This window comes from Mauremys reevesii, linkage group 17, assembly GCF_016161935.1.
Source record: "Mauremys reevesii isolate NIE-2019 linkage group 17, ASM1616193v1, whole genome shotgun sequence".
NCBI classification, from domain to species: Eukaryota; Metazoa; Chordata; order Testudines; family Geoemydidae; genus Mauremys; species Mauremys reevesii.
Genome location: NC_052639.1, coordinates 25,427,488 through 25,568,341, shown reverse-complemented (window position 1 = coordinate 25,568,341; position 140,854 = coordinate 25,427,488). Strand labels below are relative to the sequence as shown.

The following is a 140,854-nucleotide window of genomic DNA, read 5'->3' as shown; positions in this document are numbered from 1 at the left end:
CATTTTTGACCATGCGCACCCAGCTGACCTCACCGAGGCCGGCCAGGAGCACCCATGACAGCAGCAGACGGTACAGTATGACTGGTAACAGTCATTGTCAACTTGCAATGCAGCATACGGTCCAGTAGAGCTTGTCACACTCTTGGCTAATTTGCAAAGGCAAGGATGATGCTGTGTAGCGCTGCAGTACCGCATCTGTTAGCAACATCCAGTAGACATACGGTGACAGTGAAAAAGGCTGAATGGGCTCCATGGTTGCCGTGCTATGGCATCTGCCTGGGCAATCCAGGGAAAAGGGTGTGAAATAATTGTCTGCCATTGCTTTCATGGAGGGAGGATTGTCTGATGACATTTACCCAGAATCACCTGCGACACTGTTTTTGCCCCATCATTCATTGGTATCTCAACCCAGAATTCCAATGGGCAGAAGAGACTATGGGAACTATGGGATAGCTACGCATTTGCAACGCTCCAGAATTCGACGCTAGCTTCGGTACATGGATGCACACCGCTGAATTAATGTGCTTAGTGTGGCCACGTGCACTCGACTTTATACAATGTTTCCAAAATCGGTCTCTGTAAAATCGGAATAATCCAGTAGTGTAGACATACCCCATGTGGATTTTCTGATGTTTAATAAGGTTTGAGCTCTGATTGAAACTTTTCCCACACTCAGAGCATGTGTAGCGTCTCTCTCCTGTGTGGATTCTCTGATGTGCAATCAGGGTAGAGTTCTGATTGAAGCTTTCCCCGCACTCTGAGCATATGTGGGGCTTCTCTCCTGTGTGGATTCTCTGATGTGAGATGAGGGCTGAACGATGAATGAAGTGTTTCCCACACTCAGAGCATCCATGAGGTTTCTCACCTGTGTGGATTCTCCTATGTTTGATAAGGTTTGAGCTCTGATTGAAGCTTTTCCCGCATTCAGCGCATGTGTAAGGCGTCTCTCCTGTGTGGATTCTATGATATGAGATGAGGTTGAACTATCAATGAAGCGTTTCCCACACTCAGAGCATTCATAAGGTTTCTCGCCCGTGTGGATTGTCTGATGTGTGGTAAGGTGTGGCCTCTGACTGAAGTGTTTCCCACACTCAGAGCATCCATAAGGTTTCTCACCTGTGTGGATTCTCCGATGTGTGATCAGGGCAGAGCTCCGAATGAAGCTTTTCCCGCACTCAGAGCACATGTAGGGTTTCTCTCCAGTGTGGGTTCTCCAATGTGTGAGAAGAGTTGAGCTCCGATTGAAGCTTTTCCCACACTTATGGCATCTGTAGCGTGTCTCTTCCAGGTTGATTCTCTTGCATGTAATAAGGTCTGAGTGGCTACTGAAGTTTTCCTCTGGCCTGTGCTGAGTCTCACAGGCTTTTGCTTTTTCTGGGAGTGCACAACTCCCGTAAACATTCCCTTTGGATCTTCCTGATAATGTTCCACGTGGTTCTACTTGTTCAGCATCTTCCTGCTGGGGTTTCTCCTCCTCATTCTCACTCACCATCCCATCACCTGATGGCAGATAGAGACAATCCAGACATAGGTCACTCCCTATGCTGGAGAGAAAGGAATCTCAGAGAGAGGAATGGAAAGGGATGAACAAACCAAAATATGTGCAGGAGAGATCAAACCTATCAGGATCTGATTTTCCCAAATCCTTCCCCAGAGGAGAGAGGAAGTGATCAGTTTTGGTCTGTATCTTATGAGATCATTCAGGAGAAAGTGAGATTGGGGAGGGACCTGTTTCCAGTTGTCAGTCAGAATAGATGGGAAGCCTTGAGTGACATCTGCCATAATGGTTCCACATCTGCAGAGAACAATCCTGAACTTGGAGAGCTCACAAGGTCTTTGTAGGGTATTTGTATTTGTCCAATCTTCCACTTCTTGTAAGCTGTTTTTGTGTTTTCACTGTTAAGCCAAGCTGGTCGCCTGCCATATTTACTTTTCTTCCTACACATCGGGATGGTTTTGTTCCTGCAACCTCAATAAGGATTCTTTAAAATACTTTTTAAAGTATTTCCTCGACTCCTTTCCCGTCATGTTATTCTCCCAGGGGATCCTGCCCATCAGCTTCCTGAGGGAGTCAAAGTCTGCTTTTCTGAAGTCCAGGGTCTCTCCTTTCTTCCTTGTGTCAGGATCCTGAACTCGACCATCTCATGGTCACTGCCTTCTAGGTTCCCATCCACTATTGCTTCCTCTACTATTATTTTCCTGAAGGGGTTTGATTTGGGGGTGCGGCAGGGCAGACCAGGGAAAAGGTGGGGTGGTGCTTTGGGGAAGAGGTGGAGTGGGGGAGGGGCCTGGGGCAGAGCAGGAGTTGAGCACCCACTGGCCAGAGGGGAAGTTGGTGCCTACTGAGGGGATGGACAAAGGACTGACAGACTCAGAGAAGATGAGGGTTGAAAAGGACTTCAGGAGGTATCCAGTCCAACCCCCTGCCCATGGCAGGACCAACACCAACTAAATCATCCCGGCCAGGGTTTTGTCAAGCCGGGCCTTCAAAACCTCTAAGGAAGGAGATTCCACCACCTCCCTAGGGAACCCATCCCAGTGCTTCACCACCCTCCTAGTGAAATAGTGTTTCCTAATATTCAACCTAGACCTCCCCCACTGCAACTTGAGACCATTGCTCCTTGTTCTGTCATCTGCCACCACTGAGAACAGCTGAGCTCCATCCTCTTTGGACCCCCGCCCCCCTTTCAGGTAGCTGAAGGCTAGGGTTACCAGATATCCCGATTTTATAGGGATAGTCCCGATTTTTGGGTCCTTTTCTTGTATAGGCTCCTATTACCCCCCACCCCGTCCCGATTTTTCACATTTGCTGTCTGGTCACCCTATTGAAGGCTGCTATTAATTCCCCCCTCGCTGTCCTCTTCTGCAGACTAAATAAGCTCCAGCCCCCTGGTCATTTTCCTTGTCGTCAGCTGGACCCTCTCATTTGTCCACACCCTTTCTGTAGTGGGTTGGCGCTCCCCGACCGTCAGTGACAAACACAGCGCTCCAGCAACTGAGCTCTAGGGCTCGCTGCTGAAAGAAAAGCTTCACGAGTGACAAAGGGCAAAGGGAGGTGCTGGTCTTTGGCCAAGGGCAGGGAGCCCCACCCTCCAACACAGACCATTTCCCTCGTTGTCTGTCTGTGCTGGGGCAGGAGCAATAACACGGCCTCCTGCTTTTGCTATTGCAGAGAGTTGGTTATGACGGTTTCCTCAAACACAGGGTGCGGAACAGGCCTCAGACCTGACTGGGTGTAAAGAAGAACTACGCAGCTAGACTGAGCCAGCTGGGAATTCAGATGTGCCCCTTTCCTGGAGGGATGGACTGACCTGTGAGGGGACTGGAACCGGAGCTACCAATGTTTAACTTGCACTCGTTCAGCATCTTTCCTGTGAGTGCCGTCACTGTAGGTTAAATACTCCAGCCCCAGGCTCCCTGCCAGCTCTGGGCCAACAAGCTTTCCTTGTGATTGGATTCTGTACAGCAGGGGTGCAGGGAACCAACAGGTGCATCTGACTCCTTGGTGAGGTTTTGCGTGCAAGGTGTGTGTGTGAGTCTTTGTGTGTCGGAAGCATGAGTGTGGCACTGTCACTGAACTGAGAGAGGGCGACGGTGGTGGAGAGAGACAGTGGAAGAATAAAGGGGCAGCGATGGGCATAACGATGATGATTGTGTTGTGTTTCATTCCTTAGATCTGGTGCCACTGCCTGTCCCTTTAGCCTTGTAGTTTACCAAGAGTAAAACTAAATATCTGTTCAGATACAAGGGAGTGTCTGTGTCCATTCCTGTTAGCTGCACAGGGGTTTGACGTTGCTGCTTTCAATCCTCCGGCTCTGCTGGGATAAGGAACAATTCAGGCCGTGACTGAACTGAAGGAGGGAGATGATTTTCTGACAGGAGGGACGGCGCCTCTCAAAGGTGTTTGGCAGGCAGCCTCCTTCCCAGGTCTGAACCAACAACACCCAGTTGAAAAGGGACCCTTCCCAGCCCTCCTCAGCCTGGTGAAAACGAGCGAGTGAGTGAGCGTGGGGGAGAGCGAGCGACGGAGGGAGATGGATTGAGCGGGCCGGGACCTCGGTGAAGGGGCGGGATGAGGGTGTTCGGTTTTGTGGGGTCAGAAAGTTGGCAACCCCAGATCCAGGGGAAACAAATCAAACACCCAACGAGTCTGGCCAGGGGCAGGACATCAGCTTTGAGGGGAGTGGGTGTGGCAGTGAAATCACAAAGGCCTTTTGCAGGACCTCGGCCTATTGGGCAAAGGTGGTGGGGAGGGTGACCTCAGAGAGAGAGAGACCCCGACATCAGCCGGGCAGGACAGAGGCGCAGGGCCAGGCCAGTCTCTGAGACCTCCCGGCTTTCCTGCCGCAAGTCTCCTTCGCGAGGTCTCTCCTCGAGGGCTGAGAGAGAATTAGGATTCAGAGTTGTGAGCATGAGGAGGAACCTCTGTGGAGTTTTCTCCTTTCCTCCCACTGATTGTGCCGAAAACAAACTTCCCTTTGAGAAGGTAAGAGGCTCAGAGAGGTTTGGAACCTGTTCCGTCTGATCCACCTGGCGCAGGCAGCATTCTAGGCCCAGACAGCACTGGCTTCAGGTGGCAGAATTTGATTTCCTACCTAGGTTTTGATGATTGGAATCCCTGGGGACATTGGGGTGTATCCTTTTGGTTTATCTTTTCCTCTTTCCTCCCTCCTCTTCTCTTGCTTCTTTTTTCCCTTTTCCAGCTTCCCTCCCTCTACCTAGGAGGGACGGGTCTGGAGTGCGGGCAAGGAAGGGGTATTGCTCTCATTGCGGGAGGTCCTCACCAAGAGGTGGGTCTGGGTCTGAGAGTGATCCCCTCTGATGGTGTCCTGGGCTGTCCTTTGGGACATCTGGTGAGACCCTCAGCCTCCTGCCCCTCAGAGTCTCAGTGCTGATTGGCTGAGCAGGGGGCTATCGACACCAAGGAGACAGGTCAGTTTGGTCTCTTTTCAAATCAGGCAAATAAGTCACAACCAATCCAATGTATGGAATAAATCTTGCTGCTTCTCTCCATTAATTGTCTCTTGGCAGGTCTTGATTTTCAATAATGTCCTAGGTCTTCTAAAATACTTGCTGAATAATTACTATGAACCACTGTTGGTCTCTAGCTCACTTGAGGGCACTTTATTCTGATCACTCAGTGTGTGAAATTCAAGATGTGAGAGAGAGGCTGAAAGCCAGGAGCAGTGTTTCCTCTAATTTGTTATGTCCATGTGTGGAATGAATTTTGTTTTGGGCACAAATATGGAGGTGAGGTGTGACACATCACCTGCATATTGCGCTTCTTACAAAATTCATTCTGCACATGGATGGTGTGTGGCAGGGGTGAGGCTGAAAGGTTTGGAGCGTGGGAGAGGCTCGGGGGGGGGGGGTTGGGGCGCAGTGATGTGAGGGCTCCGGCTGGGGGTGCAGGCTCTGGAGTGGGGCTAGCGATGAGGGTCTCAGCATTGGAGCAGAGGGTAGGGGCGCAGGGGGTGAGGGCTCTGGGGTGGGGCTGGGAATGAGGAGATTGGGGAGCAGGTTGCCCCAGGGAGAAAGAACTGCCCCCTCCAGCCCTCTCTCCCCACAGCAGCACAGGGCCAGATGAGAGGGCACCTGTCTCCAAGCCGCAGCAGCGCCGGTGGGGCTGGGTTGGGGCTGAGGGAGGCGACAGGATTTATTTTTCCGAAGTCAAAAGGAGGAAGGGATGGAGTTATGCTTCAGTTTAACCTCATAAACTTATTCCTGTCTAACCTACAGGACACTATGGGAATAAGACACTATGTCATGTGGTGACATCACAAGAGCAGAGGATGTGAGAACTACAGCAACTGAGAGGGTGGGGGATTTAGAGTCGGATTGTTTCAAATGCTGCATTTGTGGGCTGACATTTAACAGCAACGCTTAGCTAACACAATGGAGAAAGGAATTCTCTGCTAAAGATTCAACCTGCCCCTTTGGCCAACTCCACCCCTTCCCTGACCGGAGTGTGCTCAGAACAGCCCCACCTCCCCCCGAAGACACACACACACACAAGCCCACAGCTGGGCACCCAGCACAAAGCCAGGGAAGTGGTTGCTTGGCTTGTTTTACTTTTGCTTTGCAGAAGGTTTTTTCAAAAGCATTTTCTGCTCCTGTTCCCCATGGTGAGGAAGCAGATGGTTGTGGGGAAGGGAACCTGAGAGCGGTGGAGCCGGGGCAGTGGGGGGGGAGTTGGGGGAGGCTGAGGAGGGCAACAGGAGGCTGGAGGTGACTGGGGCGATGGGGGAAGGGAACAGTTTGGAGGAGGCTGAAGGGGAGATGGGGAACAGGACATTTGGGGGCGCTAAAGGGGCAATTGGGGCAGTTGTGGGAGGCTGAAGAGGCTGATGGGGAAGTTGGGGAGGCTAAAGGGAGCAATGGGGAAGTTGGGGAGGCTGAAGAGGGTGATGGGGAAGTTGGGGAGGCTGACGAGGGCACCGGGAGGCTGGAGGTGAGTGGGGCGATGGGGGGAAGGGAACAGTTTGGAGGAGGCTGAAGGGGGAGATGGGGGAACGGGACATTTGGGGGCTAAAGGGGCAATTGGGGCAGTTGTGGGAGGCTGAAGAGGGTGATGGGGAAGTTGGGGAGGCTAAAGGAGCAATGGGGAAGTTGGGGAGGCTAAAGGGAGCAATGGGGAAGTTGGGGAGGCTGAAGGGGCAATGGGTTGAAGGAGGCCGGTTCAGAGAGGCTGTTGGGGGCTGCTCGTCCCCACAGGAGGAGGAGGAAGAGGAGCTGCCCTTCTTTCTGAAGCTGTTTCCTGTTAGATCTTGCAACTTCACTGTTCCTGAGCAGGGTCCTGTGATGAAAAGGAAACTAGAGAGATTCGTGGTCCTGCTTTCAGCAGGGGGTTAGGCTGGATGACCTCCTGGGGTCTCTTCCAACCCTAATTGTCTAGGATTCTGTGTTTCTGTGGAGGACAGGTCCATCAATGGCTGTTCTGACAGACAGAGGTTAGGGGCACCATCCCTGCCCACCCTGGTGGGCAGGGATGGTGCCCCTAACCTCTGTCTGTCAGAAGCTGGGAATTGGGCGACAGGGGGTGGCTCCCTGGATGATTCCTGTCTGTTCATTCCCTCTGGGGCACCTGGCACCGGCCGCTATCGGCCGACAGGACACTGGGCTAGATGGAGCTTTGGTGTGACCCAGTCTGGCCGTTCTTCTCTTCTAATGCTCTTCTCACATGCTCAGTAACAGCTGCAAGCTGCTGCCCTTACGCGCCATCAGAATCTGCTCCCTGCAATCAAAGGCCGGAAAATCCCCCTGAAGGGGGGAAATCGGAGGGGCGGAATGGGCAGAGGGACAAAACTGGGAGAGGATCAGGGGTTCAGACGGGGGCTGCCCTGCCAGGTAGGTGCAGAAGGGAAAACCCCCAGCTAGAGGGAGGCAGAGGGGATAGAAGTCCCCACAGATGGGGTGAGCCGGCAGCAGCAGTTCCAAACCAGGGTGTGGTGGATGGTAGAAGGACTCGTGTTCCTCGCAGGATGGTCCATCTCAGCCCCCCCTCCCCAGGGCTGTGGTGTTAAAGGCCCCGAGTGGCCCAGTGCCCAGGCTCCACCGCTCTGCTCTCGCTGAAATGGTGACTGAGCTGCCAAGGGAGATGTGATTCAGGGAAATAGTTTAAACCTCCCTCCCCCCATCCCCTCATCGTAAAGCAAACTGATACTTTTAGACGTGTTTACGCCGTTTCAAAGAATTCCTGGCCAGTTTCCGTCTCGGTAACATGTCTGCTTGGAGCCTCAGAGTAGCTCAAGATTTGTCTTATCTGCTGCTCTGATTGCCTGAGTTAGTCTCCCTGTCCTGAGCTCCCTGGAGTTCTGCAACTTTTCATTGTTTATTTCTAGCAATGGTATTTGGATGACAGTGTCCAGTAGTTCAGGCACCCAGCTGAGAGGCAGGAATTAGGACACACCGGGGAGCTGATCCCCCTGCCCCACTCGCGCTCATTAGTTAGCCCCAATGAACCCCCTTCAAAGGGAGAGCTGGACAGAGCCCCACCACGGCACACTGCTTCGTGCACTGACCTGAAACATGGGGGACCCTGGTTCAAATCCTTTCTCCCTTGTGGACAGTGGCGGGGGGCGGGGGTGATGCTGGCAGCCCTAGCTCATGCCTGTGGCCTCAGGCCTCCCTGAGGCACAGATCTAGCCCAAAGGCAGACTTGCCTAGGTGGCAGGATAGCCCCGAGTGCCCAAGGGGACTGTCTGTGACTCCCTGCTCAGGCTGTTCGTGTGCCTGGGGAGTTCGCTCTCGGGGGGGTGGAAGCTCCCAGTCCCCATGGGGGGTGCCCTGGTGTGTAACAGTCTGCCCTGAGCTTGCTACTCACGTCCCTGAGCTACTCTCTGCAGCTGGACAGAGGGAATTGAACCTGGCTCTCCCACATGGCAGGTGGGTGCTGGGAGCACAGTGTCGGATTGTTTTGCATAAGAGTGTGAGAAACTGACATGCAAGTTTCAAGGATGAAGCTAGTTCTTATCTGCTGGGAGGCAATAACAGGATAATAAATTAGAGGGTTGGCCAGGATGTTAATTAGCCAATGAAGTTACAGCTGTGCCTGTCTGCACCTTATTAACCAATTAGCAATTGCTTGATTGCCTGCATTAATTGTATAAATGAAATATGCTGGAGAGAAATAAATGACTTAGCTGCCAATCAAACTGACTGAAGAGCTTTGTTCATGCCCGCTTGAGAGGCACCGAGACGCAACAAATGGTGACCCGACGTGATTCGTATTGAATCATGATAGTGTCGGGAGCCTGAGCCCAGAGGCGAACGGCCAGGAGCCTGAGCCCAGAGGCGGGGAGTGCCTATCCGACGTGATTCGTATCGAATGCTGAAAGTGTCGGTGGCCTAGTCTCGGTGGCCTGTTCCAGGCGGAAGAGCCGCGGCGGGGAGTGCTGGAGAAGGGCCAGCCCCGGGCGTCAAAGGAGGCGCATCTGAGCTCAGAGGTGAGCGGCTAATATGGGAACCGCTGCATCAGCGGAAGAAGAAAAGCGGCTATAAGCCGGAGGAAAGTGGCTACAAGCCAGAAGCCAGGAAGGCGGCTATAAGCCGCGGAGGAAAGAACAAAGCAGCTAACGTGAGTACTGCTGTATCAGCTGAAGAAAAGATAACACAGAATGGGACTTTTCGTTAAATCAAATACAGTCTTTGATAAAACTGTTTGGGAGCGGCTAGGCTCCGAGCTTTGGAGTCGGTGACTCAGGGCGATAAGGAAGCTTTCTCCTGAGTCAAGTATGGAGTAAAACAAGGAAGAAAATACAGAAGCCTTTATTGCACATTATGAACCGACAGGGAAAAGATTTCCCCTGCTGCACTGATTTACTTATTAAGAAGAGAGGGGGAGTTGGGGAGGCTCCTCCTGACCGGCCTTCGGGCACAGGATGAGGAGGTGCTCCGCTGGAAGCGAGCCCTGGACGGGAAAACTTTGGAGTGCACGGCGCAGGCAGAGGCTCGTGCCGTGGCCCCGGAGGTCGTTCGGACCTACAAGCAAGTAAGTTGTTTTGGCAGCAGCCGGAGAAGGCGTCCACGCTGGCTGGTCTGAGGCGGGGACAGTGCCGGGAAAACCGTTATGCTTCTTCAGTATGAGCAGCAACAGCTGGGTGTTCTGACACAGGATTTACAGATTAAAAGAAGCCAAGCAGGAAAGAAAAGGAACAGGATGATTTAATCGAAGAAAAGCTCATTCTTTTCTCGCCCCAGTCAAGGACACTAAGACTTGGCGAACAGCCCAGACTAAAGAGAGCTTGACTGGGCCCAAAAAAGCTAATGAGAGCTGCAAAATCCTGCCAGGCACTAACGGACTGTGTTAGCTGTCTCCTTTTACAGGTATGGAAGAGCTGCCCAAAGATCCTAGCAGCCCTGCCATTTTTGCAACCAGGAGACTGACTGCTGGGACCCATGATTTTATTGCAAAAGACCCCTTCACATCAGGAGAATTTTTCTACTGATGATTGGCCTAATTATTTTTTAGTTCCATTGTGCTTTTAAACAGCAGGAAAAAAGGACAAGGTAACGTGCTGGCTAATTTCTCCCTTGTCCGCTGCAGCCCCCACGTCCTGATTATTTCCCCCGTAGAAGCTGAACCACGACGGTGGTGGAAAGAAGAAAAAACACTCACTTTGTTGATATTGCCAAAGACCAGAAATTCCTGACTAAAAGACATTGAGAACTGACCCTGGTGAAGAAATAAAGAATTGTACACTGGCAGGAAGAAATTTGGGACTCCTGCTGAGAAATGTGATGTTAATTGGATTTTGGGACTTATTCTACAGGCTGCGCCCTGTGTTTTGGATAAAATTTTTAGCATATATTGCTCTCCCTAATTGGATTGTAATGATATTACCCCCGCCCCCATTACTACCCCGGTTTTTTAGAGTTTAATTGTTTTTTGTTTTTAAAGTTTGAGAAAACTCAGCCAAAAGGTTTGTTGAGTATTCTCAAGGGAGGGGGGGGGAGTTATGGTGTTATTAGGCATGAATTTAGGTAATTTGGGAGAATGGCTTTGAATTTATGTGACCCTAAGAATTTTTATGTAAAGTGTTTTTGTTAGTCTGTTTAGACTTTTTGTTAATTTTGTGTTATGTGCTGATTATTGGTCGTTGTAGACTGCTTGATATTAGATGTAGCCAATATTATAATAGATAGTTTGAATGCAGATGTTGTAATTAAAGTTATGCATGAATATGTAGCCCCCACGGTGGGAAAGTACAGATAATTGTTTGTAGTAGAGATTAGAAGGGTGGGGTTAGTTATGAAGTACACCCTTTTAGCTAATTGATTGTGGAATAAGGGAGGACTCGGGTAGTCTTGTAAGTAAAAATGTTTTAGGGAAAGGGCCATGCATGTGAAAAGTGTGTGTATCAGACAAAGAACCAATCAGCAGCAATGTAATGTTGGTGTGTCTGACGTTTGCTAATATGGAGAAGCCTATATAATATGATGCATTGTAAATAATAAATGATTCAGCTTGCAATCATATTGGTTGTTGTGCTTTATCCGGCCCGCATGCAACGCAACAGCACAGGACCTATCTGTGAGAGAGGGCAGGGCTAGGACACCTCCCCGTTGTCAGTGTCTCCTGGGCGGGCTTGGCTGGCTCCCAGCCTGGGAGCTGGTGGTTGTGAGTTGTGTTGTAAGGTGCCTGTGTCGCCCGTGCATCGTACAGGAGTTCAGGCCCTAACTCCGCTTAGTGGATCACTGGGTTGTTCCTGTAAAAGCAGCAAAGAATCCTGTGGCACCTTATAGACTAACAGACGTTTTTGCAGCATGAGCTTTCGTGGGTGAAACAACAATTCGGTTGTTCCTGGATTTTCTCGCTGCTGAAACCAGGTCCTGTGACGCTCAGCACTGCCCCCCCTCAGTCCCGTCACGGGGTGTAGCCAGTCCGGTCTCTGCAGAGCCCAGCTGAGCAATGCCTGATTGACATGGGTGTGCACAGGAGAAGAGACAGAGCACAGGCTGGAAAGTGACACATCACAGCAAAGCCCAAACGCTCCTCCTAGGGCACGATATTCCCTGTGGGTGCTGGGGACACGCTGTGATGGGATCCGCTGTGCCCCAGACCCTCTCCAGCCTGGGCTGTCTCCCACAATGCCCTGCTACTGACCAGCAGCAACCCCTCCAGGCGCTGTTATTCCTCGGCACAACGGCATGTGGAGCGGCTTGATTGCATGGATGCTCCCGGAGCCACTCGTGAATCCCACAGTGAGGTGCCCGCCAGATCCCCCCAGCTCCCAGCACTGCGCCTCAGGAATATGCTGTGTGTGTTAGTAATTGGTTCCCCACTTCCCCACTGGAAGGTGGAGCTACACCAGGAACGTGGGGTCTGTGGTGTCGCGGTTTGGGTGGGTTATTGGAAGAGCGGGGAGGACTAGTCTATGGCAGAAGCCTGCGATTTGCCTTGCCTGCCCGGCTTGCGCTTTTGGCTTCACTTTTGGTTTTTGATTTTTTTCCTCCACTGTCATCAGTTCATCCCTTCCCCACTGAACTGCCCAGTGCCTGGCTTGGAGGTGGAGGCAGGAGGAGAGAGACAAGAGTGAGATTTCAGCATCTCCAGTAGCCCCAACAAACACTGTGGGGTTTTAATTCATAGCTGTTGTCGGTCTGGGGGAGACCCTGGTGCACCAGCGGGGGAGGGTGTCTGATGGGGTTGGTGGTCTGGCTGGGGGCAGACATTGCATCCCCTTTCCCACTGCTAATTGAATGAGAAGACAGATGTTCCTGTGGAGCAGATAAGAGCCTCAGAGAGGTTTCATGTTGTTGTTTCATGTTGTCCTAGGTTTCCTTCCTATGCACTGCATCACCAAGTGGATTGTGCTGCTTCTCTGCATTAATTGTCTCTGAGCAGTTCATGATTCTCTCTAACATTGCAGTTCTCCTAAAATACTGGCTGAATAATTACTGTGCACACTTGTTGGACTGGAGCTCATCTAAGAGCACTTTATTGAGGTCATTCAATGTATGAATTTCAAGATCCGATGGTTAATTTAAAAATCAGGGCTCTGGGGGTCCTATTCCCAATTCAGCCATTGACTGGCTTTGTGACCTAAGACAAGTCAATTCTCCTTTCTCAGCCTGAGCGTCTCCCTCTTTCAAGTAGGGATAATAATGATCCGCTCCTACCTACCTCAACACACTCACTCTTCCCCAACACACACACACACTGTCTCTCCCCACACACAAACAGTCTCACACTGCAGCTGAAAAGCAGCTGGCAATCTAGTAGGATGACCCTGGAAAAATGGGATAGAGAAACCTGCATCACTGAAAGTGCAGCCACAAAGACACCACACACCAGCTTCCCCTAGCTGGCAAGAATCAAACCTACACAGAAAGATTCCTGTGGTATCGTAGGCCAGCTTCCTAAGGCCTCAGCCTCAACCACTTAACACAGGGGCCTTTCTACACTCTGGTTCTGTTCTAACGGAAGGATCATTTCCAATTGTTCGCTCAGACCAGCTTGCCCAGCACCCTCACTGCTGTGCATCTCTGTATGTGTGGCCATGGCTGAACAGCAAAAATTCCTGCCCATTTCCCTTCTGGCTGGAGCATGCTTAGAGTGTGTTTGTGGTTAATGATTTTGCTGTAGATTGTTGGCTTGCTGCTTTGGCAATTCAGACAGTCCCTTTTCCCAACATATCTCCAGCACATCAGTCCCTGGCTGAGTCTCCTGGGCAGTGGAAAACATCCCTTGTTTGGTGCTGCCAAGGGGATCGTGCAGAGCTGAGATGTCTCTCGGCTTGGATCAAAGGGGAATGTTGGATGGAATTTATCACACAACCTTCCCTGCTCCGCAGAACCCCATGGGGAGAATGTAGAGAAGGGGGAGTAATTCCTCCCCTGCACTCCCAGAAGAGTTGCTAGGACTCCTTCCTGCCAGCTACTCACCCCTGGATTCATCCTTAGCTCCTAGGATCTTTCTGCTCCAAAGGCTCCATAGTCCTGGGGTGGGGAGGGTGTCACTGCACAGTCTGAAACTCAAGAGAGGTTTCTGGAATTGAAGGAAGGAGCAGAAAATGGAGAGGAAAGAAACAGAGAGAAAACGCCTCGTCTCTCTCCCCTCCCCCCCCCACCCCCCACAAGAAAAGTTACCAAGGACCAGCGTTAGGGGAAACGGTGCCCTGGGCAAAACTTGTACTTTGGCAAAGTTCTTGGTTCAGGCTTGTAGCAGTGATGGAATAAACTGCAGGTTCAAATCAAGTCTCTGGAGTACATCCATAACTGGGATGGGCCATTCAGTCCTTTGTACAGAGCTTCAGTTTGTAGCCAAGTCCCTCCAGAGGTAGGAAGCAGGACTAAAGACCAGATGGAGATGAGGCATCAGTCTTTTATAGTCTCTTGCCATGTGGTCTTTGCTTTCTTTGTCCCAAGGACACTCTATCCAGCACGCGACATAGAAAAACCTTAGAGTTCTGTCCATAGGCAGGTCCCTGCACACCTTGCTGAGCCACAAGGCATATCTGCCTTCTCTCAATGGGTCAGTTGTATAGCTGATGGTCCTTAATGGGCCATCAAGCAGGCTAGGCAGAGCAGACACCAATTTGTCTGGCTGCGGTGTTCCCCAGAAGCATAGCACAAGTTTGAAATACAGGCAGCATAGAGCCAATATTCATAATGTCAACTACAAAAATGATACATATCTAGAGATAGCATAATTATAATCAGCCAATCATAACCTCTCCATAGACCCTTTATGTGACCACCTTTATACAATATTGGCTGCAAATATAGAACAGTGGTGGCAACGGTGATCTATACAGTTACAGATTATGTCAAGAACGTCGCAGGAGGTGACATGGTATCAGTCAGACTGATACTGGAATACTGCCTCCAGTTTTGGTGTCCTCATTTGAAAAAGATGGTGTGAAATTGGAGTTGAGGCAGCAAAGAGCCACCAAATGTTCTGAGGGCTGGAGAAAAATGCCTTCTAGTGAGCTATTGAAAGAGCTCAACCTGTTTAGCTTCTCAAAAGAAGATTGAAAGGTGACTTCACTGAAACGTTGAAGTGCCTTAATGGAGAGAAAAGATTGGCTATTAAAGGGCTCTTTAATGTAGCAGAGAAAGGCATTAAAAAACCCAATGGCTGGAAGGTGAAAAGAGACAAATTCATATTACAATTAAGGCACAAATATTCAACAGTGAGGATGATTCACCACAGGAACAAGCTACCAAGGAAATTGGTGCATTCTCCATCTCGTGACGTCATTTCATGAAGACTAGATGCCTTTCTGGAATGTGTTTACCCCAAAAGTAGCTCTTGTGTCATACAGGAGGCCTGTGATATGCAGGAGTGAGATTAGATGCTCTAATGGTCTCTTCTGGCCATAAAGTCAACTAATTTCTGAAAAACTAAGTGTAGCATTGGGAGCAGCGTCTGATGTTTTACTGTCTAGCTGGCTTGCTTCTTAGAACGAATGCTCCTTAAGTGGGGTGATCCACAGGGAGTAGCTCAAACCTCCAAAGTGCCTGGCCAGGGGCAGGACATTAGCCCAGCAAGGGAGGGGTGTGGCAGTGGCATCACAAAGGCCTTTTGCAGGACCTCAGACTATTGGCCAAAGGTGGTGGGGAGGTGGTGACCTCACAGAGAGATGCTGACATCAGCCAGGCAGGACAGGGGCGAGGGGCCAGGGAAACCTCAGAGACCCTGTGGCTTTGCTTCAGCAAGTCTCCTTCTCCAGGTCTCTCTTTGAGGAGTGAGAGTATTCGGGTTCACGGACGTGAGCGCCAGGGGGAACCTCTTTTGAGTTTTCTCCTTCCTTTTAGTGATTTTACTAGAAAACAGATGTCCCTGTTTAGAGGGTTAGAGCCTCCTCGAGGTTTGAAACTGTTCGGTCTGATCATTCTGGTGACAGTTGAACTCATGGAAAGCATGATCTAAAGGAGGCAGAATTTTATTCCACAGCTGGGATTTTGTCCCTTAGAATCACTGGGGACATTAGGGTTTGTCCTTTTTGTTTCAACTTTTCCTCCATCCCCCCCCCCTCCTTTCTCTTCCTCTCTTGCTTCTTTTGTCCTTTCTCCTGTTCCCCTCCCAACACCAGGAGGGGTGTGTGTGTGTGTGTGTGTGTGTGTGTGTGTGTGTGTGTGTGTGTGTGTGTGTTGCGGGGGAGTGCTCGGCAGCTCTCACTGTGGGAGGTCCACCCAAAACTGTGGAGCTGCAGTAGTGCTGGGGCATTGATCCCTGCCAGTGACCTGGGCCATCCTTTGAGCTCTCTGGTGAGACCCCTCAGCCTCCCCTCCTCAGTCTCTACCCTGATTGGCTGAGCAGGGGGTTATTGACAGGGAGGAGACTCAGGTCCTTGTTGTTCTCTTTTAAGACCAAGTAAATAAGTCATAACCAGTTATATGTTTGACAAATTTTGCTGCTTCTCTGCATTAGTGGTCTCTGAGCAGTTCATGATTCTCTCTAACATTGCAGTTCTCCTCAAATACTGGCTGAATAATTACTGTGCACACTTGTTGGACTGGAGCTCATCTAAGAGCACTTTATTGAGGTCATTCAATGTATGAAATTCAAGATCCGACTGTTAATTTGAAAATCAGGGCTCTGGGGGTCCTATTCCCAATTCAGCCATTGACTGGCTTTGTGACCTAAGACAAGTCAATTCTCCTTTCTCAGCCTGAGCGTCTCCCTCTTTCAAGTAGAGATAATAATGAAGATGTCCACGCAGTGTGCAGAGGCGATCAAAAAAGCAAACAGGATGTTAGGAATCGTTAAAAAGGGGATAGAGAACAAGACGGAGAATATAGTATTGCCCTTATATAAATCCATGGTACGCCCACATCTCGAATACTGTGTATAGATGTGGTCTCCTCACCTCAAAAAAGATATTCTAGCACTAGAAAAGGTTCAAAAAAGGGCAACTAATATGATTAGGGGTTTGGAGAGGGTCCCATACGAGGAAAGATTAAAGAGGCTAGGACTCTTCAGCTTGGAAAAGAGGAGACTAAGGGGGGATATGACAGAGGTATATAAAGTCATGAGTGACATTGAGAAAGTGGATAAGGAAAAGTTATTTACTTATTCCCATAATACAAGAACTAGAGGTCTATATCATAATGCAAGATCTAACAGGAAACAGCTTCAGAAAGAAGGGCAGCTCCTCTTCCTCCTCCCCTCCCGTGGGGACGAGCAGCCCCCCAACAGCCTCTCTGCCCGGCCTCCTTCAACCCATTGCCCCCTTCAGCCTCCCCCAACTTCCCCCATTGCTCCCTTCAGCCTCCCCCAACTTCCCCCATTGCTCCCTTTAGCCTCCCCCAACTTCCCCCATTGCTCCTTTAGCCTCCCCCAACTTCCCCCATCACCCTCTTCAGCCTCCCACAACTGCCCCAATTGCGCCCTTTAGCCCCCCCAAATGTCCCTTTCCCCCATCTCCCCCTTCAGCCTCCTCCAAACTGTTCCCTTTCCCCCATCGCCCCAGTCACCTCCAGCCTCCTGTTGCCCTCCTCAGCCTCCCCCAACTCCCCCCCCACTGCCCCGGCTCCACCGCTCTCAGGTTCCCTTCCCCAGAACCATCTGCTTCCTCACCATGGGGAACAGGAGCAGAAAATGCTTTTGAAAAAACCTTCTGCAAAGCAAAAAGTAAAACGAGCCAAACAACCACTTCCCTGGCTTTGTGCTGGGTGCCCAGCTGTGGGCTTGTGTGTGTGTGTGTGTGCGGGGGAAGGTGGGGCTGTTCTGAGCACACTCCGGTCAGGGAAGGGGCAGAGTTGGCCAAAGGGGCAAGTTGAATCTTTAGCAGAGAATTCCTTTCTCCATTGTGTTAGCTAAGCGTTGCTGTTAAATGTCAGCCGACAAATGCAGCATTTGAAACAATCCGACTCTAAATCCCCTGCCTCTCAGTTGCTGTAGTTCTCACATCCTCTGCTCTTGTGATGTCACCACATGACATAGTGTCTTATTCCCATAGTGTCCTGTAGGTTAGACAGGAATAAGTTTATGAGGTAAAAACTGAAGCATAACTCCATCCCTTCCTCCTTTTGACTTCGGAAAAATAAATCCTGTCGCCTCCCTCAGTCCCAACCCAGCCCCACCGGCGCTGCTGCGGCTTGGAGACAGGTGCCCTCTCATCTGGCCCTGTGCTGCTGTGGGGAGAGAGGGCTGGAGGGGGCAGTTCTTTCTCCCTGGGGCAACCTGCTCCCCAATCTCCTCATTCTCAGCCCCACCCCAGAGCCCTCACCCCCTGCACCCCTACACTCTGCTCCAATGCTGAGACCCTCATCGCTAGCCCCACTCCAGAGCCTGCACCGCCAGCCGGAGCCCTCACATCACTGTGCCCCCAGCCCCCGAGCCTCTCCCACACTCCAAATCTTTCAGCCTCACCCCTGCCACACACCATCCATGTGCAGAATGAATTTTGTAAGGAGCGCAATATGCAGGTGATGTGTCACACCTCACCTCCATATTTGTGCCCAAAACAAAATTCATTCCACACATGGACATAACAAATTAGAGGAAACACTGCTCCTGACTTTCAGCCTCTCTTGAATTTCACACATTGAGTGATCAGAATAAAGTGCCCTCAAGTGAGCTAGAGACCAACAGTGGTTCATAGTAATTATTCAGCAAGTATTTTAGAAGACCTAGGACATTACTGAAAATCAAGACCTGCCAAGAGACAATTAATGGAGAGAAGCAGCAAGATTTATTCCATACATTGGATTGGTTGTGACTTATTTGCCTGATTTGAAAAGAGACCAAACTGACCTGTCTCCTTGGTGTCGATAGCCCCCTGCTCAGCCAATCAGCACTGAGACTCTGAGGGGCAGGAGGCTGAGGGGTCTCACCAGATGTCCCAAGGGACGGCCCAGGACACCATCAGAGGGGATCACTCTCAGACCCAGACCCACCTCTTGGTGAGGACCTCCCGCAATGAGAGCAATACCCCTCCCTTGCCCGCACTCCAGACCCGTCCCTCCTAGGTAGAGGGAGGGAAGCTGGAAAAGGGAAAAAAGAAGCAAGAGAAGAGGAGGGAGGAAAGAGGAAAAGATAAACCAAAAGGATACACCCCAATGTCCCCAGGGATTCCAATCATCAAAACCTAGGGAGGAAATCAAATTCTGCCACCTGAAGCCAGTGCTGTCTGGGCCTAGAATGCTGCCTGCGCCAGGTGGATCAGACGGAACAGGTTCCAAACCTCTCTGAGCCTCTTACCTTCTCAAAGGGAAGTTTGTTTTCGGCACAATCAGTGGGAGGAAAGGAGAAAACTCCACAGAGGTTCCTCCTCATGCTCACAACTCTGAATCCTAATTCTCTCTCAGCCCTCGAGGAGAGACCTCGCAAAGAGACTTGCGGCAGGAAAGCCGGGAGGTCTCAGAGACTGGCCTGGCCCTGCGCCTCTGTCCTGCCCGGGTGATGTCGGGGTCTCTCTCTCTCTGAGGTCACCCCCTCCCCACCACCTTTGCCCAATAGGCCGAGGTCCTGCCAAAGGCCTTTGTGATTTCACTGCCACCCTCCCCTCCCCTCAAAGCTGATGTCCTGCCCCTGGCCAGACTCGTTGGGTGTTTGATTTGTTTCCCCTGGATCTGGGGTTGCCAACTTTCTGACCCCACAAAACCGAACACCCTCATCCCGCCCCTTCACCGAGGTCCCGGCCCGCTCAATCCATCTCCCTCCGTCGCTCGCTCTCCCCCACGCTCACTCACTCGCTCGTTTTCACCGGGCTGAGGAGGGCTGGGGAGGGTCCCTTTTCAACTGGGTGTTGTTGGTTCAGACCTGGGAAGGAGGCTGCCTGCCAAACACCTTTGAGAGGCGCCGTCCCTCCTGTCAGAAAATCATCTCCCTCCTTCAGTTCAGTCACGGCCTGAATTGTTCCTTATCCCAGCAGAGCCAGAGGATTGAAAGCAGCAACGTCAAACCCTGTGCAGCTAACAGGAATGGACACAGACACTCCCTTGTATCTGAACAGATATTTAGTTTTACTCTTGGTAAACTACAAGGCTAAAGGGACAGGCAGTGGCACCAGATCTAAGGAATGAAACACAACACAATCATCATCGTTATGCCCATCGCTGCCCCTTTATTCTTCCACTGTCTCTCTCCCACCACCGTCGCCCTCTCTCAGTTCAGTGACAGTGCCACACTCATGCTTCTGACACACAAAGACTCACACACACACCTTGCACGCAAAACCTCACCAAGGAGTCAGATGCACCTGTTGGTTCCCTGCACCCCTGCTGTACAGAATCCAATCACAAGGAAAGCTTGTTGGCCCAGAGCTGGCGGGGAGCCTGGGGCTGGAGTATTTAACCTACAGTGACGGCACTCACAGGAAAGATGCTGAACGAGTGCAAGTTAAACATTGGTAGCTCCGGTTCCAGTCCCCTCACAGGTCAGTCCATCCCTCCAGGAAAGGGGCACATCTGAATTCCCAGCTGGCTCAGTCTAGCTGCGTAGTTCTTCTTTACACCCAGTCAGGTCTGAGGCCTGTTCCGCACCCTGTGTTTGAGGAAACCGTCATAACCAACTCTCTGCAATAGCAAAAGCAGGAGGCCGTGTTATTGCTCCTGCCCCAGCACAGACAGACAACGAGGGAAATGGTCTGTGTTGGAGGGTGGGGCTCCCTGCCCTTGGCCAAAGACCAGCACCTCCCTTTGCCCTTTGTCACTCGTGAAGCTTTTCTTTCAGCAGCGAGCCCTAGAGCTCAGTTGCTGGAGCGCTGTGTTTGTCACTGATGGTCGGGGAGCTCCACCATCACTGGGCTCTTCTGCCAGGAAGTCCAACGAAAGGATTGATTTCTTCATGTGACACTCCTGGGCTTGTCTGAGGGGGTATCCACATTGCACACTGAGCCTGTCTCTGCATGGCCTGGGCTTGGTGACTTGTGTTGCCAAGCTGGTGTTTGAGCATCCAGACTGCAGTGGAAACTCAGGCCTCAGGCTGTGTCCATCCTTCTGCAGTAAGTCGTCCTAAGTGACGCTGCTCCAGCTACGGGGCTAACACAGCTGCATTCGAGGTAGCTTAGGTCGACTTACTGCTGTGTCTACGCTGTGCTGGGCCGACGGGAGACTTACCTTACTCCTGTCATTCCCGGTGTAGTCCCAGAGTCGCCCGGAGAGCACTCTGCTGTCAATTTAGTGGGTCTTCACTAGACCCCCACTAAACCGACTTGGGTGCATCGATCGCATCAAACAGCCTCACAGCTGTGCTGTGCATCCACCCTGCACTGCTCAGCCCGGAGTCAGAAATTCAGCTCCTGTGGGGTGTGTCACCCTCCACAGCTGAAGATGCTCCCCGAGTCCCCAGTGATTTCTGCGATAACTTGTCTCCAGCCTGTTTGGGTCCATACGCTCCCCGCGGGGAGGCTGGGAGTGGTCTAGGGACAAGCTCTGGTTGCTCAGGCCTGTCAGGGAAGGCGAGCTCCGGGGAACATTGACACTCTGGAGATCCCTCAGTGGAAGCACAGGCGGTTGGTAAATAGGTGGGGCCCCTGGCACAGCTGCCGCCAACCAGGCCCTGGATGCCTGGGCCCTGGTGCCCAGCCTGTGCTCCATCTCCTCCTGTATCTGCTTCCCCCCTTCTCCCATCCCCCATCGCCCACTGCTGCCTGGCTGAGTCCCCCCTCTCCTCCACTGCACCCCCCTCTCTGGGGTCCTCACCACTCACCATGGCCTCCTCTCCTCCACCCCTCCCCCACGGACTCATGGGTCAGCCCTGGGGCTGGTCAGCGAGCTGAGGATTACAGTGGGCGAAGCCGGCTATGAGTCAGCAGTGTGCCCTTCTTGCCAAGAAGCCTAGCGGCATATTGGGCTGCGTTAGTAGGAGCATTGCCAGCAGATCGAGGAGGTGATTATGCCGCTCTATTGGGCACTGGTGAGGCCATATCTGGACATCTGGAGTATTGCGTCTGGTTTGGGGCCAACCCACTACAGAAAGGGTGTGGACAAATTGGAGAGGGTCCAGCTGACGACAAGGAAAATGACCAGGGGGCTGGAGCTTATTTAGTCTGCAGAAGAGGACAGCGAGGGGGGAATTAATAGCAGCCTTCAATAGGGTGACCAGACAGCAAATGTGAAAAATCGGGACGGGGTGGGGGGTAATAGGAGCCTATACAAGAAAAGGACCCAAAAATCGGGACTATCCCTATAAAATCGGGATATCTGGTAACCCTAGCCTTCAGCTACCTGAAAGGGGGCAGGGTCCAAAGAGGATGGAGCTCAGCTGTTCTCAGTGGTGGCAGATGACAGAACAAGGAGCAATGGTCTCAAGTTGCAGTGGGGGAGGTCTAGGTTGAATATTAGGAAACACTATTTCACTAGGAGGGTGGTGAAGCACTGGGATGGGTTCCTAGGGAGGTGGTGGAATCTCCTTCCTTAGAGGTTTTGAAGGCCCGGCTTGACAAAACCCTGGCCGGGATGATTTAGTTGGTGTTGGTCCTGCCATGGGCAGGGGGTTGGACTGGATACCTCCTGAAGTCCTTTTCAACCCTCATCTTCTCTGAGTCTGTCAGTCCTTTGTCCATCCCCTCAGTAGGCACCAACTTCCCCTCTGGCCAGTGGGTGCTCAACTCCTGCTCTGCCCCAGGCCCCTCCCCCACTCCACCTCTTCCCCAAAGCACCACCCCACCTTTTCCCTGGTCTGCCCCGCCGCACCCCCAAATCAAACCCCTTCAGGAAAATAATAGTAGAGGAAGCAATAGTGGATGGGAACCTAGAAGGCAGTGACCATGAGATGGTCGAGTTCAGGATCCTGACACAAGGAAGAAAGGAGAGACCCTGGACTTCAGAAAAGCAGACTTTGACTCCCTCAGGAAGCTGATGGGCAGGATCCCCTGGGAGAATAACATGACGGGGAAAGGAGTCGAGGAAATACTTTAAAAGTATTTTAAAGAATCCTTATTGAGGTTGCAGGAACAAAACCATCCCGATGTGTAGGAAGAAAAGTAAATATGGCAGGCGACCAGCTTGGCTTAACAGTGAAAATACAAAAAAACAGCTTACAAGAAGTGGAAGATTGGACAAATACAAATACCCTACAAAGACCTTGTGAGCTCTCCAAGTTCAGGATTGTTCTCTGCAGATGTGGAACCATTATGGCAGATGTCACTCAAGGCTTCCCATCTATTCTGACTGACAACTGGAAACAGGTCCCTCCCAATCTCACTTTCTCCTGAATGATCTCATAAGATACAGACCAAAACTGATCACTTCCTCTCTCCTCTGGGGAAGGATTTGGGAAAAATCAGATCCTGATAGGTTTGATCTCTCCTGCACATATTTTGGTTTGTTCATCCCTTTTCCATTCCTCTCTCTGAGATTCCTTTCTCTCCAGCATAGGGAGTGACCTATGTCTGGATTGTCTCTATCTGCCATCAGGTGATGGGATGATGAGTGAGAATGAGGAGGAGAAACCCCAGCAGGAAGATGCTGAACAAGTAGAACCACGTGGAACATTATCAGGAAGATCCAAAGGGAATGTTTACGGGAGTTGTGCACTCCCAGAAAAAGCAAAGCCTGTGAGACTCAGCACAGGCCAGAGGAAAACTTCAGTAGCCACTCAGACCTTATTACATGCAAGAGAATCAACCTGGAAGAGACACGCTACAGATGCCATAAGTGTGGGAAAAGCTTCAATCGGAGCTCAACTCTTCTCACACATTGGAGAACCCACACTGGAGAGAAACCCTACATGTGCTCTGAGTGCGGGAAAAGCTTCATTCGGAGCTCTGCCCTGATCACACATCGGAGAATCCACACAGGTGAGAAACCTTATGGATGCTCTGAGTGTGGGAAACACTTCAGTCAGAGGCCACACCTTACCACACATCAGACAATCCACACGGGCGAGAAACCTTATGAATGCTCTGAGTGTGGGAAACGCTTCATTGATAGTTCAACCCTCATCTCATCTCATAGAATCCACACAGGAGAGATGCCTTACACATGCGCTGAATGCGGGAAAAGCTTCAATCAGAGCTCAAACCTTATCAAACATAGGAGAATCCACACAGGTGAGAAACCTCATGGATGCTCTGAGTGTGGGAAACACTTCATTCATCGTTCAGCCCTCATCTCACATCAGAAGCCTGGTCTACACTAGGCGTTTAAATCGGTTTTACGAGTGTAAAACCGATTTAACGCCACAACCGTCCACACTAGGAGGCACCTTATATCGATTTTAATGGCTCTTTAAATCGGTTTCTGTACTCCTGCCCGACGAGAGGAGTAGCGCTAATATCGGTATTAACATATCGGAATAGGGTTAGTGTGGCCGCAATCGACGGTATTGGCCTCCGGGAGCTATCCCACAGTGCACCACTGACCGCTCTGGACAGCATTCTCAACTCGGATGCACTGGCCAGGTAGACAGGAAAAGCCCCGCGAACTTTTGAAATTCATTTCCTGCTTCGACAGCGTGGAGAGCTCATCATCACAGGTGACCACGCACAGCTCATCAGCACAGTTAACAATGCAGTCTCCTGAGAATCGAAAAAGAGCCCCAGCATGGACCGCTCGGGAGGTAATGGATCTGATCGCTATATGGGGAGATGATTCAGTGCTAACAGAACTGCGTTCCAAAAGACGAAATGAAAAAGTATTTGAAAGAATTTCTAAGGCTATGACTGCTAAAGGCCACAGCAGGGACTCCGTGCAGTGCAGAGTGAAAGTTAAGGAGCTCAGACAAGCCTACCAGAAAACCAAAGAAGCAAATGGAAGGTCCGGGGCAGGTCGAAAAACATGCCGCTTCTATGCTGAGCTGCATGCAATTTTAGGGGGCTGCGCCACAAGTACCCCACCCCTGACTGTGGATTCCGAGGTGGGGGTTGTAATCTCTGCCATGTCTGAGGATTATGCAGACGGGGAAGATGAAGAGGAAGAAGAAGAGGAAGACCTCGCAGAGAGCACACAGCACTCCGTGACCCCCAGCAGCCAGGAGCTTTTTATCACCCTGACGGAATTACCCTGCTCCCAGCCCTCGCAAGCAACTATTGCAGAGAATGACGCCCTGGAAGGGAGCTCTGGTGAGTGTACCTTTGCAAATAGCAAACAGTGTTTTTTAAGCAAGCCTTTTTTAATGATTGATTTGCCCTGAGGACTTGGGATGCATTCTTGAACAGTCTAGTTACTTAGAAAAGTTTGTTAACATGTCCGGGGATTGAGAGGAAATCCTCCAGGGACATCTCGATGAAGCGCTCCTGTAGGTACTCCAGAAGCCTTTGCAGAAGGTTTCTGGGCAAGGCATCCTTGTTCTGCCCACCGTGGTAGGACACTTTACCATGCCATGCATGTAGCAAGTAATCAGGTATCATTGCGTGGCAAAGCATCGCAGCGTATGGTCCCGGGGACTGCTGGCATTCAAGAAGCATCCGCTCTTTATCTTGTTCTGTTATCCTCAGCAAAGTGATATCGTTCAGGATAACCTGGTTAAAAATCAGGAATTTAAGTAAGGGGGGTGGCCATTTTTCTACTGGGTTTGTGGAATGCAGCAGCTTAAAAAAAACACTTTCCTGCACGTAGCGAAGCAGGGGGAGGGGAGGGGTGAAATGCCGATGATCTTTTCTGTTTGGTCACCGGCGAGGCGATCTTCCCCAAGCTACCGGACAAGCAGTGGGTGGGGGGGAGGGGGAAGGTTGTTGATTAGCAGGGAGCTAGCGTGGTATTAGCCATGCGTTGGGGGGGAGACAGTGGCTTACCATGGCCGCATGCAAGCTGAATCCTGATGCCTGGACCTGTGTCTGTGAGATCTGTAACCCCAGAGATGCAAGCAGTCACTATTAAGATGAAAAATGCGACCTTGTAGGGAAATCACATGTGCTATGTAAGGTGAATAGTGCTTTTCACTGTGAAAGAGTATAACCATTGTTCTGTAAAATGTATCTTTCTAAATATTTATCTCCCTCATGCAGCTGCAAGTTTTTCAAGCGTCCTCCTCCATCCCAAAGGCTAGCACAGATAAGGCGGAGGAAAAAGAAGGAGCGAGATGAGATGTTCTCAGATATTATGGAAGTTACACGCAATGAAAGAGCTCATCTGAATGAGTGGAAGGACGTGGTTTCAAATTACAGGAAAGAGGCCAGTGAACGTGAGGACAGGAGGGATGAACGTGAGGACAGGAGGGACAACCGAGATGAGAGGTGGCGGCAGGAAGACCGGCAGGAAAATCAGCGGTGGCGGCAGGAAGATCAGCGGTGGCGGGATGCAACTCTGGGGCTGCTGCGTGATCAAACTGACATGCTCCGGCGTCTTGTGGAGCTTCAGGAACGGCAGCAGGATCACAGAGTGCCGCTGCAGCCCTGTATAACCACCCTCCCCCCTCACCATGTTCCTTAGCCTCCTCACCCAGACGTGTAAGAACGCGTGGGGGGAGGCTCCGTGCACCCGCCCACTCCACCCCCGTGGACAGCCCAACCAGAAGGATGCCGTTACTCTGAATTTTTTTTTAATGGCCTTCTCCATCCCTCCTTTCCTCCTCCCAAAGCACACCCTTACTTCTCTCCCTCTTTTTATAATGAAAAAATAAAGAATTAATGCTTTTTAATGAGAGTGACTTTATTTGCATAAGTAAGCTGTACTCGAAGGGGGAGGGGGAGTTGCTTACAGGGACTGAGTCAATCAAGGGGGTTGGGTGTTCATCAACAAACACAGCAGTCACACTGTACCCTGGCCATTGATGAAGCTCGTTTTCAAAGCTTCTCTGATGCGCACCGCTTCCTGGTGTGCTCTTCTAATCTCCCTGGTGTCTGGCTGCGCGTAATCAGCGGCCAGGTGATTTGCCTCAGCCTCCCACCCCGCCATAAAGGTCTCCCCCTTACTCTCACAGAGATTGTGGAGAATACAGCAAGCAGCAATAACATAGGGGACATTGGTTTGGCTGAGGTCTGAGCGAGTCAGTAATGTGCGCCAGCGAGCCTTTAAACGGCCAAATGCACATTCCACCACCATTCTGCACTTGCTCAGCCTGTAATTGAACAGATCCTGACCACTGTCCAGGCTGCCTGTGTATGGCTTCATGAGCCATGGCATCAAGGGGTAGGCTGGGTCCCCCAGGATAACGACAGGCATTTCAACATCCCCAACTGTTATTTTCTGGTCTGGGAAGTAAGTCCCTTGCTGCAGCCGTTTAAACAGAGTAGTGCTTCTGAATACGCGAGCATCATGAACCCTCCCTGGCCATCCCACGTGGATGTTTGTGAAACGTCCCTTGTGATCCACCAGTGCTTGCAGCACCATTGAAAAGTACCCCTTCCGGTTTACGTACTGGGTGCCCTGGTGCTGCGGTGCCAAGATAGGGATATGGGTTCCATCTATCGCCCCCCCACAGTTAGGGAATCCCATTGCAGCAAAGCCATCCACTATGGCCTGCACGTTTCCCAGAGTCACAACCTTTCGTAGCAGCAGCTTAGTGATTGCTTTGGCTACTTGCATCACAGCAGCCCCCACAGTAGATTTTCCAACTCCAAATTGATTCCCGACTGACCGGTAGCTGTCTGGTGTTGCAAGCTTCCACAGGGCTATCGCCACTCGCTTCTCTACTGTGAGGGCTGCTCTCATCTTGGTATTATGGCGTTTCAGGGCAGGGGCAAGCAAGTCACAAAGTTCCATGAAAGTGCCCTTACGCATGCGAAAGTTTCGCAGCCACTGGGAATCGTCCCACCTGCAACACAATGCGGTCCCACCAGTCAGTGCTTGTTTCCGGGCCCAAAATCGGCGTTCAATGGATAGAATCTGCCCCATTACCATCATGATCTCCTATTCTCCGTGGCCCGCGGTTTGATATAATTGTGTGTCCACGTCCTCATCACTGTCATCGCAGCGCTGCCGTATCCGCCTCTTACTCGCCTCGGTTCGAAGGTCCTGGTTCAGCATATACTGCACGAGAGTGCGCGAGGTGTTTAAAACATCCACGATTGCGGTATGGAGCTGAGCAGGGTCCATGCTTGCTGTGCTATGGCGTCTGCACGGTTCACCAAGCAAAAAGGGCGCGAAACGGTTGTCTGCCGCTGTCAGGGAGGGAGGGAGGGGTGAGGCTGTACCCAGAACCACCCGCGAAAATGATTTTTGCCCCATCAGGCACTGGGATCTCAACCCGGAAATGCCAAGGGGCGGGGGAGGCTGCGGGAACTATGGGATAGCTACGGAGTAGCTACCCACAGTGCAATGCTCCAGAAATCGACGCTAGCCTCGGACCGTGGACGCACACCACCGATTTAATGTGTTTAGTGTGGCCACGCACACTCGATTTTATAAAATCTGTTTTACAAAACCGGTTTATGCAAATTCGGAATAGTCCCGTAGTGTAGACGTACCCAGAGAATCCACACAGGAGAGAAGCCCCACATATGCTCAGAGTGCGGGGAAAGCTTCAATCAGAACTCTACCCTGATTGCACATCAGAGAATCCACACAGGAGAGAGACGCTACACATGCTCTGAGTGTGGGAAAAGTTTCAATCAGAGCTCAAGCCTTATTAAACATCAGAAAATCCACATGGGGTATGACTACATTACTGGATTATTCCGATTTTACAGAGACCGATTTTTGGAAACATTGTATAAAGTCGAGTGCACGTGGCCACACTAAGCACATTAATTCAGCGGTGTGCATCCATGTACCGAAGCTAGCGTCGAATTCTGGAGCGTTGCAATGTGCGTAGCTATCCCATAGTTCCCATAGTCTCTTCTGCCCATTGGAATTCTGGGTTGAGATACCAATGAATGATGGGGCAAAAACAGTGTCGCAGGTGATTCTGGGTAAATGTCATCAGACAATCCTCCCTCCATGAAAGCAATGGCAGACAATTATTTCACACCCTTTTCCCTGGATTGCCCAGGCAGATGCCATAGCACGGCAACCATGGAGCCCATTCAGCCTTTTTCACTGTCACCGTATGTCTACTGGATGTTGCTAACAGATGCGGTACTGCAGCGCTACACAGCATCATCCTTGCCTTTTGCAAATTAGCCAAGAGGGTGACCAGCTCTACTGTACCGTCTGCTGCATTGCAAGTTGACAATGACTGTTACCAGTCATACTGTACCGTCTGCTGCTGTCATGGGTGCTCCTGGCCGGCCTCGGTGAGGTCAGCTGGGGGCGCATGGACAAAAATGGGAATGACTCCCGAGGTCATTCTCTTCTTCAAGTTTTGTCTAAAGGGAGAGTCAGTCCTGCCTAGAATATCAGGAAAGCCTACTAAAAACCAGAGAGGCAAATGGCCGCTCCAGATCAGAGCCCCAGATATCCCGCAGAAATGATGAGCTGCATGCCATTCTAGGGGTGCCTGCAACAATCCCACCCATTGCTTCCCTCCTCCCCCACCCTCTTGGGCTACCGTGGTAGTTATCCCCATTTCTGTGATGAAGTTATAAAGAATGCATGAATTTGAAACAACACTGACTTTATTGCCTCTGCAAGCAGAGATCAAAGGAGGGAGGAGGGCAGCCTCCAGCTGCTATGATATTCCAGGCAGGAGTGAATCTTCAGGAGACAAAACTTAAAGAAGAGAATGACCTGGGAATCATTCTCATTTTCGCCCAGGCGCCCGCCGACCTCACGAGGCCGGCCAGGAGCAATCAGGGGCGGCGATGACGGAGATAAGTCATGCTGAACCATCTGCAAGGGAAGGGAAGGGAAGTGAAGGGGAAGCTGCTGTGTAACACAGCATCACCGCATCTGCCAGCAGCAACCAGTAGACATACGTTGACAATGAAAAAGGCGGAAATAATTTTTTCCCTTGGTTTCACAGAGGAGGGTTGGGGGCTGATGACATATACCTGAACCACCCACAACAATGTTTTGACACTTCAGGCTTTGGAAGCTCAGCCAAGAATTCAAATGGTTTTCGGACAGTGCGGGAACTGTGGGATAGCTACAGTCGTCAGTCGCTCCTCCCTCCGTGAGCGTCCATTTCATTCTTTGGCTTTCTGTTACGCTTGTCTCAGCTCCTTAAGTTTCACGCAGCACTGGGCCGAGTTCCTGTTGTGGCCTCTGTCCATCATGGCCTTGGAGATTTTTTCAAATGTTTTGGCATTTTGTCTTTTGGAACGGAGTTCTTGTAGAATAGATTCATCTCCCCATACAGAGATCAGATTCAGTATCTCCCGTACGGTCCATGATGGAGCTCTTTTTTGATTCTGGGACTGAATGGTCACCTGTGCTGATCAGTGCTCCACGCTGGGCAAATAGGAAATTAAATTCAAAAGTTCCTGGGGCTTTTCCTATCTACCTGGCCAGTGCATCCGAGTTCAGATTGCTGTCCAGAGCGGTCACAATGGTGCACTGTGGGATAGCGCCCGGAGGCCAATACCGTTAGATTGCAGCCACACTAACTCTAATTCGAAATGGCAAAACCGATTTCAGCGCTACTCCCCTCATCAGGGAGGAGTGCAGCTATCGATATTAAGAGCCCTTTATATCAAAATAAAGGATTTCATTGTGTGGACGGGTGCAGCGTTAATTTGGTTTAAAACACTGCTATATTCGAAATAAACTCGTAGTGTAGACCAGGAAGGAAGGAAAACCTTCAATCAGAGCTCAAGCCTTATTAGACATCAGAAAATTCACATGAGAGAGAACTGTAATAAATGCCTTGACTAGGGTTGGCCAAAGATTTTTTTTTTTAATCACATTTGTTAATTCCCCAAAAAGTGATCTTCACATCATCTTCACCGTGGTCTCTCAGCTCCTGCAGATGGGTTGCCTGCTTCTGCCTTTTGCAGCTGACCCTTCTTTGGGGTCAATCCTGCGTTCTTTTCTATCAACTTTTTTCCTTTTGAGTCGTAGGAGTGTGTGTCCCTCCAGCTAGGAATGTTCATCAGCTCCAGGTGGGGGGAGAGAGAGGTTTGATCCCAACAAGCTACACTGAGGCAAAAACTACCTGGGCCTTCCATCCACTAGGGCTGCACATGGTGTTGGCTGCTCAAGTTAGTGACCTTGGTGTAAAAAGACAGTTATAGTTGTAGTGCAGCTGCAGCTGCAGCCCAGGTGCAGTGGTTGGCATTAGCTTTCCCTTTGACCTGCCCTAAACTCCATCACTTTTCCTAGTCTAAACAAACCCTGAGCATTACGGTTATACTGTTCCCCCATTTCAAAGCAATTGTTAGTCATCAACAAATTGTTTCGTTCCCAGTTGCTCTGATGTTGCTTCAGGTTGTGCTGGAGAACAAATTGTTACTACCACTTTTCTCACTTAAAATATATTGAACTATAACAAAGAGATGGAACTGGGAGAGATAGCTCAGTGGTTTGAGCATTGGCCTGCTAAACCTAGGGTTGCGAGTTCAGCCTTTGAAGGGACGATTTGGGGCAAAAATCTGGGGATTGGTCCTGCTTTGAGCAGGGGGGTTGAATTCAATGACCTCTTGAGGTCCCTTCTAACCCTGATATTCTATGAACAGGGCAGGGATAGGGGAAAATGTCACTTCACCCTCTCTAACAACAGAAGAAGCTAGGGTAAGTCAGAGGGCTTCCCTATCACCATCCAAACCATTCAGTTGGGAAGGTCAATATATTTTCTAAAGGGCTGTGAAGAAGATTCCTGGTAAATGACTTGGAACTAAGGTTAGGGGGTTGTTACAGGAGTGGGTGGGTGAGATTCTGTGGCCTGCATTGTGCAGGAGGTCAGACTAGATGATCATAATGGTCCCTTCTGACCTTAAACTCTATGAGACTATAAGATACCCATGCATTTGGCCCCCAAAGCAGTTGTGGCCCAGGCCCTGCAGGAGGTTGCTCGTGAAGAGATCTCCTTCCTAATCAGGTGCGGGTTGCCTGTTATTTGGGAAATGCAATTCCCATCTAGGTAGGGAAGGGAAAATGGAAGTGATGTTTCTGTTCAGTCACCCCTGGGCGATGCTGCAAATATGTAGAAAATGAAATCCGTGTTGAATGTGATATAGCTGCAGAAAGAGACCTATTTTCCATAGATACCTGACATTTGGTGTTTTACAAGGATTCTAAGCCACACCTGAATTTAGTCCAAATTTAAATCTGTGCCACCAGATTAAAGAAATAAAGGGCATATTTGGGGGAGGGGAGGAGTTATACTTCACTATTGCTACTGATCTTTTATGTGCTTGGTGAAGAATTCTACACCAGAGAAGTATAACATTACTCCAAGAAAAGTCAAAGGTTTGACAAGGACTCAGGTAGAAATCGCATGTACTAGTGGTTGATTTTTCGCCCCAGTGATGGAAGCTATGGTGACCTGTGGCCCAGGTAAACTATTTTTAGAATGCTGCTCCCTAGTTAAGTGGCATTGGTCTCACTCCTAAAGGATGCCATTATTAAATTGGGAACAACTGTCTTTTACCATTTGGATCCAAAGTTTCATGAAGCACAGAGAGAAACATCTGATTGCTTCAGAGCCAATCCATGCCTATGGGTCCCAATCTGGCTGCCTTGTTGTACAAGAAGCAGTTCCATGCTGGGCAAATTATGGTAGCTAATGAGGGAATGTATCAGATACCAAGTTCAGACTGCAGGATACATGAATGCTGAGTCCTGACTCTGTGGTTTGGTCTCTTAGTTTTGCTATTAAGTCTTATGCATTTGTATCACTTCTCCACCTGTTGCTACTCTGAAAGATTAGAAAATGTGATAATAGAACACAGGTGTTTTTTCTCATGATGCAGCCTTCCCACGTAGCGTGAGAGCCCTTCCACCTACACTTATGGGCGAAATGAACTCACATAAATGGAAGGCTCCTAGGTTATTGTAGAATGTGACTTCACACAAAACTCAATGGTGGATATGTTTATTAATATTAAACTGCCCTATAGGTTTATATTTTGTAATCTTTGAATAAGTTGTTACCAGTGACAATGAAATTAAACATGAAGTTAATTAGTGTAAAGTAAGAGGCTGATTATGTGATAACTTTCAGTGTTACTATATAATTCAGGTTTTCTTCTAGTTCTCTCCCGCCCCTCCTACTATATTGGAAATGGTGGCTAATCCTGAAAAGTAAAACCTCACTCCAAAGGAATTAGAGCGGGGAACATGTGGGAGAAATAGCATGTATGAAAATAGAGCCCCAGTGTAGACTGTAATTATTTCTCTTTCAAATGGAATTTACTTTGATAAACTTTAAAATAAATATTCTGTGAAGAGGAAAATTGCTTGAGTCAAGATGTGTAACCTTCTACCGAGTTAGAGGGTAACAGCCACAGAGTCCCCAATTTGCTTGTTTGCTAAACAAAGACACATCGGGCGGAGAGGTCAGAATTTAAAATGGTGATGGATGCAGGATGATTGATTTTGCAACCAGTTATTTTTATGGGTGCTGAGACCGTTTTCCTTTTGAGGAGGCAGCTGTTAGAGCCCAGCTGCTTAACCCTCAGGCCTGGCCATGGAAACCTCCCGTAACTGGCCTTTGTTTCTTTCACATTTGATACCTTTGGGGTTCACACGTCCACACTGCATGCGGTTTACGGCAGCAGATACTTTGAGAAAACTGCCGGGCTCAGTCGGGCTGTTCCAAACTGACGTTGGCCCAAACTCTGCCTCACTTCATCTAGAGTGGGACATGTCTGTATCGAAGGATTGGTTCACACCTGATTTGCCCAGACACCTCGCAGGAGGTGTGGTAAGATGGGGTAAGCTGGAATCTACAACGATAAAGTAAAAGGTAAGGGTGGGAGTCCTTCAGCTTTCAGCTCAACAAGCGTGTTCTGTTCATTCTGTCTGAAGCATCTGGCACTGGTCACTCTCAGGCAGCACACTGGGCTAGATGGCCCATTGGTTTGACCTAGTATGACCTGTCTTGTGTTCTTATGTAAGTCATCTAAGGGAGACTGACTTCCAGGATCCCAGGACTGATCCTCTGGGGAATGAAGCACAACAGTGACAGGCTGTGCAGCCTGCACTAGTCTCCTGTACCTGAAAAGCCTGCTAGCCCGAAGTGCTGGGCCAGCTATGCCAGTACCTGGTTCCTCAACTGCAGCTACAGGTCCTGCTCCATGTGACTCCAAAGCCAAAGAGCTGCAGAGATCCAACCCCTCATAATCTTTGCCATTTATTTTCCTTTTTCTATTATTAGTGATGCAATAGTGAAATCTAAGGAGAAAACTAATTCACTTTGAGGCTGTGGGCTAAATATAAGCAATAATTTGGTTTCGGTATTGAAATGTTCAGCTCTCCAAATCTGGGATGCACTGCCTGGGTGACAACCTCTGATTGGGGTTTTGGTACCACTAAATATGCACCTGCCTCCTTGGGTTGCTGTTCTAGGATTTATAAGGGTTGATTTTCTGCTGTATTCTTCTGATGGTTTGACTAAATTGATGACTTGATTCCAACGCAATATCCTAGTTAACTCGTTGATTTACTGATTTGACCTGAACTTTATCACTGTATTGTTTAACCCTTCATTAGCTAGTCGTTTAGCCTTAGTGATGTATGTTCTTGGTTGTATTTGTTCATGTTAATAAAACATGAAACTGGGATACTGAGTCATTTCTTTCAATAAGCAACAAGGGCTGGAACTGTGGAGAATGTGAACGGAGATCAGACATTGGACGTCTGAGCCTTATCAGATTCATCTAAATTAACACTGTGTTTCCCAAAGGGGAGCAATGGAGGGGCATCTATCTTAGCTCCAGCTGCGGCCGGGTGGGGAGGGAGAGCTCAGACCATCACAAGGAAAATAAGCTCCCCTACCCAGGCTTTCAGGAATTTGGGGAGGGTGCAGTGTGTCTGAGTGAGGAGAGATCAGTGAGGTGGGGCTGATCTGAGTAGGGGTCAGGGGTCTTGCTCTGCAGCCACTCTCATGGCCCTGCCCAATCCTTACCCCAGTCTGATTTGCCCAGGGGTTGGGCCTTGTCAGGCCAAGATGGGGTTGGAGCTCTGGTTGGAAGGGCTGTAAAAGGTAGTGAACAGTTTGTAGATTTCAGCCAGCAGGGTGTTGGTAGAGTAAATGTGTGTGTGTTAAAGGGACGCTGCTGACAGAGGACAGGATGAAGGTGGTGCAGGCAACTGTAACTGCGTCTCCTGCTTTTCAGAAGTTTGAGTTTTGCGGCTGCAGAGGTTCTGCAAGGGGCTGATATTGCTCCAGCCAATCTTAACTCTGCATTAAGGAAGGGTTTGCCCTTTAATGATTAATTCTCCTCAGTACTAACTGGGCTCTGAGGCTGACCCCAAGCTAAATGCTTAGAAAGAAAACAATGAAAATATCAACTGTCCATGACTCGTTTAAAACAAATCCTGTCCCTCCTGTCTGCACTGGCAATGATGAGATAAACCAAGCCAAGTGATTCATTGCCTCGGGAGAAGTTTAACCACTTCCATTCTCTGTATCTTTACTGTAACGGAAAGGAACAAGAAAAGCAAATGGAGTTCACAGAGAAAAAGTGGCAGATTTCTTTTCTCTCCAAAGCTCTGAGAGCAAACCCTGTTCTCCACATGACCCTCTTCTTTATATTTAACTCCTCCCCATTGGGCTGGATTACTGCTAGTAGCACATCCTCGCTCTGCTTCCTTCAGCATCTCAGTGTGATTACGATTAGATGAGTAATGTCCGTCCTTTCCCCTTCAACCTGCAAAGGAAACTTCTGCTTCACCACACCAGCTAACAAGAAGTCATGAAAGCAGTTTCCTTGGGAATTCCAGTCCTTGTATTACCACCAAAAACACTAGGCTGAGAAATGAGTGGTTCTTTAAAATCAATGTCTTCAACTACGGCCTGGTCTACACTAGGTGGGGGGGGGTGTCGATCTAAGGTACGCAACTTCAGCTACGTGAATAGCGTAGCTGAAGTCGAAGTACCTTAGCTAGAATTACTTACCCGTCCTCACGGCGCGGGATCGACATCCACGGCTCCCCCGTCGACTCCGCTACCGCCACTCACTCTGGTGGAGTTCCGGAGTCGACGGGAGCGTGTTCGGGGTTCAATATCGCATCTAGATGAGACGCGATATATCGAACTCCGAGAAATCGATTGCTACCCGCCAATCTGGTGGGGAGTGAAGACACCCTAAGAGGCTATATTCTGATCTCACAAGACCAGCCGCCCACCCAGGTCAATATATAACTTAGATATTTCCCCAAAATCACATTGATGCCAATCCTTCAGTATCTAAATTCTAAAGGTTTATTTATAAAAAGAAAGAAAGAAAGAAAGAAAGAAAGAAAGAAAGAAAGAAAGAAAGAAAGAAAGGTGAGAATTAAAATTGGTTAAAGGAATCAAATACAATAATTGCAAAGTTCTTGGTTCAGGCTTATAGCAGTGATAGAATAAACTGCTGGCTTGATAAGTCTTTGGGTGCTTCCAAGTCACTGGAAGTTCCTCTCCCTTGGTTAGATGCTCCCATTAGTATAAGTCAGGGGTGTCCAAACTACGGCCCGCGGGCCAACTGCGGCCCGCGGGTCAGTTTTTATTGGCCCGCAGCAAATTCTGAAAATATAATTGAATATGGCCCGCACATGGCGCTTGAGCTCAACTCTGTTGCACTTCTCAGTTTCAACACTAGATGGAGCCAGTCACAGAAAAGGTGCTTCTCCACTAAACAACATTAAGCAAAGAAGAATAGTTACCACGAGTCACCAGAAATGGCAGCACCGAAGAAACGCAAGATAGCAAGTGAGTGTAGAACAGGGGTGGGCAAACTATGGCCTGCAGGCCACATCCGACCCGCCGGACCGTCCTGCTGAGCCCCCGAGCTTCTAGCCCGAGACGCTCGCCCAAGGCCCCTCCCACACTGTTCCCCCTCGCCCACAGCCTCAGCTCGCTCGCTCGCTCCACTGCCGGAGCCGGCACAAGGCTCTGCTGTGAGCTCCTTGGGCAGTGCAGCTGCAGAGCCCGGCCTGACCCAGTGCTCTGAGCTGCGCGGTGGCGGTGGTGGCATGTCCCGGCTCCAGCCGGGTGGCGCGGCTGTAACACTGCCAGCCACTGGTGCTCCAGGCAGCACGGTAAGGAGGCAGGGAGCAGGGTGGGTTGGATAGAGGGCAGGAGAGTCCGGGGTGGTGGTCTGGGGGCGGGGGTGTGGATAGGGGTTGGGGAGAACAGGGGGTTGAATGGGGGCAGGGGTCCCGGGGGATAGTCAGAAAGGAGGGGGGTTGGATGGGGTGGCAGGGGGCAGTGAGGGGCAGGGGTTCTGGGGGCAGTCGGGGACAGGGAGAAGGGGTGGGTGGATGGGGCAGGGGTTTTAAACAGAGACTGGGAATGGTTGGGTCATTGCACTAATTGAATCTATTTCTCCACGTTAAGTATCCTCACACCTTCTGTGGGTCATCTTGATTATCACTTCAAAGGTTTTTTTCTCCTGCTGATGATTGCTCATCTCAGTTGATTGGCCGCTTAGAGTTGGTATGGCTACTTCCACCTTTTCACGGTCTCTGTATGTATAAATATCTTCTTTCTGTGTTCCATTCTATGCATCCGCTGAAGTGAGCTGTTAGCCAGTGAGTGGCCCATCGAACGGACACTTAATTCACAATGGACCATGGGAGGCACCCATCTACACTGAACGGACTTTTCTGTGAATGTTCTATCTGACGTATCCTGCAAAGTATCCATCCTGCAATGACTGAGCAAAATGGGGCATGGACAGGGACTTGCCCATGTGACTCCAAGCTCCCATCTTTCACCTGTGATTTTCCACTAGCTGTACTGAGGACTTTGAAACAATGGGTTTCCCTTCATATGGCAGAAGTTAAAAGAGGCCCTGGAAACATCTCCACTGTGCCTCTAGCCTGCTCCAGCCTCTTTCCTACTCAAACATCTGGACTATGGACTTATACCAGGGGCGGGCAAACTTTTTTGGCCTGAGGGCCGCATCGGGTTTCGTAAATTGTATGGAGGGCCGGTTAGGGGAGGGGGTCATGGCCCAGCCCCCACCTCCTATCTACCACCCCCCCCCCGCCCGGACGCCAGCCCCCACCAACAGCCCCAATCCCAGATGGTCCCTCTGGGACCCCTGCCCCATCCACACACACCTGCTCCCTGTCCCCTGACTGCCCCTGGGCCCCTGCCGCCCCATCCAACCCCTCCTCTCATTCCTGACGGCCCTCCCGGGACCCCTGCCCCATCCACCCACCCCTTCTCCCTGTCCCCGACTGCCCCCAGAACCCCTCTAGCAAGAGGCCCATGGCCCGGGGCCGGCTGCTCTCCAGCTCAGATGCCCCCTTGCGGCTCCTGCATCGGGATCCTCCTGGGAACGGCAGCCCTGGGCTGGGTGAGCTCCAGGGACCGCCCGGAGGAGCCGGTGTGAGGGATCCAGGGTGGAGCTTTCCCCTCAGAGCTGCTGCCTGGGTGCCCCCTTCCCAGGGGGCTGGAAAAGCCAAGGGCTCCGCCTGCCCCCTTTGCGGGCACTGAAGAGACCAGGGGCGCTGGCAGGCTGTGGGGTTGGGGCAGCATCACGCAGCCCTGCTGCCCAGGAGGGGCGGAACCCTCTGGCCAGAGGTGCCCCGGCCCCAGAGCGGGACATGGGGGGCGCTGCTCGGGGCACAGAGGGGCGGTTTGGCACCATGATGTGAAGGGGCCTGGAGAGCTGCAGGCATCAGGAGACGAGGCCGGGAGATGGCCCAGGGTTGGGGGGGGGGCGCTGCCCTGACACGATGGCACCGCACGTCAAGGCCCTGCACTAAGTGGGGAGGTGACGGGGCTGCAGGCCGCCATCGCTCAGTTTCTCCTCCCAGCTGGCGGGGAGCTGGAGAACTGAGTCTCAGTCCCTGAGGGGGCTGGCGGGGGAGATCAGACCGCACAGGTGTTGCGGTGGCACCAGCACAGGGGGGCACTGCCCCCCCCCCCCAGGGCTGCGTTTAGAGTCCGAGCCCACGGGGCTCAGGTCCGTCACCTCCCAGTGATCGTGCCGGAGTCTGGCCTGGGGGCTCAGCTTCTCCTGCTGCAAGGAAACCGCGCTCAGGTGCTTCCTTATGCCAGGTAGACGGGACGCCCCCAACGCCACCCCCAGCGGTGACTGCAACCTGCATGTGCCACCCGTGGGCGCCAGGTTTGTCTCATTTTTGGTGGTGTCCAGAAGGGATCCAAGCAGAGCTGACCCGTCCATAGGACAGATCAGCAACCGCCTGGGCCCCATGCTTTGGGGGATGTGGGGTCCAGGGCAGTTAGTGGGGCTGGCACAGGAAGCAGCGGCGACCAGCACCTGGCCCAGCGCCCCACTCGGCATTGCTTGGGGAGGAGGCAAAAGACAGAACGAGATGGGGCAGGGGCTTGGGGAAGGGGTGGAATGGGGGCTGGGAGGGGCAAAGCAGGGGCCAGGTTGCTTGCTGCTGCTGGTGCCAGCCCCTGCTAGCCCCCAGGCCACCCTGGACCCACTGTCATTGTGTCCATAGGACCAATAGGGGCAACCGCCCGCCCCACACTTCAGGGAGACATGGGGTCCAGGGTGGCCTGGGGGCTAACGGGGCCTGGCACCATTTTTGGGGACTGAATGGGAAACCAACTTTCACCAATATCCACTGCTTAGGTCCTGATCCAGTGAATCACATAAGTATGTCTGTGGGGCCATTGAAGTCAATGGGCCAACTCGTGTTTTGACACACTTTGCTGGCGCCAAGTTTAGGGTCTGATTTTTCTAAGCCTAAGAACCAACTTTTAAGACGTTATTTGTGAAACCTGGGGATGACTCTGGGGAGTGGACTTGGTACCCAAATGTTTGACGACGTTAGTTATAAATACTCTGGTGCGTCTTCAACAACACCCTCAGCTAGGTGGCGAGGTGTGACGAAGTGGGACTGTTCTTAATGTTTCCTCTGAATACTGTGGGGCCTCAGTTTCTGGCCAACACTCTGTGTCCTGGCAACTAATGGCCGGGGCCCTTCCCCCTGCCAGGGGATGCTAAGGTGGGGGAGAACAAAGAGGTCAGGTGACCTCCTGGCCTGGGAAAGGAGCTGAACAGAGGAGGAGGAGCTGGAGGGGGTTGCAGTTGGGAGCTGGCTGGGAATGAGGAGTGAGGGCAGACGTGGGGGTCTGGCTCACTGCCCCCCAGAATGGACCCGGCCGAGGGGTCCCGTTCGCTGTACCTACAAGCTCTGTTTTAGACCCTGTTCCTGTCATCGAATAAACCTCTGTGTTACTGGCTGGCTGAGAGTCATGTCTGACTGCAAAGTGGGGGTGCAGGACCCTGTGGCCCCCCCAGGACCCCGCCTGGGTGGACTCACTGTGGGAAGCGCACGGAGGGGCAGAGGATGCTGAATGCTCCAAGGAGAGACCCAGGAGGTGAAGCCGTGGGAGCTTCTTGCCCTGCAGACAGTCTGCTCCAAGGGAGAGGAGGCTCCCCAAAGTCCTGCCTGGCTTGGTGGGGAGCAGTTCCAGAGCATCGCCCGGGGACTCCATGCAGGGCCGCCCAGAGGGGGGGGCAAGAGGGGCAATTTGCCTCAGGCCCCGCAACCCACGGGGCCCCACCAGAGTTTTTCAGGGGCCCTGGGCAGGGTCCGTTACTCGCTCCGGGGTGCCCGGCAAACTCTTGCGGGGCCGGGCGCAGGAGCTTCTGCTGCTCCCGGTCTTCGCCGGCGGGGGGTACTTCCCCACCCGGGCGGAACGACCCCCCCCTGGCGAATTACCGCCGAAGACGGAGCGGACCCGCCGCTGAACTGCAGCCCGGTCTTGGTGGTAATTGGCGGCGGGGCCTTCCCTTCCGGGACCCGCGCGGAAGTGCCCGAAGACCAGCGGCGGGGCCCCCGCCGCAGAATTACCGCCAAGACCGGGCTGCGCCGCAGCGGGTCCCCCTTCGGCGGTAATTCGGTGGCGGGGGGGCCCCGCCGCGGGTCTTCGGGGCACTTCCGTGGCAGGTCCCGGAACGGAAGGGCCCCCCGCCGCTGAAGACCCCGGGCCCCCGGAATCCTCTGGGCGGCCTTGACTCCATGACATGAGTTACAGGGGCCCGTGTGGGCTCAAACAGCCTCTTGCAAATGCCGTTTGTTCACGCCATGCCGGGGTTGATTCCCTCCAGTTTTGCAAACAGGGCTGGGCGCGTAACTCTGTGGACGGGTCCCACAGGGCTGGAGCTTTGTCTGGGTCCTGCCCGGTCCCGCTCTAGCTCAAACCCCAACAGCCGAGCTCAGTGATGGCGCAGTGGGTTTGTCTTTCTTTTCCAGAACCCAGCAATCGGGAAATCCAGGCCGATGGCCCATCCTGCATCAGCAGGGGAGAGGGCGCAGCTGCCCAGAGCAGCCCATGGAGCAATGCCCACCAGGAGGGCCTTGCATCCAGGTTTTATTCACCCTCCTTGCGCCCAGAGTGCCGGGGAGGGCAGATTGGTTAAACACAGGTGGGCTTCAAGAAACCACCCACACTTCACAATGCCAGCGTGCTGAGCTGGTTACGGGGTAGCACCATGCCAGTCCTCTGCCAGGGCAGCACCTTCTGGGCCACTGGGGTTAAATCCCCCCCACACAGCAGCAAACAATCAGTCCTCACTGCACCCGGGACAGCAGCCTGGAGCCAAGGGCAGTGCCCAGTGGGGGTTTCTCTTTTTCCTCTTCCTGGGGTGAGTGGGGACCTGGGGGTGTTTCTAGCAGGGCAGCTGGAACTGAATTGGGGAACCAGCTTTTAATAACAGGCAGCTCAAGTTCAGACTCATTTTGTTACAATTTTCTTTACAATGTAAAATAATTCAAAAGTAAATGGGCAGGAATGATTGGAACTCTTTTCTCCCAGGCATAGAAAGAAACGGCTTTTGGGCTTTTCATGATACGGGAGTCAGGTTCATTCACTGTTCGAAGCCAGTTGTGTTTCATTTCTCAGGTTCTGCTGCCGTCGTGTGGCCATTTCCTTCCTCCTTTCTGTCCCTGTGAAATGATGATGGTGATGGACACTTGGCTTGATATCCCAGTGTGCCCTGGACATCTACAGGCTGCATTAGCCAATCCAACCATTCGGCACTTGCAGATGGGCACCTCTGTATTGTGCCTGAGACTTGTACAGCTATGAGAGGCTGGTAGATGCTGATATTTTCCCCTCTTTTTAACCAGCACTAATACCAGGCCAGGCCAGGGCTGGGAAGAGAGAGAGAGCAGGTTTCTCTTGTGTCTGTCTCGCTTTTTCTTCACTAGCTTCACCTCTGCACCAACTTGTGTTTTTCCTGTGTGAGCCTGGCTAGCTTAATTGGCAGAGTATCTGTTTTTTTTAAACTGAGGGTCCCGGGTTCAAGTCCCTTGTCAGGTGATACACTTCTCACCGTGATTGTAAAAATCTGAGTTTCTGGAGTCTTCTTTGGGGTGTTGCTCTTTCTCCTTGGGATTTTGCCTTTCCTAAGAAGGGCCTTTGTGTGGGGGGGATTGAAGGAGCAACTCCTTGACATCCCCTCTGTCCTTGCAGGCTGGAGGAATAAAGTCCTCTGGGCATAGAGCATGTTCCTCCCCTGCACACACACACACACAGACAAACACACAGAATATCCCTAAGGAATTAGAATCACCTGCTGTCTCCCCCTGTCCTGCTGGATCCTCAAATGAAGATGCTCTTCAGCCCAAACCCATGTCCCCTCTGCTCCCAGTGCCCTCAAACACAACTCTCAGTCCCTCCTATACTCACTGCTCCTCACTCCCAGTCAGAGCCTGCTCCTCTTCACCCTTCTCCTCTGTCCCAACCCACAGCCCCTCCTAGTCCCAGTGCCCCTCAAACCCAACCCACAGCCCCCTTCTCCTCATGCTGCCCTCAATCCCCACCCACAGCTCCCTCCTTCCCTCCAGCAGCAGGTGCTTCAGACCCTCAGGAAGATTTTCTTGCAAGGTTTCGTGTATGAGTCTGCATGTGGATTTTACAGTATGTTGGAAATAGCTTGGGTTGCTTGCCGAAATGATCACTTTTGGCTGGTGTTGGATTCCCAGTCTCCTTGTTATTGGGGCAGGAGAAACAAAGAGTTGTTATCCTTGATGTGTGAATCAAGGACTCAACCCTGGGTGTAAACTAAATGAGCTTCCCACAGATTCTGGCAGCCACAATGAGCATTTGGTGCGAGCCCAGACCTGTCCCTGTCCCAGATCCTGGGGTCATCTGCGAGGGCTTGGACCACTGACCTATCAGCCCTTAACTCCCAAACTTTCAGTAACTCTATTATCAGTGCCAGTGAGTGTAATTTAAACCACAAGAAAAACCACAGTGGGCTAGACCAAAGATCCATCTAGCTCTGTATTTTGTCTTCTGACAGTAGCCAATACCAGGTGTTCTAAAAGTATCTCAACAAGTCACCACTGGGAGTTGAACCCAGGACAAAACAAGTACAAAACAGGTACTTTAACCAGCTAAACTATGGTGCCTGACTGTGGCTAAAGTACAGTGTCTGCTCACACCTGACTCCCTGCATTTCCACCTAGGCTGACAAGCTTTACTTGTGTTTGGATTCTGCAAAGCAGAGGAGCAGGTGACATTTTCCTTGCAAGCTGTCTCTATGTGTGAATCTTTGGCCAGGTCTGCACTACAAAGTTATTTCAGCAGAATTATATTGCTCAGGTGTGTGAAAACACACTATGCTCCCTCGATCAGCAGCTTGTGGCTTTGTACACACTGCAATGCCACGTCTGGCAACAAAACTGCCCTGTTTTGGTGACAAAATAAAACCACCTAGACGAGAAGCCTACAGCTTTTTCCAGCAAACTTACAGTGGCTGAGTGTAAGTGTAGACACTGCTGTTCATTATATCACCATAACTGGCCTCTGCCAGTATCCCACAATGCCCGCTGTGAACTCACCTGCCCTGCATTCCTGCTACAGAGCCATGGGCCCCTCCCCTTTCATCGCTCTGGGAAGTTCTGACAGCTGAGTCTGCTGCTCTGCTCCGGCAGCCAGGAGCAAATCACTGCTGTGGATGCTGCTCTCTCCGCCCTGCGAACACAGAGCAGGGTGGCGGGAACTTCCTTACAGTGGGGGTGGGCGCCACCAGCATCCGAACTGTGACACCCCTTCCCTTGAGGAGGCTCTTACCTTCTAAACAGGGACGGCTGGTCTCTAGTAAAATCACTAAAAGGGAAGGAGAAAACTAGAAAGAGGTTCCTCCTGGCGCTCACGTCCGTGAACCCCAATACTCCCTCAGTCCTCAAAGAGAGACCTGGAGAGGGAGACTTGCTGAAGCAAAGCCACAGGGTCTCTGAGGTTTCCCTGGCCCCTCGCCCCTGTCCTGCCTGGCTGATGTCAGCATCTCTCTGTGAGGTCACCACCTCCCCACCTTTGACCAATAGTCTGAGGTGCTGCAAAAGGCCTTTGTGATGTCACTGCCACACCCCTCCCTTGCTGGGCTAATGTCCTGCCCCTGGCCAGGCACTTTGGAGGTTTAAGCTACTCCTTGTGGATCACCCCACTCAAGGAGCATTCGTTCTAGGAAGCAAACCGGCTAGACAGTAAAACATGAGACGCTGCTCCCAATGCTACACTCAGTTTTTCAGAAATTAGTCAGCTTTATGGCCAGAAGAAGCCATTAGAGCATCTAATCTGACCCCCTGCATATCACAGGCCTCTTGTACGACACAATAGCTACTTTTGGGGCAAACACATTCCAGAAAGGCATCTAGTCTTCATTAAATGACATGAGGAGATGGAGAATCCACCACTTTCCTTGGTAGCTTGTTCCTGTGGTGAAACATCCTCGCTGTTGAATATTTGTGCCTTAGTTGTAATATGAATTTGTCTCTTTTCACCTTCCATCCATTAGGTCTTGTTATGCCTTTCTCTGCTAGATTAAAGAGCCTTTTAATAGCCAATCTTTTCTCTCCATTAAGGTCCTTCAACACTTCAATGAAGTCACCTTTCAATCTTCTTTTGATAAGCTAAACGCATTGAGCTCGTTCAATAGCTCACTAGAAGGCATTTTTCTCCAGCCCTCAGAACATTTGGCAGCTCTTTCTGCCCCAGTTCCAATTTCACAACATCTTTTCAAATGAGGACACCAAAACTGGAGGCAGTATTCCAGTATCAGTCTCACTGATGCCATGTCACCTCCTGTGATGTTATTGACATAATCTGTAACTGTGTAGATCACCATTGTGACCACTGTTCTATATTTGCAGACAATATTGTAGAAAGGTTGTCGTGTAAGGGGTCTATGGAGAGGTTCTGATTGGCTGATTATAATGATGCTATCTCTAGATGTGTATCATTTTGAAATTGATGTTATGAATATTAGCTCTATGCTGCCCGTATTTCAAACTTGTGCTATGCTTCCGGGGAACACCCCAGCCAGACAAGTTGGTGTCAGTTCTGCCTAGCCTGCTTGATGGCCAGTTAAGGACCATCAGCTACACAATCGACCCATTGAGAGACGGCAGATACCGCTGGAGGGACTTTGCTACAAAATGAAGCTCTATGCAAGGAACTGAATGACCCATCCCAGCTATGGATGTACTCCAGAGACTTGATTTGGACCTGCAGAATTTGCGGTGGAAGCTGTGTGGCTCTGTTCACGATGACCGAGAAACGGCGCAAAATGGTTAGTTGAAAGAGTAGATAGAAAGAGGAGAGGACACTTGAAGTGGATTCAACATACCAGGAGACAGGCGGTGCACCGTGCTGAACCGTATGCTGGCAGCATGGCGTCTGCCGTAGCTTTCACGGAGGGAGGAGTGAGTGACGGCACATACCCAGAAACACCTGTGAGAATATTTTTGCCCCAACATGCACTGGGAGCTTAACCCACAATTCCAATGGGTGGCAGAGACTGCAGGAACTGTGGGATAGCAACCACAGTGCTACACTCCACCTCTCGATGCTAGCCTCGGTACTGTGGACGCACTCCCCCGAATTCACGTGCTTTAGTGGGGACACATAACATTGAATGGATGAACTCAATTCAGGAAATTTGAATAAAATAACTGTGGGCACTTTGGCGGGTCCCAGAGTGGAAGGACCCCCCACCACTGAATTGCTGATATTTTCTGTCTTATTCTCTATCCTTTTCTTAATGATTCTCAAGAGTCTCTTTGCTTTTTTGACCGTCGTTGCACACTGAGTGGATGTTCTCAGAGAACTATCCGCAGTGACTCCAAAATCCCTCTTGAGTGGCAACAGCTATTTTTGGCCTCGTCATTTTATATGTATAGTTGGGATTATATTTTCCAATGTGCATCACTTTGCATTTATCAACAAATCTGCCATTTTGTTGCCCTTTCACCCAGTTTTGTGAGCTCTTTTTGTAACTCTTTGCAGGCTGCTTTGGACTTAACTTTCCTGAGTAGTTTTGGATCATCTGCAAATTTAGCCACCTCGTTGTTTACCCCTTTTTCCAGATCATTTATGGATATGTTGAATAGCACTTGTCCCAGACCCCCTGGGGGGCACCGCTATTGACCTCTCTGCATTTTGAAAACTCACCATTTATTCCCACCTTGTAACCAGTTATTTACCAATGAGAGGACCTTCCCTCTCATCCCATGGGAGTGTAATAGAGCAGAACAGGGCTTACTTGGGAGGGGGAGTGAATTGAGAATATATCGGGGGGTTGTGCACATTTACTGTCCTGGTGAAAAAGTGTGTCTGATACTCAGTCTCTGCTGCTCCTGCCGGCTGTGACTGCTGAGGACATTTTCCTTCTCTACTCCAGGGTCTCTCCTCTGCTGATTCTCAGCAAGTCAGGCCGCTCTGCAGACTATGGCAGAGCAGTTTGGTAATAGGCTGCAGGACTCACCACGTAAGAATGTAGCTGCTGTAGCACCTTGACTGTCCATGGGCCAAATCCTGCAGCCCTGGATAACCTCCCACTGCTGGTGATGGGAACTGAGCCTTTGTAACTAGCTGCTGGTACCTGCGGTCTCAGCTACGGATTAAACTGGGGGCAAACACAGCTTCATCCAAAGCAGTGAAGGATGTAAGTGAAAGAGCAAAACTGGCCATCCGGGAAGCTGGAAGGGAGAAGAGGAAAAACTCCCTAAAGTGCTGGGAGCAGCCCTGAGAAAAGGGAGTATCAGAGGGGTAGCCGTGTTAGTCCGGATCTGTAAAAGCAGCAAAGAGCATCCAACAAAGTGGGTATTCACCCACAAAAGCTCATGCTCCAGAACATCTGTTAGTCTATAAGGTACCACAGTGCTTTTTGAGAAAAGGAAGTTTGTCAGTGAGATCAGTAGCAATAACTATGAAATGATGGAGTGATTTCTCCTCTGTACAACAGGGTTGAATTGTGTTATTTTACTGTTAGAATAAGTTTGAAAATATCCTGTTCTAATTTCAGGATGGGTCTGTAACCATAATCAGTCTCTGTGGGAAGAGCTAGCTAAAGAGCCTTCCTACTCACCAGGAGATCCTGGCTTGGCCTGACAGTTCCTCCTTGCAGAACCTGGCTTTTCTGTCAGGCTCCTGTTTTGTATCTCTTCTCATACAAAGAAAAGACCTCACTGCACAGTCCTTGTAAGTGCTTGTTCAAGACACAGAGACCCTTCCTTGCAGCTAAGTCTTGGAAAGTGTTGAATGGTAAGTCTGGAGCTGATGGAAAGGTTACCATGACTCAGAGTTGAGCTGAAGCTGCTGTGACTGAAACACAGAGCACTAATCAGTACCTGATCACAGCAGCTTGTGGGAGAAGTGCATGTTAGAAGCCCCCTGTCAGCTCATCTGTGGCTTTCCATGCACAGAGAGCCAGACAGCAAAAGTCTGCAAGTCTTGAAGGAAATGGGGAATGTCTGTACTTTGGAATTTGAAGGTGTAGTCGTGACCATCAAGTGTAGTGGTTGCAAATGCTCCCTTAGGGAAGGCACCATGGCTTAGCTGGCTAAAGCACCTGTCTAGTAAACAGGAGATCGTGGGTTCAACTCCCAGTGGTGCCCTGCCTCTATAGCTTTCATCTCTTTTGCTCACATTTTCCTGTGTCTTTCTAGGAAACAGAAGAGACCTCCCTTGGCAATCCAAGTAATTGCTTGCTAAGGAAAAGGCTTCTTTGCAGAGAAGCATTGGAGAGAATCAAGTCACCAGCCTGCAGTTGATGAAAAGGCCATTGCGTAGGCAAGGAGGTTGCTTAGACTGCAATTGCTGTGACACGAGAGCCTGTGTCATGCGCCCATGCAATTCGCTGGGAATATCTATGCACAGAGACCCTTCTAGAGGGTTCTCTGCAGGGCTTGCAGGAAATGGAGAATTACTGTCCTTTCACCTTTCATTTTATTGTTTTTGATGAAACACGGAGCAGTTAAGGGAGAAGTCCCAGTGAGTGGCACCATGGCAGAGCTTGCCAAGAGACCTGCTGGATAAAAAGCAGATCCAGCATACAGTCCTGCCTTGCTGAGCGTGCCTCCTCTTGTCACCTTTTGGTCGATCTTTTTTGTTAACGGAGAAGTCCGACTCTGGCTAGCCATACAAATGCTTGCAAAAGAAATGGGTCTTTTTGCTGACAAGTGTAGAAAAGAGGCATCGGATAAACATGGAAACAAGATCAAGGTCTCTGTAACTCATCTTGCAACTGCAGCTCTTGGAGCTACAAGGCACTAAGCACAATATTACCACGGCTAGTCATAGGAGAGTCTCTGTGTGGTGGGATCCGCGGGGTACAATCCCAAACTGTGGAACTGCTCTGTCCTCTTCTCTCCAGGCTGGGCTGTGTCTTACAATGCTGCACTAGTGACAAGCAGCAAAACCCCCTCCATGTGCTGTGATCACTCAGCCAACAACATGCAGCAATGCACCCAACTAAGTGGCATGAATGCTCTATAAGCCACTCCTCAATTATACACAGAGAGAGACACCAGCATATCTCCCCAGCCCTCAGCCTTGCACCTCAGAAATGTACCGTCTTACACTGCTCAAAACCTCTTGAAAAGTGCAAGCTCATTAATTAATTCGCCACTTCCTCAAAAAGAAAGTGAACATGCACTAGCCTTTTTAATCTGAGCAGCTTTCCCAAGCACTTTGGACAATTTCACAAGTAAGTATAAAACATTAAAATAAGTTTATTAACTACAGAAAGATAGATTGTAAGTGATTATAAGTGTTAGGCAGAGAGGTCAAAGTTAGTTACATAAATGAAAATAGAATCTCAGTGTCACATTCTATACCTTTGGGGGAGCGGCTGTAACCCCATATTCCTCATTTTCATATAATCGTGATCTTACATATAAAGCATGACTTGTAAGGTATCGAGGAAAAGGATATGATCTGCTGAAAGTCATTTCTCTACCCATCTATGTATACCATTCATGCATATGAAGTTATGAGAATTGTGTAGTGTGGTTGTCATTATGCTGTAAGTTGGTGGAATCAGCCACCATCGGCATGAGGCTACACGAGGGGAATTGCTCAGCCTTGCTTGGAGAGACGCAGTGATGCTCACCTGACTCTGAAGAGGGCCACAAAGCCAATGGGGAAGGAAGGACATGATAAAAGGAGAGACATTCGCCATGCTTTATCTCTCTCTTCCACCTCCACCTACAGACACCACCACACCAAGCGACTGAAGAGCTGATCAAAGGGGAGACCCCAGCTGAAAAGCAACCAGCCAGCCTGTGGTGAGAAACATCTAAGTTTATAAGGGCACTGAAAGGGTTAAGATCAGCTTAGAATGTGTTTTGCTTTATTTCACGAAAACAGCGAGAAGTCCAGTGGCACCTTAAGGACTAAGAGATTTATTTGGGCATAAGCGGTCGTGGGTCAAAAACCCACTTCTTCAGATGCATGGAGTGAAAACTGCAGATACAGGCATAAATATATATTGGAACATGACATGAAAGGAGTTACCTTACAAGGGGAGAACCAGTGCTGAAGGCCAATTCAGTCAGGGTGGATGTGGTCCACTGCCAATAATTGATGGGGAGGTGTCAATACCAAGAGAGGGAAAATTGCTTTGTAGTGAGCCCGCCACTCCCAGTCCCTATTCAAGCTCAAAGTAATGGTGTTAAGTTTGCAAATAAATTGTAACTCTGCAATTTCTCTTTGAAGTCTGTTTTTGAAGTTTTTTGAATGGCTACTTTTAAATGTTAATGAATGTGAATGTGTGAATGTGTTAGTGAATGTGTAAATGGATTCTTGCTTGTGCAAGTCCCATATGGTCTAGTGGTCAGGATTCCTGGTTTTTACCCAGGTGGCCTGGGTTCATTTTCTAGTGTGGGAACAGGCCAGAGATTTTGCTCAGAGGGGAGGCAGGAAATGAAAAGAATGGGGAGGATCCTGCCAGCAGGGAGTTGGACAGTGTTGGGAGGGGATCCCAGAAGGGGGTGGGGGCAGGTCTGAGAGGAGATCAGGGAAGGATCCCAGCTGTGTGGGAAGTTGACACCTGGAGAGCACAGGCCTGGCATGGGAAGTGGGAAGAGTGACTCTGTCCTTCTAAACTCACCACTGGCAGACTCGGCAGGACTGGAAGAATTTTTGTTGGTAAATGTCAATTTCTGTGGAAACACACAACCCAATGGCAAAATATTTCCATCAATAATAATCAAAATTGACAGATGGGCAAAGTAAGAAACATGCTGCTTGAGAACGTGTCCTGTTCTAATCCTATAGGGTCCCTTCTGCCTTAGGCACCACCATGTGGGCGTTTCATTTCCTCCCATTTTCACACAGAGACACAATTTCCTTTGCATGGATCCATGAACAGCAAAACTGCCCTCTGTCTCTTGTCTGAGCCAGGGCATCTGATTCCATTGAAACCTTCTCTCCTGCAATGGCAATGGTCAGACAGAGGGGATGCGCCACCTTCCTCCCTAGCCCCCCGGCAGTGAGATATTCCCTCTCCTCTTCATGCTACTGGTGTTATTCCATGAGTCATCAAGGATGGAATAAAAAGCTGAGTTTACTCCAGGGTGAGGAAAGAAAGGCGCCACCAACTCCATGAAAATCTCAGTGCCCAGAGAAAACCTGCCCTGCTATTGGAATCACAGAGGTGCTGGCGATACGACGGAAAAGGGACTGTCTGAATTGCCAAGGCAGGGAATGAACAATCTACAGCAACATCATCAACCACAGACACACTCTGATCATGCTCCAGCCAGTAGGAAAATGGACAGGAATTCTTGCTGTTCAGCCATGGCCACACATACAGAGCTGCACAGCAGTGAGTGTGCTGGGGAAGCTGGTCTGAGCAAACAATTGGAAATGACCTTTCAGTGAGAACAGAACCATAAGTGTAGAAAGGCCTGTGTGTTAAGTGGTTGTGGCTGAGGGCTTAGGAGCTGGGTTATGACACCATAGGGTCTTTATGTGGAGGTTTGATTCTTGCCGGCAAGGCTGGTGTGTGGTGTCTTTCACACACCAGCCTTGCCTTGTTGTACTTTCAGTGTCAGATCACCCACAGTGCGCCAAGTCTAGACATATTTAGAGGCTAAGGACAAGTCAACATTTCAAACATTGAGTCTATGTCACTCAATTAATGGAGATGCTCTATGCCAGAGTTTCTCAAACTTCCTTTCACTACAACCCACTTCTGCCAAAAAAACTTATTACATGGTCCCTGGGAAGGAGGTGGAAGGATGCCATATCTTATACTGACATGTGCCAACTTCTCATAAACTCAAGGCTGGATCTGTGGGAAGAACGTCTCCCTACAGAAGAGACTAACACAATAGGAACAGGGATTCTTTGTTCAATCTGCAACTCTGAATAAGACACAGTTCTTTAGTTCATAGCTCCAACACCTGGCAATTTGCTGACCAGGCCTATCTTAGCAAGCAAGGCTTTCTGTTTATCCAGCTTTCTCTTAGCTGATCACGATTTGCTAGGCCTCTGGTCCCTTGACCATACTCTGACTTTGGCTCTGAAAAGAGCTGGCACAATCCATAGACCAGGTTGTTATACAAAAGGCACATGGATTTTAACTCTTCACATTCAGTAATGGCAAAGTTCTTGGTTCAGAGTTGTAGCAGTGATGGAAGAAACTGCAAGTTCAAATCAAGTTCTGGAGTCCATCCACAGCTGGGATGGGTCATTCAGTCCTTTGTCTGGAGCTTCAGTTTGTAGCAAAGTCCTTCCAGAGGTATGGAGCAGGATTGAAGACAAGATGGAGATGAGGCATCAGCCTTGTATAGTCTCTGCCATGTGGTCTTTGCTTTCTTTGTCCCAAGGACACTCTATCCACCATGTGTATAGAAAACCTGAGTTCTGTGCACAGGCAGGTCCCTGCATACCTTGCTGAGGCACAAGGCGAATCTGCCTTCTCTCAATGGGTCGATTGTATAGCTGATGATCCTTAATGGGCCATCAAGCAGGCTAGACAGAACTGACACCAACTTGTCTGGCTGGGGTGTTCCCCTGAAGCATAGCACAAGTTTGAAATACCAAGTAAATAAGTCATAACCAGTTATATGTTTGACAAATTTTGCTGCTTCTCTGCATTAGTGGTCTCTGAGCAGTTCATGATTCTCTCTAACATTACAGTTCTCCTCAAATACTGGCTGAATAATTACTGTGCACACTTGTTGGACTGGAGCTCATCTAAGAGCACTTTATTGAGGTCATTCAATGTATGAAATTCAAGATCCGATGGTTAATTTGAAAATCAGGGCTCTGGGGGGTCCTATTCTAATTCAGCCATTGACTGGCTTTGTGACCTAAGACAAGTCAATTCTCCTTTCTCAGCCTGAGCGTCTCCCTCTTTCAAGTAGGGATAATGATCCGCTCCTACCTACCTCAACACACTCACTCTTCCCCAACACACACACACACACACTGTCTCTCCACACACACAAACAGTCTCCACACTGCAGCTGAAAAGCAGCTGGCAATCTAGTAGGATGACCCTGGAACAATGGGATAGAGAAACCTGCATCACTGAAAGTGCAGCCACAAAGACACCACACACCAGCTTCCCCTAGCTGGCAAGAATCAAACCTCCACAGAAAGATTCCTGTGGTATCGTAGGCCAGCTTCCTAAGGCCTCAGCCTCAACCACTTAACACAGGGGCCTTTCTACACTCTGGTTCTGTTCTAACGGAAGGATCATTTCCAATTGTTCGCTCAGACAAGCTTGCCCAGCACCCTCACTGCTGTGCACCTCTGTATGTGTGGCCATGGCTGAACAGCAAGAATTCCTGCCCATTTCCCGTCTGGCTGGAGCATGGTTAGAGTGAGTTTGTGGTTAATGATGTTGCTGTAGATTGTTGGCTTCCTGCCTTGGCAATTCAGACAGTTCCTTTTCCCAACATATCTCCAGCACATCAGTCCCTGGCTGGGTCTCCTGCAGTGGAAAACATAAGAACATAAGAAAGGCCGTACTGGTCAGACCAAAGGTACATCTAGCCCAGTATCTGTCTACCGACAGTGGCCAATGCCAGGTGCCCCAGAGGAGTGAACCTAACAGGCAATGATCAAGTGATCTTCCTCCTGCCATCCATCTCCATCCTCTGACAAACAGAGGCTAGGGACACCATTCTTACCCATCCTGGCTAATAGCCATTTATGGACTTAGCCACCATGAATTTATCCAGTTCCCTTTTAAACATTGTTATAGTCCTAGCCTTCACAACCTCTTCAGGTAAGGAGTTCCACAAGTTGACTGTGCGCTGCATGAAGAAGAACTTCCTTTATTTGTTTTAAACCTGCTGCCTATTAATTTCATTTGGTGACCTCTAGTTCTTGTATTATGGGAATAAGTAAATAACTTTTCCTTATCCACTTTCTCAATGTCACTCATGACTTTATATACCTCTATCATATCCCCCCTTAGTCTCCTCTTTTCCAAGCTGAAGAGTCCTAGCCTCTTTAATCTTTCCTCGTATGGGACCCTCTCCAAACCCCTAATCATATTAGTTGCCCTTTTTTGAACCTTTTCTAGTGCTAGAATATCTTTTTTGAGGTGAGGAGACCACATCTGTACACAGTATTCGAGATGTGGGCATACCATGGATTTATATAAGGGCAATACTATATTCTCCGTCTTGTTCTCTATCCCCTTTTTAACGATTCCTAACATCCTGTTTGCTTTTTTGATCGCCTCTGCACACTGCGTGGACATCTTCAGAGAACTATCCACAATGACTCCAAGATCTTGTTCCTGACTCGTTGTAGCTAAATTAGCCCCCATCATATTGTATGTATATTTGGGGTTATTTTTCCCAATGTGCATTACTTTACATTTATCCACATTAAATTTCATTTGCCATTTGGTTGCCCAATCACTTAGTTTTGTGAGAGCTTTTTGAAGTTCTTCACAATCTGCTTTGGTCTTAACTATCTTGAGTAGTTTAGTATCATCTGTAAACTTTGCCACCTCACTGTTTACCCCTTTCTCCAGATCATTTATGAATAAATTGAATAGGATTGGTCCTAGGACTGACCCTTGGGGAACACCACTAGTTACCCCTCTCCATTCTGAGAATTTACCATTAATTCCTACCCTTTGTTCCCTGTCAGTTCTCAATCCATGAAAGGACCTTCCCTTTTATCCCATGACAACTTAATTTACGTAAGAGTCTTTGGTGAGGGACCTTGTCAAAGGCTTTCTGGAAATCCAAGTACACTATGTCCACCGGATCCCCCTTGTCCACATGTTTGTTGACCCCTTCAAAGAACTCTAATAGATTATTAAGACACGATTTCCTTTACAGAAACCATGTTGACTACTGCTCAATAATTTATGTTTTTCTATGTGTCTGACAATTTTATTCTTAATTATTGTTTCAACTAATTTGCCCTGCATCGACGTTAGACTTACCGGTCTGTAATTGCCGGATCACCTCTAGAGCCCTTTTTGAATATTGGCGTTACATTAGCTAACTTCCAATCATTGGGTACCGAAGCCGATTTAAAGGACAGGTTACAAACCTTAGTTAATAGTTCCGCAACTTCACATTTGAGTTCTTTCAGAACTCTTGGGTGAATGCCATCTGGTCCCGGTGACTTGTTAATGTTGAGTTTATCAATTAATTCCAAAACCTCCTCTAGTGACACTTCAATCTGTGACAGTTCCTCAGATTTGTCACCTACAAAAGCCAGGAATCTCCCTAACATCCTCAGCCGTGAAGACTGAAGCAAAGAATTCATTTAGTTTCTCCGCAATGACTTTATCGCCTTTAAGCGCTCCTTTGTATTTTGATCGTCAAGGCCCCACTGGTTGTTTAGCAGGCTTCCTGCTTCTGATGTACTTAAAAACATTTTGTTATTACCTTTGGAGTTTTGGCTAGCTGTTCTTCAAACTTCTCTTTGGCTTTTCTTATTACACTCTTGCACTTAAGTTGGCAGTGTTTATGCTCCTTTCTATTTGCCTCACTAGGATTTGACTTCCACTTTTAAAGGAAGTCTTTTTATCTCTCACTGCTTCTTTTACATGGTTGTTAAGCCACGATGGCTCTTTTTTAGTTCTTTTACTGTGTTTCTTAATTTGGGCTATACATTGAAGTTGGACCTCTATTATGGTGTCTTTAAAAAGGGCCCACGCAACTTGCAGGGATTTCATTTTAGTCACTCTACCTTTTAACTTTTGTTTAACTTTTGTTTAACTAACCATCTGCTTCCTCACCATGGGGAACAGGGGCAGAAAATGCTTTTAAAAGCCTTTGAAAAGTAAAAGTAAAACAAGCCAAGCAACCCCTCCCTTGCTTTGTGCTGGGTGGCCATCTGTGGGCTTCTGTGTGTGTGTGGGGGCTGGTGGGAGAGGTGTTCTGAGCACACCCGGTCAGGGAAGGTGGAGTTGGCCAAAGGGGCAGGTTGAATCTTTAGCAGAGAATTCCTTTCTCCATTGTGTTAGCTAAGCGTTGCTGTTAAATGTCAGCATTTGAAACAATCTGATTCTAACCTCCCTGCCATCTCTGTTGCTGTAGTTCTCACATCCTCTGCTCTTGTGATGTCACCACAAAACATGGTATCTTATTCCCAAAGTGTCCTGTGGGTTAGACAGGACTTAATTTTATAAGGTAAAACTGAGCATAACTACTTCCCTTCCCCTTTGACTTAGGAAAATAAATCCTGTTCCTCCCGTGCCCCAACCTGACCCAGCCCAGCCCCACCAGCGCTGCTGTGGCCAGGAGACAGGTGCCCTCTCACCTGTCCCTGATCTGCTGTGGTGAGAGAGAGCTGCGGGGGAGTTCTCTCTCCCTGGGGCAACCTGCACCCCAAGCCCCTTATTCCCAGCCCCAACCCAGAGCCCGCATCCCTAGCCGGAGCCCTCACACCCCTGCACCCCAACCCTTTGCTCCAGCCCTGAGCCTCTCATCCCCAACCCCACCCCAGAGACTGCAGCCGGAGCCCTGGCACCCCAACCTCTGCCCTTCCTGAGCCACCCTCCACACTTCTAACCCTTCAGCCTCACCTCACACACACCATCCATGTGCAGAATGAAGTTTGGAATGAGCACCAATAGACAGGTGAGGTGTCACACCTCACCTCCGTATTGGTGCACACAACAAAATTAATTCCGCACACGGACATAACAAATTAGAGGAAACACTGCTCCTGACTTTCAAACTCTCTCTCAGATCTTGAATTTCATATGTTGACTGATCAGAATAAAGTGCTCTCAAGTGAGCTACAGACCAACAGTGGTTCATAGTAATTATTCAGCAAGGAGTTTAGAAGACCTAGAACATTAGAGGAAATCATCTCTGCTAAGAGACAATTAATGGAGAGAAGCAGCAAGATTAATCCCGTACATTGGATTGGTTGTGACTTCTTTGCCTGATTTGTAAAAAGACCAAAAGGATCTGGGTCTCTCACTCGATAGCCCCCTGCTCGGCCAATCAGCACTGAGACTCTGAGGGCCGGGAGGCTGAGAGGTCTCACCAGATGTCCCAAAGGACGGCCCAGGTCACCATCAGACGGGATCACTCTCAGATCCAGCCCCACCTCTTGGTGAGGACCTCTGCAATGAGAGCAATACCCCTCCCCTGCCCGCACTCCAGACACGTCCCTCCTTGTTAGAGGGAGGGAAGCTGGGAAAAGGGAAAAAAGAAGCAAGAGGCGAAAGGAGGGAGGAAAGAGGAAAAGGAAAACCAAAAAGGACAAACCCCAATGTCCCCAGGGATTCCAACCATCAAACCCTAGGTAGGAAATCAAATTCTGCCACCTGAAGCCTAGAATGCTGCCTGCGCCAGGTGGATCAGACTGAACAGGTTCCAAAACTCTCTGAGCCTCTTACCTTCTCAAAGAGAAGTTTGTTTTCAGCACAATCTGTGGGAGGAAAGGAGAAAACTCCACAGAGGTTCCTCCTCATGCTCACATCCGTGAATCCTAATTCTCTCTCAGCCCTCGAAGAGAGACCTCGCGAAGGAGACTTGCGGCAGCAAAGCCGGGAGGTCTCAGAGACTGGCCTGGCCCTGCACCTCTGTCCTGCCCGGCTGATGTCGGGGTCTCTCTGTGAGGTCACCCCCTCCCCACCACCTTTGCCCAATAGGCCGAGTTCCTGCAAAAGGCCTTTGTGATGTCACTGCCACACCCATCCCTCCCTTCAAAGCTGATGTCCTGCCCCTGGCCAGACTCGTTGGGTGTTTGAGTGGTTTCCCCTGGATCTGGGGTTGCCAACTTTCTGACCCAACAAAACTGAACACCCTCATCCCGCCCCTTCACCGAGGTCCCGGCCCGCTCAATCCATCTCCTCCGTCGCCGCTCTCCCCACGCTCACTCACTCGCCATTTTCACCGGGCTGAGGAGGGCTGAGGAGAGTCCTTTTCAACTGGGTGTTGTCGGGACAGACCTGGGAAGGAGGCTGCCTGCCAAACACCTTTAAGAGGAGCCGTCCTCCCTGTCAGAAAATCATCTCCTCCTTCAGTTCAGTGACCGCCTGAATTGTTCCTTGTCTCGGCAGAGCCGGAGGATTGAAAGCAGCAACGTCAAACCCCTGTGCAGCTAGCAGGAATGGACACAGACTCTCCCTTGTATCTCAACAGAGGTTTAGTTTTACTCTTGGTAAACTACAAGGCTAAAGGGACGGGCGCTGGCACCAGATCTAAGGAATGAAATACAACACAATCATCATCGTTATGCCCATCGTTGCCCCTTTAACCTTCCGTTGTCTCTCTCTGACCACCGTCACCCTCCGTCGGTTCACTGAGATTGCCACACTCATTGCTTCCATCACACACCTGATCTCCAATTTTGCAGCCAAAAGAAAAGTGATAGGCTTTCTTAACCATAGTGTTTATACTGCACTTTTGTGACGCAAAAGTCACTTCACCACAAACATAGCACAAGTTATCTGCACTGTTCACACAAGTACGAGGCATCTCTGCTCACTTTGGCTAAAGAGAAATGGGTCCCTTTGCAAAATCAAACACTGACAAATAAGAGAGCAAGACACTGTATGATTTCTAGAGCTGATATAGGGCAATTGGTTCAGCTTCGTTATGATTGCATCATCCATGACTTCTAGGAATAACATGATGCAATTCATCGCTGTTGTCTTAGTGCCTGAGCATCCACAGAGCCAAACTACAGCCAGACCTGACCTCACTTTGAGGCTGGCTAAACTTAAAATGCTGCTGTGACACTGCTCTAGCACTGTGGAGAAGACAGTTGTACAGTGACTGGAGGGGTTTTCCATCCCTGTAATAGCTACATTGAGAGAACAATCTTTCATTTCATTTAGCACTATCTAACCATGGCTTAGGTCAGCTTAATTATACTGGTTCTGGGGTTTTTCACATCCTGAAAGACGTACTTGTTAGATGGTTTATCCCATCACCCTCCCATTCCCTGGTCCTTGTCGAGTGACCAGAGAGCATCAATACACAAAGTTCAAAGGTGCAAACAAGTCAATGTTTATTGCGGTAAACTTCCAGCAAGCAATGATTCCAATTTCCTTCCTCAGTGTCCCCCTTCCCAGCTCTGACACCACAGAGGCTTGCCTGTGTCCCTGTTCCCATTCCCTGTTCCTATTCCCCTTAGCAAAACATAATTCTAATTCCCCTACCCCCATTCCCATTCCCCCCACTTACTTCCTGATTGACTGCAGACTATATAGTAATACTTGAGTTCTGCTTAGCTATGCCTTAACCAATCATTTTACTGAAATGTAACTAACCAATCCTAACATATTGTAACATGATTATCTAACCAATTATACCCCACCACCTTAATTGGTTTACACTCAACAAATTAATTATACAGCAGACTGAAACAATCACAGCACCAGACAGAGATTATACAGACAAGCAATAGGAAAGGGGGGACTACAGTGCTAGAACAACACAGAAATGAGGATTTCACCCTCAGCTATTGATCAGTGAGTTGTTCCCAGACAGAATGCTGTCATGATAGAGGTTGTGGGTGCTGGTTGCTTAACTGTCTGGCCCACAGGGCAGGATTTCATGGTTCACCGTTACTTTCTCAGAATGCCAGCACCCATCTTTTGTTCACTTAAAATGCGAGCAGGAGATTACAACACCTCAGAACTCATGGAGCTCCAGGAAACATGTAACTTTAGGTCCGGGTGAGCGTGTCTAAAAATCAGCTGTGCTGTAGAAGGTCTCTAGGAGTTGAAAGAGATGTGCCACCTCGACCTCCCTAAAGAGTTCATCAACTATTAACAAAAACTAGGGTTCATAAGTCACAGTCTTTGTAGCAGGAGGATAGTGGGCTGGTCTAAAGTGCTAGGTTTTAAGACTCTTTTTTCCTATCTCTTGGATGTTTTGGTCTCTGCATAGAGACGTGGTTTCAAACCCCACTCCTGACATGATCATCTGGAGAAAATAGCCTCACTTCAATCTCCTGTGCAACAATAGAACCCTATTTGCTTAGCTTTTCTATTCCAGTAGTTGTGAGAGAAGCTCCAAACCAGGGGGAAACAGGGCCTGTTCTCTCGACCCATCAATTTTTGTCTTCCTTCATTCCAAGCCCTTTCCTCAGATACATCCGTATTTCCCACACTATCTTGTTTAATGTTCTTTGCTTTTATGAAACTTTAGGGTCATCATTTAATTGCCACACAACTGTACTTATGAAGTGAAGTGAAACACAATATTTTTCGGATATTCTTGCAGAAGAGTTTTGCTTTCTGACCTGGAATTGAACAGGACTGCCCGAGGGGGACAATGCTACTCCCTTTTCTTGGCTCATCCAAAAAACATAAGTTCTTGATGCCCTTTGGGTTCTCTGTTCTTCAAAGGCAAATGAGCTGGTTTAGTGGCTACTGAGAAAGCCTTAGAAAAGGGCCCCAAAATTGACAACGGGTGATTTTTGTAGTGTAGTGGTTATCACATTTGCCTAACATGCAAAAGATCCCTGGTTCAAAACCAGGCACAAACATTGTGGCTTTCCTTCCTTTGGCCTTTTATCACTCCAAGTCCTGTCTCAACTACATCCGTAGCTTCTGTGCTTTCTTCCTCATTTTTTTTCCTTTCATGGAGCTTTAAATTGAAAAGGAGAGGCTTAGCCGGCATTTTGAGGGAAGGAACAGACCATCATTTGGGAGACTGCCAGCTCCATAACAAATCTGAGCGTAGAAGAATCCCAACCCATTGTCCTGCATATTTAGCTCCCAGCCAGCAGTATTTCCCTTGCCTTTTTTTTTTTGAGCTAACCTTGAGTCCAGGGCGCACACACTCTCTCCGCCCCACACATCAAATCTGGCCCTGCTGCAAAGTGACCCCTAAGAACCAGCAACCTGCACGAGAGCATGACTGGGGGGAAAAGGTTTCCCATGAAGCTTATAAGCCACTGGCTGCGTTGGAAAGAGGCAGGCTCTGAGCGTAACAGTCAGCAAAGAAGGCCTGTTTGGGGATGTGGCTCAGTGGCTCAGTGCCTGATTCGCATGTATAAGGCCCTGGGTTCACTCCCTACATTTGCCTTTCACCCCTGCTGCTTTGCTCAGGCCCAGCTGGCATGTGGCCCAGCCAGTCTCCCTGCACAAGTGTCAGTCCTGAGCAGTGATGGCAAAGTGCCAATTGCATGGAAGCTCTGTGGGGGTTTCTGCTCCTAAAGCCCCAGGGTGACTCTAAGATTCCCATCCACTGAGCTGCTTGATGAGGAAGGAGCCCTCCTGAGTCCCAGGCTTCCTGTGTGAACATCTGATTTGTGGGAAGCAAGGGAGGGGGAGGGTAGGAGCAGAGGTGAGCTGTGGCAGGGGTAGGTGGCCCTTTTAGAACCATTTGTCCTGGGACAACAGGTTCTAAAATGGCTTCTAAATTTAACAACCGGCTCCTGCGAACTGGTGAAACTGCTCCAGCTCAGCACTGCGCTAACCCATTGCACCACTGGAGCCCAACTCAGGAATTGTCTCTTTGTTTCATGGATGGATTAGTGGAGTGGGGGGGTTGCATTAGCTAAAACAAATCCATATTAAAGGCTGCAGGATGGCAGCAGCAGAGGTGGGGAGCCTCCTTCCATGTGCTAGAGCTGGTTCCCCCTTCCGTTGCTCAGGGGAAGGTTGGTGCTTTGAGCCCACCTGGTGCTGGAACGTCCCATGGGTGAGATTAACGGGACTCTTGGGAAGGGAGGGGAAGTATTTTCTATCCCTGCCTAGCTCCATTGGTCTCCTGTGGCCCTTTTGGCTCTCTGCTCCCTGTTGGGGAGATGCAGAGACAAGCCCCATCTGGGTGGGTCTCTGAGAGGCTGTGTCCCATGGCATGTGTGGGGAGAGGGGTAGGGGTGGGATGGGGCTCAAGGAGAAGGTTGTGTGTGACAATGTGGGGAGGGGAGGGTGTGTTCCTTAGGATAGAAATGATGAAAACACAGGGAAGTGACAGTGAAGCCCCGTGTCTGAGTGTTATGACCCGGTGTGGTGCTGCCGTTCACCTTCCCCTCCTATGGTCTCAGCTTTCATTGAATCCAGCATTTTTTCACCTGTCCTCACCACAGAGGTGTCCCACATGCCTCAGCTACTGAGTGTCCCTCTTAGAGACGCCGAGGACTGGAACTGATTTCAGCTGCTGGACAGCTCTGCTAGGTCTTTATTCATTTGCACAGGAAAATGCTGAGTGTTTAAATTCATTTCAAGCCCCGCCCCCATTCAGCGAACTCCTGAACATACTGGAGATGGGTCTGGAAATCGATTTTCATTCGAAAAAGTTTTTAAAGGGAATCACTTGGATTGGAACTAGGAACCCATTACCCTGCTGGGAAACATTCACCCACTGATTTATACTCACAACAAGGAGTGTCCTGTATAGCCCAGAGCAGGAACAGTTTTTACCCTGGGGATTAGTAAACTTTCTCTCTATACAAACACCACAGCTTACAAACTCCCCACCCCCGCTCTGTGTCACCAGAGCACAACAACAACTCTCCTTGGGGCACACACAGCTCCCCAGCTCCCTGCCCGTCAGTCTCTCCAGCATTGCTCCAATCCCTTAAAGCAGGGTCTCAACCACGATTTACCTTAGGGCCGGTGCCAGTCCTCCAGTCCTCCCAGTGGCCAATAATGTCACTCATACCCCTCAGACCCCGCCCCCCAAAACTCCGCCCTTCACCTGCCTAAGGCTCTGGGAGGAGTTTGGGTGGGGAGGAGGTCTAGGTGCAGGCCCTGGGCTGGGGTTTGGGGGGCTGGTGGGTGGGAGAGTCGGGGGGTTGTTTGGGTGCAGGTGGGGTGCGAGGCTGGTCTCTGGGAGGGAGTTTGGGTGGGGGAGGGGTTCTGGGGTGCAGGCTCTGGGATGGAGTTTGGGTGCAGGGTGCAGGCTCTGGGCTGGGGCAGGGGGTAGCAGGAACAGGAGGAGGAGTGGGTTGCAGGTTCTGGGTGGGAGACTGGGGCGGGGGGGCGGGGGCTTGTGGGAAGGAGGAGGGGGTGCAGGCTGTGGGAGAGAGTTGGGGGCAGGGGTGTGTGGAGCGGGGAGCAGGCTCTGGGAGGGAGTTTGGGAGTGGGAAGAGGTATGTGGGGAGGGGGTGAGGGTGCAGGCTCTGGGAGGGGGTCAGGGATGCAGCACTTACCTGCGGAATAGGAGCTTGCTCTGTCCATCCCATGCATTGACCTGGTATTGCAGTGTCTCCAGGACCAGTGCCTCTCCTTCTGGGGAGAATTGTCTGGTTACAAAAGCAGAAAGAGTTTCACACTAAAGATGCTGATTTGAGAAGTTTTTTTTTTAAGTAGTTGAAAAATCAGGTCTCTTTAGTCCTTTGGTTTCTTCATGACAACATATTGTTAAAATTTCTTGGGAATGTTTTCTAAGCTACAGATAGATGTGTTTCTTAGTCTTGCTGGAGGATTATTTTAAAAACCAGAATTCTTCTGTTTGCTGTGAGTCTTTTCAACGATATGAAGGATGAATGCTTTTTGGACTGAGGGTCTGTTTGGGAGATGGTTGGGTGTGTGTGTGTGTGTGGTGGGGGGAACACAGATTGGTAGTACTTGAGGTCACATGTATGTCAATAATTAACTGGGGACATTAGGGTTTGTCCTTTTTGTTTCACATTTTCCTCCATCCCTCCCTCCTTTCTCTTCTTCTCTTGCTTATTTTGTTCTTTCTCCTGTTCCCCTCCCAACACCAGGAGGGAGGGGGGGTGTTACGGGGGAGGGCTCTGCAGCTCCCACTGTAGGAGGTCCACCCAAAAATGTGAGGCTGAAATAGTGCTCAGGCAGTCAGGACCAGATTAACCTTTTGTGGGTCCCGGCACCAAACATATTTGTAGGCCCCTATGTAGTCACTGTGGGCTCCGAGTGTGGGCCTGGTGGGGCAGTGCCATTGGTGCCATAGGATACCCGGTACTGAACCTCAGAGACATTTTTCATTTTGATCACACACCCCTACATGACTGTACGCATTGCCATACACAGCTCCCTCAGCCCCCGGGTTTTCTTATTGAGCTGTACACCCATGTGGGTTTACCAGTGTCCACAGTGAGCAGAACTTTCATAGTGATCAAGGAAACTCCCCACAGATTTATCTCCTTCCTCATTCAGACCTTCTCTAGCCATGTCTCCAGTACCCCCCATGTCACCAGTCACGGCAGATGGTCCTAGTCTCAGCTCAGAGTTCTAAAGCCAGCAGACACCTGATCAGGTCTGACAGATTCCCCTCAGCCCCCATCCTACCATGTGAGCCAGCCAGCTGCAAACACCATCTCCCCAAAGTCAGGACTGAGCCCTTGGGAATCCAAAGCCACCAGCCTCTCTCCCTCTGCTCCCATCTACATGCTAGTCTGCTACCTGGTCACCACCACCTCTCCCCATACTTGTTTCCTTTCCACTTTGGAAATGCTCCCACCCAGCTGGAAGCTCCCTCTGCCAGCCTGACCTGCTCCCTCCTTCCCTGCTCCCTGACATTCCTGTCCTACTGGTGCCCTCTGTTCCTTGAGGTGAACTCCAGTGTCTTTAGCTGCTCTAGCTTAATGGCCCCAGTAGTCACAGAGCCACCTGCAGCTTCTCTGGCTACAGCCATGGGGCCAGTTCCCAGAGGCCAGCCTTAGCCAGCTGCAGCTACTAGCCGCAGGAGGGGTGGCAATGCCAGGGCTGAGCGTGCTTGAACCTTGCAACGGCAGCACTAGGGGCTCTAAATCCTCAGCCCTGGCCCTAGGCAGCTGCAGACTCTGGAGTTAGGCACTTCCCTCCTCTAGGCCATGGCTTTAAATACCTGCGATTCCCATCACCTGCAGCAGAGGCCACCACCCCACGCCTCTGCCAGCACCTAGTCGTGCAGAAAGTGCAGCCTGAGTGATTTTGGAGGCTGGGGTGCCAGGAGGTTCCCATCCCTGAGCAGCAGCTCTGCAACAAGCTCACGTGCGTCCCAGTTGGGACATTAGCTGTTACTGACAAGGCTTGTCTGTGTTCTTTTTTTTATCTCATTGTTAGGTGTGAGAAGTATGAACTGTTGAATAGGTTCCATTAGTTGGTTAATAAGATGTCTACGAAGTAAATCACTGGCTTTAAAATAAGATCCAATCTGGAGCATATGAACTATTGACCCTGACTCCATCTCTGAGAGGGGACTTGTTTACCATCAGGGGACAGGCTCAAACCAGTCCAAACCGGTTTTTCCCGCCAAACCCAGCCCGCCGCGGTCCATCTCCTCAGCCCTTTTCCCGCCACAGAAGTGATATAAGGACGTGCTCAGCGCCTGCGCGGGGCCGTCCCCCCCCCAGCGACGGCCCCTCCACGGTCGGGTCTTCCCAGTGCTCCCGAGCCGGAGAGCGACGAACCCCCTGGGTCCCGCCGTGAGACTGAGGAACAGGAGGCCTGTCACCCCCATTCCTGCCGTCCTGCATCCCTGGTGTCCAGCCTCCCACGGAGCCCCCTTGGAGTGAGAGACCCCGGGGGGGGGGCACTGGGGCTGGGCAGGAAAGTGACTCTGCCCCGGGGAACCCGGGAGAAGCCTCAGAGCTGCCTCAGCCCCAGTGGAGCTGCAGCAGGAGCTGCCCCCGGCATCGCTGGGATTTGGGGGGCAGAGACTGGGGCCTGGCGGGGGATCCTGTGGTGTGGGGAGATGGGGGTGTCAGGCAGGGAGGAGAAGCTGGAGTTGGAGGGGGAAGGTCAGTGGGACGCGGGGGAGGGCCTTGAACGGTCTCTGTGCAGCCAGGAAATTCCCAAGTGGGGGGAGAAGTGGTGGGCGGGGTAGGGGAGGGGGTTAATTGATCCTGTCCCTGTTTGTGCCACTTGGCTCTCGCCCCGATACAAATTCTCTCTAGTTCTGCCCCTTTTCTCTCTCAGTGTCTCACACGGGCTATAAAATCTGGGGCGATTTCCCCCCTTTCCCCTCCAATGATCAGCTCTCCCGTCTCCCCCGATTTCCCCCGTTCTCCCCATGAGTCTCAAACGTCAGTTTAAAATCTTCTCTCGTGAGGGGCATTTTCCACCCGTGTTATCTGCAGCGATTTGTCCTTGTGTAGGTGGGAAATTGTTGCCCTGCGTCATTCCCAGCACATGGCTGCCCCTGGAGTGGGGGTGGGATGGCTCAGTGGCTTAATGCTCAAATAAATTTGTTAGTCTCTAAGGTTCCACAAGTACTCCTGTTCTTTTTGTGGATACAGACTAACACGGCTGCTGCTCTGAAACTATGTAACTGTACTCTCTATGCCAGGATCTAAATCATGAATGAAGATATTGAACAGAACTGGACCCAGAGCTGAGCATGGTGGGACCCCACTCCTTATGCCCTTCCGGCCTGACTGTGAACCACTGATAACTACTCTCTGGGAACAGTTTCCCAACCAGTTATGCACCCACCTTAGAGTAGTTCCATCTAGGTTGTATTTCCCTAGTTTGTTAAGGAGAAGGTCATGTGAGACTGCATTGAAAGCCTTCCTAAAGTCTAGATAAACCATATCTGCCGCTTCCCCCCATCCGCAAGGTTTGTTACCCAGTCAAAGAAAGCTATCGGGGGCTGGTTTGACACAACTTGTCCTTGATAAATCCAAGCTGGCTATTGCTTCTCTCCCTATTATCTTCTAGATGTTTTCAGATGGATTCCTGAATTGTTTGCTGCATTATCTTCCTGGTGCAGAAGTTAAGCTGACTGGTCTGTAACTGCCTGGCTTGTCCTTATTTCCTTTTTCATATATGGGAACTACATTTGCCCTTTTCCAGTCTGCTGGAATCTCTCCCATCTTCCATGACTTTTCAACTATAATAACCAAAGTAAAACTAGCCCATTGGGTCTGTGAGCAGGTAAATCGCCTCCCTCGCCCAGCAGCTCCCCCAGGGCAATGACCCAATGCCTCCCCCCACCACAGGGACAGAAGCTGAAAGTCCATCTGATGGCAGGTCAGGGGCTAGCGTGGAATGTGCTGGGATCTCGGCCTGGGCCCTAGTGGGGTAGGTGACCCCGTCACCCGTAACCACACCCAGCAAGGCCTGCACCGATTTTCTCCCTGTCTGTGAGTCCCAGCAGAGAGACCAGGGACTCATTGGTCCATGGAGAATGAGCTTTCCCCCAGCTGGGGGCTGCAAACCAGTGATCAAGGGCAGCGGGTGAGGGGAGCTTGCACTAGCGCTCCTGCAGGGTCCATGGTGTGGGGTGAACAGAGAAATCCAGTGTCCAGGGCTCTCAGGCCACGTGTCCATTCCACTGCAGGAGGGGATCTGGGAGCAGCCCGAGGGGACTGGGGCAGGAGTCGGGAAAGCAGCCGTCTGGGAGAAGGAGGGAATTCAGCTGTGCTGGGGAAGCTGGGCTGAGCAGAGATGCTGCTGCAGATGCTGCTAGTTCCCTGAGTACGACGCTGCAGCACTTTAACTACATGGTTAATATAGAGGTTGCAGCTCAGCTGAGTAGTGTGCTGCACTCATTTTAATGGTGTTAGTGGCTTTGCCAGGGTATAAAACCAGGGCCGCCCAGAGGATTCCGGGGGCCTGGGGTCTTCGGCAGGGGCCCCACTTCGGCGGTAATTTGCGGCGGGGGCCCTTCCGCTTCATGACCCGCCACCGAAGTGCCCCGGAGACCCGTGGCGGGGACCCTGCTGCCGAATTACCGCCAAGACCGGCTGCACGTCGGCGGCGGGTCCCGCCGCAGTAATTCGCCAGCAGAGGGTCCTTCCACCCCAGAGCGGAAGGATTCCCGCCGAAGACCGGGAGCAGAAGAAGCTCCAAGGGCCCGGTCCCGCAAGAGTTTTCCGGGCTCCCGGAGCGAGTGAAGGACCCTGCCCAGGGGCCCCGAAAAACTCGTAGGGGCCCTGCGGGCCCGGGCCTGGGGCAAATTGCCCTCTTGCCCCTCTCGGCGGCCCTGTATAAAACTGAGGTGCAGCTTCACCCTGGTCACACCCCTCTATCCCTGCTCCACCCCTCCCCTCCAGCCTGTCCATGCTCCCCTCCCGAGCACTCCTTGTGCCTACAGCTGCTGGGGAGGCACAAGTGGCACCTGTGTGGGAGGAATTTCCAGGGTGGGGAGGGCTTTACCCTTCCCTACAGCCCCTTTGGCCCACCCTGGGCAGCATGGGAGGCAGAGCACAGTGGTGGGCTGGGGCCAGATTTCAAGAATGTCTCTTGATGTCAGATCCAAATATGGGATCCTGCCTTTACATGCGTAGGGGCTGGACACCTGCAGTGCCCAAGGACTCCACATGCAGCTGTGGCTGCAGTTGGAACAAGTTCCCTGCAGTCCTGTAGTTCAAAGGAGAAACTGAGGTACCCAAAATTAGGCCATTGTTGTAAATTGAGGCCTTTCCGCCTTGCCCGTTAACAACAGTCGGTGGGCTAAGGCTCATTGGAAGTCACTGTTTAGACTTGATCACGGCTGACGTAGTCCTGGTCATAAGCAGAAGCCTGGCAGTGAAAGGTCCTGATTCCATCCCCAGCCTCCAGAGGCAGATGGTCCCCCAGGGATGGAACAACCCTGGGGAATATTTTACACTCACAGTCTTTCCCACGGGCTGGGTAATTCCACAGTCTCATTCACAGGGCTGAGAACCTCAGGGTTAAGTTGCACAAAGTGAAACTAACTGAAATGTGCCCCCTGCGCTGCACGCTGTGCTGTGCTGCCCTGGGGAGATGTGGCTTTAAGCTGCTGTCCCAGCCCCTTCCCACTCTCAAGAAGGACTGGGCCAAAAGAGATCTGATGAGGTTCAACAAGCGTAAGGATTTTTATCTCTCTAGGCCGATCTGATCAGAAGATCTCGGGGAGCCTTACAGTTTATCTCCCGCTGAGTCCCCTTTAAGGCCATCTATCAGAGCTGACTTTAATGAACTCCACACACACAAAGCTATAAAATAAAACAACAACACTTTATTTGCTAAGGGAGAGGAAGGAATGGAAAGGGGAATGGATTAATGATTCTGGAGATTCGAATAACACACAGGCACTTATAATACAAGATGTTCTATCTTTACAGACATCAGCGATAAAGGGGTGCAGGATCCAGAAAAGAGAAGCCAGTAGTGAACACTGACCGTGGACAACAGATGAAACAGACAGGTACGTATCCCTATCTTAACTCCCACCCTAACCCGCTTTGCGTCGCCCTGAGTGCACGATTGATCTAACTAATCGGACCAGGTCCGTGTATGCAAGTTTGCTTTCCCAAAACAACAAACAAACAACCCCAACTTAATTAGTAAGTAGCTATTGCAGGCCCATAGCCAGTGGCAAGATTGTACCGCACCAGGAGAGAGAGCAGCCACCTGCACCTCTGACAGCTCAAAAGCTCAAGAGCCAGTGCCCTGGCCCTCCCTCATTGGTCTCTGTAGGGAGCTGTTGCTGGGCAAGGTCAGATTCCTGCTCTTCCCACTTTCCCGCCTTTTCTAGGTACTGAGGAACAAGAACCTGACCCCAATGGAGGTCGCCTTGTCCTTTACCAAAACAAAATGGCCTTTGATTTACAGAACTTATTTTAACTTTTATACAGAATAATTCGCAAACATGTATACTGAAATTAACATTTCCCCCTCTTGTCGGTGTTACACCTGTTTTAAAAAGATGTAACTGCCGACACCTGTGGCTTTGCCAAATTATGACCCACCCGATGAATAAATTGTCACATGGCGAAAAATTTGCATTGAACCCAAATACAACCATAGTATTACAGAGGGGGTAGTGCTGATTAAAACATTCCTTATCGCAGACTGGGGATGTGTAATAACTGTTTGATTTGCTTCTTCCTAATTACCACGGACCAGTTAAACTAGGAATAGGAGAAGGAAGAACCAAAACAAATTGGTATACTCTTATTCCATACGGACCTACCATAGACCATTTACCAGAGTCTGCCGTTGTAACATTCATTTTAAACCTCCCTATACAAGTCTAACTATTTACGGGAAAATTTAACCTTGATCTTACTGCAGTAGAAAGTTTTACAATGAAAAGACTCTTCCTGCTTTACATCCATTTCCTGCATAGACGAACTATTGCAAGAAGGTGTGGATACAACAGTACATTGAGAGCCGAGAAGGAAGGACTGTGCTGGAGTACTAATTCTGAACATGGCACTAGGTCTTTCATGAACCCAAGGAGCTGATATATTTCCAGAAACCCACCCCATGGTACATGCTCAGGTACTTCCAATTTAATGCAACCGCAAATCTGAGAACTGTTGGGCACCCTAAGTTTGGTACAATTCCCAAAAGAGGTTTTACTATATCCCACTTACATGACATTTCTGTTTTTTCTCTGCATCCCACAGGTGCAGCCTGATAGTTAAGGCACATTTCTGAAATTACTGCTTGAAATATACCTGCCTTGTTCGATCTTTCTTTGACCCACTTGAGCACACAGCACGGTTCTTCCTTGATCATTAAAACAGAAATGGGGTCATTTTGTTCCAAAGGATCCAGGGTGGCCATGGGATCCTCTGTGGCATAATGACTCCTGTTATACAGAACAGATGGTCACCTTCAACCAAATCAATTAACCAAACCTTAACAAATACAGTGCAACCTATATACATAGAGAATAGGATGATGGCGGTCATGTCGATCTAGGAATGGAAGAGAAAATATGATTGGCACAGTTAAATGGGTTGATTTCCTTTCCATTCCTTTACCTGGCTGCTATGGAATCACTTTAATTTGATCCCCTTCTTTGCTGGTATTTGAACCTGATATACAGAGGCACTTGCTCCGTTTGTTATGATAACTGGACCCACCCAACGAGGACTAAGGACATGGCCTTTTCTATATAATACCTAAACATTACCTTTGTACCAACCACCCATCCTACATCATTAATGTGGCCTAACCAAGCACTAATGACTTGGTTATTAGCTTTAGTTGAGGAGCTACTCGATGTTGAAGACTGCTGATGGTGTCTAGCAACTGTGACATGTATAAGTCTATTTGCACCCTGGGAAGGTACTCATCCGGTGGAACTCCTCCCACCCACTAAAGTTCAGGGTGTGCATAATTCTCCCAGTTAGCATCTCGTGCGGTGAAAACCCTCACACAGTTCTAGTAGATCGCATGGCCGCTAGGATATATGGGAGTTTGCTATCCCAATCCCTTCCTTGCACATCTATTACTTTTCTAAGAGCAGTTTTCATGGCTCTATTAGCCTCTCGACGATAACAGATTTTGCGGGTGAGCAGCTATGTGCAACCGCTGTTTGATGTTTAAGGCCGCACACAGCGCTTTTGTGACTTCACCCACAAAGTGTGGTCCTCTGTCTGAATCTATTTCTGATGGGATACCAAATCGAGAAAAGGTTTGTTCCAGTATTTCCTCCTTTATGTTAGGCAACCACGCCACTTAGACACCCGTTCCAAAGTTTTGGACGCAGCATAGTGTCCCTGGCCATGAGCTACAGTTATTAGTTCTTTTCGTGGAGTTATTGGCATAACCAGTACAGGTAATTCACAGTTTGGTGATGTTGCTATAATCAATCCGTTTTTGTCCTTACATATCCTTGATGTTTCCCTGCTGTTAAAAGGGCTTGGAGATCATTATCCTGTTTTTGCAGGGTCAAGATGCCATGGCCTGCTGACACATCTGGAGACGGCATCTTAACTACAGCAGCTGAAATTGGGTCTTATCCATGTATATGCTGATCCTAACCTAGCAGCTTGTTTTGCTAGCTGATTGGCCTGATTGTCAAGCGTGGCCAGAACCGACCCTCTCGTGTGGGCTTTTACTTTGACTCTTTTCTTTCCAGATGGGGGGGCTTGAACCTCCCAACTAGAAGCAGAAGACAGACAGATGTTTTCTCAGGTGCTACCCCCAGACTGATGACTGCCTACGACTGCATTTGTTGTGCATTGTGCAGCGGTAGCTCACTCCACCACCACCACTTTTGCTGTGTCTCCTGGATTGCAGCAACCCAGCAAACAGGATGCCCTTCGGTGACAAGCACTCCCATCAACTGCCCAGAGTGTTAACCCTTTCCTTGTACTTCTTCCCAGAATGTTGCTAGAGAATGGAGAGAAGATAGTAAGCCCAAAGGATCAACTGCAACATTGATGCTCCATCTCCTGCGAATCGGAACATAGGGAAGGATTCGGATAGCATCTCGGTGGGGGATCTTCTCTGACTGAGGATCGATTGACCAGACTTAGAGTCCATCCCGGGAGGATACTAACTTCCTCCTTAATTCTTCATTCATGACAGATTTTTTATAGGAGTATGTGTCCTCACTACAATGAGAGCTGCTACACTTAAATATTCCTCTAAATGTTAGGGACCATAGGGACCATACCAGGGCGAATACACGCACGTTCGCAAGCTGAAAACCTCGCCTCCCAGTTTGGTTTTGGAAACCATCAGTCTCACCTGGCCAATTTGTTTTACTGCAGCAAAACAGCTCCAGTGCTTGCTGAGTAGCTGCTGCAGAGTGCAAAGTAAAATGGCAGCAGGCAGAGTTTAGGAGGGCAGCGTGGCCAGAACCTTTCTAAGATCATTAAAAAGGCACCTTTCACTTTGAAGTCAAATCCCAGTGAGGAAAAGACAAACCACCCAACTAGAAGCAGAACACAGCAAGACAGATGGTTTCCTCAGGTGCAGGAGGGGGTTTGGGTGCTGGGTGCAGGGTCTGGGCTGGGACAGGGGGTTGGGGTGCGGGAGGGGGCTTGGGGCTGGGTGCAGGGTCTGGGCTGGGACAGGGGTTTGGGGTTTGGGAGCAGAAGGGGGTACAAGCTCTAGGAGGGGGTTTGGGTTCTGGGTGCAGGGTCTGGGCTGGGACAGGGGGTTGGGGGGGAGGAGGTCCATGGGATGCAGGAAGTCTGCCAAACGGTCAGCAAAGCCACTAGGCAATCGGTGCTAAAGGAGCACTCCAGGAAGACCAGGCCACTGCGGCGAAGCTAAAAAAGTTCCTTGCTTCTGTCTTCACTGCAGAGGATGCGGAGGAAATCCAGACACGCCAGCCCTTCTTTTGAGGTGACAGATGCTAGAATCAAAGAATTATAGACCCATCAGGTTAGAAGGCACTGCAAGGTCCAGGGAGGGTGTTTGGGTGAAGAAGGGGGTTTGGGGTGTAGGCTCTGGGAGGGAGTTTGGGTTCTGGGTGCAGGGTCTGGGCTGGGACAGGGGGTTGGGGTTTGGGAGCAGAAAAGGGTACAAGCTCTAGGAGGGAGTTTGGGTTCTGGGTGCAGGGTCTGGGCTGGGACAGGGGGTTGGGGGTTGGGAGCAGAAGGGGGTACAAGCTCTAGGAGGGGGTTTGGGTGCAGGGTCTGGGCTGGGACAGGGGGTTTGGGTGCAGGAGGGGGTACAAGCTCTAGGAGGGAGTTTGGGTTCTGGGTGCAGGGTCTGGGCTGGGACAGGGGGTTGGGGTGCAGGAGGGGGTTTGGGTGCTAGGTGCAGGGTCTGGGCTGGGACAGGGGGTTGGGGTGCAGGAGGGGGCTTGGGGGCTGGGTGCAGGGTCTGGGCTGGGACAGGGGTTTGGGGTTTGGGAGCAGAAGGGGGTACAAGCTCTAGGAGGGGGTTTGGGTTCTGGGTGCAGGGTCTGGGCTGGGACAGGCGGTTGGGGTGCAGGAGGGGGTACATGGGATGCAGGAAGTCTGCCAAACGGTCAGCAAAGCCACTAGGCAATCGGTGCTAAAGGAGCACTCCAGGAAGACCAGGCCACTGCGGCGAAGCTAAAAAAGTTCCTTGCTTCTGTCTTCACTGCAGAGGATGCGGAGGAAATCCAGACACGCCAGCCCTTCTTTTGAGGTGACAGATGCTAGAATCAAAGAATTATAGACCCATCAGGTTAGAAGGCACTGCAAGGTCCAGGGAGGGTGTTTGGGTGAAGAAGGGGGTTTGGGGTGTAGGCTCTGGGAGGGAGTTTGGGTTCTGGGTGCAGGGTCTGGGCTGGGACAGGGGGTTGGGGGTTGGGTGCAGAAGGGGGTACAAGCTCTAGGAGGGAGTTTGGGTTCTGGGTGCAGGGTCTGGGCTGGGACAGGGGTTGGGGTGCAGGAGGGGTTGGGGTGCTAGGTGCAGGGTCTGGGCTGGGAGTGGGGGTTGGGGTTTGGGAGCAGAAAGGGGTACAAACGAGGGGGTTTGGGTGGGTGCAGGGTCTGGGCTGGGACAGGGGTTGGGGTGCAGGAGGGTACAAGCTCTAGGAGGGAGTTTGGGTTCTGGGTGCAGGGTCTGGGCTGGGACAGGGGTGCAGAGGGGTACAAGCTCTAGGAGGGAGTTTGGGTTCTGGGTGCAGGGTCTGGGCTGGGACAGGGGGTTGGGGTGCAGGAGGGGTTTGGGTGCTAGGTGCAGGGTCTGGGCTGGGACAGGGGTGGGGGTGCTGGTGGGGGCTTGGGGGCTGGGGGCAGGGTCTGGGCGGGGTCTGGGGTTTGGGGTTTGGGAGCAGAAGGGGGTACAAGCTCTAGGAGGGAGTTTGGGTTCTGGGTGCAGGGTCTGGGCTGGGACAGGGGGTTGGGGTGCAGGAGGGGGTTTGGGTGCTAGGTGCAGGGTCTGGGCTGGGACAGGGGGTTGGGGTGCAGGAGGGGGCTTGGGGGCTGGGTGCAGGGTCTGGGCTGGGACAGGGGTTTGGGGTTTGGGAGCAGAAGGGGGTACAAGCTCTAGGAGGGGGTTTGGGTTCTGGGTGCAGGGTCTGGGCTGGGACAGGCGGTTGGGGTGCAGGCGCGGGTGTGGGAGCTAGGTGCAGGGTCTGGGCTGGGACCGGGGGGTGGGGTTTGGGAGCAGAAAAGGGTACAAACGAGGGAGTTTGGGTGCTGGGTGCAGGGTCTGGGCTGGGACAGGGGGTTGGGGTTTGGGAGCAGAAAAGGGTACAAACGAGGGAGTTTGGGTGCTGGGTGCAGGGTCTGGGCTGGGACAGGGGGTTGGGGTTGGGTGCAGAAGGGGGCACAAGCTCTAGGAGGGGTTTGGGTGCTAGGTGCAGGGTCTGGGCTGGGACAGGGGTTGGGGTGCAGGAGGGGGCTTGGGGCTGGGTGCAGAGTCTGGGATGGGACAGGGGTTTGGGGTGCAGGAGGGGTTTGGGGGCTGGGTGTGAGAGGGGTTTGAGTGTTGGGTGCAGGCTCTGGGCTGGGACAGGGCGTTGGGGTGCAGGAGGGGTGCAGGGTGTGGGTCTGGGCCAGGGATGAGGAGTTTGGGGTGCAGCAGGAAGGCTGCCCTGGGGCTGGGGTGGGGGCCAGAGGAGGATTCCCAGGGACAAGACACTCACCCAGGCCCCACCAGGCTGCTGCTCAGGAGGTCCAACCGGGATAAGCCCTCCTCAGATTCGACTTGGAGTCACCTGGTGGGGCGGGAGGCTGCCATGCGCCTCCTACTTCCACAGGCGCAGCAGCCGCCTCAGCCTGCCCCCAGCGCCGCTCCCTGTAGCCTGCAGTGGCAGCGGCCAGTGAGGGAGCACAGTGTGGAGATGCAGGGGCAGGCAGAGACGCTTGGGGAGGCACGTGGGGTGGCAGGCAGGGCCGGGGATGCTCTGGGGTGGCACGTGGGAGTGGCAGGTCGGGCTGGGGAGAAACCCTGCCCTGAACATTGGTGGAGCCGGGCCCCTCGAGGCCCTGAATTTGCTGGAGCCCGGCACCACAGGCCCATATAACTCGCCGCCTCTGGCAAGGTTCATCTAGTCTAACCCCTGCCAAGATGCAGGACTTTGTGTGTCTAACCCACCCAGCTTCTCTCTTCTGGCTGGGGTCCCTTGACTGCAGCAGCTCCCCCGATCTCCTCGCTCTCCTCTTTCCCTTACTTCCTTCACTTCTCTGCCCACTGGTTTGCTGCATCTCTGAGTCCTCTCTATATGCCCTGGCCCAGCAGCTAGTTGCCCAGGCTACACTCCCATTGCCATCCGTGGGGGCAGCCTGGGCTGTGAGGGCTGCAGGTTTTGGTCCCTGGTCAATGCAGGTGCTATGGCTGCTGCACAGCTACGTGGTGACTCCTGCAGCCCATCACCAAACTGCGGGGCCATATTCTGCAGGGTGGCCTCCCTGGCTGAGATTCTGGGAGCAGAGAACCCCTGGGTCAGAGAAGGAAAATGGCCCACACAGAACACACTGTCAATGGCTCCCACAGACGTCCCCGTGACACCCGACTGTGCAGCCCAGAAGTTCTCCTGCTCCTTCATTGTCACCGCGGGCAAGAGTCTGGCAATGGGAATGGATTATGCATCTGGGCAAGGAGGAATTGGCCATGGAGGTGGAGGAGGACTTGGCTTTGCCCTCCTTCTCCTCCTCCTCATCCAAGTCGTCCTCTTCTGCTTTCTTCTCCATGACCACGTGCTCCATTCCCATGGCCAGGTCCTCCCCCTCCTCCACTTCCTCCTCTCTGGCCAGATCCTCCCTCTCCTCTGTGGCCAGGTTCTCCTCCTCCGTTGCCTCCTCGTCCTCTTCTCTGGTCAGGTCCTCTTCCTCCTGCTCCTTCTCCGTGGCCAGGTTCTCCTCCTTCTCATCTTCCTCTCTGGCCAGGTCCTCTTGCTCCTACTCTTCCATTGCCAGGTCCACCTCCTTCTCTTCTTCTTCCCCCTGCATCGGCACATCCTCATCCTCCTCCATTCCTGGGTCCTCCTAGTCTATAGTCAGGTCCTCTACCTCTTCTTCCGCCTCTTCTTCTTCCCCCTGCATGGCCACATCCTCGTCCTCCTCCATTGCCAGGTCCTCTCCCTTCTCCTCCTCCTGACCCAGATCCTCCTTGTCCTCCTCTGTGGCCTGGTCCTTCTCCATGGCCAGGTCTTCCTCTTTCTCCTCTGGAGCCAGGTCCTCCTCCTCTTCCTCCTGCTCCATGGCCAGGTGCTCCACTCCTGTGGCCAGGTCCTCTTCCTCTTCCTCCACAGGCAGGTGCTCCTCTTCCTGCTCCATGGCCAGGTCCTTCTCTTCTTCCTTTTGCTCCATGATCAGGTGTTCCTTTCTTCCTCTTCCTTTACCTTCTTCTTCCTCCTCCTTCTCAGTGATCAAGTCCTCTTCCTCTTCTGTGCAGAGGTCCTCCTCCTCCTCTTCTGCTGACAAGTTCTCTTCCTCCTCCTCTCCTCTGCTGCAGACACATTCTCCTCCTCCCCCTTTCCTCTGCTGCAGACACATTCTCCTCCTCCTCCTTTCCTCTGCTGCAGACACGTTCTCTTCCTCCTCCTCCTCCTCCTCTTCTTCCTCTTCTGCAAACAAGTTCTCCTCCTCCTTTTCCTCTTCTGTAGTCAGATTCTCCTCTTCCTTCTCTTCAGACACATCCCCCCCCCCTCCTCTTCTTCCTCTTCTGCAAACAAGTTCTCCTCCTCCTTTTCCTCTTCTGTAGTCAGATTCTCCTCTTCCTTCTCTTCAGACACATTGCGCCCCCGCCTCCTCCTCTTCTTCCTTTTCTGCAGACACATTCTCCTCCTCTTCTTCCTTTTCTGCAAACAGGTTCTCATCCTCCTCCTTGTTCTCTTCTATAGATATTTCCTCCTCCCCCTTCTCCTCTGTGTCCAGGTCTTCCTCCTCCTCAGTGGTAATGTTCTCCTCTTTCATCACTAGCTCCTCCACCTCCTCCTCTTTTTCACTAATCAGGACTTGCTCTTCCTGCTTCTCCTCCTCCTCTGTCTTTAGATCTTCCTCCTCTTCCTCTCTTTCTGTGTCAGGGTCTTCATCCTCCTCTGTCTTTTCCTCAGGGCAAAGTCCTTCTCTGACTGGTCTGTGGGGGTCTCTGCATCAGAGAGACAAGGGCAGAGGGTGACTCTTGCTGGGGAGGGGGGAAGAGGAAGGACAGGGGTGAGAAAGGATGGGGAGAGCAGATTTAATGTTTCTCCCTCCCATGTAAGCATCGAAAGGCAGAGAGATCCCCACAGTGTCCCTCTCACACACCCTCAGCCCCAGGACCCATTGCAGAGAGATCCCCACACTGCCCCGTCCACAGACCCCTCAGCCCCAATGACCCATGGCAGAGAGTTCCCACACTGCCCCTCCCATAGACCCTCAGCCCTGTGGCCCCATGGCAGAGTGGGCCCTTCACTGTCCCATCCTCCTGGGAGTTGCTCCAAATCATCAGGGACCCACTTCCCAGAAGCTCCCCATGCCCCATTGCAGGGGTGGCTCTGCAACTCCGCTGATGTCATTGAGCTCACGTGGCTCTGGCCAGACCCTGGGCTGGGATCCCCACAATGACTGGGACAGAGCGACTGGGTGTTAATGGCCCTTGCTCCTCCCCATGCCCAGGGGGTCTCCTCACCTGCAGTGGAGGACCACTCAGCCTCCGTGTTGCAGAGAACCTCCAGAGAGTAGCTGCTCTCCTCTCCGGCAACAGTTAAGCAGCTGAGGCAGCGATCCCCCAGCTCCTGCCCTGGGAATGCCTCCTGCTGGCCCACACAGCTGGGATGAGGGCAGGCCTTCCAGCAGAAGCAAACCCAGAGCTGCGTTGCCTGGCTCCTGCCATGGGCTGAGTCCTGCCTGCCCAGATTGAACTTAGGCCACCTCCATCTCGGCCTGGATGTTGTCTCTCTCTGCTCAGCACCAGCCCTGGGGGCTGGTTTCCTCCCAGTGAGCAAGGCCGAGCAGGACCATCTCCTGGGGTGGCCGGGGCCTGCTTCCCATGCCATGCGGATGGAGGGGCAGCTCTCTGTCTGGGGACGCTGGCAGCTGGTCCCCTCTGGCCCGGGGCCACCTTCCTCCTGAGATACCTTCTCAGCACGTCCATCCTGGAACTGAGCAGGGAGCAGCCGTGAGTCTGGGGCAACAAAGCCTCTCAGCAATGGGCCTGTCTTGCCTCAGGGGGAATGGAACCTGGGTCCTTAGAATCATAGAATCTCAGGGTTGGAAGGGACCTCAGGAGGTATCTAGTCCAACCCCCTGCTCAAAGCAGGACCAACCCCAACTTAATCATCCCGGCCAGGGCTTTGTCAAGCCGGGCCCTAAAAACCTCTGAGGATGGAGATTCCACCTAGGGAACCCATTCCAGTGCTTCACCATCCTCCTAGTGAAATAGTGTTTCCTAACATCCAACCTAGACCTCCCCCACTGCAACTTGAGACCATTGCTCCTTGTTCTGTCATCTGCCACCACTGAGAACAGCTGAGCTCCATCCTCTTTGGAACCCCCCTTCAGGTAATTGAAAGCTGCTATCAAATCCCCCCTCACTTTTCTCTTCTGCAGACTAAACAATCCCAGTTCCTCAGCCTCTCCTCATAAGTCATGTGCTCCAGCCCCCTAATCATTTTTGTTGCCCTCCGCTGGACTCTTTCCAATTTCTCCACATCCTTCTTGTAGTGTGGGGCCCAAAACTGAACACAGTACTCCACATGAGGCCTCACCAATGTCGAATAGAGGGGAATGATCACGTCCCTTGATCTGCTGGCAATGCGTCTACTTATACAGCCCAAAATGCCATTAGCCTTCTTGGCAACAAGAGCACACTGCTGACTCATATCTAGTTTCTTGTCCACTGTAATCCCCAGGTCCTTTTTTGCAGAACTGCTGCTTAGCCAGGCGGTTCCCAGCCTGTAACGGTGCATGGGATTCTTCCGTCCGAAGTGCAGGACTCTCTTGGCCCCTGCTGACTCCACCCCAGGGGGCCCCTCCTAGTGCCTGAGTCACAAGGGCTGCTGTGCCCTGGGGAAGTGTTTGGTGCCCAATAACAGACTAGGATTGTCATCCAGGCACAAGGGTACAAATCTATCACAATCTCCCAGTAACAACACAACAAGTGAGGGAGCTTATTGGGCAGAGGGAAGAAAGGCCTGGGGTTAAGGAAAGAACAGGAGCAACTAGACTAGTAACCCATCAACAATCACAGCATTGACAAGGGGCCCGACCCGCCCCAACCAGCTCCCTCCCAGCCCCTGCGCAGCAGAATGGGAGTTGAGTATCAGTTCTCTAGGGGCTGATGCTGCCCTGTGCTCCTTGGCCGGCTTGAAATTCACAAGGAAAACAAGCAAAAGGGATTCTTACCGGGTCTTCGGTCTGAGTGTCAATGGGCACCTCCCAGGCTGTGACGCGTCTCCCTCAGCTCCACTCCGCCAACAACCGAATGGAAACCAACCCCTTTGTCTCCGAGCACTGGCTTCTGATTGGCTCCTCTGCTCCACTCCTGATTGGCTCCTCTGCTCCACTCCACCAACAGCCAACAACCAAATATAAACTGACCCCTTTGTCTCCGAGCGCTGACTTCTGATTGGCTCTGGTAGTAGCTCCCCGCATGTTCCGTCTCCGCCCGGCATTCCAGGCATGCTGGGAAGCGGTATCCTGAGCCCTGCAGCCATTGCAGTGGCGGCTTAACGCACAGGGGGCCCATGCCCAGGGGCCTCGGGCAACTCGGGGGGCCCTGGGAAAATCTCACCATGCTCGGGCAGCATGATTTCGTTGGTGATTGTCTTGCCTGGCATCAACAACGCTTCTGCTCTCACTCGTTTTCCATCTCACCACTGGGCTGGACTCTTTCCCCTCTTCCCCTCCCTCTCCACCCCCACATTTCTTTCCCCTTGGTGCCAAACACAACACAAGAGGGAAAAACAAAAGTTATCATCACAATCTGCCGTGATGGCTAGGCTCTCCTTCTCGCATCACCCACACCCCAGGGCTTACCCTGAACCCCCTTTGCATGATGTTGTCACAGCTACAATTGGAAAGCACCCCACTGCTCCTGCACCCAGCATAGTCACGCTGCACAAGAGACTCTTGTCCCTTCCACTGGTATTAACCCCACAGAGCCCCAGGTCCAGCTAGGATGCACCTTATTTTTCTTTAGTACTGGGGTTCTCGTCCTCTCCTTCCTATCTCTCTTGGACTCCATCTGTGGGAGTGGACAGGAAGTGTTACAGACACACAGACCCTCCCCCAGCTCTCTCTGCACCCTGGGCTCACACCTGGTTGTCTCCCCAATCCTTGGCGCTGTCCAGCATGCCTCCCCCCGCAGAAGTCATAGAATCATAGAATCTCAGGGTTGGAAGGGACCTCAGGAGGTATCTAGCCCAACCCCCTGCTCAAATCAGGACCAATTCCCAACTAAAGCATCCCAGCCAGGGCTTTGTCAAGCCGGACCTTAAAACCTCTAAGGAAGGAGATTCCACCACCTCCCTAGGAACCCATTCCAGTGCTTCACCACTCTGTGAGTGAAAAGTTTTTCCTGATATCCAACCTAAACCTCCCACACTGCAACTTGAGACCATTACTCCTTGTTCTGTCATTGGGTACCACTGAGAACAGTCTAGATCCATCCTCTCTGGAACCCCTTTCAGGTAGTTGAAAGCAGCTATCAAATCCCCTGCTCATTCATCTCTTCTGCAGACTAAACAATCCCAGTTTCCTCAGCCTCTCCTCATAAGTCATGTGCTCCAGCCCCCTAATCATTTTTGTTGCTCTCCGCTGGACTCTTTCCAATTTTTTCACATCCTTCTTGTACTGTGGGGCCCCAAACTGGACACAGTACTCCAGATGAGGCCTCACCAATGTCAAATAGAGGGGAATGATCACATCCTCGATCTGCTGGCTATGCCCCTATTTATACAGCCCAAAGTGCCATTAGCCTTCTTGGCAACAAGGCCACACTGTCGACTCATATCCAACTTCTCGTCCACTGTAACTCCTAGGTCCTTTTCTGCAGAACTGCTTCCTAGCCATTCGGTCTCTAGTCTGTAACAGTGAATGGGATTCTTCCGTCCTAAGTGCAGGACTCTGCACTTCTCCTTGTTGAACCTCATCAGGTTTCTTTATCTAGGTCCCTCTGTATCCTATCCCTACCCTCCACTGTATCTACCACTCCTCCAAGTTTAGTGTCATCAGCAAACTTGCTGAGAGTGCAGTCCATGCCATCCTCCAGATCGTTAATGAAGATATTGAACAAAACCGGCCCCAGCACCGACTCTTGGGGCACTCCACTTGAAACGGGCTGCCAACTAGACATGGAGCCGTTGATCACTACCTGTTGAGCCTGACGATCTAGCCAGATTTCTATCCACCTTATAGTCCAATCATCCAGCCCACAGTTCTTTAACTTGCTGGCAAGAATACTGTGGGAGACCATATCAAAAGTTTTGCTAGAGTCAAGGAATAACACATCCACTGCTTTCCCTCACCCACAGACCCAGTTATCACCTCAAATAAGGCAATTAGGTTAGTCAGGCATGACTTGCCCTTGGTGAATCCATGGCGCCGCCGCCCTTGGTGGTGCTGAGTTCTGGGGGCTGGGGTGGGGGGGGTCCGTCCGTTTCACAAGCTGCGGCTCTTCCCACGTCCCCGAGCTCATGGTAGAATCCCGGCAGGAGTTTGGGGGGCAGAGGGGAGCTGCCCAACCCCCCGTAATCCAACCCTCCCCTTCCCCTGCCTCATTCCAGACGCTGAGTCCCAGCCCTGCCGCTGCCCTGGGGCAGGTGGGTTTCTAGTCCCAGTTGGGCCCCTCTCCCTAGGCCAGCGGTTCTCAGCCCCATCAGCACACCGGGCCGCCGGGTAGTGTCTGCACTGGGTGGCTGCAGCCCACAATGGCTAAGAGGTTGAGAACCGCGGCTCTGGGCCGAGTCTGTGGCTGCTCTGGGCCAGGCCTCTGCAAAGCTCCCGCGGTCCGTTACTGGGGCCATTTCAGCCACTGTCCTGGCTGGACGGGGAGCAGCGGGAGCTGGAGGAGGAGGGAACTGGGGGGGTCCTTGCAGCTCAGGGGCTGCCCGGTTAGAGCCCAGCCCTGGGCGGGAATCCCCGGCAGAGCCTGGTTCCTCGCTCGTTCCGTGTGCTGGTTTCCTGGAGCTAATGGAGTCGGCGTCCCTGCGGTGGAGGGGTGGGGGACTCCGAACAGACCCAGAGCCGTAAGCGAGGCGAAGGTTTGGCCTTCAGGATAGCTGGTGCCCTGTAGTGCATCTGCAGAACCGTGGCCGGGGGGAGTCTGGGGCTGGGATAGCCGGGGGCTGCGGGTCAGGATTGAGGGACACCAGCAGGGCTGTGGGGGGGGGGGAGCCCAGGGCTGGGATAGCGGGGGGCTGGAAGTCAGGACTGAGGGGCACCGGCAGTGCTCTGTGAGGAGGGAGGGATGAGCCCAGGGCTGGGATAGTGGAGGGCTGCGGGTCGGGACTGAGGGGTACCAGCAGGGCTGTGGGGGGCGGGGGTGAGCCCAGGGCTGGGATAGCAGGGGCTGTGGGTCAGGATTGAGGGGCACTGGCAGTGCTGGGGGGGGGAGCCCAGGGATGGGATAGCAGGGGCTGCGGGTCGGGACTGAGGGGCACCGGCAGGGCCGTGGGGTGAAGCAGCCCATCTGGCTCTAGGTTCTCCTCTCGGTTTCCTGGGCACTGAAACATTCCCTGCTCCCCACCGACCCAACGAATCCGAGCTGGGGCGCGGGCGAGGCTGGCCCGGGCGCGGAGCTGCACGGTTCTCCCCTGCCCCGTCTCGTTTGTTTCCCGGCTGCAGGATGAAGAGGACGAGGACGATCCCATCTACGTGCATGGTGACGAAGGCTACAGCCCCAACCTCAGGGGCAACTACTTCCGAGATGGGCAAACCAAGATCGGTGAGCGCCTTGCCCTGCCCTGCCCTCGGCAGCTCCCCGGGCCTCTGTCTGGGAGGAGCTGGGAGCGGGTGGCTGCGTGGGTACGTCCTCTCTGGCTGTGTGAGCTGGGCCCGGTGCAGTCTGGGGCGACCTAAGCCACCCTACGTCACTGCCCTCTGCAGTCTGCCGTCGAGCAGCCTTGGCGCGCTTTGCATTGTGCCAACTGCCAACGGGCCTCCCGGGCTGTGCCGGGGGCTGGGCACAGAGATGCTCGTTGCCTCAGACAGAGGCACGAAGAGCAAGTGACTCTCCCAAGGACACCCAGGGGGTCACTAGCAGAGCCAAGAAGTGACCCTCCATCTCCTGCGTCCCAGCCCCATGACCCTCCTTGCTCTGCGAACATGTGCTCCCTAAATCTCTTTCCTCGGCATCATCATGTGGCAGAGAGTTCCACTGGCTAACGTACATTGTCCAGAGCAGTAATGAAATGATCCAAAGCCCCTTGCTTGGCCACGTTAACGAGGCTCCTCCTCCCCAGGGCCCTGCTCACCCCTGTGGGCTGCGGCTGCAGGGGCTTCCCGTTCGCCTGCGGGCGTCCCGCTGCAGAGCCCGAGGCCACGCCCGCTGCAGTGCCCGGGGAATCTCCGCTGAGGCTAGCGGTGAGGCGCCCCAGCTGGTGGGCTGCATGTGCCAGAGTGGGGCTGATGTTCCCTCCAGCAGGGGGCGGTGGTGGCGAGTGTGGCCCCCCCCCCCACTCTAGGGCCCTAGGGCTGCTGTCTCCCCGCCCCCGCGCCCATCCTGTGCGTGGTCTGGGTGTTTTATGATCACGGTGAGTTTCGCTGCTGCTCCCCGGCCCTGCGGGAGGCTCCCAGCCCCTGGCCCGCTGCAAGGCCGGACCGCAGCCCTCCTCCTTCGCCCCCGCAGACTTCGTGCTGGTGTGGGAGGAGAAGGTGCGGCCCCCGAAGAAGAGGAGGGGGAAGCTGGCGGCTCACGAGGCCAGAGGCGACCGGCCACGCGGGCACCACGAGCACTGGAGGAGGAAGTTCCTCAACAACCTGAGAAATGCCGGGCTGCTGATGGAGAAGGTGAGAGGAGAGACTTATACCGTGGGCCCCGGTATGTGCCTCCCTCCTCCGGTCCCGGCCGCATCCCTCCTGGGCCCCGGGCCCCTGCTGTGTCCCTCCCCCGCCCCCAGGTCCCTTCCATGTCCCTCCCCCACCCCCTAGGTCCCTGCCGCGTCGGGTTGCCAACTTTCTAATCACACAAAACCCAGCATCCCCGCCCCTCCTCCGAGGCCCCACCCATGCCCCGCCCCTTCTCCGAGGCCCAGCCCCTACTCACTTCATCCCCTCCATCGCTTGCTCTCTCCACCCTCATTCACTTTAACTGGGCTGGGGATGGGGTAGGCAGGCTCGGGGGTGGGTCGGGTGATGAGGAGTTTGGGGTGCAGGAGGGGGCTCTGGGCTGGGGCAGGGGGTAGAGGTGAGGGCTGTGGGAGGGAGTTTGGGTGCAAGAGGGGGCTGCGGGGTTCATCGTGGTTCCCAGCCAATGGGAGCTGCAGAGCCGGCATTAGGGTCAGGGGCAGCGCGTGGAGCCTCCCTGGCCGCCCATGTGCCTAGGAGCTGCAGGGACCTGGGGGCCGTGTGAATTCTGGGCAGGCAGGGAGCCTGCCTTAGCCCCGGGCCCCGGTTGTGCCGCCGACCGAGTCACCAGGGTCCTTTGTGACGGGGCGTTTCGCCTGGCAACCCAAGGTCCCTGCCATGTCCCTCCACCCCAGGCCCCAGGCCCCCTGTGACGATGCGGTTCTGGCGGGACCCAACTGCGAGTGCCAATTCAGGACCAATTGCTCAAACAGGGCAGTCACAGCCCATGGCTGGGGTTTCCACCTCTAAGGCAAACCAAACCAGCCAGACAGAGAGGACTTCGGTCTCACCCCACTGGCTAACCACAAGTCACACAAGGAATTTCCTTAGACACTCCAGTCTCCCAGTATCACCACCAGTGCACTGTCCTGGGGATGAATGGTTATGAAAACCAACACCCCAATAAAAGAAAATGGTTCCCTCGATCCCAAAGGACCAAGCCCCAGACCCAGGTCAATATACACATCAGATCTTACCCACAAATCACGCTGTTGCCAATCCTTTAGAATCTAAAATCTAAGGGTTTATTCATAAAGGGAACAAGGTAGAGCTGAGAGCTAGAACTGGTTACATGGAATCAATCACATACAGTGATGGCAAAGTTCTTGGTTCAGGCTTGTAGCAGTGATGGAATAAACTGCAGGTTTAAATCAAGTCTCTGGAACATCCCCCGCTGGGATGGGCCATCAGTCCCTGTGCAGAGCTTCAGTTTGTAGCAAAGTCCTCCAGAGGTAAGAAGCAGGATTGAAGACCAGATGGAGATGAGGCATCAGCCTTTTAGAGGCTTTACAGCAAAATGGAGTCTGGAGTCACCTGGGCAAGTCCCTGCACTTTGCTGAGTCACAAGGCGTGTCTGCCTCCTCTCCATGGGTCAGTTGTGTAGCTGATGGTCCTTAATGGGCCCTCAAGCAGGCTAGGCAGGGCTAACACCACCAGAAACACAGCACAAATTTGAAATACAGACAGTACAGAGCCAATACTCATAACTTCAACTACAAAATGACACATGCACCCAGACACCATAATCATAACCAGCCACCCATAGCCTGGTCTTAGACACCTTATATGATCCTTTACATAAGATTTGGTGCCACTACAGGACCTTGGTTGCAACCATGTTCTATATGGTCCCAGATCATATCAGTAACGTCACACCCCGCCATGGCCCTCCCCTCTCCAGGCCTGATCCCCCCAGCGTCACCCCTCCGAGCCCCAGCCCCCCACCCCATCCCTCTCCCACTGGGTCCAGGCCCCTGCTGCATCCCCCTCCCAAGCCCTGGCCATGTCCCCCCTTCCCAAGGCCCTGGCCCCCCACCACATCCCTCCCGGCTCCAGCCAGGCCTGGCTGTGGCTGATTGGGGTGACGGTGCATTGGGAGACTCTCGAGGCCTTGCTGGCCCCAGGATGCAGCAGTCGGAGAGAAGGCGGCTGTCCCCTGCCTGACCCCAGGGCCGTGTGTCCCATCCCTGCCCTACAGACCCTGGCCTGGAGCCCCTGGACGCAGGCACATGGCAGCTCTGCCCCCCTGGGGGCTCCGTGTTCAGCCCCCTCCTGCTTCCCCGCAGGAGGAGATGCTGAGCGAGCGGAAAACCATCCACTACCTGAAGCTGAGCGCCCCGTGGGACGTGCTGGTGTTCTACGCCGAGGAGCTGTGCCTGCGAGCGCCCCTGCAGGTCAGTGCACCTGGGGCGGCTCCCACCAGCCCCCAGTGCCCTCTGCTAGCCCAGTCCTGGGCTCCCCGCATCTCTGCCAGCTCCCTCAACCCCGACCCGCAGCCCCTCCTACCCCAGCCCTGGCTCCCACCCAGCTCTGCCCAGCCCTGGGCCCCACCCAGCTCTGCCAGCGCCCCTCAACCCCGACCCGCAGCCCTCCTACCCCAGCCCTGGGCTCCCACCCAGCTCTGCCAGCGCCCTCAACCCCGACCCGCAGCCCCTCCTACCCCAGCCCTGGGCTCCCCACCCAGCTCTGCCAGCGCCTCAACCCCGACCCGCAGCCCTCCTACCCCAGCCCTGGGCTCCCACCCAGCTCTGCCAGCGCCCTCAACCCCGACCCGCAGCCCCTCCTACCCCAGCCCTGGGCTCCCACCCAGCTCTGCCAGCGCCCCGACCCGCAGCCCCCTCCTAGCCCAGCCCTGGGCTCCCCCCCAGCTCTGCCAGCTCCCCTCAACCCCGACCCGCAGCCCCCTGCTAGCCCAACCCTGGGCTCCCGACCCAGCTCTGCCAGCGCCCCCCAACCCCGACCCGCAGCCCCTGCTAGCCCAGCCCTGGGCTCCCACCCAGCTCTGCCAGCCCCTCAACCCCGACCCGCAGCCCCTGCTAGCCCAGCCCTGGGCTCCCACCCAGCTCTGCCAGCGCCTCAACCCCGACCCGCAGCCCCTCCTACCCCAGCCCTGGGCTCCCACCCAGCTCTGCCAGCGCCCTCAACCCCGACCCGCAGCCCCTGCTAGCCCAGCCCTGGGCTCCCACCCAGCTCTGCCAGTGCCCCTCAACCCCGACCCGCAGCCCCTCCTACCCCAGCCCCGGGCGCCCCCCCAGCTCTGCCAGCGCCCCGACCCGCAGCCCCTTGCTAGCCCAGCCCTGGGCTCCCCCCCAGCTCTGCCAGCGCCCCTCAACCCCGACCCGCAGCCCCCACCTACCCCAGCCCTGGGCTCCCACCCAGCTCTGCCAGCGCCTCAACCCCGACCCGCAGCCCCTGCTAGCCCAGCCCTGGGCTCCCCCCCACCTCTGCCAGCGCCCCTCAACCCCGACCCGCAGCCCCTCCTACCCCAGCCCTGGGCTCCCACCCAGCTCTGCCAGCGCCTCAACCCCGACCCGCAGCCCCTCCTACCCCAGCCCTGGGCTCCCCACCCAGCTCTGCCAGCGCCCTCAACCCCGACCCGCAGCCCCCTACCCCAGCCCTGGGCTCCCACCCAGCTCTGCCAGCGCCCCTCAACCCCGACCCGCAGCCCCCACCTACCCCAGCCCTGGGCTCCCCCCCCCAGCTCTGCCAGTGCCCCGACCCGCAGCCCCCTGCTAGCCCAGCCCTGGGCTCCCCCCTAGCTCTGCCAGCGCCCCTCAACCCCGACCCGCAACCCCTCCTACCCCAGCCCTGGGCTCCCACCCAGCTCTGCCAGCGCCTCAACCCCGACCCGCAGCCCCCTCCTACCCCAGCCCTGGGCTCCCCCACCCAGCTCTGCCAGCGCCCCGCAACCCCCACCCCCAGCCCCCACCCACCCCCGCCCAGGGCTCCCACCCAGCTCTGCCAGCGCCTCAACCCCGACCCGCAGCCCCCTCCTACCCCAGCCCTGGGCTCCCACCCAGCTCTGCCAGCTCCTCAACCCCGACCCGCAGCCCCTGCTAGCCCAGCCCTGGGCTCCCCCCCTCAGCTCTGCCAGCGCCCCTCAACCCCGACCCGCAGCCCCCTCCTACCCCAGCCCTGGGCTCCCCACCCAGCTCTGCCAGCGCCCCTCAACCCCGACCCGCAGCCCCCTCCTACCCCAGCCCTGGGCTCCCCACCCAGCTCTGACAGCGCTCCGACCCGCAGCCCCCTGCTAGCTCAGCCCCGCCCCCCAGCTCTGCTAGGCCCCCCGTGTGCAGGAAGTAGTGGGGGGACTGGCCCCGTCTCCGCCTGCAGGTGACTGTCGGTCTGGGAGGTTCCCCTGGCCACCCCCAGCCCTGACGCTGTCTGTGCCGACCGCAGGCCCAGCCCAACCCGGACTGGAACAGCTCCGCCGAGGTCCTGAGGAGACTCTGCACCCCCAACGCCCTGCACCAGCACGTCCCCAACAAGCCCGCGGACTATTACACCTGCGCCTTCCGCAGGTCCAAGCTGGACAAGTGAGTCTCGGGACTCCCTCAGTTAGGTCCATCTGGGGGGCCAGGGAGGCCAGAGCTGCATTGGGAGACCAGAGCCCCATCTGGGCTCCCCTCCAGTCTCCCAGCCAGCTCCAAACTGAAACTCCCTCTCACTCAGCCTCCCCCCGGCTCCTCCCCCAGCCTTTGTGTCCTTTGTCCAGTTTCCGGGCAGAGGTGTCACCTGGCCGACCTCCAGCCCCCTTCCTGGGGTCTCATGTTCCGTGCTCAGGTGTCCTCCCTCAAGGCAAGTCTCCCATCCCCAATGCAGCCAGTCCCAGCACAACTCCCCTGCAGCCTTCCCAGGCCAGCACTCCCCACTCAGCATTCACAGAGCACAGCCAGAACATCCCCACTTCGTCACAGCTCCCTCCTTGCCTCCCTTCCCTGGCCCGACTGGCTGTTTGATTATCCCCAGGTTCCTGGGCAGCGACTCCCGACTCCTACTTCAGCAACACGCAGAGACATCGCATCGTGAGTAGGGTGGAGGGAGCATGGGGACCTCAGGGGCCTGCCCCACTCCCAGCCCTGCTCTGCCCAGGTCCGTAATTAACCCCGTTGCCCTAGAGGCAGCTCCACGGGCCCATCACATGGTGGGCAGCCAGATCGAAATCCACTGGCTCTCTAATGGGCTGATTTAAACCCCACCCAGACCCAACCCTGCCCCAGCTCTGTGTAGAAACCCCAACCCAGAATCATCCCCCTTCATGGCTTCGGGCCCAGCTCTGTGCTTCAGCCTCCGCAGGCCCCACAGCTGGTGGGAAACACTAGAACCAGTGACGTGTGTTTGAATCCAATCTCAGGCTCCAGGGCACGGCTGATTGCCTGGGGAAGGGTCAGGAAGGCTCCCTCTGCCCTGCACCTAGCATGAGCCAAGGGGAATGTGGGGGCATCAGAGCCGTGGGCAGCTCCTGCCCTGGGGGCTGGGCCAGAAAGGTCTATGGGAAGGCTCCCATTAGCATCCCAAGGCTCTGGTGCAAGGTCCAGGTGTGTGAGCTCCACAGGGCTGCGCCCAGCCGGGACTTGCTGGGTTCCTGCTCCGCGTGAGCCCTGGCAAGGGTGGACTTTGCTGACGGCGCCGCGCTCCTTGGGTCGGCAGGTCTATGAGATCCTGGCTCGCACCATCTACGGGAAGCGGAAACGTGCCGAGATCGGGATCAACCGGCTGCTGAACGAGCGGGTGTACGGCGCTGCCTTCCCGCTGCACGAGGTAGGGGCTGCCGGGTGGGCTGCTGTCCCTCCGGAGCTGGGATGGGGGGCCTGGGAGAGAGACGTCCTTCCGGAGCTGGGATGGGGTGGGGACAGACGTCCCTCCGGAGCTGGGATGGGGGGCCTGGGAGAGAGACGTCCTTCTGGAGCTGGGATGGGGGGCCTGGGAGAGAGACGTCCCTCCGGAGCTGGGATGGGGCGGGGACAGACGTCCCTCCGGAGCTGGGATGGGGGGCCTGGGAGAGAGACGTCCTTCTGGAGCTGGGATGGGGGGCCTGGGAGAGAGACGTCCCTCCGGAGCTGGGATGTGGGGACCGGGGGGCAGCTGCTGGCTCTGCAGGTCCTGGTTGGTCACTGCGGCCATTCAGCCGGCACTAGGCGGGGGTCCCGGGCAGCCGTTGGCAGCTCTGCTCCCTGGGCACTGCAGAGACCCTGCCCCATCCGCAGTCGCCCCTGGCTGTGCAGGTGGCCGACCCGTCTCCCTCTCTGTTGCCTTGACCCAGGGCCCCTTCGAGACGCCTGAGTCTGAGGTCCCCGATGAAGCCCTGAACCCTCGCCAAGTCCTCTACCGCTTCTGGGCCCAGTGGGGCTGCTGGTACCGGTACCAGCCGATGGATCACATCCGCCAGTACTTCGGGGAGAAGATTGCCATCTACTTCGCCTGGCTGGGTGAGAGCCCACCTCCTCCTCCCCTCTGTCCGCCTCTGCCCCCCTGCCCCCAGCGCCTCCCCTGCAGCGTCCCAGGGGCCAGGTTGGGGCTGGGATGGGGATCACGGGGATTGTTCCTGGAGCCTGCTGGACACACAGAGCCCCAGGGCTTCTTTCTGCCCCCAGCCAGGCTCACCCAGCCTGTGCTGCCCGGTGGCGCTGCCCAGGGCTCTCGGTGTCCGGCCGGCAGAGGCAGATTCCCGGCACCCTGACTGGTACAGAAAGGGCCGGGGGGCAGGACCGTGTGGGCAGGTCTCCTGGTTCTTTCCCTTGGTGCTGCCGCGAAGTGCCAGCAGTGCCATGTGGCTGGTGCCCCGTGCCCCTGCTTCACAGGGGCGTGGGCGGGCGTGGGGTGGAAGAGGGTGAGCGAGGTGCCATGCAGAGTCTGCAAGTGCCTTAGTCCTGCCCCCAGCCTGCCAGGTGGGGCGGGATCATTGTCCACATTTTACAGCTGAGGAAACTGAGGCACGGACGGGGGAGGGACTTTCCCCAAGCCACACAGGGCATCAGCCCTGGGGGTGAAACTCAGGAGTCTTGGTGCCCCACCCTTGATGGAGAGGGGAGGGGTCTCCCTGCCCGGTGTCGCCCTCCTCCGGGGGCTGGTCTCACGTGCCCGTCCCCTCTGCAGGCTTCTACACGGCCTGGCTGCTCCCTGCTGCGGCCGTGGGCACCGTGGTCTTCCTCGCAGGCCTGGTTGCCATGGGAACCAACACGCCCGCGTGAGTCTGTGGGGCTGGGGTTGGGAGCGCAGGAGGGGGGGTGTGTGAGGAGGACCCCTGCCATCCTACCCTGCCCCCCTCCCTGCCCCCCGACATCCAGCCCTCAGACACAGGAATTCGCAGGCTGCCGCCAGCCGCCGTTACTAGTGTGCGGCCTGGGTGCTGCCTTCTCGAAGGGCGGGGGGCGGGGGCGCTATAGGGGGTGGGGGTGCTATAGGGGCTACTCCAGCAGCTCCCATCACTCTCGCTCCCAGGCCCAGCAAAAGCCCCGGGTCACAGCTGTCAGAAGAAAGGAGGAGACACAAGGAGGGGCTTTGATATGTGGTGATTTGCTGAGGAGAGCGGGTGGCGCCAGATAACTGCCGGCAAGGCACCGTTTGCAGCCTCTGGAGAGAAAGCAAAGTGCCAACGCTGGCCACCCACCAGCCTGCTTTTCTGGGCAATGGCACAGTGTAAGCAGGGGGCTGCACAGCCTGGAAATAGCCCGGGCAGCAGGGAGAGAGACGCGGGTTTCCACCCAAGAGAGGGGACAGCTGAGGAGGAGAAGGGTGGGGGCCCTTGGTGGGCTATTGAGGGGAATACAGGTTCAGGTGCCATGAATGGTGCCACCTGCCAACCCAGTGCCATCGCTGGGGGAGTCGGTGCATCGCTGCACTCGGCTCTGCTCACATGTCCAGGACTGGCACCAGTTAGTGGCTGGAGACCTGAAGAGAGAGTCTCCTTAAACTCCTCTGGTCTGTGTCTGTGCTTTGGGGCAGGCGGCCTCGTTCCCTGCAGGGGGAGGTGTGTATCCAGCCACAGCCCCCCTCTGGCCTCAGGGAGGAGAGGGAAGGATCCCCGACACGCACGCCTGCACCCATGCTGGCTAGCTGGGCAGAGCCAACCCTGCTGCCCAAGGGGCCCGGCTCGATGCAGTGAGAAATCCCCACCTCTGGGGTTTTCCTGCACAGACGCCCACAAAGCCATGCCTTGAGCTCCCCGGCTCAGAGCTGTGCTGAGGGGAGGGGGCGGGAGCTCTGACTGCCGGGGAGCCCCTGGCTACTCCAGTCCCAGCATCTCCCAGCAGGAGGCGCCGTAGGAAATGGCACAGTGGTGCCAGCCCCAGGAGCTAGCGCCAGCCTGTCCCAACTCCAGGTGGGTAAGGCGTAGGGGCAGCAGTTCAAGGAGAGCGTCCAGCTACCCCCGCGCCAGCAGGAGGCGCTGTAGGGAGCAAGGCTAGAGGTGTGAGATGGAGGCGGTGAAGATGGCAATGCATGTGCAGGGGGAACGGGCTTCTGCGTCTGGTGAAGAGGCCGTGTGGCCCCTCTGTTCTGTGCCCCTGCAGGTCGGGTACCTGTTTGATCACCCCGGGACGGTTTTCTTCAGCGTCTTCATGTCCTTCTGGGCCGTGACCTTCCTGGAGTACTGGAAGAGGAAAAGCGCCACGCTGGCTCATCACTGGGACTGCATGGACTTCCAGGAGGAGGAGGTGGTTCCCACGACCATCCATCCACTGTGGTTGGCTCTGCCCAGCTAGCCAGCATGGGTGCAGGCGTGCGTGTCGGGGATCCTTCCCTCTCCTCCCTGAGGCCAGAGGGGGGCTGTGGCTGGATACACACCTCCCCCTGCAGGGAACGAGGCCGCCTGCCCCAAAGCACAGACACAGACCAGAGGAGTTTAAGGAGACTCTCTCTTCAGGTCTCCAGCCACTAACTGGTGCCAGTCCTGGACATGTGAGCAGAGCCGAGTGCAGCGATGCACCGACTCCCCCAGCGATGGCACTGGGTTGGCAGGTGGCACCATTCATGGCACCTGAACCTGTATTCCCCTCAATAGCCCACCAAGGGCCCCCACCCTTCTCCTCCTCAGCTGGCCCCTCTTGGGTGGAAACCCGCATCTCTCTCCCTGCTGCCCGGGCTATTTCCAGGCTGTGCAGCCCCCTGCTTACACTGTGCCATTGCCCAGAAAAGCAGGCTGGTGGGTGGCCAGCGTTGGCACTTTGCTTTCTCTCCAGAGGCTGCAAACGGTGCCTTGCCGGCAGTTATACGGCGCCACCCCGCTCTCCTCAGCAAATCACCACATATCAAAGCCCCTCCTTGTGTCTCCCTCCTTTCTTCTGACAGCTGTGACCCGGGGGCTTTTGCTAGGCCTGGGAGCGGAGAGTGATGGGAGCTGCTGGAGTAGCCCCTATAGCACCCCGACCCCCTATAGCGCCCCCGCCCTTCGAGAAGGCAGCACCCAGGCCGCACACTAGTAACGGCGGCTGGCGGCAGCCTGCGAATTCCTGTGTCTGAGGGCTGGATGTCGGGGGGCAGGGAGGGGGGCAGGGTAGGATGGCAGGGGTCCTCCTCACACACCCCCCCTCCTGCGCTCCCAACCCCAGCCCCACAGACTCACGCGGGCGTGTTGGTTCCCATGGCAACCAGGCCTGCGAGGAAGACCACGGTGCCCACGGCCGCAGCAGGGAGCAGCCAGGCCGTGTAGAAGCCTGCAGAGGGGACGGGCACGTGAGACCAGCCCCCGGAGGAGGGCGACACCGGGCAGGGGAGACCCCCTCCCTCCCCTCTCCATCAAGGGTGGGGCACCAAGACTCCTGAGTTTCACCCCCAGGGCTGATGCCCTGTGTGGCTTGGGGAAAGTCCCTCCCCCGTCCGTGCCTCAGTTTCCTCAGCTGTAAAATGTGGACACGATCCCGCCCCACCTGGCAGGCTGGGGCAGGACTAAGGCACTTGCAGACTCTGCATGGCACCTCGCTCACCCTCTTCCACCCCACGCCCGCCCACGCCCCTGTGAAGCAGGGGCACGGGGCACCAGCCACATGGCACTGCTGGCACTTCGCGGCAGCACCAAGGGAAAGAACCAGGAGACCTGCCCACACGGTCCTGCCCCCCGGCCCTTTCTGTACCAGTCAGGGTGCCGGGAATCTGCCTCTGCCGGCCGGACACCGAGAGCCCTGGGCAGCGCCACCGGGCAGCACAGGCTGGGTGAGCCTGGCTGGGGGCAGAGAGAAGCCCTGGGGCTCTGTGTGTCCAGCAGGCTCCAGGAACAATCCCCGTGATCCCCATCCCAGCCCCAACCTGGCCCCTGGGACGCTGCAGGGGAGGCGCTGGGGGCAGGGGGGCAGAGGCGGACAGAGGAGGAGGAGGTGGGCTCTCACCCAGCCAGGCGAAGTAGATGGCAATCTTCTCCCCGAAGTACTGGCGGATGTGATCCATCGGCTGGTACCGGTACCAGCAGCCCCACTGGGCCCAGAAGCGGTAGAGGACTTGGCGAGGGTTCAGGGCTTCATCGGGGACCTCAGACTCAGGCGTCTCGAAGGGGCCCTGGGTCAAGGCAACAGAGAGGGAGACGGGTCGGCCACCTGCACAGCCAGGGGCGACTGCGGATGGGGCAGGGTCTCTGCAGTGCCCAGGGAGCAGAGCTGCCAACGGCTGCCCGGGACCCCCGCCTAGTGCCGGCTGAATGGCCGCAGTGACCAACCAGGACCTGCAGAGCCAGCAGCTGCCCCCCGGTCCCCACATCCCAGCTCCGGAGGGACGTCTGTGTCCCCGCCCCATCCCAGCTCCAGAGGGACATCTCTCTCCCAGGCCCCCCATCCCAGCTCCAGAAGGACGTCTCTCTCCCAGGCCCCCCATCCCAGCTCCGGAGGGACGTCTGTCCCCACCCCATCCCAGCTCCGGAAGGACGTCTCTCTCCCAGGCCCCCCATCCCAGCTCCGGAGGGACAGCAGCCCACCCGGCAGCCCCTACCTCGTGCAGCGGGAAGGCAGCGCCGTACACCCGCTCGTTCAGCAGCCGGTTGATCCCGATCTCGGCACGTTTCCGCTTCCCGTAGATGGTGCGAGCCAGGATCTCATAGACCTGCCGACCCAAGGAGCGCGGCGCCGTCAGCAAAGTCCACCCTCGCCAGGGCTCACGCGGAGCAGGAACCCAGCAAGTCCCGGCTGGGCGCAGCCCTGTGGAGCTCACACACCTGGACCTTGCACCAGAGCCTTGGGATGCTAATGGGAGCCTTCCCATAGACCTTTCTGGCCCAGCCCCCAGGGCAGGAGCTGCCCACGGCTCTGATGCCCCCACATTCCCCTTGGCTCATGCTAGGTGCAGGGCAGAGGGAGCCTTCCTGACCCTTCCCCAGGCAATCAGCCGTGCCCTGGAGCCTGAGATTGGATTCAAACACACGTCACTGGTTCTAGTGTTTCCCACCAGCTGTGGGGCCTGCGGAGGCTGAAGCACAGAGCTGGGCCCGAAGCCATGAAGGGGGATGATTCTGGGTTGGGGTTTCTACACAGAGCTGGGGGCAGGGTTGGGTCTGGGTGGGGGGTTAAATCAGCCCATTAGAGAGCCAGGGGATTTCGATCTGGCTGCCCACCATGTGATGGGCCCGTGGAGCTGCCTCTAGGGCAACGGGGTTAATTACGGACCTGGGCAGAGCAGGGCTGGGAGTGGGGCAGGCCCCTGAGGTCCCCATGCTCCCTCCACCCTACTCACGATGCGATGTCTCTGCGTGTTGCTGAAGTAGGAGTCCCGGGAGTCGCTGCCCAGGAACCTGGGGGGGATAATCAAACAGCCAGTCGGGCCAGGGGAAGGGAGGCAAGGAGGGAGCTGTGACGAAGTGGGGATGTTCTGGCTGTGCTCTGTGAATGCTGAGTGGGGAGTGCTGGCCTGGGAAGGCTGCAGGGGAGTTGTGCTGGGACTGGCTGCATTGGGGATGGGAGACTTGCCTTGAGGGAGGACACCTGAGCACGGAACATGAGACCCCAGGAAGGGGGCTGGAGGTCGGCCAGGTGACACCTCTGCCCGGAAACTGGACAAAGGACACAAAGGCTGGGGGAGGAGCCGGGGGGAGGCTGAGTGAGAGGGAGTTTCAGTTTGGAGCTGGCTGGGAGACTGGAGGGGAGCCCAGATGGGGCTCTGGTCTCCCAATGCAGCTCTGGCCTCCCTGGCCCCCAGATGGACCTAACTGAGGAGTCCCGAGACTCACTTGTCCAGCTTGGACCTGCGGAAGGCGCAGGTGTAATAGTCCGCGGGCTTGTTGGGGACGTGCTGGTGCAGGGCGTTGGGGATGCAGAGTCTCCTCAGGACCTCGGCGGAGCTGTTCCAGTCCGGGTTGGGCTGGGCCTGCGGTCGGCACAGAGAGCGCGTCAGGGCTGGGGTGGCCAGGGGACCCTCCCAGACCGACAGTCACCTGCAGGCGGAGACGGGGCCAGTCCCCCCACTACTTCCTGCACACGGGGGGCCTAGCAGAGCTGGGGGGCGGGGCTGAGCTAGCAGGGGGCTGCGGGTCGGGGCGCTGGCAGAGCTGGGTGGGGAGCCCAGGGCTGGGAGCCCAGGGCTGGGGTAGGAGGGGGCTGCAGGTCGGGGTTGAGGGGCGCTGGCAGAGCTGGGTGGGGGACCCCAGGGCTGGGGTCGGAGGGGGCTGCGGGTCGGGGTTGGGGGGCGCGCGCAGAGCTGGGTAAGGCGCCCAGGGCTGGGCTAGCAGGGGCTGCGGGTCGGGGTTGACTGGCAGAGCTGGGTGGGAGCCCAGGGCTGGGGTAGCAGGGGCGGCGGGTCGGGGTTGAGGGGCGCTGGCAGAGCTGGGTGGGGAGCCCAGGGCTGGGGTAGGTGGGGGCTGCGGTTCGGGGTTGAGGGGCGCTGGCAGAGCTGGGTGGGAGCCCAGGGCTGGGCTAGCAGGGGCTGCGGGTCGGGCGCTGGCAGAGCTGGGGAGCCCAGGGCTGGGGTAGGGGGGCTGCAGGTCGGGGTTGAGGGGCGCTGGCAGAGCTGGGTGGGAGCCCAGGGCTGGGGTAGGAGGGGCTGCAGGTCGGGTTGAGGGGCGCTGGCAGAGCTGGGTGGGGAGCCCAGGGCTGGGGTAGGAGGGGGCTGCGGGTCGGGGTTGAGGGGCGCTGGCAGAGCTGGGTGGGGAGCCCAGGGCTGGGCTAGCAGGGGCTGCGGGTCGGGGTTGAGGGGCGCGGGCAGCGCTGGGGAGCCCAGGCTGGGGTAGGAGGGGCTGCGGGTCGGGGTTGTGGGGCGCTGGCAGAGCTGGGTGGGGAGCCCAGGGCTGGGGTAGGTGGGGGCTGCGGGTCGGGGTTGAGGGGAGCTGGCAGAGCTGGGTGGGGGAGCCCCGGGCTGGGCTAGCAGGGGGCTGGGGGTCGGGGGTGGGGGGCGCGGGCACCGCGGGGGGGGGAGCCCAGGGCTGGGGTAGGAGGGGGCTGCGGGTCAGGGTTGAGGGGCGCTGGCAGAGCTGCGGGGCGCCCAGGGCTGGGCTAGCAGGGGGCTGCGGGTCGGGGCGCTGGCAGAGCTGGGTGGGGAGCCCAGGGCTGGGGTAGGAGGGGGCTGCGGGTCGGGGTTGAGGGGAGCTGGCAGAGATGCGGGGGGGAGCCCAGGACTGGGCTAGCAGAGGGCAATGGGGGGGCTGGTGGGAGAGCCGCCCCCCCCCCCCGGGTGCACTGACCTGCAGGGGCGCTCGCAGGCACAGCTCCTCGGCGTAGAACACCAGCACGTCCCACGGGGCGCTCAGCTTCAGGTAGTGGATGGTTTTCCGCTCGCTCAGCATCTCCTCCTGCGGGGAAGCAGGAGGGGGCTGAACACGGAGCCCCCAGGGGGGCAGAGCTGCCATGTGCCTGCGTCCAGGGGCTCCAGGCCAGGGTCTGTAGGGCAGGGATGGGACACACGGCCCTGGGGTCAGGCAGGGGACAGCCGCCTTCTCTCCGACTGCTGCATCCTGGGGCCAGCAAGGCCTCGAGAGTCTCCCAATGCACCGTCACCCCAATCAGCCACAGCCAGGCCTGGCTGGAGCCGGGAGGGATGTGGTGGGGGGCCAGGGCCTTGGGAAGGGGGCCATGGCCAGGGCTTGGGTGGGGGATGCAGCAGGGGCCTGGACCCAGTGGGAGAGGGATGGGGTGGGGGCTGGGGCTCGGAGGGGGGGACGCGGGGGGGGGCTCCGGCCGGGTGCGGGGCGGGCCAGGGCGGGGGTGTGACGTTACTGATATGATCTGGGACCATATAGAACATGGTTGCAACCAAGGTCCTGTAGTGGCACCAAATCTTATGTAAAGGATCATATAAGGTGTCTAAGACCAGGCTATGGGTGGCTGGTTATGATTATGGTGTCTGGGTGCATGTGTCATTTTGTAGTTGAAGTTATGAGTATTGGCTCTGTACTGTCTGTATTTCAAATTTGTGCTGTGTTTCTGGTGGTGTTAGCCCTGCCTAGCCTGCTTGAGGGCCCATTAAGGACCATCAGCTACACAACTGACCCATGGAGAGGAGGCAGACACGCCTTGTGACTCAGCAAAGTGCAGGGACTTGCCCAGGTGACTCCAGACTCCATTTTGCTGTAAAGCCTCTAAAAGGCTGATGCCTCATCTCCATCTGGTCTTCAATCCTGCTTCTTACCTCTGGAGGGACTTTGCTACAAACTGAAGCTCTGCACAAGGGACTGATGGCCCATCCCAGCGGGGGATGTTCCAGAGACTTGATTTAAACCTGCAGTTTATTCCATCACTGCTACAAGCCTGAACCAAGAACTTTGCCATCACTGTATGTGATTGATTCCATGTAACCAGTTCTAGCTCTCAGCTCTACCTTGTTCCCTTTATGAATAAACCCTTAGATTTTAGATTCTAAAGGATTGGCAACAGCGTGATTTGTGGGTAAGATCTGATGTGTATATTGACCTGGGTCTGGGGCTTGGTCCTTTGGGATCGAGGGAACCATTTTCTTTTATTGGGGTGTTGGTTTTCATAACCATTCATCCCCAGGACGAGTGCACTGGTGGTGATACTGGGAGACTGGAGTGTCTAAGGAAATTCCTTGTGTGACTTGTGGTTAGCCAGTGGGGTGAGACCGAAGTCCTCTCTGTCTGGCTGGTTTGGTTTGCCTTAGAGGTGGAAACCCCCAGCCATGGGCTGTGACTGCCCTGTTTGAGCAATTGGTCCTGAATTGGCACTCGCAGTTGGGTCCCGCCAGAACCGCATCGTCACAGGGGGCCTGGGGGTGGAGGGACATGGCAGGGACCTTGGGTTGCCAGGCGAAACGCCCCGTCACAAAGGGACCCTGGTGACTCCGGTCGGCGGCACAACCGGGGCCCGGGGCTAAGGCAGGCTCCCTGCCTGCCCAGAATTCACACGGCCCCCAGGTCCCTGCAGCTCCTAGGCACATGGGCGGCCAGGGAGGCTCCATGCGCTGCCCCTGACCCTAATGCCGGCTCTGCAGCTCCCATTGGCTGGGAACCACGATGAACCCCGCAGCCCCCTCTTGCACCCAAACTCCCTCCCACAGCCCTCACCTCTACCCCCTGCCCCAGCCCAGAGCCCCTCCTGCACCCCAAACTCCTCATCCCCAGACCCACCCCAGAGCCTGCATCTCAACCCCTGTACCCTAATCCCCAGCCCAGTTAAAGTGAATGAGGGTGGGAGAGAGCAAGCGATGGAGGGGGGGGATGAAGTGAGTTGGGGCGGGGCCTCAGAGAAGGGGCGGGGCATGGGTGGGGCCTCGGAGGAGGGGCGGGGATGCTGGGTTTTGTGTGATTAGAAAGTTGGCAACCCGACGCGGCAGGGAGCTAGGGGGTGGGGGAGGGACATGGAAGGGACCTGGGGCGGGGAGGGACACAGCAGGGCCCGGGGCCCAGGAGGGATGCGGCCGGGACCGGAGGAGGGAGGCACATACCGGGGCCCACGGTATAAGTCTCTCCTCTCACCTTCTCCATCAGCAGCCCGGCATTTCTCAGGTTGTTGAGGAACTTCCTCCTCCAGTGCTCGTGGTGCCCGCGTGGCCGGTCGCCTCTGGCCTCGTGAGCCGCCAGCGTCCCCCTCCTCTTCTTCGGGGGCCGCACCTTCTCCTCCCACACCAGCACGAAGTCTGCGGGGGCGAAGGGGAGGGGCTGCGGTCCGGCCTTGCAGCGGGCCAGGGCTGGGAGCCTCCGCAGGGCCGGGAGCAGCAGCGAAACTCACCGTGATCATAAAACACCCAGACCACGCACAGGATGGGCGCGGGGGCGGGGAGACAGCAGCCCTAGGGCCCTAGAGTGGGGGGGGGGGCCACACTCGCCACCACCGCCCCCTGCTGGAGGGAACATCAGCCCCACTCTGGCACATGCAGCCCACCAGCTGGGGCGCCTCACCGCTAGCCTCAGCGGAGATTCCCCGGGCACTGCAGCGGGCGTGGCCTCGGGCTCTGCAGCGGGACGCCCGCAGGCGAACGGGAAGCCCCTGCAGCCGCAGCCCACAGGGGTGAGCAGGGCCCTGGGGAGGGAGGGAGCCTCGTTAACGTGGCCAAGCAAGGGGCTTTGGATCATTTCATTACTGCTCTGGACAATGTACGTTAGCCAGTGGAACTCTCTGCCACATGATGATGCCGAGGAAAAGAGATTTAGGGAGCACATGTTCGCAGAGCAAGGAGGGTCATGGGGCTGGGACGCAGGAGATGGAGGGTCACTTCTTGGCTCTGCTAGTGACCCCCTGGGTGTCCTTGGGAGAGTCACTTGCTCTTCGTGCCTCTGTCTGAGGCAACGAGCATCTCTGTGCCCAGCCCCCGGCACAGCCCGGGAGGCCCGTTGGCAGTTGGCACAATGCAAAGGCGCGCCAAGGCTGCTCGACGGCAGACTGCAGAGGGCAGTGACGTAGGGTGGCTTAGGGTCGCCCCCAGACTGCACCGGGCCCAGCTCACACAGCCAGAGAGGGACGTACCCACGCAGCCACCCGCTCCCAGCTCCTCCCAGACAGAGGCCCGGGGAGCTGCCGAGGGGCAGGGCAGGGCAAGGGGCGCTCACCGATCTTGGTTTGCCCATCTCGGAAGTAGTTGCCCCTGAGGTTGGGGCTGTAGCCTTCGTCACCATGCACGTAGATGGGATCGTCCTCGTCCTCTTCATCCTGCAGCCGGGAAACAAACGAGACGGGGGGCAGGGGAGAACCGTGCAGCTCCCGCGCCCCGGGCCAGCCTCGCCCCCGCGCCCCAGCTCGGATTCGTTGGGTCGGTGGGGGGGAGCAGGGGAATGTTTCAGTGCCCAGGAAACCGAGAGGAGAACCTAGAGCCAGATGGGCTGCTTCACCCCACGGCCCTGCCGGTGCCCCTCAGTCCCGACCCGCAGCCCCCTGCTATCCCATCCCTGGGCTCCCCCCCCCAGCACTGCCAGTGCCCCTCAATCCTGACCCACAGCCCCTGCTATCCCAGCCCTGGGCTCACCCCCGCCCCCCACAGCCCTGCTGGTACCCCTCAGTCCCGACCCGCAGCCCTCCACTATCCCAGCCCTGGGCTCATCCCTCCCTCCTCACAGAGCACTGCCGGTGCCCCTCAGTCCTGACTTCCAGCCCCCCGCTATCCCAGCCCTGGGCTCCCCCCCCCCCCCACAGCCCTGCTGGTGTCCCTCAATCCTGACCCGCAGCCCCCGGCTATCCCAGCCCCAGACTCCCCCCGGCCACGGTTCCGCAGATGCACTACAGGGCACCAGCTATCCTGAAGGCCAAACCTTCGCCTCGCTTACGGCTCTGGGTCTGTTCGGAGTCCCCCACCCCTCCACCGCAGGGACGCCGACTCCATTAGCTCCAGGGGAAACCAGCACACGGAACGAGCGAGGAACCAGGCTCTGCCGGGGATTCCCGCCCAGGGCTGGGCTCTAACCGGGCAGCCCCTGAGCTGCAAGGACCCCCCCAGTTCCCTCCTCCTCCAGCTCCCGCTGCTCCCCGTCCAGCCAGGACAGTGGCTGAAATGGCCCCAGTAACGGACCGCGGGAGCTTTGCAGAGGCCTGGCCCAGAGCAGCCACAGACTCGGCCCAGAGCCGCGGTTCTCAACCTCTTAGCCATTGTGGGCTGCAGCCACCCAGTGCAGACACTACCCGGCGGCCCGGTGTGCTGATGGGGCTGAGAACCGCTGGCCTAGGAGAGGGGCCCAACTGGGACTAGAAACCCACCTGCCCCAGGGCAGCGGCAGGGCTGGGACTCAGCGTCTGGAATGAGGCAGGGGAAGGGGAGGGTTGGATTACGGGGGGTTGGGCAGCTCCCCTCTGCCCCCCAAACTCCTGCCGGGATTCTACCATGAGCTCGGGGACGTGGGAAGAGCCGCAGCTTGTGAAACGGACGGACCCCCCCCACCCCAGCCCCCAGAACTCAGCACCACCAGGGCGGCGGCGCCATGGATTCACCCACGGCCAGTCATGCCTGACTAACCTAATTGCCTTCTATGAGGAGATAACTGGGTCTGTGGGTGAGGGAAAGCAGTGGATGTGTTATTCCTTGACTCTAGCAAAACTTTTGATATGGTCTCCACAGTATTCTTGCCAGCAAGTTAAAGAACTGTGGGCTGGATGATTGGACTATAAGGTGGATAGAAATCTGGCTAGATCGTCAGGCTCAACAGGTAGTGATCAACGGCTCCATGTCTAGTTGGCAGCCCGTTTCAAGTGGAGTGCCCCAAGAGTCGGTGCTGGGGCCGGTTTTGTTCAATATCTTCATTAACGATCTGGAGGATGGCATGGACTGCACTCTCAGCAAGTTTGCTGATGACACTAAACTTGGAGGAGTGGTAGATACAGTGGAGGGTAGGGATAGGATACAGAGGGACCTAGATAAAGAAACCTGATGAGGTTCAACAAGGAGAAGTGCAGAGTCCTGCACTTAGGACGGAAGAATCCCATTCACTGTTACAGACTAGAGACCGAATGGCTAGGAAGCAGTTCTGCAGAAAAGGACCTAGGAGTTACAGTGGACGAGAAGTTGGATATGAGTCGACAGTGTGGCCTTGTTGCCAAGAAGGCTAATGGCACTTTGGGCTGTATAAATAGGGGCATAGCCAGCAGATCGAGGGATGTGATCATTCCTCTATTTGACATTGGTGAGGCCTCATCTGGAGTACTGTGTCCAGTTTGGGGCCCCACAGTACAAGAAGGATGTGAAAAATTGGAAAGAGTCCAGCGGAGAGCAACAAAAATGATTAGGGGGCTGGAGCACATGACTTATGAGGAGAGGCTGAGGAAACTGGGATTGTTTAGTCTGCAGAAGAGATGAATGAGCAGGGGATTTGATAGCTGCTTTCAACTACCTGAAAGGGGGTTCCAGAGAGGATGGATCTAGACTGTTCTCAGTGGTACCCAATGACAGAACAAGGAGTAATGGTCTCAAGTTGCAGTGTGGGAGGTTTAGGTTGGATATCAGGAAAAAACTTTTTCACTCACAGAGTGGTGAAGCACTGGAATGGGTTTCCTAGGGAGGTGGTGGAATCTCCTTCCTTAGAGGTTTTTAAGGTCAGGCTTGACAAAGCCCTGGCTGGGATGCTTTAGTTGGGAATTGGTCCTGATTTGAGCAGGGGGTTGGGCTAGATACCTCCTGAGGTCCCTTCCAACCCTGATATTCTATGATTCTATGACTTCTGCGGGGGGAGGCATGCTGGACAGCGCCAAGGATTGGGGAGACAACCAGGTGTGAGCCCAGGGTGCAGAGAGAGCTGGGGGAGGGTCTGTGTGTCTGTAACACTTCCCTGTCCACTCCCACAGATGGAGTCCAAGAGAGATAGGAAGGAGAGGACGAGAACCCCAGTACTAAAGAAAAATAAGGTGCATCCTAGCTGGACCTGGGGCTCTGTGGGGTTAATACCAGTGGAAGGGACAAGAGTCTCTTGTGCAGCGTGACTATGCTGGGTGCAGGAGCAGTGGGGTGCTTTCCAATTGTAGCTGTGACAACATCATGCAAAGGGGGTTCAGGGTAAGCCCTGGGGTGTGGGTGATGCGAGAAGGAGAGCCTAGCCATCACGGCAGATTGTGATGATAACTTTGTTTTTCCTCTTGTGTTGTGTTTGGCACCAAGGGGAAAGAAATGTGGGGTGGAGAGGGAGGGGAAGAGGGGAAAGAGTCCAGCCCAGTGGTGAGATGGAAAACGAGTGAGAGCAGAAGCGTTGTTGATGCCAGGCAAGACAATCACCAACGAAATCATGCTGCCCGAGCATGGTGAGATTTTCCCAGGGCCCCCCGAGTTGCCCGAGGCCCCTGGGCATGGGCCCCCTGTGCGTTAAGCCGCCACTGCAATGGCTGCAGGGCTCAGGATACCGCTTCCCAGCATGCCTGGAATGCCGGGCGGAGACGGAACATGCGGGGAGCTACTACCAGAGCCAATCAGAAGTCAGTGAGCCAATCAGAAGTTAGCGCTCGGAGACAAAGGGGTCAGTTTACATTTGGTTATTGGCTGTTGGGGGAGTGGAGCAGAGGGAGCCAATCAGAAGCCAGTGCTCGGAGACAAAGGGGTTGGTTTCCATTCGGTTGTTGGCGGAGTGGAGCTGAGGGAGACGCGTCACAGCCTGGGAGGTGCCCATTGACACTCAGACCGAAGACCCGGTAAGAATCCCTTTTGCTTGTTTTCCTTGTGAATTTCAAGCCGGCCAAGGAGCACAGGGCAGCATCAGCCCCTAGAGAACTGATACTCAACTCCCATTCTGCTGCGCAGGGGCTGGGAGGGAGCTGGTTGGGGCGGGTCGGGCCCCTTGTCAATGCTGTGATTGTTGATGGGTTACTAGTCTAGTTGCTCCTGTTCTTTCCTTAACCCCAGGCCTTTCTTCCTCTGCCCAATAAGCTCCTCACTTGTTGTGTTGTTACTGGGAGATTGTGATAGATTTGTACCCTTGTGCCTGGATGACAATCCTAGTCTGTTATTGGGCACCAAACACTTCCCCAGGGCACAGCAGCCCTTGTGACTCAGGCACTAGGAGGGGCCCCCTGGGGTGGAGTCAGCAGGGGCCAAGAGAGTCCTGCACTTCGACGGAAGAATCCCATGCACCGTTACAGGCTGGGAACCGCCTGGCTAAGCAGCAGTTCTGCAAAAAAGGACCTGGGGATTACAGTGGACAAGAAACTAGATATGAGTCAGCAGTGTGCTCTTGTTGCCAAGAAGGCTAATGGCATTTTGGGCTGTATAAGTAGACGCATTGCCAGCAGATCAAGGGACGTGATCATTCCCTCTATTCGACATTGGTGAGGCCTCATGTGGAGTACTGTGTTCAGTTTTGGGCCCCACACTACAAGAAGGATGTGGAGAAATTGGAAAGAGTCCAGCGGAGGGCAACAAAAATGATTAGGGGGCTGGAGCACATGACTTATGAGGAGAGGCTGAGGGAACTGGGATTGTTTAGTCTGCAGAAGAGAAAAGTGAGGGGGGATTTGATAGCAGCTTTCAATTACCTGAAGGGGGGTTCCAAAGAGGATGGAGCTCAGCTGTTCTCAGTGGTGGCAGATGACAGAACAAGGAGCAATGGTCTCAAGTTGCAGTGGGGGAGGTCTAGGTTGGATGTTAGGAAACACTATTTCACTAGGAGGATGGTGAAGCACTGGAATGGGTTCCCTAGGTGGAATCTCCATCCTCAGAGGTTTTTAGGGCCCGGCTTGACAAAGCCCTGGCCGGGATGATTAAGTTGGGGTTGGTCCTGCTTTGAGCAGGGGGTTGGACTAGATACCTCCTGAGGTCCCTTCCAACCCTGAGATTCTATGATTCTAAGGACCCAGGTTCCATTCCCCCTGAGGCAAGACAGGCCCATTGCTGAGAGGCTTTGTTGCCCCAGACTCACGGCTGCTCCCTGCTCAGTTCCAGGATGGACGTGCTGAGAAGGTATCTCAGGAGGAAGGTGGCCCCGGAGCCAGAGGGGACCAGCTGCCAGCGTCCCCAGACAGAGAGCTGCCCCTCCATCCGCATGGCATGGGAAGCAGGCCCCGGCCACCCCAGGAGATGGTCCTGCTCGGCCTTGCTCACTGGGAGGAAACCAGCCCCCAGGGCTGGTGCTGAGCAGAGAGAGACAACATCCAGGCCGAGATGGAGGTGGCCTAAGTTCAATCTGGGCAGGCAGGACTCAGCCCATGGCAGGAGCCAGGCAACGCAGCTCTGGGTTTGCTTCTGCTGGAAGGCCTGCCCTCATCCCAGCTGTGTGGGCCAGCAGGAGGCATTCCCAGGGCAGGAGCTGGGGGATCGCTGCCTCAGCTGCTTAACTGTTGCCGGAGAGGAGAGCAGCTACTCTCTGGAGGTTCTCTGCAACACGGAGGCTGAGTGGTCCTCCACTGCAGGTGAGGAGACCCTGGGCATGGGGAGGAGCAAGGGCCATTAACACCCAGTCGCTCTGTCCCAGTCATTGTGGGGATCCCAGCCCAGGGGTCTGGCCAGAGCCACGTGAGCTCAATGACATCAGCGGGAGTTGCAGAGCCACCCCCTGCAATGGGGCATGGGGGGAGCTTCTGGGAAGTGGGTCCCTGATGATTTGGAGCAACTCCCAGGGAGGATGGGACAGTGAAGGGCCCACTCTGCCATGGGGCCACAGGGCTGAGGGTCTATGGGAGGGGCAGTGTGGGGAACTCTCTGCCATGGGTCATTGGGGCTGAGGGGTCTGTGGACGGGGCAGTGTGGGGATCTCTCTGCAATGGGTCCTGGGGCTGAGGGGTGTGAGAGGGACACTGTGGGGATCTCTCTGCCTTTCGATGCTTACATGGGAGGGAGAAACATTAAATCTGCTCTCCCCATCCTTTCTCACCCCTGTCCTTCCTCTTCCCCCCTCCCCAGCAAGAGTCACCCTCTGCCCTTGTCTCTCTGATGCAGAGACCCCCACAGACCAGTCAGAGAAGGACTTTGCCCCTGAGGAAAAGACAGAGGAGGATGAAGACCCTGACACAGAAAGAGAGGAAGAGGAGGAAGATCTAAAGACAGAGGAGGAGGAGAAGCAGGAAGAGCAAGTCCTGATTAGTGAAAAAGAGGAGGAGGTGGAGGAGCTAGTGATGAAAGAGGAGAACATTACCACTGAGGAGGAGGAAGACCTGGACACAGAGGAGAAGGGGGAGGAGGAAATATCTATAGAAGAGAACAAGGAGGAGGATGAGAACCTGTTTGCAGAAAAGGAAGAAGAGGAGGAGAATGTGTCTGCAGAAAAGGAAGAAGAGGAGGAGGAGGGGGGGGATGTGTCTGAAGAGAAGGAAGAGGAGAATCTGACTACAGAAGAGGAAAAGGAGGAGGAGAACTTGTTTGCAGAAGAGGAAGAAGAGGAGGAGGAGGGGGGGGATGTGTCTGAAGAGAAGGAAGAGGAGAATCTGACTACAGAAGAGGAAAAGGAGGAGGAGAACTTGTTTGCAGAAGAGGAAGAAGAGGAGGAGGAGGAGGAAGAGAACGTGTCTGCAGCAGAGGAAAGGAGGAGGAGGAGAATGTGTCTGCAGCAGAGGAAAGGGGAGGAGGAGAATGTGTCTGCAGCAGAGGAGAGGAGGAGGAAGAGAACTTGTCAGCAGAAGAGGAGGAGGAGGACCTCTGCACAGAAGAGGAAGAGGACTTGATCACTGAGAAGGAGGAGGAAGAAGAAGGTAAAGGAAGAGGAAGAAAGGAACACCTGATCATGGAGCAAAAGGAAGAAGAGAAGGACCTGGCCATGGAGCAGGAAGAGGAGCACCTGCCTGTGGAGGAAGAGGAAGAGGACCTGGCCACAGGAGTGGAGCACCTGGCCATGGAGCAGGAGGAAGAGGAGGAGGACCTGGCTCCAGAGGAGAAAGAGGAAGACCTGGCCATGGAGAAGGACCAGGCCACAGAGGAGGACAAGGAGGATCTGGGTCAGGAGGAGGAGAAGGGAGAGGACCTGGCAATGGAGGAGGACGAGGATGTGGCCATGCAGGGGGAAGAAGAAGAGGCGGAAGAAGAGGTAGAGGACCTGACTATAGACTAGGAGGACCCAGGAATGGAGGAGGATGAGGATGTGCCGATGCAGGGGGAAGAAGAAGAGAAGGAGGTGGACCTGGCAATGGAAGAGTAGGAGCAAGAGGACCTGGCCAGAGAGGAAGATGAGAAGGAGGAGAACCTGGCCACGGAGAAGGAGCAGGAGGAAGAGGACCTGACCAGAGAAGAGGACGAGGAGGAAAAGGAGGAGGAGAACCTGGCCACAGAGGAGAGGGAGGATCTGGCCAGAGAGGAGGAAGTGGAGGAGGGGGAGGACCTGGCCATGGGAATGGAGCACGTGGTCATGGAGAAGAAAGCAGAAGAGGACGACTTGGATGAGGAGGAGGATAAGGAGGGCAAAGCCAAGTCCTCCTCCACCTCCATGGCCAATTCCTCCTTGCCCAGATGCATAATCCATTCCCATTGCCAGACTCTTGCCCGCGGTGACAATGAAGGAGCAGGAGAACTTCTGGGCTGCACAGTCGGGTGTCACGGGACGTCTGTGGGAGCCATTGACAGTGTGTTCTGTGTGGGCCATTTTCCTTCTCTGACCCAGGGGTTCTCTGCTCCCAGAATCTCAGCCAGGGAGGCCACCCTGCAGAATATGGCCCCGCAGTTTGGTGATGGGCTGCAGGAGTCACCACGTAGCTGTGCAGCAGCCATAGCACCTGCATTGACCAGGGACCAAAACCTGCAGCCCTCACAGCCCAGGCTGCCCCCATGGATGGCAATGGGAGTGTAGCCTGGGCAACTAGCTGCTGGGCCAGGGCATATAGAGAGGACTCAGAGATGCAGCAAACCAGTGGGCAGAGAAGTGAAGGAAGTAAGGGAAAGAGGAGAGCGAGGAGATCGGGGGAGCTGCTGCAGTCAAGGGACCCCAGCCAGAAGAGAGAAGCTGGGTGGGTTAGACACACAAAGTCCTGCATCTTGGCAGGGGTTAGACTAGATGAACCTTGCCAGAGGCGGCGAGTTATATGGGCCTGTGGTGCCCGGGCTCCAGCAAATTCAGGGCCTCGAGGGGCCCGGCTCCACCAATGTTCAGGGCAGGGTTTCTCCCCCAGCCCGACCTGCCACTCCCACGTGCCACCCCCAGAGCATCCCCCGGCCCTGCCTGCCACCCCCACGTGCCTCCCCCAAGCGTCTCTGCCTGCCCCCTGCATCTCCACACTGTGCTCCCTCACTGGCCGCTGCCACTGCAGGCTACAGGGGAGCGGCGCTGGGGGCAGGCTGAGGCGGCTGCTGCGCCTGTGGAAGTAGGAGGCGCATGGCAGCCTCCCCGCCCCCACCAGGTGACTCCAAGTCGAATCTGAGGGGAGGGGCTTATCCCGGTTGGACCTCCTGAGCAGCAGCCTGGTGGGGCCTGGGTGAGTGTCTTGTCCCTGGGGGGAATCCTCCCCTCTGGCCCCCCACCCCAGCCCCAGGGCAGCCTTCCTGCTGCACCCCAAACGCCTCATCCCTGGCCCAGACCCACACCCTGCACCCCCTCCTGCACCCCAACGCCCTGTCCCAGCCCAGAGCCTGCACCCAACACTCAAACCCCCTCTCACACCCAGCCCCCCAAACCCCCTCCTGCACCCCAAACTCCTGTCCCATCCCAGACTCTGCACCCAGCCCCCAAGCCCCCTCCTGCACCCCAACCCCCTGTCCCAGCCCAGACCCTGCACCTAGCACCCAAACCCCCTCCTAGAGCTTGTGCCCCCTTCTGCACCCAACCCCCAACCCCCTGTCCCAGCCCAGACCCTGCACCCAGCACCCAAACTCCCTCGTTTGTACCCTTTTCTGCTCCCAAACCCCAACCCCTGTCCCAGCCCAGACCCTGCACCTAGCACCCAAACCCCTCCTGCACCCCAACCCCCTGTCCCAGCCCAGACCCTGCACCCAGAACCCAAACCCCTCCTAGAGCTTGTACCCCTTCTGCTCCCAAACCCCAAACTCCTGTCCCAGCCCAGACCCTGCACCCAGCCCCCAAGCCCCCTCCTGCACCCCACCCCCCTGTCCCAGCCCAGACCCTGCACCTAGCACCCAAACCCCTCCTGCACCCCAACCCCTGTCCCAGCCCAGACCCTGCACCCAGAACCCAAACTCCCTCCTAGAGCTTGTACCCCTTCTGCTCCCAAACCCCAAACCCCTGTCCCAGCCCAGACCCTGCACCCAGCCCCAAGCCCCCTCCTGCACCCCAACCCCTGTCCCAGCCCAGACCCTGCACCTAGCACCCAAACCCCTCCTGCACCCCACCCCCTGTCCCAGCCCAGACCCTGCACCCAGAACCCAAACTCCCTCCAAGAGCATGGACCCAATTCTGCTCCCAAAACCCCAACCCCAGACCCAGCCCCGACCCTGCACCCAGCACCCCTCCTGCACCCCAACCCCTGTCCCAGCCCAGACCCTGCACCCAGCACCCAAACCCCTCCTGCACCCCAACCCCTGTCCCAGCCCAGACCCTGCACCCAGCACCCAAACCCCTCCTGCACCCCAACCCCCTGTCCCAGCCCAGACCCTGCACCCAGCCCCCAAACTCCCTCCCAGAGCGTGTACCCCCTTCTGCACCCAACCCCCAACCCCCTGTCCCAGCCCAGACCCTGCACCCAGCACCCAAACTCCCTCCCAGAGCCTACACCCCAAACCCCCTTCTTCACCCAAACACCCTCCCTGGACCTTGCAGTGCCTTCTAACCTGATGGGTCTATAATTCTTTGATTCTAGCATCTGTCACCTCAAAAGAAGGGCTGGCGTGTCTGGATTTCCTCCGCATCCTCTGCAGTGAAGACAGAAGCAAGGAACTTTTTTAGCTTCGCCGCAGTGGCCTGGTCTTCCTGGAGTGCTCCTTTAGCACCGATTGCCTAGTGGCTTTGCTGACCGTTTGGCAGACTTCCTGCATCCCATGGACCCCCTCCGAGCGTCACACCGCCCAAGGCCCCGCCCCCGAGCGTCACCCAAGCCCCGCCCCCCGAGCGGCGCCCCGCCCAGTCCCCACCCTGAGCATTGCCCCGCCCAAGTCCCCGCCCCTCGAGCATCATGCTGCCCCAGCCCCCGACAGCGAGCGCCACCCAAGCCCCGCCCCCTGAGCGGCACCCCGCCCAGTCCCCACCCTGAGCATTGCCCCGCCCAAGACCCCGCCCCCGAGCGTCACCCAAGCCCCGCCCCCTGAGCGGCACCCCGCCCAGTCCCCACCCTGAGCATTGCCCCGCCCAAGTCCCCGCCCCTCGAGCGTCATGCTGCCCAAGGCCCCGCCCCCGAGCGTCACCCAAGCCCCGCCCCCCGAGCGGCGCCCCGCCCAGTCCCCACCCTGAGCGGCGCCCCACCCACATCCCCGCCCCCCGAGCGGCGCCCCGCCCAAGTCCCCGCCCCAGCCGAGCACCGCCCAAGTCCCCGCCCCCCCAACACGGCACCCCGCCTCCTAAGACCCGCCTCCCCCCAGCGCCGCCTGGCCAAACAAAAACAATAAACCCAACCCCCGAGTGCCCCCCTCCCAAGGTGCCGCCCCAGCCCGTGCTTGGTAGGCTGGTGCCTGGAGCCGGCCCTGATCCCATGTACTGAACAACCCTTTGCTGTTAGTTGTTGTGCCTTGGCTAGTTGCTCTTCACGTTCATTTTTGGCCTCTGCCCTATACTTTTCATTGGACTTGCCAGAGTTTACGCTTCTTTGTCTTTTCCTCACTAGGATTTGACTTGCCAATTGTGAAAGGTGCCTTTTTAATGATCTTAGAAAGGCTCTAGCGGCTGCACCAGCGCGAGCCTCTCCTAAACAAGGCCTGCCATTTTACTTGCACCTGGCAACTACTCCAGCAAGCACTGGAGCTGTTTTGCTGCAAAACAAATTGGCCAGGTGAGACCGATGGCCTATGGTTCCAAAACTCTCAGTGAGGTGGAGGCGAGGTTTTCAGCTTGCGAACGTGAGGTATTCGCCCTGGTATGGTCCCTAACACATTGGGAATATTTAAGTGGCACAGCTCTCATTGTGGTGAGGACATGCCATACTCCAGTAAAATATGTCATCTCTGGAAGAATTAATGAGGGAAGGGTATCCTCTCCCCGGCTGGCGGGATGGACTCTAAGTCTGGTCAATCGGGATATTCGTACTGAGAAGATCCCCCCCATACGAGAATCCTTCCCTATGCTCCGATTACCGCAGGAGATGAGCACGAATGTCCGTTGCCAGATCCTGATTTAGACTTACTATCTCCATTCTTCTTAGCAACATCCTGGGAAGAAGTACAAGGAAAAGGGTTAACACTCTGGGCAGTTGATGGGAGTGCTTGTCACCACGAAGGGCATCCTGTTGCAGGGTTTGCTGCAATCCAGGAGGGGACACAGCAAGTGGTGCAGGGTACGGTGAGGCCGCCGTCAGCACAAGCTGCACAATGAATTGCGGTCCTGGCAGTATCGTCTGGGGTAGCACCTGAGGAAAACATCTGTCTGTGTTCTGCTTCTAGTTGGGTGGTTCAAGCCCTTCCCATCTGGAAGAAAAGAGTTCAAAGTAAAAGCCCATACGAAGGGGGTCGGTTCTGGCCACGCTTGACAATCAGGCCAATCAGCTAGCAAAACAAGCTGCTAGGTTAGGATCAGCATATACATGGGATAAGACCCAATTTCAGCTGCTGTAGTTAAGATGCCGTCTCCAGATGTGTCAGCAGGCCATGGCATCTTGACCCTGCAAAACAGGATAATGATCTCCAAGCCCTTTTAACAGCAGGGAAACATCAAGGATATGTAAGGACAAAAACGGATTGATTATAGCAACATCACCAAACTGTGAATTACCTGTACTGGTTATGCCAATAACTCCACGAAAAGAACTAATAACTGTAGCTCATGGCCAGGGTCACTATGCTGCGTCCAAAACTTTGGAACGGGTGTCTAAGTGGCGTGGTTGCCTAACATAAAGGAGGAAATACTGGAACAAACCTTTTCTCGATTTGGTATCCCATCAGAAATAGATTCAGACAGAGGACCACACTTTGTGGGTGAAGTCACAAAGCGCTGTGTGCGGCCTTAAACATCAAACAGCGGTTGCACATAGCTGCTCACCCGCAAAGTCTGTTATCGTCGAGAGGCTAATAGAGCCATGAAAACTGCTCTTAGAAAAGTAATAGATGTGCAAGGAAGGGATTGGGATAGCAAACTCCCATATATCCTAGCGGCCATGCGATCTACTAGAACTGTGTGAGGGTTTTCACCGCACGAGATGCTAACTGGGAGAATTATGCACACCCCTGAACTTTAGTGGGTGGGAGGAGTTCCACCGGATGAGTACCTTCCCAGGGTGCAAATAGACTTATACATGTCACAGTTGCTAGACACCATCAGCAGTCTTCAACATCGAGTAGCTCCTCAACTAAAAGCTAATAACCAAGTCATTAGTGCTTGGTTAGGCCACATTAATGATGTAGGATGGGTGGTTGGTACAAAGGTAATGTTTAGGTATTATATAGAAAAGGCCATGTCCTTAGTCCTCGTTGGGTGGGTCCAGTTATCATAACAAACGGAGCAAGTGCCTCTGTATATCAGGTTCAAATACCAGCAAAGAAGGGGATCAAATTAAAGTGATTCCATAGCAGCCAGGTAAAGGAATGGAAAGGAAATCAACCCATTTAACTGTGCCAATCATATTTTCTCTTCCATTCCTAGATCGACATGACCGCCATCATCCTATTCTCTATGTATATAGGTTGCACTGTATTTGTTAAGGTTTGGTTAATTGATTTGGTTGAAGGTGACCATCTGTTCTGTATAACAGGGAGTCATTATGCCACAGAGGATCCCATGGCCACCCTGGATCCTTTGGAACAAAATGACCCCATTTCTGTTTTAATGATCAAGGAAGAACCGTGCTGTGTGCTCAAGTGGGTCAAAGAAAGATCGAACAAGGCAGGTATATTTCAAGCAGTAATTTCAGAAATGTGCCTTAACTATCAGGCTGCACCTGTGGGATGCAGAGAAAAACAGAAATGTCATGTAAGTGGGATATAGTAAAACCTCTTTTGGGAATTGTACCAAACTTAGGGTGCCCAACAGTTCTCAGATTTGCGGTTGCATTAAATTGGAAGTACCTGAGCATGTACCATGGGGTGGGTTTCTGGAAATATATCAGCTCCTTGGGTTCATGAAAGACCTAGTGCCATGTTCAGAATTAGTACTCCAGCACAGTCCTTCCTTCTCGGCTCTCAATGTACTGTTGTATCCACACCTTCTTGCGATAGTTCGTCTATGCAGGGAAATGGATGTAAAGCAGGAAGAGTCTTTTCATTGTAAAACTTTCTACTGCAGTAAGATCAAGGTTAAATTTTCCCGTAAATAGTTAGACTTGTATAGGGAGGTTTAAAATGAATGTTACAACGGCAGACTCTGGTAAATGGTCTATGGTAGGTCCGTATGGAATAAGAGTATACCAATTTGTTTTGGTTCTTCCTTCTCCTATTCCTAGTTTAACTGGTCCCGTGGTAATTAGGAAGAAGCAAATCAAACAGTTATTACACATCCCCAGTCTGCGATAAGGAATGTTTTAATCAGCACTACCCCCTCTGTAATACTATGGTTGTATTTGGGTTCAATGCAAATTTTTCGCCATGTGACAATTTATTCATCGGGTGGGTCATAATTTGGCAAAGCCACAGGTGTCGGCAGTTACATCTTTTAAAACAGGTGTAACACCGACAAGAGGGGAAATGTTAATTTCAGTATACATGTTTGCCGAATTATTCTGTATAAAAGTTAAAATAAGTTCTGTAAATCAAAAGGCCATTTTGTTTTGGTAAAGGACAAGGCGACCTCCATTGGGGTCAGGTTCTTGTTCCTCAGTACCTAGAAAAGGCGGGAAAGTGGGAAGAGCAGGAATCTGACCTTGCCCAGCAACAGCTCCCTACAGAGACCAATGAGGGAGGGGCCAGGGCACTGGCTCTTGAGCTTTTGAGCTGTCAGAGGTGCAGGTGGCTGCTCTCTCCTGGTGCGGTACAATCTTGCCACTGGCTATGGGCCTGCAATAGCTACTTACTAATTAAGTTGGGGTTGTTTGTTTGTTGTTTTGGGAAAGCAAACTTGCATACACGGACCTGGTCCGATTAGTTAGATCAATCGTGCACTCAGGACGACGCAAAGCGGGTTAGGGTGGGAGTTAAGATAGGGATACGTACCTGTCTGTTTCATCTGTTGTCCACGGTCAGTGTTCACTACTGGCTTCTCTTTTCTGGATCCTGCACCCCTTTATCGCTGATGTCTGTAAAGATAGAACATCTTGTATTATAAGTGCCTGTGTGTTATTCCGAATCTCCAGAATCAGTAATCCATTCCCCTTTCCATTCCTTCCTCTCCCCTTAGCAAATAAAGTGTTGTTGTTTTATTTTATAGCTTTGTGTGTGTGGAGTTCATTAAAGTCAGCTCTGATAGATGGCCTTAAAAGGGGGACTCAGCGGGAGATAAACTGTAAGGCTCCCCGAGATCTTCTGATCAGATCGGCCTAGAGAGATAAAAATCCTTACGCTTGTTGAACCTCATCAGATCTCTTTTGGCCCAGTCCTTCTTGAGAGTGGGAAGGGGCTGGGACAGCAGCTTAAAGCCACATCTCCCCAGGGCAGCACAGCACAGCGTGCAGCGCAGGGGGCACATTTCAGTTAGTTTCACTTTGTGCAACTTAACCCTGAGGTTCTCAGCCCTGTGAATGAGACTGTGGAATTACCCAGCCCGTGGGAAAGACTGTGAGTGTAAAATATTCCCCAGGGTTGTTCCATCCCTGGGGGACCATCTGCCTCTGGAGGCTGGGGATGGAATCAGGACCTTTCACTGCCAGGCTTCTGCTTATGACCAGGACTACGTCAGCCGTGATCAAGTCTAAACAGTGACTTCCAATGAGCCTTAGCCCACCGACTGTTGTTAACGGGCAAGGCGGAAAGGCCTCAATTTACAACAATGGCCTAATTTTGGGTACCTCAGTTTCTCCCTTTGAACTACAGGACTGCAGGGAACTTGTTCCAACTGCAGCCACAGCTGCATGTGGAGTCCTTGGGCACTGCAGGTGTCCAGCCCCTACGCATGTAAAGGCAGGATCCCATATTTGGATCTGACATCAAGAGACATTCTTGAAATCTGGCCCCAGCCCACCACTGTGCTCTGCCTCCCATGCTGCCCAGGGTGGGCCAAAGGGGCTGTAGGGAAGGGGTAAAGCCCTCCCCCACCCTGGGAAATTCCTCCCACACAGGTGCCACTTGTGCCTCCCCCCAGCAGCTGTAGGCACAAGGAGTGCTCGGGGAGGGGGGAGCAGGGATAGAGGGGTGTGACCAGGGTGAAGCTGCACCTCAGTTTTATACAGGGCCGCCGAGAGGGGGGGGCAAGAGGGGCAATTTGCCCCAGGCCCCGGGCCCCGCAGGGGCCCCTACGAGAGTTTTTCGGGGCCCCTGGAGCAGGGTCCTTCACTCGCTCCGGGAGCCCCGGAAAACTCTTGCGGGGCCGGGCCCTTGGAGCTTCTTCTGCTCCCGGTCTTCGGCGGCGGGGAATCCTTCCGCTCTGGGGTGGAAGGACCCTCTGCTGGCGAATTACTGCCGAAGCGGGACCCGCCGCCGACGTGCAGCCCGGTCTTCGGCGGTAATTCGGCAGCAGGGGGTCCCCGCCACGGGTCTCCGGGGCACTTCGGTGGCGGGTCATGAAACGGAAGGGCCCCCCGCCACCAAATTACCGCCGAAGTGGGGGCCCCTGCCGCCGAAGACCCCAGGCCCCCGGAATCCTCTGGGCGGCCCTGGTTTTATACCCTGGCAAAGCCACTAACACCATTAAAATGAGTGCAGCACACTACTCAGCTGAGCTGCAACCTCTATATTAACCATGTAGTTAAAGTGCTGCAGCGTCGTACTCAGGGAACTAGCAGCATCTGCAGCAGCATCTCTGCTCAGCCCAGCTTCCCCAGCACAGCTGAATTCCCTCCTTCTCCCAGACGGCTGCTTTCCCGACTCCTGCCCCAGTCCCCTCGGGCTGCTCCCAGATCCCCTCCTGCAGTGGAATGGACACGTGGCCTGAGAGCCCTGGACACTGGATTTCTCTGTTCACCCCACACCATGGACCCTGCAGGAGCGCTAGTGCAAGCTCCCCTCACCCGCTGCCCTTGATCACTGGTTTGCAGCCCCCAGCTGGGGGAAAGCTCATTCTCCATGGACCAATGAGTCCCTGGTCTCTCTGCTGGGACTCACAGACAGGGAGAAAATCGGTGCAGGCCTTGCTGGGTGTGGTTACGGGTGACGGGGTCACCTACCCCACTAGGGCCCAGGCCGAGATCCCAGCACATTCCACGCTAGCCCCTGACCTGCCATCAGATGGACTTTCAGCTTCTGTCCCTGTGGTGGGGGGAGGCATTGGGTCATTGCCCTGGGGGAGCTGCTGGGCGAGGGAGGCGATTTACCTGCTCACAGACCCAATGGGCTAGTTTTACTTTGGTTATTATAGTTGAAAAGTCATGGAAGATGGGAGAGATTCCAGCAGACTGGAAAAGGGCAAATGTAGTTCCCATATATGAAAAAGGAAATAAGGACAAGCCAGGCAGTTACAGACCAGTCAGCTTAACTTCTGCACCAGGGAAGATAATGCAGCAAACAATTCAGGAATCCATCTGAAAACATCTAGAAGATAATAGGGAGAGAAGCAATAGCCAGCTTGGATTTATCAAGGACAAGTTGTGTCAAACCAGCCCCCGACAGCTTTCTTTGACTGGGTAACAAACCTTGCGGATGGGGGGAAGCGGCAGATATGGTTTATCTAGACTTTAGGAAGGCTTTCAATGCAGTCTCACATGACCTTCTCCTTAACAAACTAGGGAAATACAACCTAGATGGAACTACTCTAAGGTGGGTGCATAACTGGTTGGGAAACTGTTCCCAGAGAGTAGTTATCAGTGGTTCACAGTCAGGCCGGAAGGGCATAAGGAGTGGGGTCCCACCATGCTCAGCTCTGGGTCCAGTTCTGTTCAATATCTTCATTCATGATTTAGATCCTGGCATAGAGAGTACAGTTACATAGTTTCAGAGCAGCAGCCGTGTTAGTCTGTATCCACAAAAAGAACAGGAGTACTTGTGGAACCTTAGAGACTAACAAATTTATTTGAGCATTAAGCCACTGAGCCATCCCACCCCCACTCCAGGGGCAGCCATGTGCTGGGAATGACGCAGGGCAACAATTTCCCACCTACACAAGGACAAATCGCTGCAGATAACACGGGTGGAAAATGCCCCTCACGAGAGAAGATTTTAAACTGACGTTTGAGACTCATGGGGAGAACGGGGGAAATCGGGGGAGACGGGAGAGCTGATCATTGGAGGGGAAAGGGGGGAAATCGCCCCAGATTTTATAGCCCCGTGTGAGACACTGAGCGAGAAAAGGGGCAGAACTAGAGAGAATTTGTATCGGGGGCGAGAGCCAAGTGGCACAAACAGGGACAGGATCCAATTAACCCCCCTCCCCCCTACCCCCGCCCACCACTTCTCCCCCCACTTGGGAATGTCCTGGCTGCACAGAGACAGATCAACCCCCCCCCCGCGTCCCACTGACCTTCCCCCCCCTCCAACTCCAGCTTCTCCCCTCCCTGCCTGACACCCCCCATCTCCCCCCACACCACAGGGGATCCCCCCCCGCCAGGCCCCAGTCTCTGCCCCCCAAATCCCAGCGATGCCGGGGGCAGCTCCTGCTGCAGCTCCACTGGGGCTGAGGCAGCTCTGAGGCTTCTCCCGGGTTCCCCGGGGCAGAGTCACTTTCCTGCCCAGCCCCAGTGCCCCCCCCCCGGGGTCTCTCACTCCAAGGGGGCTCCGTGGGAGGCTGGACACCAGGGATGCAGGACGGCAGGAATGGGGGTGACAGGCCTCCTGTTCCTCAGTCTCACGGCGGGACCCAGGGGGTTCGTCGCTCTCCGGCTCGGGAGCACTGGGAAGACCCGACCGTGGAGGGGCCGTCGCTGGGGGGGGGACGGCCCCGCGCAGGCGCTGAGCACGTCCTTATATCACTTCTGTGGCGGGAAAAGGGCTGAGGAGATGGAACGCTGAGGGCTGGTTTTGGCGGGAAAAACCGGTTTGGACTGGTTTGAGCCTGTCCCCTGATGGTAAACAAGTCCCCTCTCAGAGATGGAGTCCAGGGGTCAATAGTTCATATGCTCCAGATTGGATCTTATTTTAAAGCCAGTGATTTACTTCGTAGACATCTTATTAACCAACTAATGGAACCTATTCAACAGTTCATACTTCTCACACCTAACAATGAGATAAAAAAAAGAACACAGACAAGCCTTGTCAGTAACAGCTAATGTCCCAACTGGGACGCACGTGAGCTTGTTGCAGAGCTGCTGCTCAGGGATGGGAACCTCCTGGCACCCCAGCCTCCAAAATCACTCAGGCTGCACTTTCTGCACGACTAGGTGCTGGCTGAGGGGGGCGTGGGAATTGGTGGCCTCTGCTGCAGGTGATGAGAATCGCAGGTATTTAAAGCCATGGCCTAGAGGAGGGAAGTGCCTAACTCCAGAGTCTGCAGCTGCCTAGGGCCAGGGCTGAGGATTTAGAGCCCCTAGTGCTGCCGTTGCAAGGTTCAAGCACGCTCAGCCCTGGCATTGCCACCCTCCTGCGGCTAGTAGCTGCAGCTGGCTAAGGCTGGCCTCTGGGAACTGGCCCCATGGCTGTAGCCAGAGAAGCTGCAGGTGGCTCTGTGACTACTGGGGCCATTAAGCTAGAGCAGCTAAAGACACTGGAGTTCACCTCAAGGAACAGAGGGCACCAGTAGGACAGGAATCACAAGGCGCGCAGGGCAGGAGGGAGCAGGTCAGGCTGGCAGAGGGAGCTTCCAGCTGGGTGGGAGCATTTCCAAAGTGGAAAGGAAACAAGTATGGGGAGAGGTGGTGGTGACCAGGTAGCAGACTAGCATGTAGATGGGAGCAGAGGGAGAGAGGCTGGTGGCTTCTGGATTCCCAAGGGCTCAGTCCTGACTTTGGGGAGATGGTGTTTGCAGCTGGCTGGCTCACATGGTAGGATGGGGGCTGAGGGGGGGAATCTGTCAGACCTGATCAGGTGTCTGCTGGCTTTAGAACTCTGAGCTGAGACTAGGACCATCTGCCGTGACTGGTGACATGGGGGGTACTGGAGACATGGCTAGAGAAGGTCTGAATGAGGAAGGAGATAAATCTGTGGGGAGTTTCCTTGATCACTATGAAAGTTCTGCTCACTGTGGACACTGGTAAACCCACATGGGTGTACAGCTCAATAAGAAAACCCGGGGGCTGAGGGAGCTGTGTATGGCAATGCGTACAGTCATGTAGGGGTGTGTGATCAAAATGAAAAATGTCTCTGAGGTTCAGTACCGGGTATCCTATGGCACCAATGGCACTGCCCCACCAGGCCCACACTCGGAGCCCACAGTGACTACATAGGGGCCTACAAATATGTTTGGTGCCGGGACCCACAAAAGGCTAATCCGGTCCTGACTGCCTGAGCACTATTTCAGCCTCACATTTTTGGGTGGACCTCCTACAGTGGGAGCTGCAGAGCCCTCCCCCGCAACACCCCCCCCTCCCTCCTGGTGTTGGGAGGGGAACAGGAGAAAGAACAAAATAAGCAAGAGAAGAAGAGAAAGGAGGGAGGAAGGGATGGAGGAAAATGTGAAACAAAAGGACAAACCCTAATGTCCCCAGTGATTCTAAGGGACAAAATCCCAGGTGCGCAATAAAATTCTGCCTCTTTAAGCTCGTGTTTTCCATGCCTAGAATTCAACTCTCACCAGATGGATCAGACTGAACAGGTTTCAAACCTCCAGGAGGCTCTTACCTTCTAAACAGGGACGGCTGTTTTCTAGTAAAATCACTAAAAGGGAAGGAGAAAACTCGAAAGAGGTTCCTCCTGGCGCTCACGTCCATGAACCCGAATACTCTCTCAGTCCTCAGAGAGAGACCTGGAGAAGGAGAAGGAGACCTGGAGAAGGAGACTTGCTCCAGTAAAGCCACAGGGTCTCTGAGGTTTCCCTGGCCCCTCGCCCCTGTCCTGCCTGGCTGATGTCAGCATCTCTCTGTGAGGTCACCACCTCCCCACCACCTTGGACCAATAGGCTGAGGTCCTGCAAAAGGCCTTTGTGATGTCACTGCCACACCCCTCCCTTGCTGGGTTAACGTCCTGCCCCTGGCCAGGCACTTTGGAGGTTTGAGCTACTCCCTGTGGATCACCCCACTCAAGGAGCATTCGTTCTAGGCAGCAAGCCGGCTAGGCAGGGAAACATCAGACGCTGCTCCCAATGCTACCCTCAGATTTTCAGAAATTAGTCGACTTTATGGCAAGAGACCATTAGAGCATCTAATCTGACCCCCTGCGTATCGCAGGCCTCCTGTAGGACACAAGAGCTACTTTTGGGGCAAACACATTCCATAAAGGCATCTAGTCTTCATGAAATGACATCAGGAGATGGAGAATCCACCACTTTCCTTGGTAACTTGTTCCTGTGGTGAATCATCCTCGCTGTTGAATATTTGTGCCTTAGTTGTAATATGAATTTGTCTCTTTTCACCTTCCAGCCATTGGGTCTTCTTAGGCCTTTCTCTGCTCGATTCAAGAGCCCTTTAATACCCAATCTTTTCTCTCCATTAAGGCACTTCAACACTTCAATGAAGTCACCTTTCAATCTTCTTTTGAGAAGCTAAACAGGTTGAGCTCTTTCAATAGCTCACTAGAAGGCATTTTTCTCCAGCCCTCAGAACCGTGTCACCTCCTGTGACATTACTGACATAATCTGTAACTGTATAGATCACTGTTGCGACCACTGTTCTATATTCGCAGCCAATATTGTAGAAAGGTTGTTGTGTAAGAGGTCTATGGAGAGGTTCTGATTGGCTGATTATAATGATGCTATCTCTAGATGTGTATCATTTTGTAGTTGATGTTATGAATATTGGCTCTATGCTGCCCGTATTTCAAACTTGTGCTCTGCTTCCAGGAACACCCCAGCCAGACAAGTTGGTGTCAGTTCTGCCTAGCCTGCTTGATGGCCCATTACGGACCATCAGCTCTACAGTCGACCCACTGAGAGAAGGCAGATACACCTTGTGACTCAGCAAGCTATGGAAGGACCTGCCTATGGACAGAACTCTAAGGTTTTTCTATGCCATGTGCTTAGGGAAGATGTATTTTCCATGCCCTGGTTCCTCGCTGACCCAGAGAGAACAAAGGAACATGAAAACAAAAACCTTCACAAACAGAATTAAAAGTATTATCTACCATTATTTGTACTTATGGTCATGTGACAACCATCTTATATGAGCTTTATAACCCTTTACAGGGTATTTAATGCTACCTGTAGCTATACGTTTATGACACCCTGTAAATAGCAATCTGCAGAATGATTCTGAGAAAGGGCAGGGTGAAGGGAAGTGGCTTCAGCAGATTTACTGAGCATGCTCAATGCACCCTAAGTAGCAAATTCCTACACACAGCAGTTTCTCACACTACACCTGAGGCAGCATGAGGCAGGGGCTCCATTGCTGTCCAGATCCCACCCAAGAGCAGATCCCCAGGGGCTGCGAGACCCTCAGCTTCTGGGACCTGTGTGTGGAGTCTCTTCTGCCCACCCAGGGCTGCCCCTGGGGTCCTTCTGGCCCCTGGTGCCTGCAGCCCCTGGCCAGGGGCAGCAGAGCCTGGGACTGGGTCCAGCTGGAGAAAGTCCCCACCTCGGATGGGCACAGAAAGTGCTTCAGTGAACGTCTGTCCCTGGAGCAGCCCCTCTGGCACCGCAGCAGCAGCCCGGGGAATAAGGGAATCCCTCTGACTTACACTGTCTTCTTCTGTTGTTACAGAGGGTGAAATGATGGTTTCCCCTATCCCTGCCCTGTTCCTGCTCTTTGTTATAGTTCAATATATTTTAAGTGAGGAAAATGGTAGGAAAAATATCTGCTCTTCAGCACAACGTGAAGCAACATCAGAGCAACTGAGAATGAAACAATTTGTTCCCCAAAGGAGAACTCGATGACTAACAATTGCTGTGTACTGGGGGAACAGTATAACCGTGATGCTCAGGGTTTGTTTAGACTAGGGAAAGTGATGGAGTTTAGGTCAGGTCAAGGGGGAAGCTAATGCCAACCCCTGCACCTGGGCTGCATCTGCTCTACAACTGTAATTGTCTTTTTACCCCAAGATCACTAACTCGAGCAGCCAACGCCATGTGCAGCCCTAGTGGATGTCAGGCACAGGTAGTTTTTGCCTCAGTGTAGCTTGTTGGGAATCAAACCTCTCTCCCACCTGGAGCTGATGGAGTTTGGCTGTTCTCAGTGGGAGCAGATGACAGAACAAGGAGCAATGGTCTCAAGTTGCAGTGGGAGCCATCTAGGTTGGATATTAGGAAACTAATTTTGCTAAGGTGGTGATGAAGCACTGGAATGGGTTACTTAGGGAGGTGGTGGAATCTCCATCCTGAGAGATTTTTAAGGCCTGGCTTGACAAAGCCCTGGCTGGGATGATTTAGTTGGGGTTGGTGCTGCTTTGAGCAGGGGAATGGACTAGATCCCTCCTGAGGTCCCTTCCAACCCTGATATTCTATGGTTCTATGACATACACTCCTACGGCTCAATAGAAAAGATCACAGGACTGACCCCAAAGACGGGTGAGCTGGAAAAGGCAGAAGCAGGCAACTCATCTGGGGGAGCTGAGCTACTACGGTGAAGATGGTGCACAGATCACTATGTGGGAATTAGCAAATGTGATTTAAAAAACAAAAACAAAATCTTTGCTCAGCAAGGCATTTATTACAGTTCTCTCTTACGTGGATTTTCTGATGCCTGATAAGGTGTGAGCTCCAACTGACGCTTTTCCCGCACTCAGAGCACGTGTAGGGTTTCTGTCCTGTGTGGATTCTCCTATGTGTGATAAGGTGTGAGCTCCAATTGAAGCGTTTCCCACACTCAGAGCACATGTAGGGCATCTCCTGTGTGTGGATTCTCTGATGTGAGATGAGGGCTGAACTATCAGTGAAGTGTTTCCCGCACTCAAAGCATGTGTAGGGCATCTCTCCTGTGGGGATTCTAAGATGTGTGATAAGGGGTGACTGCCGACTAAAGCTTTTCCCGCACTCGGAGCACATGTAGGGCATCTCCTGTGTGTGGATTCTCTGATGTGATATGAGGGCTGAACTATCAGTGAAGTGTTTCCCGCACTCAAAGCATGTGTAGGGCATCTCTCCTGTGGGGATTCTAAGATGTGTGATAAGGGGTGACTGCCGACTAAAGCTTTTCCCGCACTCGGAGCACATGTAGGGTCTCTCTCCTCTGTGCATTCTCTGATGAGTGACAAGGTTTGAGCTCCCATTGAAGCTTTTCCCACAATCATGGCATGTGTAGCGTGTCTGTTCCAAGTTGATTCTCTCGTGTGGAATAAGGTCTGAGAGGCTACTTAAGTTTTCTTCTGACCTCTGCTGAGTCTCACAGGCTGTTTCTTTTTCTGGGAGTGCACAACTCCCGGAAACGTTCCCTTTGGGTCTTCCTGATAACGTTCCATGTGTTTCTACTTGCTCAGCATCTTCCTGCTGGGGTTTCTGGTCCTTATTTTCACTCACCATCCCATCACCTGATGGAAGACTGAGCGAATCCAGATATAGGTCACTCCCTGCACCGGAGAGAAAGGAAATCTCAGAGAGAGGAATGGTAAAAGGGATGAACAAACCAAAATATGTGTGGGAGAGATCAAACCTATCAGGTGCTGATTTTCACCAGAACACTCTGGGAAAGCTACATTGGGCAGGGACCTGCTGCCACTTGTCAGAGCATAGGTGGGAAGCCATGAGTCACATCTGCCTAATGATTCCACACCTGCAGTGAACAATCCTGAATTTGGAGAGCTCATAGGGTCTTTGTAGGGCATCCCAAATGTTTCCTGAAATCACAGACAGTTTTTGAGCTGATTTAACCAATTCCTTACCCGTGCAGGCAGCTCTCGGGAGGACTTCTTTCTCAGAGCCCTGGAGATCTGGGATCCACAGCTTTTCCTCTTGTTCCAGCTGCGAGATCACATCAGGTGTGGAATCTGGAAGCCCTACTCCAGGCAAAGAAAACAAGGGAGGTGAGTGGAATTTGTGGGATACTTGTCACAAGGAATAGTCCATGGTTTTACCCCCAGCTCATTTTTAAGCAGTAACATCCCAAGGCCAGCTTCCTTGGCTCAAAGTGGCAGGAGAGTTGTTAATCATATTCATTACCTTAGTGCCTAAGAATGAACTAACAGTGAGTCCCCATTGTGCTCGGCCAAGTACAAACACAGAATAGTAGATGGCCCATGCCCTGAAGAATTTACAATCTGAATAGACAAGACAGACAGAATGGGGGAAAGGGTAGAACCCACTGTTAGAATAGAGATATTCAGGTCTGTCTGTAAAGCCTAGACTTTAAGAACTTAGGTGTATTTTTATCACTTAGCTAGTTACAGGGGTATAAAAACAAAGAATCAAAATCACTGTCTGCCTGTGTATGGGCCGTCTCTCACTAGGATAGTCTGAGGTCTTGTTCTTAGTTGAAGTTATGTATATTGGCTCTATACTGCCTGTATTTCAAGTTGGTGCTGTGCTTCTGGGGGCTTGGCTACACTTACAAATTTGCAGCGCCACAGCCTGGAAAACATCCCAGACAAGTTGGTGTTAGCTCTGCCCAGCTTGCTTGATGGCCCATTAATGACCATCAGCTACACAATTGACCCATGGAGAGAAGGCAGACACGCCTTGTGACTAAGCAAAGTATGCAGGGACTGGCCCATGTGACTCCAGACTCCATTTTGCTGTAATTTTCCACAGTAAGGACAAAGAGGTTGTTACACCTGGAAAAGCCTATCTAAGGCTGATGCCTCATCTCCATCTGGTCTACAATCCTGCTTCTTACCTCTGGAGGGACTTTGCTACAAACTGAAGCTCTGCACAAAGGACTGATGACCCATCCCAGTGGGGGATGTACTCCAGAGACTTGATTTGAACCTGCAGTTTATGCCATCACTGCTACAAGCCTGAACTAAGAACTTTGCCATTACTGTATGTAATTGATTCCATTTAACCAATTCTAGCTCTCATCTCTACCTTTTTTTCCTTTATGAATAAACCTTTAGATTTTAGATTCTAAAGGATTGGCAACAGTGTGAATTGTGGGTAAGATCTGATGTGTATATTGACCTGGGTCTGGGGCTTGGTCCTTTGGGATCGAGAGAACCTTTTTCTTTTATTGGGGTGTTGGTTTTCATAACCATTCATCCCCAGGACGAGTGGCACTGGTGGTGATACTGGGAGACTGGAGTGTCTAAGGGAATTGCTTGTGTGACTTGTGGTTAGCCAGTGGGGTGAAACCAAAGTCCTCTTTGTCTGGCTGGTTTGGTTTGCCTTAGAGGTGGAAAAACCCCAGCCTAGGGCTGTGACTGCCCTGTTTGAGCAATTGGTCCTGATTTGGCACTCTCCGTTGGGTCCCGCCAGAACCGCATCGTCACAGGGAGGAATGCAGCAAGGACTCAGGATCAGTGGCCAGGGTCACTGAGCATAGACATGGGGAGGTTATATGGGGAGAGGGGTTATGAGTGGGAGAGGGAGGTCAAATGTTAAAATAATGATATTTGGGGGGAAAAATGTAAAAAGAAGTGAAACTGAACAGAAATAAAACTGGAGTGTAGGCTCTAAAGCAACAAGGCTTCAGTAGGGATTGAGGGTTAAAGGTCTGGGATCCCCCACAGCTCTAGATTCCCAAACCTCTCCTCCCTCCCAATGACCCACCCAGCCCACTTCCCGGGTGCCCTTCCTCCACGCTCCCCTCCCCTTCTTCCCATTACTCTCAGCCAGCACCACTTCCCGGCACCTTGGGAGCTTCTTGTATTTTCTCCTCATCTCTCACTACCTCCTACCTCCCTGCTGCTTCTTAGCTCTAACCCTGCACACACCCTCCCCATGTCCTGGCACCCCAGAATTACCTACTCCCCCCACTTCTCTGCCCCTCCCACGGCTCTCTTATCCCTTCACCCATGGGATCCTGAATGGCAACAATACACGCTCTCCTAAAAGAGCTCATCTCACTGTCACACAAACCATGCATGAGTCATACACATATTTACTCAATTTAGAATTCTACAGGAGGCATATTTTCCTCTTAAAATGAGGAAAAGGCATGAAAGCTACAGTGATTAATATAGCCAATAAGGATATATTAAATCCAATTTTAAAATGACTGACGGCACCAAAAAGGCACATGTCCAAAAATGATACTAGCATGTGGGAGATAAGGCAAAAAAAGGGGAGCAAGAAAACCTGCAAAACTTGTATGATGAATAAAGATATACAGTTATTACTACTCAGGTTCTTTAGAGACCCCACAGCTTCTAATAACCCAGGCGACAGGACTCCTTACCCAGCAAGACCACCGTCTCATAGTTCTCCTGCATGACATCCCTGTAGAGGGCTCTCTGACTGGGGTCCAGCAGAACCCACTCTTTCCTGGTGAAATACACAGCCACCTCCTCAAAGGTCACCGGCCCCTGAAAGAGCAAGAGTCCAACACTCAGTACCTGCTGCCCCACTCACAACCCCACTATTCATGGAACAGCAGCACCAAGTAAATGGAAGCTCCAGGAGGCACATGTTAACAGAGTCCCACCCCACCTTGCTCAGAGCAGCCAGGAGGCATCAGAGGGTGGAAAGAGAGAACCTTTGTGTCTCCCAGCTGACAGACAGAGGCAGAGTCATCACATTTATCACATAGCTACTAGCCAGGGCTTGATATAGGAGATGGGGCTGTCTCTGGACCCTGCTGGTGGCTCCTGGTAGGAATCTCCAAAGAAAATATATGGAAGAAAGGGGAAGTCAACAGTAAAGAATAACAGTTAGAAAGTCAGAATTGTAGAAAATTGGTAAGGGAAGCTATCAGAAATCAATGACCACTTAATGAAAATAAGAAGGAAGTTTAAAAAAGTATATTAAGTACAAAATTAATCCCTAACAATGGTAGTGGTAAATTACTAGATGGAAATGGCAGAATTATCAAAAATAATACAGAAGAGGTAAAAGTGTTCAATAAATATTTCACTCCTGGAGTTGGAGAAAACAGATGATGTAATCATATAAGACGTTGACAACGACAGTCTTTCCATCCCAACAATAACTCATGAGGATGTTTAACAGCAGCTATTACAGTTAGACATGTTTAAATAAGCAGGTCCAGATAACTTGTATTAAGAGTTTTGAAAGACCTGGTGGAGGACTGTTAATGTTGATTTTAATTAGGACTTGGACCAATGGGGAAATTCCAGAAGACTGGAAAAAGCTAATGCTGTGCCAATATTTAAAAAGTGTAAAAGAGATGACCCAGCTAATTACAAGAGTGTTAGTCCGATACTGGGCAAGATAATAGAGCAGCGAATATGGATTTAATTAATAAAGAGGTAAAGGAGGGTAATATAATTAGTACCAATTAACAAAGGTTCAGAGACAACAGATCCAATCAAACTAACTGGATATCCTTATTGGGTGAGATCAAAAGTTTGGTTGCAGCTAATAGTATTGATGAGCTAAGAGGTGAAAACATTACCTAGACTTCTGTAAGGCATATGACTTGGTTCAGCACAATATTTTGACTAGAAAACTAGAAAGATACAAAATAAACACAGCATACATTAAATAGATTAAAAACTATGATTGTAAATGGGGAACCATGCTTGAGTAGATTTCTTTCTAGGGGGTTCCCACAAGGATTGGTTCTTGGCCCTGCGCTATTTAACATTCTTATCAATGACCTGGAAGAGAATATAAAATCATCATTGATAAAGTTTGCAGTTGCCACAAAGATTGGGGTTCGTGGTAACTAATGAAGTGTCAGAAGATTCAGGCTCCAGCACTGGGAGTCCGGGAAGTTTTCCCAGCCCTGGCTGGAGGGTTATTTCCTGTTCCACAAAGAGTGGAAGTTCCATTCCCAACTCCTGTGCCTTGAAATTAGGCCCTGACACTACACCACACATTCAGCATAGTGGTATGATTATAAAATGATTAGGACATAATTATGTTACATTTTGTGCAAGATGCATCATGTTCAGTGTCATTGGAAAAGTTATGATTTGCTGAATATGACTGTCCTATTTGTGTGCATGTATCATGTTCGTAACTGAAGTTATGGATATTGACTCTGTATCTGTATTTCAAATGTGTTTACTCTGGGTAACACTCACAACAAGCCTTTCAGGTACAACAAAGAAGCCAGACAGTGTTCATGGCTCATCAAGAAAGACAATGGACCGTGGAAGAGCTTAGCCCTCTTGTGAATTTTTCAGCTAGCCTATGAGTCATGGCTACTATGACTCAGCAGGGCATGCTAGGGCATGTGAGCAGACCACATGACAACAAACTCCATTTTTGTACCTGTATTTTTCCACAAACTGGACTGGGAAACAAGTTTGGAACAAATGGTTCCTGCAATATGGAAAAGCTACATAAGGTGGAGTGTGACATCATTTCTTGGCCTCATTCCCCACACAAGAGAACTCCTGGAAACACCTGAGGAAGAAAGACTGAACTGGGGGAACTGCTGGTCCCAGGGTAAAGGGATTTTTAGCTTGTGTACGGAAACTTGGTGGACTGCTTGTATCATCAGTCAGGGTGAGAAACTGCTAATTCAAATTCTATCCAGATAGTATGTTAAGCTTAGTTTGAGTTTTTGGTTATTTGTTAAGTAATCTGCTTTGATCTGTTTGCTACCACTTATGGCTGGGAAATTGGCTTTTGTCTTCTATCTGTCTTTGAGTGGCTTAGGTAAAGCACTCAGGTAGCTTAGTTGGATGCGTGGTGCCACCTGCTGTCCTGTTGGGTAATAACAGGGCCTGGAGAGGCTGGCAGTGTGAGAAGGGCCAACCCAGTTTGAGGGTTAGAGGGACAGTGTTTCCCAGAAGCCCCCCAGACTGCACCCCCGGGGTGACAGCCCATCACACCCTAGAGTACACAAGTCTCAGCAGGTTTGTCACATCCTTTCCCCTCCCATTCCACACCCTAGACAGTTCCTGCTTCCCACTACCTCTAGCAGCTCCCACGCTCCTATACATTTACTTCTCCTCTCCCTCCAAGCAGAACCCACCACCAGCGTCCTGATAATCCCTTACCTGAGCCAGCTCCATTGCAGCCGTTTCCTTCCAGCTGGGAGGAGGGGATGATTTAGGTGAAAGGTGGACATTATTCTGTAGCCTGCCAGGGCAAGAAGGGCAATGTGAGAGAATTCAGACAGGGTTTCTGTCCTTTCCACATGTCAATTCCCCCCAGCATTTTTCCCTGGTAATGGACATTCTAGGTTCTGCCACACTGTGTAGCACAAAATGACCTTATTCCAGTACAGGCCTAGCCCCCTCCCACCAGGGTGTAACCCTCCTAGACATAGTGAAACCCTCCCAGTAGCAGAGTCTCTCTGTTACACGTATACAGTTTGTAGATGATACCAAGCTGGGAGGGGCTGCAAGTGCTTTGGAGGCTAGAATTACAATTCAAAATGATCTGGACAAACTGGAGAATATAGGATGAAATTCAATGAGGACAAATCCAAAGTACTCCACTTAGGAAGGAACAATCAGTTGCACACATACAAGATAGGAAATGACTGCCTAGGAAGGAGCACAGCAGAAACGGATCTCGGAGTCACAGTGGATCACAAGCTAAATATGAGTCAACAGTGTTACACTGTTGGAAAAAACCCAAGTATAATCCTGAGATGTATTAGCAGGAGTATTGTAAGCAAGACATGAGAAGTAATTCTTCCGCTCTACTCTGCACTGATTAGGCCTCAACTGGAGTAATGTGTCCAGTTCTGGGTGCCACATTTCAGGAAAGATGTGGAAAAATTGGAGAAAGTCCAGAGAAGAGCAATAAAAATGATTAAAGGTCTAGAAAACATCACCTATGAGGGAAGACTGAAAAAATTGTGTTTGTTTAGTCAGGAGAAGATATGATCAGCTTTCAAGTACATAAAAGTTCATTTCAAGGAGAGAGGAGAAACATTGTTCTTAACCTCTGAGGACAGGACAAGAAGCAATGGGCTTAAATTGCAGCAAGGAAGGTTTAGGTTGGACATTAGGAAAAACTCCCTGTCAGGGTGGTTAAGCACTGGAATAAATTGCCTAGGGAGGTTGTGGAATCTCCATCATTGGGGATTTTTAAGAGCAGGCTGGACAAATACCTCTCAGGGATGATCTAGATCAGGGGTGGCCAACATGTGGCTCTTTAGAATTTAAGGTTTCAGAGTAGCAGCCGTGTTAGTCTGTATCTGCAAAAAAAACAGGAGTACTTGTGGCACCTACAACATAAACACTAACCCAGGAACCTATCCTTGCAATAAAGCCCGATGCCAGCTCTGTCCACATATCCATTCAAGTGACACCATCACAGGACCTAATCACATCAGACACACCATCAGGGGCTCGTACACCTGCACATCTACCAACGTGATATATGCCATCATGTGCCAGCAATGCCCCTCTGCCATGTACATTGGCCAAACCGGACAGTCTCTACGCAAAAGAATAAATGGACACAAATCTGTCATCAGGAATCATAACATTCAAAAACCAGTGGGAGAACACTTCAACCTTTCTAACCACTCAGTGACAGACTTGAAGGTGGCAATTTTGCAACAAAAAAACTTCAAAAACAGACTCCAAAGAGAGACTGCTGAACTTGAATTAATATGCAAACTAGATACAATTAACTGTGGTTTAAACAAAGACTGGGAATGGTTGGGTCATTACACCAATTGAATCTATTTCCCTATGTTAAGTTCTCCTCACACCTTCTATGGGCCATCTTAATTATCACTTCAAAAAGTTTTTTTTCCTCCTGCTAACGATAGCTCATCTCAATTGATTAGACTCTGCCTGTTGGTATGCATACTTCCACCTTTTCATGTTCTCTGTATGTATAAATATCTCCTGTCTGTGTGTTCCATTCTATGCATCCGAAGAAGTGAGCTTTAGCTCACGAAAGCTCATGCTGAAATAAATTTGTTAGTCTCTAGGTGCCACAAGTACTCCTGTTTTTTTTAGAATTTAATACGCAGCTCCTTGTACAGGCACCAACTCCGGGGCTGGTGCTACAGGCACCAACTTTCCAATGTGCTGGGTGTGCTCACTACTCAGCTACAGGCCCTGCCCCCACTCCACCCCTTCCCACCCCCTTCCCTGAGCCTGCAGTGCCCACGCTCCATCCCCCCCGTCTCCCCCCACCGAGTGTCTTGCATAGCATGAGCAGCTGATCGGGAGTGCGAGGAGGGGGGGGGTGCTGATTAGTGTGGCTTCCCATGGGTGGGAGGCACTGGGAGCAGGGGGTGGGAGCTGATGATTCTTTAGCAATGTATATTGGTAAATTCTGGCTCTTTCTCAGGCTCAGGTTGGCCACTCCTGGTCTAGATAATACTTCATCCTGCCTTGAGTGCAGGGGACTGGACTAGCTACCTCTCAAGGTCCCTTCCAGTTCTGTGATTCTATGAACCAAAGGCCAGAGATGAGCAGAATCAAAGAAGTCACTCTGGGGATTCTCCCTGTCATTGTCCCCAAGGCAGCTCTCTCAGATTAACTAAGTTATTTGATGCTCCAGCCTTTATACAGTCTCTCCTGGGAGTGCCCCTTTCATGGGCTGGGCCTAGTTTTAGCTTTTGGGAAGCGTGACCCTGGGGGCTCTGAGACTGGGCCTTCTTGCCTCAGCACACCTTGTTTCTTTCTGTGGCTCCCCAGTGAGTCCAAATGAGTAGATACTCCTCATACAGACTGTGAACATAAGAATGTGTTTTGTGTTTAGACTTTATTGAATGCTTGTAAGTTGCTGCCTGAGTTAACATCTGACTAGTTGCATTGTGAGCCTCTGTGGCTCTGTAAATCACCAGACAGGAGAGAGACTTTACCTACGTGAAGTGCTGATTGGCAATAGAATGCCTGGCAGGAAAGGTCCATCAACACCAGAGAGACTATTATGGGATGTTAACAAGGACACAAGACTGTTGTTGTGCTCTTCACTTCCCATTTGCTGAGTTTCCTGCTCAGAGCACATGGTAGGAAGGGGATGAAAACCCCACGAGAGAAGGAACTGATTGTCTGTATGCTGCCTGGACTCGGGGGTGGGGCCCCAAAGTTTCTAGGCATAAGCAAGAGATCCCCAGCTGCTTAGCCTGGGTTAGTCCTAAAGAATATGTAGAGCTTGCTTATTACAGAAGCTTCTATTACCTTTGAAATTTAAGACTGCAACTCATCTGCATCTATAGGATTACCTGCTTAACTTTGTTAACAACTCTCGTTTCCTTTTAAATAAGTCTTAATACAGGTTATGAAAGGACTGGCTAGAAGCGTGTGTGGGGGTGGGGGGTGGGCAGGCTCAGAAAGAAAAAGGTTGGGAACCCTGGAGTAAGGGACCACCTGTCACAAAGGGAGCTCACCTGCGTGGTGAGATATATGGGATCACCCAAGAGGACTGTCTGTGATTCCATGTTAATGCTGTTACAATGCCTGAAGCGTTTACACTGGATACTTGGTTGGTGAAATCTCCATACAGACCTCACACCCAATTTGGGGTTTGTGCCCTACTTCTCACCAGTCTGCCTGAGGCTGGTGCTAGTGCTCTCGAGTCACTGAAGACAGTGTTACAGAGAGAGGAGCTGTGACTTCCCCAAGGTCACTAAACAGGTCCATGACAGAGCCAGGAACAGATCCTGTTAACTCCCGAGCCCCGTCACTGCAGCTTGGAAAGGTCCCCAGTGCACACTGTAGGAAGAGCTGTGCAGAGATTGCAAATGAGCTGCTCTGCCAAGACAGCCTGCACATCCATGGACAAACCACCTCGCTGGGGTGTGTCACCTGGGTCAGAAGAAGTCAGTGTCCAGTCCTGTGGGGCTGTGCTCCTGGCTCATACCTCCAGCACTCACTGCTGCCCCTCCGTTACCAGCTGCACCGTTCAGTCAGCCTCAGGCCTCAGGAGGTCACAGCCCCTCTCCCCACCCCAAACCTTCAAACTGGGACATGGTGCAGCAGTGCCAGAGTGCACTAGTGTAAATTCTGTCTACACTAAGGGTTTGCACCAGTGCCTAAAACAGCAGTGTGGCAGAGACCTTCAGAAACAGCAGTACGGTGGCACTAGAACCTATTTCTAGCTCGGTCACAGACAGCCTGGGTGACCTTGGACACGTCAATGTTTCTCCTCCCAACTTTAGTCTCTTTATCCAACTGCCCACTCACTGGGGTCTCCTCTCTCCAGAGCTGCTCACCACTAAAATCTGTGTGGGTGTCCCCAGAGCTAAGGCAGTTCAGCTCTGGAACAGTCTTACAAGGGGCTGGGGAGTCTCTTTCCCTGGAAGTTTTTAAGAACAAATAGGACAATGCTCTGTCAGAGATAATCTACATATACTTGGTCCTGCCTCAGCAGAGAAAGCTGGACTTGATGACATCTTGAGGTCCTGTCTAGCCCTACATTTCTAGGATGCGATGCAATATATACATATAAAAACACAACATACAGAATAAAACTCACCACAACATAATGTCAGGCAAATTCAGGGGGACAAAAAACACAACCTACACTCCACAGCATAAAATGACAATACAAAGGAAAAGAAAGCAACACGATGCGAACTATGACATCCTAGGACAAAAGTACACAATGGAAAACAAGCTGAGGCAAAACAATTCACCATAAAACTGCTACACAACATGGTGCGATCACAGTTCCAAATGGCACCATGCAAAACAGCTCAGCGTAGAACATGACGCAGCACAAAAGAGAATTATTTCAATGTAGGCCTGGAAGGGATCTTGAGAAGTCATCTACTCCAGCCCGCTGTGTTGAGGCAGGACCAAGTATCCCTAGACATTCGCAGACTGGCGTATCTCTAACCTGGTCTTAAAAACCTCCAATGAAGGAAATTCCACAGCCTCCCTTGGAAGCCAATGCAAGGCAAACACAGACCAAAACAATGCTGTACACACACACGCTGGGCTTGCGGTTAAGGGGGGAGGCAAGAATTGAAACAATCTGGGTTCAGTTCCCAGTTTTGCCGCAAATTCTCCACGCAAACTTGTTAGACACCGGTGGCTGGCCCGTACCACTGACTTGGACCCACACGGCTCAGGCTGTGGGGCTGTTTAATTGTCATGTAGACGTTCCGGCTTGGGCTGCAGCCCAAGGTCTGGCACACTCCCACCTCGCCGGGTCCTAAGGTGAAAAGAGACAAATTCATATTACAATTAAGGCACAAATACTCAACAGCGAGGTTGATTCACCACAGGAACAAGTTACCAAGGAAAGTGGTGGATTCTCCGTCTCGTGACGTCATTTCATGAAGACTAGATGCCTTTCTGGAATGTGTTTACCCCAAAAGTAGCTAGTGTGTCATACAGGAGGCCTGTGATATGCCGGGGTCAGATTAGATGCTCTAATGGTCTCTTCTGGCAATAAAGTCGACTAATTTCTTTAAAACTGCATTGGGAGTTTACCTTGGGAGCAGCGTCTGATGTTTTCCTGTCTAGCCAGCTTGCTTCCTAGAACGAATGCTCCTTGAGTGGGGTGATCCACAGGGAGTAGCTCAAACCTCCAAAGTGCCTGGCCAGGGGCAGGACATTAGCACAGCAAGGGTGGGGTGTGGCAGTGACATCACAAAGGCCTTTTGCAGAACCTCAGACTATTGGCCAAAGGTGGTGGGGAGGTGGTGACCTCACAGAGAGATGCTGACATCAGCCAGGCAGGACAGGGGCGAGGGGCCAGGGAAACCTCAGAGACCCTGTGGCTTTGCTTCAGCAAGTCTCCCTCTCCAGGTCTCTCTTTGAGGACTGGGGGAATATTGGGGTTCACGTACCTGAGCGCCAGGAGGAACCTCTTTCGAGTTTTCTCCTTCCCTTTTAGTGATTTTACTTGAAAACAGCCGACCCTGTTTAGACGGTAAGAGCCTCCTCGAGGGAAGGGGTGTCCTGGGGGTGTCACAGTTCAGATGCCGGTGCTCCCCCGTTCAAGGAAGTTCCCGCCACCCTGATCTGTATTCGCAGGGTGGGAGAGAGCAGCATCCACAGCAGTGATTTGCTCCTGGCTGCTGGAGCAGAGCAGCAGGCTCAGCTGTCAGAACTTCCTGGAGCTATGAAAGGGGAGAGGCCCATGGCTCTGTAGCAGGACTGCAGGGCAGGCGAGTTCACAGAGGGTATTGTGGGATACTGGCAGAGGCCAGTTATGGTGATATAATGAACAGCAGTGTCTACACTGACACTCTGTCACTTTAAGTTTGCTGCAAAAAGCTCTACTGTTCTCATTGAAGTGGTTTTATTTTGCCACCAAAACAGGGCAGTTTTGTTGCCAAACGTGGCATTGCAGTGTGTACACCAGCCAAAAGCTGCTGACCGAGGGAGCGTTGTGTGTTTTTCACACACCAGAGCAATATAATTCTGCTGAAATAACTTTGTAGTGCAGATCTGGCCAAAGATTCACACACACACAGCTTGCAAGGAAAACCTCACCTGCTCCTCTGCTTTGTGGGGCCAGGTGGGGCCCAGGAGTCAGGTGTGAGCAGACACTGTACCTTAGTCACAGGCAGGCTCTATGGTTTAGCTGGTTAAAGTACCTGTTTTGTAAACAAGAGATCCTGGGTTCAACTCCCAGTGGTGCCTTGTTGAGATGTTTTGAGAGCACCTGGTATTGGCTACTGTCAGAAGACAAAATACAGAGCTAGATGGACCTTTGGTCTAGCCCAGTGTGGTTTTTCTTATGGTTTAAATTACACTCACAGGCACTGATAATAGAATTACTGAAAGTTTGGGATTTAAGAGCTGATAGGTCAGTGGGCCAAGCCCTCGTGGATGAACCCCTCCCTCTGGGACAGAGGCAGGTTTGGGCTCTCGCACCAAATGCTCATTGTGGCTGCCAGAATCTGTGGGCAGCTCATTTAGTTTCCACCCAGGGTTGAGTCCCTGGTTCACACATCGAGGATAACAACCCTTTGTTTCTCCTGCCCCAATAACATGGAGACTGGGAATGAAGTGATCATTTCGGCAAGCAACCCAACCTATTTCCAACATACTGTAAATCCACATGCAGACTCATACACGAAACCTTGCAAGAAAATCTTCCTGAGGGGGTCTGAAGCATCTGCTGCTGGAGGGAAGGAGGGAGCTGTGGGTTGGGATTGAGGAGCAGCGTGAGGAGCGGGGGGCCTGTGGATTGGGATTGAGGGGCACTGGGAATAGAAGGGGCCTGTGGGTTGGGATTGAGGGGCACTGGGAATAGGAGGGGGCTGTGGGTTGGGACAGAGGAGAAGGGTGAAGAGGAGCAGGCTCTGGTTGGGAGTGAGGCTGGGGACTGGGTCCCAATACTAAAATTTAGGGTTTAGATCAATGTTAGGACAGGGTGGCAGTGGAGGGATGAGTGAGTCCCTAGTCAACACAGTGAGTACGGTGCCTTCTTATTTTCCCCCTTTTCCACCCAGGCAGGCAGGTGAACTCTACAGAGGCACCTCTGGGCTTGCACTGACTAAGGACAACAGCTGTGAGTGGGGTGGGAGAGGGGATGGCTCATGTTAAAGGACTTTTGGTTGCTGGACTTATGAACCGTAGGGAGAAGGACACTGCCCAGCTTATTTGGGGGTGGGTCTTTCCCTCATGGTTTATGTTTATGTGTTGGGGCTGCTGACATGACTTCTGCTAACCCTGGGCTTACATTGCAGTGTAGACATACCCTGAGAGGGCATCTAGACTGTGATAAAATCCCTGTGGCCCGGCTGGCCTGGATGATCTGATTTGGGCTCCTGGGGCTTAGACTGGAGCCCAGGCTCGGAGACCCTCACCCCTCGTGGGGTCTTGGAGGCTGGGCTGAAGCCCAAGTGTCTACACTGTAATTTTATAACCCTGCAGCACAAGCCCCACAAGCCTGAATCAACTGACCCAGGGTTTGAGAATAGTGACTTGGGTGTGTTAATGGCAGTGTAGACATAATGCTAGGCTATGTCCACACTGCAATGAAACACCCAGGGCTGTCCCGTGCCAGTGCAGGCTCCCAGGCTAGGGCCATGGGGTGGTTAATTTGCACTGTAGACATCTCAGCTCAACCTCAATATCAGGTTCTGGGAGCCCTCAAAGTTGGGAGGGAGTTTAGCAAAGTGAAAAAGGTAAAATGGCAGTGGAGTATTGCCTGGAGTCAATGGCATTTCTCCATTGGTCTGTCTGCTTTGGGACAGGGACAATAACATGTCCTGCTGCTTTCGTTATTTCAAAGGGCGGTTTAGGATTTTCATTCTCACACACGGTGCACGAAGCAGGACTCAATCCTGGGTGGAAACTAAATGAGCTGCCCACAGATTCTGGCAGCCACAATGAGCATTTGGTGTGAGATCCCAGACCTGCCCCTGTCCCAGAGGGAGGGGGGTCATCTGTGATGGGCTGGAACACTGACCTATCAGCTCTTAACTCCCAAACTTTCAGTAACTCTGTTATCAGTGCCTGTGAGTGTAATTTAAACCATAGAAACAGCCACCCTGGGCTGGACCAAAGGCCCACCTAATGCTGTATTTTGTCCTCTGACAGCAGCTATTATCAGGTACCCAAAGAGTTACTCAACAAGGCACCACTGGGAGTTGAACTCAGGATCTCTTGTTTAGAAGGTAGGTGCTTTAGCCAGCTAAGCCATGGTGCCTACCTAGAGCTAAGGCACAGTGATGCCCACAGCTGACTCCCTGACAGCTCCACCAGGGCCTGACACGCTTTGCATGTGTTTGGATTCTGCAAAGCAGAGAAGCAGGTGAGCTTTTCCTTGCAAGCTGTGTGTGTGTGTGTGTGTGTGTGTGTGTGTGTGTGTGTGTGTGTGTGTGTGTGTGTGAGAATCTTTGGCCATGTCTGCACTACAAAGTTATTTCAGCATCATTATATTGCTCAGGTGTGTGAAAAACACACAATGCTCCCTCGGTTGGCAGCTTGTGGCTGGTACACACACTGCAATACCACGTCTGGCGACAAAACTGCTCTGTTTTGGTGACAAAATAAAAACACCTTGACGAGAGGTCTAGAGCTTTTTGCAGCAAACTTAAAAAGACAAATTGTCAGTGTAAATGCTGCTGGTCATTATATCACCATGACTGGCCTCCACCAGTATCCCACCATGCCTGCCGTGAACTTGCCTGCCCTGCATTCCTGCTACAGAGGCTGGGCCTCTCCCATTTCATAGCTCCAGAAAGTTCTGACAGTTGAGTCACCATCTGGAGGGAGGAATAGCTCAATGGTTTGTACATTGGCTTGCTAAACCTCAGGTTATGAGTTCAATCCTTGAGGGGGCCATTTAGGGATTGGGGCAAAAAACTGTCTGGGGAGTGGTCCTGCTTTGAGCAGGGGGTTGGACTAGATGATTTCTTGAGGTCCTTTCCAACTCTGATATTCTATGATTCTACACTGGGATTAGGTTGATATAACTGCATTGCCAGCCTAAGTAATGTAATTACACCAACCAAATTTTGTAGTGTAGACCTGTCCAAAGAATCACACACACACCTTGGGAGCAAAACTTCAGCTGCTCCTCTGCTTTACACAATCCAAACAGGAGCAACACTTGTCAGGTCCCAGTGGGGATTGGCAGAGAGTCAGGTGTGGGCAGACACGATGCTTTAAATAACAGCAGGTACCATGGCTTAGCTGGTTAAAGTGCCTGTTTTGTAAACAGAAGATCCTGGGTTCAACTCCGAGTGCTGCCTTGAGGAGTGGCTTTGGGAGACCTGGTATTGGCTACTGTGAGAAAACAAGATTCAGAGCTGGATAGACTCCTATGCTGCCCCTTCCTCCTGCTCTCCTCCCTCACTTCCCTTACGGTCATTACAAAGTGGCAAGGCAGAGCCCTCCCATTTTTAAAAGTCCTGGGGTGGTGTTCCCCCCTGTTCAGGCCCCCCTGGGGCCCTGCACTTCACACAGCTCTCCCTGATTTCAGCTGTTAGTGAGGGAGCCTCACTGCTAGCGCAGACTGGGCAGTTTCTTGCATGAGAGACACTCTCCCAAAGCAGGACTAATGCTTAGAGCTGGTTATCAGTGATTTCAGATCTGTTGGTCTGCAGCAAGACTCTCCATTGAGTCTTAACCAGCTCTGTTATTACACAGGGAAGAACAAAAGGGTGAAATGGTGCCTGGAACCCTTAAGAAGAATCCACCCCACCAAGTACCAACACTTGTTGCTATCCGCTCTCAGCTCAGTTTTGGGGTCACTCCTTGCCTTTATCAACCTGGGGGGGCTCAGAAAATCATAGCAAGCATGTTCTCCAGTGGTGCAATTAGTTAGTGCACAGTACTTATAGAGCAGTGCTGAGGAGCTATGCTGAGGTTGTGAGTTCAAGCTGCACCTGGAGCACTGGTTTCCATTAACCAAGTGGCATCACCCCCTCATTTGGTCCTGTGGAATGTAGAATTCCAGCCCTGGGACACGGAGGAGAGGAGACAAACACGCTCCCTTCAATTATTACCTCCTCTCTAGAGCACAGGTCAGAATCTACAATCCTTTCTCCCCCCCCACCCCAGCCCCTGTGCCAGGATCCCTCAAGCAGAGCCTGGAGTCCTGCCTGGCGTCTGTACTATTGACAAACTCTAAGTGACAGGGACAAAACACTCAAATCCCGCCTGGTGCGGGGAGCCAGGTTTGCTCTTCAAATTCTGTCGTTGGTACATTTCCAAGTCTGGGAATGTCCCACAACAGCATTGAATGGGAAGCTGCCTGCAGAACAGTTACAGTGCACAGAGCTCCTGTGGAGGAGGGGTGGGAATTAGTAACATTTTGAAGATCGTTTGGGAAATGAGCCTTTGCTGACAAGGTTTGTCTCTGTTCATATTTCACCTTCAGGTGTTATGTTGAGGGATCTTTAATATATTTTTGTGAGGTTAACAACTATCTCCTCAACTTTATTTACTCAACTTAAAAATTGATGTCACTTGATTTTTGCATCTCCCTGTGAAAATACAACTGACACGTGTGGCTTTCTACAGGGGGTCATGATGTTAAAGTTGGGGAAATCAGGTCTTTGTACTTCTGTGGAGGGGGGGTTGCTTTTTTACAGCTGAATCACTGCCAGGCACACCGGGCAGTTAGCTGCACCCACTGTCCTTGCCGGGGCCCCTGCTGAACCCTGGGCGGCTGCACTGCCGTGCTGGAGTGACTCTGCAGGGGGAGAAGCTGCTGTGGAGCAAGGTAGAGCAGGTGCAGGAAGGAGACGGGGTCACTATTCACATTCTGAACTGCACAATTTTCCAAATTTGGGAATAGATTCATAGACTTAAGGTCAGAAGGGACCATTATGATCATCTAGTCTGACCTCCTGCACAATGCAGGCCACAGAATCTCACCCACCCACTCCTGTAACAAACCCCTAACCTATGTCTGAGTTACTGAAATCCTCAAATCGTGGCTTAAAGACTTCAATGTGCAGGGAATCCTCCAGCAAGTGACCCGTGCCCCACGCTGCAGAGGAAGGCGAATGTCCGAGAACAATTCTAAGGGGAAGGTGAACGCAGAGCAGTGACACTGGAGATGCCCAGACCTCCAATGGGGGCAGCGTAGAAATTAATATTGGGAAGATCATTTGTGAAATTAGTCGTCACTGACAAGCTTTGTCTCTGTTCCTATTTCACGCAATGGTGTTAGTTAGAGGCATCAGGACAGGTTTTTACTATATTAATTAAACACTTAATTTTATTTACCCAAGCCAAAAACTTAGTGTCACTTATTTGTTCTCTGTCCTAGCAAGAATGAATTGAATTTCATGACTTTCTGGAAAGTGCAGCGAGATGAAATGTGGGGAATTCAGTCTGTGTGTTTGCGAGCTGATGTTTTCCTCTCACAGGTCAGTGCCTTCATTGAAATACCAAGAGGGATCTAAGGGCTGG

General features: G+C 53.1%; 2 protein-coding genes, 3 long non-coding RNA genes and 1 other non-coding gene across 9 annotated transcripts; 4 read left to right on the top strand and 2 right to left on the bottom strand.

The window, feature by feature from the left end:
* The first annotated feature begins 47,065 nt into the window (after positions 1–47,065).
* TRNAT-AGU lies at positions 47,066–47,139 on the top strand. The gene has a single exon. It is a non-coding gene; the product is annotated as a tRNA-Thr (tRNA).
* Positions 47,140–64,345: 17,206 nt separating this feature from the next.
* LOC120385174 lies at positions 64,346–69,379 on the top strand. 4 transcript variants are annotated; one of them, XR_005589327.1, is made up of 3 exons: positions 64,346–64,389; positions 67,910–67,992; positions 68,917–69,379. It is a non-coding gene; the product is annotated as an uncharacterized LOC120385174 (long non-coding RNA). The 4 variants fall into 4 exon arrangements; XR_005589325.1 differs by lacking the exon at positions 64,346–64,389 and adding an exon at positions 65,177–65,220; XR_005589326.1 differs by lacking the exon at positions 64,346–64,389 and adding an exon at positions 65,580–65,604.
* A 2,444-nt stretch (positions 69,380–71,823) lies between these two features.
* LOC120385157 (anoctamin-7-like) lies at positions 71,824–110,894 on the top strand. The gene is made up of 9 exons (XM_039504280.1): positions 71,824–71,879; positions 82,226–82,325; positions 83,229–83,389; positions 85,425–85,620; positions 87,626–87,762; positions 88,877–88,987; positions 89,490–89,655; positions 90,323–90,413; positions 110,680–110,894. The coding sequence occupies exons 1-9, from the start codon at positions 71,841–71,843 to the stop codon at positions 110,684–110,686; spliced, it is 1,008 nt and encodes a 335-aa protein (XP_039360214.1). The 5' UTR covers positions 71,824–71,840; the 3' UTR covers positions 110,687–110,894.
* On the bottom strand, positions 91,649–109,813 carry LOC120385158 (anoctamin-7-like). The gene is made up of 10 exons (XM_039504281.1): positions 109,733–109,813; positions 100,137–100,236; positions 99,066–99,226; positions 96,819–96,926; positions 95,373–95,509; positions 94,880–94,937; positions 94,142–94,252; positions 93,550–93,715; positions 92,790–92,880; positions 91,649–91,817 (listed from the first exon to the last, which is right to left on the bottom strand). The coding sequence occupies exons 1-10, from the start codon at positions 109,769–109,771 to the stop codon at positions 91,784–91,786; spliced, it is 1,005 nt and encodes a 334-aa protein (XP_039360215.1). The 5' UTR covers positions 109,772–109,813; the 3' UTR covers positions 91,649–91,783.
* On the top strand, positions 103,490–105,949 carry LOC120385167. The gene is made up of 3 exons (XR_005589316.1): positions 103,490–103,686; positions 104,927–105,399; positions 105,890–105,949. It is a non-coding gene; the product is annotated as an uncharacterized LOC120385167 (long non-coding RNA).
* LOC120385172 lies at positions 110,845–115,208 on the bottom strand. Its single transcript, XR_005589323.1, has 3 exons — positions 114,149–115,208; positions 113,069–113,223; positions 110,845–111,475 (listed from the first exon to the last, which is right to left on the bottom strand). It is a non-coding gene; the product is annotated as an uncharacterized LOC120385172 (long non-coding RNA).
* Positions 115,209–140,854: the final 25,646 nt, after the last annotated feature.

Bases quoted from the DNA above. Each gene is read 5' to 3' on its own strand.
- LOC120385157 (XM_039504280.1), top strand. From the start codon at position 71,841: ATGCGGAGGAAATCCAGACACGCCAGCCCTTCTTTTGAG. The intron at 87,763-88,876 runs GTGAGTCTCGGG...TTGGGTCGGCAG, and splicing joins CGCAGGTCCAAGCTGGACAA to GTCTATGAGATCCTGGCTCG. The intron at 88,988-89,489 runs GTAGGGGCTGCC...GCCTTGACCCAG, and splicing joins CTGCCTTCCCGCTGCACGAG to GGCCCCTTCGAGACGCCTGA.
- LOC120385158 (XM_039504281.1), bottom strand. From the start codon at position 109,771: ATGCGGAGGAAATCCAGACACGCCAGCCCTTCTTTTGAG. The intron at 99,227-100,136 runs GTGAGCGCCCCT...TCGCCCCCGCAG, and splicing joins AGATGGGCAAACCAAGATCG to ACTTCGTGCTGGTGTGGGAG. The intron at 96,927-99,065 runs GTGAGAGGAGAG...GCTTCCCCGCAG, and splicing joins CCGGGCTGCTGATGGAGAAG to GAGGAGATGCTGAGCGAGCG.